Source organism: Schistocerca piceifrons, chromosome 11 (assembly GCF_021461385.2).
Source record: "Schistocerca piceifrons isolate TAMUIC-IGC-003096 chromosome 11, iqSchPice1.1, whole genome shotgun sequence".
NCBI lineage: Eukaryota > Metazoa > Arthropoda > Insecta > Orthoptera > Acrididae > Schistocerca > Schistocerca piceifrons.
In genome coordinates, this window is record NC_060148.1 from 20,386,967 (window position 1) to 20,531,145 (window position 144,179).

A 144,179-nucleotide genomic window follows, 5' to 3' on the forward strand; every position below is an offset into this window, starting at 1 on the left:
AAGCAGTCGCCGTCGATCCCAGGTGCATGCTCAGAGCTGAGGCGAAATTTACACAATGCTATTTTTTGGCACATTATGGAATGGCAGCACATCGTTTTTTTATCATTGTAGCTCCTCCCATAGCTTTATACTTATACCTACAAAAGGGGATCCATGACCTTCCTGTCAACTACATCCGTCTGATGGCCTCCTTCCTCTTCCACCACCCCTCCTATGTTACCGTCCATAATGCCAATTCCCGCACTTTCTACCCCTCTGCAGGTGTGCCCCAGGGCTCTGTCCTCTCCCCTCTCCTCTAACTCCTGTACATGGCAGATATGCCCCAACCCCCCCCTCCCTCCAGTACACCTCTTGCAATATGCTGATGCACCGCATTCCTCGCCCTTGCTCCTATCCTCCAACGGTCCCAATGCCTTCTCCAGAATCACCTTGACCTTTTTGCCACACGGTGTAACCAGTGACTCCTGAAAATCAATCTTTCTGAGACCCAGGCAATCATCGTAGGTCATACCACTCGCTCCTTCCGGCTCCTGGATTTCTCCCTTATCGTCTGCAAGCGTCCTGTCCACCTCATCCCCACCCTCACCTACCTTGGCCTCACCATTGACCGTCACCTCACCTGGATCCCTCATATCTGCTCCACCCAATCCAAAGCCCACAACGGCCTCCGACTCGTCAAACTCCTCTCTGGCCGGACATGGGGGTTGCTCCCCTCTACCATCCGCTACACCTACAAATCCTTAATCCGTCCCATCCTCTGTTATGCCAGTCCTGCCTGGATATCTGCCCCCCCCCCCGCCAAATTCTATAAGTCCCTCCAGATCCTTCAGCGTCATGCACTCCTCCTCGCCTTCCGTATATGCATCCTGTCCCCCATGCAGATCCCCTATGACATTCTTTTCCCCCAACTGCTCCTCTTCCTTGAAAATATCTGCAAACTCTACACCTCCCACCGCCTTGATCCCCCTCACCCCCTGGTTGCTCCTCTCCTCTCCCATCTCCACCCCCTGCCACGTCTTCACTGTTGTGTCCCCCAACCCTCCATCTCTACACCCCTCATCTCGTTTCCCAAGGTGGCTTCCATCAACTCCCCCTCCCGGATGATGCCCTCTCTCCCTCCACTTATCCTTCCTATCAACTCACCGTGGTCTAGGGATAGCGTCTTTGATTCATTATCAAAACGTCTTTGGTCCTGGTTTCGATCCCCACCACTGCTTAAATTTTGATAAATAATCAGCATCGGCGGCCGAAGACTTCTGGCATAAGAAGTCAGCCTCATTCTGCCAACAGCCTTGTCAAAGAGGGCGGAGGAGCGGATAGAGGTTCAGGGCAATCTCTTTTCCTAGGGGTGGGAAATTGCCCCTAAAGGCGGAAGAATCAGCTATGATCAACGACATGAGGATGCAGAAGGCAATGGAAACCACTGCATTAAAGACATGTAACGTGTATCAAATGGTTCAAATGGCTCTGAGCACTATGGGACTCAACTGCTGAGGTCATTAGTCCCCTAGAACTTAGAACTAGTTAAACCTAACTAACCTAAGTACATCACAAACATCCATGCCCGAGGCAGGATTCGAACCTGCGACCGTAGCGGTCTTGCGGTTCCAGACTGCAGCACCTTTAACCACTCGGCCACTTCGGCTGGCTAACATGTATCCACAGGACATGTGGCCTGTAATTGAAGAAGTGTCATGATGATCTCTCCATTGGCAAAAGATTCTGGAATAGTCCCCCATTCAGGAGGGGACTGCCAAGGGGGAGGTTACCATGAGAAAAATATTGAATAATCTACGAAAGGATAACGTTCTACGAGTCGGGGCGTGGAATGTCAGAAGCTTGAACGTGGTAGGGAAACTAGAAAATCTGAAAAGGGAAATGCAAAGGCTCGATCTAGATATAGTAGGGGTCAGTGAAGTGAAGTGGAAGGAAGACAAGGATTTCTGGTCAGATGAGTATCGGGTAATATCAACAGGAGCAGAAAATGGTATAACAGGTGTAGGATTCGTTATGAATAGGAAGGTAGGGCAGAGGGTGTGTTACTGTGAACAGTTCAGTGACCGGGTTGTTCTAATCAGAATCGACAGCAGACCAACACCGACAACGATAGTTCAGGTATACATGCCGACGTCGCAAGCTGAAGATGAACAGATAGAGAAAGTGTATGAGGATATTGAAAGGGTAATGCAGTATGTAAAGGGGGACGAAAATCTAATAGTCATGGGTGACTGGGACGCAGTTGTAGGGGAAGGAGTAGAAGAAAAGGTTACAGGAGAATATGGGCTTGGGACAAGGAATGAAAGAGGAGAAAGACTAATTGAGTTCTGTAACACGTTTCAGCTAGTAATAGCGAATATCCTGTTCAAGAATCACAAGAGGAGGAGGTATACTTGGAAAAGGCCGGGAAATACGAGAAGATTTCAATTAGATTACATCATGGTCAGACAGAGATTCCGAAATCAGATACTGGATTGTAAGGAGTACCCAGGATCACAATATACACTCCTGGAAATTGAAATAAGAACACCGTGAATTCATTGTCCCAGGAAGGGGAAACTTTATCGACATATTCCTGGGGTCAGATACATCACATGATCACACTGACAGAACCACAGGCACATAGACACAGGCAACAGAGCATGCACAATGTCGGCACTAGTACAGTGTATATCCACCTTTCGCAGCAATGCAGGCTGCTATTCTCCCATGGAGACGATCGTAGAGATGCTGGATGTAGTCCTGTGGAACGGCTTGCCATGCCATTTCCACCTGGCGCCTCAGTTGGACCAGCGTTCGTGCTGGACGTGCAGACCGCGTGAGACGACGCTTCATCCAGTCCCAAACATGCTCAATGGGGGACAGATCCGGAGATCTTGCTGGCCAGGGTAGTTGACTTACACCTTCTAGAGCACGTTGGGTGGCACGGGATACATGCGGACGTGCATTGTCCTGTTGGAACAGCAAGTTCCCTTGCCGGTCTAGGAATGGTAGAACGATGGGTTCGATGACGGTTTGGATGTACCGTGCACTATTCAGTGTCCCCTCGACGATCACCAGTGGTGTATGGCCAGTGTAGGAGATCGCTCCCCACACCATGATGCCGGGTGTTGGCCCTGTGTGCCTCGGTCGTATGCAGTCCTGATTGTGGCGCTCACCTGCACGGCGCCAAACACGCATACGACCATCATTGGCACCAAGGCAGAAGCGACTCTCATCGCTGAAGACGACACGTCTCCATTCGGCCCTCCATTCACGCCTGTCGCGACACCACTGGAGGCGGGCTGCACGATGTTGGGGCGTGAGCGGAAGACGGCCTAACGGTGTGCGGCACCGTAGCCCAGCTTCATGGAGACGGTTGCGAATGGTCCTCGCCGATACCCCAGGAGCAACAGTGTCCCTAATTTTCTGGGAAGTGGCGGTGCGGTCCCCTACGGCACTGCGTAGGATCCTACGGTCTTGGCGTGCATCCGTGCGTCGCTGCGGTCCGGTCCCAGGTCGACGGGCACGTGCACCTTCCGCCGACCACTGGCGACAACATCGATGTACTGTGGAGACCTCACGCCCCACGTGTTGAGCAATTCGGCGGTACGTCCACCCGGCCTCCCGCATGCCCACTATACGCCCTCGCTCAAAGTCCGTCAACTGCACATACGGTTCACGTCCACGCTGTCGCGGCATGCTACCAGTGTTAAAGACTGCGATGGAGCTCCGTATGCCACGGCAATCTGGCTGACACTGACGGCGGCGGTGCACAAATGCTGCGCAGCTAGCGCCATTCGACGGCCAACACCGCGGTTCCTGGTGTGTCCGCTGTGCCGTGCGTGTGATCATTGCTTGTACAGCCCTCTCGCAGTGTCCGGAGCAAGTATGGTGGGTCTGACACACCGGTGTCAATGTGTTCTTTTTTCCATGTCCAGGAGTGTAGTAGTGATGAAGAGTAGGCTGAAGTTCAAGACATTAGTCAGGAAGAATCAATATGCAAAGAAGTGGGATACGGAAGTACTAAGGAATGACGAGATACGTATGAAGTTCTCTAACGCTATAGATACAGCAATAAGGAATAGCGCAGTAGGAAGTACAGTTGAAGAGGAGTGGACATCTCTAAAAAGGTCCATCACAGAAGTTGGGAAGGAAAACATAGGTACAAAGAAGGTAGCTGCGAAGAAACCATGGGTAATAGAAGAAATACTTCAGTTGATTGATGAAAGGAGGAAGTACAAACATGTTCCGGGAAAACCAGGAATACAGAAATACAAGTCGCTGAGGAATGAAATAAATAGGAAGTGCAGGGAAGCTAAGACGAAATGGCTGCAGGAAAAATGTGAAGACATCGAAAAAGATATGATTGTCGGAAGGACAGACTCAGCATACAGGAAAGTCAAAACAACCTTTGGTGACATTAAAAGCAACGGTGGTAACATTAAGAGTGCAATGGGAATTCCACTGTTAAATGCAGAGGAGAGAGCAGATAGGTGGAAAGAACACATTGAAAGCCTCTATGAGGGTGAAGATTTGTCAGATGTCATAGAAGAAGAAACAGGAGTCAATTTAGAAGAGATATGGGATTCTGTATTAGAATCGGAATCTAAAAGAGCTTTGGAGGACTTACGGTCAAATAAGGCAGAAGGGATAGATAACATTCCATCAGAATTTCTAAAATCATTGGGGGAAGTGGCAACAAAGCGACTATTCACGTTGGTGTGTAGAATATATGAGTCTGGCGATATTCCATCTGACTTTCGGAAAAGCATCATCCACATAATTCCAAAGACGGCAATGGCTGACAAGTGCGAGAATTATCGCACAATCATCTTAACAGCTCATGCATCGAAGCTGCTTACAAGAATAATATACAGAAGAATGGAAAAGAAAATTGAGAATGCGCTAGGTGACGATCAGTTTGGCTTTAGGAAAAGTAAAGGGACGAGAGAGGCAATTCTGACGTTATGGCTAATAATGGAAGCAAGGCTAAAGAAAAATCAAGACACTTTTATAGGATTTGTCGACCTGGAAAAAGCGTTTGACAATATAAAATGGTGCAAGCTGTTCGAGATTCTGAAAAAAGTAGGGGTAAGCTATAGGGAGAGACGGGTCAGATACAATATGTACAACAACCAAGAGGGAATAATAAGAGTGGACGATCAAGAACGAAGTGCTCGTATTAAGAAGGGTGTAAGACAAGGCTGTAACCTTTCGCCCCAACTCTTCAACCTGTACATCGAGGAAGCAATGATGGAAATAAAAGAAAGGTTCAGGAGTGGAATTAAAATACAAGGTGAAAGGATATCAATGATACGATTCGCTGATGACATTGCTATCCTGAGTGAAAGTGAAGAAGAATTAAATGATCTGCTGAACGGAATGAACTGTCTAATGAGTACACAGTATGGTCTGAGAGTAAATCGGAGAAAGACGAAGGTAACGAGAAGTAGTAGAAATGAGAACAGCGAGAAACTTAACATCAGGATTGATGGTCACGAAGTCAGTGAAGTTAAGGAATTCTGCTACCTAGGCAGTAAAATAACCTATGACGCACGGAGCAAGGAGGACATCAAAAGCAGACTCGCTATGGCAAAAAAGGTATTTCTGGCCAAGAGAAGTCTACTAATATCAAATACCGACCTTAATTTGAGGAAGAAATTTCTGAGGATGTACGTCTGGAGTACAGCATTGTATGGTAGTGAAACATGGACTTTGGGAAAACTGGTACAGAAGAGAATCGAAGCATTTGAGATGTGGTGCTATAGACGAATGTTGAAAATTAGGTGGACTGATAAGGTAAGGAATGAGGAGGTTCTACGCAGAATCGGAGAGGAAAGGAATATGTGGAAAACACTGATAAGGAGAAGGGACAGGATGATAGGACATCTGCTAAGACATGAGGGAATCACTTCCATGGTACTAGAGGGAGTTGTAGAGGGCAAAAACTGTAGAGGAAGACAGAGATTGGAATACGTCAAGCAAATAATTGAGGACGTAGGTTGCAAGTGCTACTCTGAGATGAAGAGGTTAGCACAGGAAAGGAATTCGAGGTGGGCCGCATCAAACCAGTCAGTAGACTGATGACCAAAAAAAAAAAAAAATCAGCTCTGATCCTCACTCCCCCTCCTGTGCTCTGACCATTTCCTGGGCTCCCTCTCTCCCCTTCCATCCTCTTTTTCCCCCACCCACCCTCTCTCTGCCCTCCTTCTCTCCCCTGAGTCCTTTTGAATTTCCCTCCTCTGCCTTTTCCCAGTCCCTCTTGCGTCTGCCCTGACCCTCCCCCCCTTATGAGTCCTCTCCCTCCTTTGGTTCCCCCCTTTTGTGGCCGGCCGGTGTGGCTGTGCGGTTCTAGGCGCTTCAGTTTGGAACCGCGTGACCACTACGGTCGCAGGTTCGAATCCTGCTTCGGGCATGGATGTGTGTGATGTCCTTAGGTTAGTTATGTTTAAGTAGTTCTAAGTTCTAGGGGACTGATGACCACAGATGTTAAGTCCCATAGTGCTCAGAGCCATTTGAACCTATAGTGGTATTGCTTCGAAGAATACTTTGTAATACACAAATAAAGAATAAGTACAATATGCACCGCCCGTCACATGCCGTAGTGCTTTGAATCCAGGCACTGTGATTAAGCAGCGTTTACCCTTGGAAAGGTTCAGGGCGTCCTTCTCTGGCACTACCGTATTAATGGCATCTGCCGTTTATATCGTCTGAGTCTGAGAAGGAGACTGGAGTGCCAAACACGGTTATAGGCTTTCTGTAGGTCGAGGGAGACAAAAATAACAGATTTACAGGTGTCGAGCTAGAGGGGTACGAGACGGATGAGGTGCGGGAGCTGGTCGTCGGAAGGGAAGGTAGGACGGAAGCCACACTGGTTAAGGGGAGCCGGAGGTGGTCAAGTCCAAAAAATTACGGTTTTTTTTTTTTTTTGCTACCGAAAATTAATTGGAACATTCCTCTTTAATGTAAACTTTGAATTATTGTTCTACTCGCCCTAGAAGTGGAGTTATTACCATTTTCCCCCACGCCTGCAGAGGAAATGGGCGGCCGCTGAATGCATCTAACACCCTCTCGTGACTTCCTGGCGAACTGCTTGGGATTTTCTCGGCCTGTTACGCATACAGTGCCTTATGTTACGCATACAGCGAGTGTGCACATTGTTTGGTTACATTGTTTTCTGTGACAAATGAAGCGCTAAGGGCGCGGAACATCGTCTCTTTGCTGTTTACCGTTTCGAATTAGTTCAGCGTTGCGCCTTTTGTTGGTAGTATTATACTTGTTGTGTAAAGCGTTGTTCTGGTTACGATGCCACGTTTTAGTAACCGTGTATATAAGAAGAGGAAGAACGTAGGGAAAAGAAAATTAACACAAATACCAAGTTGCGATACTACAATTACTGAAACAGTGCGTTCTTCTGCTAAGCAACACATGGCTGGCCATAGTCCTGTGACATCTTCTAGCAAGAAGCTGACTGGTGGAAGTGACAGATTTCGTGAATATGTTAGTGACACTGTACGAGCACTAAGAAATATATGCAATAAAACCAATTTTTCATGACTTAGCACAGCCAGAATTGTTACACAAATGTCTGCACGGAAAGACGCAGGATCCTAATGAGAGTGTAAACAATTTGATTTGGAAAGTGATTCCTAAAAGGGTGTTTATAAGCATAAAAACACTGCACTTTGGCATTTATGATGCAATAGCAACCTACAACCAAGGGAACAGTGTGAAGTGTGAAGTTCTGAAGGCATTAGGATTTACAGCTGGGGTCAACACTGTACGAGCACTAAGAAATATTGACAGAGAAAGGCTAAGAGGAGCAGAAAGAAGAGAAAGGCACATGAAGTATGATGGAACAACAGGCCAGAAAAGAAGACAGAAGAGGAAGCTTTTGGAGGATGAAGAAGAAGACCCTGATAATCCATCCTATAGTGCAGGAATGTATTGAGAAACTTTGATAGCCATGTCCCGTAAATTAGAATTTTTCGAATATAAGGAACATTTTCTCAAAATCCACTCAAGCTAGAGAGATGAAATTTTTATACAGCACTCCTAGTGGTCAAACTTACATTGTAACACAGCCATTTGGCAATATGTTCAGTAGTTTCATTTCAGTTTAATTATAAAGCAATTATTTGTAAAAAAAATTTGGATCATTAATAAAAAAAAATAATTGGAGGGAAACTAGAAAAGATACTCCAAAATCCCTCTGTCATAACTGCAATACTAAACCACTCTATATGTAAAAAAAATTCAAATTTTTCTGTTTGGTAGTTTATTCATAAATGTTCGTCAAACGCCGGCCGGTGTGGCCGTGCAGTTAAAGGCGCTTCAGTCTGGAACCGCGTGGCCGCTGCGGTCGCAGGTTCGAATCCTGCCTCGGGCATGGATGTCTGGATGATGTCCTTAGGTTAGTTAGGTTTAATTAGTTCTAAGTTCTAGGCGACTGATGACCTCAGAAGTTAAGTCGCATAGTGCTCAGAGCCATTTGAACCACTTTTTGTTCCTCAAACTTAGTGATATTAACAAGGGCAGCATAGGCACCTTCGGCTCCCCTTAATGGGAAGGAGGTGGTGTCGTTCCAGATGTCGATGGATGCTTCAGGAGAGGATGGAGTAGGTGAGAGTGCTCGATTACAAATTGAGTAAACATATGGTTTAAGTCTTACTTCTGACTAGATTAAAGTGTCTCTAACATTACTGTATCACTTGAGTGAATTCCTTCCTGTGTCTTCGACAGCAGTTTCTCGAAATAAGCCGCCGCCATTCTCACGAAGTTCCAGAATTCCTGGAGGTCTGCGTCAATTTCTTCATCAGTTGGGAATAGATGCCATCATCTTCCTCTCTTTTTCCCAGCCTGGTTTGAACCCAACAACATCTGGCTTGTGCTCATCATTATTCAACCCTAATCCTAAGAGTGACAAACACTGCCTGTGAAGTAGCTCCAAAAACAACTGCATCCTCTACGTTTATAATGCTGTAAAAGCGCAGTTTAAGTAAACTTATTCTTGTGATGCCATTCGTCATAACTTAAAACAAACAGTTGAGTCCCCAATACAGAATAGAAATAAGATAATTCCGTTATAGTTATGCACGAGAACAAAAATTACTAATTAACAATAACAAGAAATAAAAACAATTACTTAATAAATAGAAACTTTGAGTTCTCAGATATTTTTTATTTTCATGAACACCTTTACAAGAAGCCAGACAGCCCACTACAAGATTTGCACAGAATTACCAACTAGTGTGAATGACTGGATTTACGCCAGGACTATTCTGTCTGCACCATGTGATCATGCGACATTAACCAATGTGAAGTATCAAACATGTACGCTTTGGGCTCTGCTGCGTAGGCCTAGGACGACACCTTAGGTACATCATATAATATGGGCTTAAAACCAGCTGCAGTCGTTACAAGCGACTTCAAAACATTTTTTTGATAGTGTTGGTTTTCAGTGACGAAGCCACGTTTCGTGTGTCTGGAAAGGTGATTCATCATATTGCGTGTTTAGGGCACAGACCATCCACATGTGATTACAAAACAAATTCGTGGTTCACCTAACATTAACGTCTTTTGTGCCATGTCCTCTTCAAAAGTTTACAGACTACTTTCCTTCCTGGAGAAAACTGTGACTGGTTTCGTGTACCTACACACACTGCAGCAATGGCTTATGCCACAAGAACAGCAAGCAAGTGAAGACTTCATTTTGCAACAAGGCAATACTCCACTTTACTCTCTTTCAGACATTTACGATTATCTCGATGCCGAACTGCCTCAGCGTCGAACTGCACATGCATCCCATCGTGACCCTCTTCTTCAGTCGCCCCCCACGGTCACCTGTTTGAACTTCATATGATTTCTTCTTATGGGGTTAAATCAAAGATCACCGAGTTCCTGCTTCAATTGCCACTTAGTTTGGAAGAGTTGAAAGCAAGGACTAACATGGTCACTGGCAATGTAATTGGAAATATACAGAGATACTGTCCTGAACAGGTTTAGAAGCACTAGAGAACATAACATTATGGCATAAATAGAAAATTCAGTTTCCATTTCTTCAGAAGGATGAGAAATGCAGTGAATTCTTCCTGAGACTGACATAAAGAAATTTGAGAAATCAATTAAAAGAAATGGATTGGACTTGTATGCTACACAGTGATATTAAGTTCTCTGTATTCCTATCTCATAGTAAATACATAGTAGATGATGTGTATATCTGACACTGAAAAATTCCACACAAGTATTAGTCATGAGCAGCATGACACCAGTAAATGGTATACCTGAGAACTAGACAACCTTAGGGTACTGTTAATTATTTTGAGCAGCTCGATCTTTTATGAAGAGACTAACACATTTTTATTCTTTCAATTTTCTATAGTGTGTTTCTGGAGAACGATGTATTGCCCTGGGTGGCATGTGGCAGCAACCAAATGAACTAGTTGTGATGTGTTTACCACAAGCCAGAGATGCTACACAGCACTATGAATTTCGAGCCAAAAGATTCCAAGTGGCATAAATGTGCACTTTTACTATACGTTATGAATTTTCTTCATGTAGTGCCAAACATTTTCAGAAAACAATCTTTTTGGGTGCCACATAAATCTGTACACATGCCGCTCTTCTAAGATTTTAACAATTTGTTATGTTCATTTATTTAGACATAATGATTAATTCTTATTTTAGCTTTTGGGACAAATGAAAGACAACTGTAGACAATTTCCCATCTACCTATATCTACATCTATGCTTTGTAAGCCAGTCTGAAGTCAGTGGCTCAGGGCATGTCTAAATACCAGTTATTAGTGTTTCTTCCCATTCCATTCCCATGGGACATGGGAAGCATGACTGTTTGAACACCTCTGCATGCGCTGTAATTATTCTAATCTTACCCTCAGTGTACCTACGTGAGTGGTGCATAAGGGGTTGTAACACATTCACAGAGTCATTTTTCAAAGTCTGTTCTTGATACTTCGTTAGTACCCTTTCTCAGGGTAGTTTATGTCTATCTTCAAATTCTATAGTTCAGCTTCTTCAGCATCTCTGTCAAACTCTCACAAAGGTCAAACAAACCTGTGACCATTTGTGCTGCCCTTCTCTGTATACTTTCAATATCCCCTGATAGTCCTGTCTTGTATGGGTCCCACACACTTGAGCAATATGCTAGAACCAATCACATGACTGATTTGTAAGCAATTTCCTTTGTAGACTGATTGCAATTCCCCAGTATTCTATCAATAAACTGGAGTCTACCCCCTGCTTTCCCAACGACTGAGCCACCTCATATCCCTACAAAGTGTTACACCCAGGTATTTGTATGGCTGGCCTATTCTAACTGTGACTCATTGGTATTATAGTCATAGGATACTACATTTTTTCGTATTGAAGCGCACAGTTTTATGTTTCTGATCATCTAAAGCAAGTTGTCAGTTATTACATGCCTTTGAAATCTTATCACGATCTGACTGAAAATTTACACAGCTTCTTTCAGAGAGTACTTCATTATGGATGACTGCATCATCTGCAAAAAGTCTGAAGTTACTGTTAATATTGTCTGCAAGGTCATTAATATACACTGTGAACAGCAAAGGCCCTAACACACTTCCCTAGGGTACATCTAAAGTTATTACTACGTCTAACGACAGCTCTCCATCCAAAATGACATGCTGCATCCTCTCTACCAAAAATTCCTCAATCCAGGTGCAAAATTCCGCATATGAACGTACTTTTGATAACAAACACAAGGTGTGAAACTGAGTCAAATGTTTTTCGAAAATTAATAAACACTGCATCTACCTGACTGCCTTAATCCAAAGATTTTAATATGTAACGTGAGAAAATATGATTGATATTTTCGGAATCCTTGCTGGCTGGCACAGAGGAGGTGATTCTGTTCGGGATACCTCATCATGTTTGAGCTCAGAATATGTTCTAAGACGCTACAACAAAGCGATGTCAAGGATACTGGACTGTAATTTTGTGGATCACTTCTACTACCCTCTTATAGATGGGCGTGACCTGTGCTTTCTTCCAAATACTAGGCACCTTTTTTTGTTCGAGGCATCTGCGTCAGATGATAGAAGAGGGGCTAACTCAGCTGTAAATTTGGTGTAGAATCTGACAGGAATTCCATTGGGCCTTCTAACTTTATTCAGGTATAACGATTTCAGCTGTTTATTAGCACCACTGACACTAATACTTATTTCCCTCATATTTTCATTGTTATGAGGAGTAAATTGGGGCAGCTGTCCTGGGTTTTTCTTTGTAACGGAAAATATGAAAACAGAGTTAAGCATTTCAGATTTTGCTTTGCCATCCTCAGTGTCAGTTCCTGTTTCATTCGCTAGGGACTGGACACTAACTTTTGCACCGCTAACAGCCTTTACGTACAACCAGAATTGCCTTGGGTTTTGTGAAATATCATTTGACAACAATGCCCGACAATTCCTGCCCAATAGTACATGAGGTCTTCCTGGCCTCGGTTTAGCTTTGTTTATTCCTTCACATCTCCACTTCAGAGTCACAGCATCGATAGTCGACATGGGCAGCTGACAGACCATTCGACAGTGTTCTGCTATGGCAGTAATTGAAAGCCTGACTCACTGATCTCTCGACAGACAAATGCTTTTTAGTCAACAATTCTCTATCTACAGTTCTATGCTTTGTGTTACATCTATTACACATTAGTCTCTGTTTCTTTAGCAGTTTCTTTACGGTGACTGTAAATTGTGGAGGGTGCCTCCTGTTATGAACTGTTCTACTGGGTACACATCTATCCAGCGCATGCTCAACTACTCTTTTAAACCTGAGCCAGAGTTCCTCTACATGTTGCTGCCCTGTGCTTGAACTTCCAGTTCCTCATTGAGATATGACACAACTGATTTTTTATCTATTTTACTAAACATGTGTATCTTTATGCTTGTTTCAGTTATTCTTTGTACTCTGTGGATCATTGTTGCCACATCTGTATCATGGTCACTGATGTGGACATCCTTAAGGGGGTCAGGACTATTTGTTGCCATTACATCCAATATCTTTTCATCATGAGTGAGGTTACTAACTACCTGTTCTAGGTAGTTTTCAGAGGAGACATTTAGTAATGTTTCACAGGGTGCCTTACCACACCCATCACTAACAAAACTGTAGTTTTCCCTACTGGTTGTTGGATTACTAAAGTTCCACCAATGATTACAGTATGATTTGGAAACTTTCGTTCAAGTGAAACATTCTCACATGCAGCTTCAATTGTTATCATGATGGATTTGAGTTTTTGTCTTTCGCAACGAATCTGCCATCTACATTTCCCATTAGCCTATCGATATACACTGAAATTTTCCCCAGAAATCTCACTCCATTAATTTCAGGCTCAACCATCTATAATGTTAACCAACCTTGGTGTCTAAACTTCTGTATTTTTAGTGATGGTTTTTGTACTTCCAGAAAAAGATCGTTCCATACGGTTCAAGACTCTGTAATAATGTTGTTAACAACAGGTTTTTAAACACTTTTGGTGCTCCAGAACAGAAATCACACACAAGACAAATTTATGAAATGAAAACCAAATTACAGCAATGGTGCTTTGAAATTCAGTCAAAAGGACGGAGCCAAACGATGCTATTCAGTGGTGGGAATGGTAAGTGGAGTCACAAGGTAAAATGGAGTTGAACTTTTTGTCACAAACATTGTTGCATAACTTGTGTCATGTAACTGAAAACTGTGTGTTTATACATGCATCTGAGGTGTCACTGCAGTGTGCTATCATCTGGGGCGTCATATTAGTTGCACATGTGAATGGGGCTTAAATCATGAAAAATGATTTACTACGAACTATTTTATGTACAGCACTATTAACTTCAGAAAACTCTCAGACATGCATATTTGTTCACGTTGATATGTTCTGAATTTAGGGATGAGGGATTCTTTGAATGCTAAAATTGTATAAAGCATTGCTTTACTTGAATTTGTTTAAAATCTGGTTCAAATGGTTCAAAAAAATAATGGTTAAAAAGGCTCTGAGCCCTATGGGAATTAACATCTGTGGTCATCAGTCCCCTAGAACTTAGAATTAATTAAACCTAACTAACCTAAGGACATCACAAACATCCATGCCCTGTGACTGTAGCAGTCGTGCTGTTCCGGACTGAGCGCCTAGAACCGTGAGACCACCACGGCCGGCTAAAATCTGGTAGCTGGTTTCTAATACGGTATTAAGCTGACATATCATACGTTCCACACAACACTTCATGGAGATGAGAGCCTCTGGTTTCGTTAGTAAAATTATTTTAAAAATTTAAGAAGTACAACATATATTTTTCGCAATATTGTTTTAGTTGAAGCTTTGTTATATTGCTGATTGGGTGAATAATGTTCTTTTTTAATTTGTGTGACTATAGTATCCTTAAATACTGTACAATTATTCATAGATTTCAAGACCATATTTGCAACTATTGAAAAAATTGGTAAAAAAACATATAGTTTCCCATATGACTTTCATGGCCTAGCGATGTGGCGCAGTTATAGCACAATGAACTCGCATTCCAGAGGATGACAGTTAAAATCTGTGTTCAGCGTTTGATTAAGTTCTCAGTGACTTCCCTAAATCGCTTCAGACAAATGCCAGGACGTTTCCTTTGGAAGGGCACAGCCGATTTCCTTTCCCAGCCTTCCCTGATCCAACGAGACCCTTGACCTCGCTGTTTGGTCCCCTCTCGCAAATCAATCAACCAACGACTTTCATTTTTCTTTTGAGCAGATGTGCAGCTCTGATTCCAAGAAGGTTCTTTCTTCTGCATTTATTGGCTTAAGCTGGGTTTACACTAGCAAGTCGCTTGCAGAAATTATTGCTGCAAGTTATTGTGAGCCGCTTGCAGCTGTGTTTACACAGCAGCGCCAGAATTAAGCAAGATCTTCTGCAAGTTCTTTGGCAAGAAACTTGCGTCAGCAACTTGCTGATACTGTTTACATATGCTTTCAGTACCACTATGAGTGTCAGCCGAAGTATAAAATGACAAGTAGGCAGGTGAGATTATGCTGCAGCTCTCGTAATTGTAATGAAAAGCGTGGAAAAGAAAAAAGATGGAATGGAATACAAATTACTTGCAACAAAAAAAGAGTTTCTTGTGTAGCTTACACCGAAATGAAGGACAATAAATTTCATGACTATTTCAAAATGTGAAAAAATTAACATGGTTGTCTATGAGGCAAAGAAACTGTACAACTGACAGTTTATATTCTACTCTAGGAATAAATATGAAGCCATGTGGGGCATTCTATAAATTTAAGACGTAAACACAAATTAAGAAATAGCTTCAGGCCCAGAGGAAGTACGAGACAAGTACCTTGTGGTCGAAAAACACTTTCACAGAAGGCAGATCTATAAAATTCTGCTACAGCTGTCATTATATTTGAAACAAAATATCTAGTTCAAAACCACTGACCAAATTTGCCTACTTAGCTTCAAGTCAATGTTTACGTATGTTCGTACGTATATATCATTAAGAGATCTTACAGTGTCATACAAGGAACAGGACATCAGAGACTACTCCAGCAGCAGCGGAATACCATAAACCATACTAAATGCTTCATTCCGCTCTAATTGCACATTTCTATGTCCAGATGGACTCTGAAGTTCCTGATATTCAGCTTTTCATGTGGTTCTCGTGATACAAATTTTCTTGGAGGTCCAGTACTGTATTCTCATATTTGGTTCTTTATTATGGTATAACGTCATTCGTCCCAGAAAATGAAAATTTGCACTTTAAATTGAACGAGGTTGAAAGTAGCCAATAGCGCGGAATGAAACACTTCGTTTTGTTTCAAATAAACTAACTGGCTCAGCGGAAAAAAAAATAACTGAAGCAAATTTCTCTATAAAACAGACAGAAATAGCTTCATTAAGACATTAATGGTTGATTACTAATAACCTGGAAATAACATAAAATCAGAAAATTGAAACTACTAACTTATTTTGGTCTTTCATGGTTATGAGAATGTATATTAATTCACTTGATAGCTCCCGGCCACAGAAATCTGTTTTGTTTACATTTGACGTGGGAGCTGTAAACGAAGACATGGCCTCGGGTCACGTGAGGAAGGACCCCCCACTATAACTCAGCTTGCTCTGCGCATGCGCGAATCTGGCAGCTTGGGCGCACCAGGAAAATTTTTCCGGGTAGCTTCTGGCTACTAGCTGCTACTGCTCGTACACCAAAGAGCCACGCTTCAAGTAGCCAGAAGCGGGAGGAAGGCACTGCTCATACGCGAATTCAGCTCTGTGCATGCGCACGAGCCCGCTGGCAACTGCTCATACGAACCTATATTTACACTCGTAATTCGCGCGGCAAGGATCAGAGGATTGGATCCCCTCAGTCGACGACGTCAGGTTGCAACGCCTGGGCTACTCTCAGGTTGTAATCTCCGTCTTCGGCGGTTGTGTCTGTCTGTCTGTCTGTCTGCCTGACCGTCGCTTCCTGCTGTCGCTGTTCGTCCGTCTGTCCGCCTGCCTGCTCGCTGTCCGCCGCCGCCGCTGCTGCCTGCTGTCCGTCCGTCCGTCCGTCCGTCCGTCTGCCTGTTCGCCGCCGTCTGCTGTCCGTCCGTCTGTTCGTCGCCGCCGCCAGCCGGTGCCCGCCGCCGCCAGCCGGTGCCCGCCGCCGCCGCCGCCGCCATCCGGTGCCCGCCGCCGCCGCCAGCCGGTGCCGCCGCCGCCGCCGCCGCCGCCGTTGCCGCCTGGTCGCCGCCGTCGCCGTCCCCAGTTTCTGTCCTTTCCTCTTCGTTCTGTTCGTTATTGTTTCTCTCTACCGTCATGTCCGCCCCCACCACCGCTGCCACCGCTACCACCACCGCCATAGTTTTTACTTCCCCTTCCGCCGCCTCCACCACTATAACTTGGTGTGCCCAGTCCCACCCCCCTTCTTCCATCCCACCTCTCCTCACTCTCCCTTCACCCTCTATCTTTGTCGCCTCCTCTCCCGCTTCTTCCTCTCGCTCCTCTCGTTCTGATCCTTTTCCCCCACTCCCCCAGCCTGTCACTGCAGCTCCGGCTCGGGTGGTGGCCCGTCGGGCCACTGCCCACGCCCAGCTCTCCCCGTCACCTTCGCCATCACCGCCGCCACTGCCACCGTCATCGTCATCGTCGCCGTCGCCTTCGCCTTCACCGTCACCATCTCCGGCGCTGACTCCGGCCCCGGGACCTGCCCCTCCCCGCCACATTCCCGTTGTTCCCATCCCCCACACCTCCTCCACCGCCGTCAAGCGCCCCAGTGGCACCCCTGCTCCCTCTGCTTCCAAAAAGGCTCCGCCTCGTCCTCCTTCCCCCACCCATGATGCCATGGAAGTCTCCCCGCCTGTCCCTGCCCCCTCATCCTCCTCCTCTACCCCCTCCTCCTACCGCTACCTCCTCTCCCGTCCTGATCCCTCTCTCCTTGAAGCCCGGAACCTCACCGTCTTCCTTCGCCAGCATTGTCCTGGTGCCCCCATCTCCCTCCTCACTCCTCGCCGTGATTCGGTCCTCATCTCCTCCCCCAGCCCCACCCTCCACACATACCTCCTTTCCCGCATCCCTGTCACCCGCTTTGGCCCTCATGCCTCTCTCACTCCTGCTCCTTGACCACCTCCCTCCCGCCAACCCCAACCTCCGCGTCGCCCGCCAACTCTCACCGCCGTGATCACTCGGCTTAGTCCAGTGATCACGGAGGAGGAGGTGTTGGCGGAGCTCAAGGCGCATCCCCATTTGGAGGTGCGTGCGGTTCGCCGCATACATAACGCTGCCGGCCCCACCCACCTTATGCGGGTTTTCTCTGAGCACGCCCCCTCCATTGACCGTCTCCTGAAGGAGGGTGCCCTCCTTTTTAACCAGCGGTACAAGGTCGACCCCTCCCGTTCCCCTCCTCAATCCCTGCGCTGCCAGAGGTGTCTGCGCTATAACGCGCACCCCACAGCTAAGTGCCGCGAGGCCCCCACCTGCCCGCATTGTCGGCAAGCGCACTTCCTCCGGCAGTGCCCTAACCTCCAATCCCCTCCTTCCTGCAATACCTGCAATCTCCCCCATCCCACCTACTCCCAAAAGTGTAAAGCCCGACCCCCTCCAACCACTCCTGAACTCACCGTCCCCGTCCGTCCCCTGGACGCCCCCACCCCTCCTGGCAATTCCCTTCGTCCCCCCCCCCCCACCGCTGAGGACGTCATCAGGTTCCTTACCATCGTCCTCCAGAAGGTTCATCCCTTTCAGCGCCCTCACACCCTCCAGCAGATCTCCCTTGCTGCCCGTTCCATCTTCCAACTCAAGATGTACGCCACCTACTCCAACAACCAGGCCCATTTCACCTTCTCCCGCCTTGACACCCTCGGCTAAATCCCTATCATGGCGCGACAGCAACGTATCCTTTTCAACAACATCCGCTCCCTACCCGCCAACAGGAACCTCTTCCTGCACACCCTTGCCACCCACCGCGTGGATGCCTTCCTCCTTAATGAAACCTTCCTCCAACCCCACCATACCGTTCACACTTCGCCCTACCTCCTCCACCGCTCCGATAATCCCCTCCCAATTGCGCGTGGCGGAGTTGCCATTGGTTACCACCGCCAGATCCCCTTTCGGCTCCAACCTCTCCTTCCCGACCCCACCGAACACCTGATCCTTAGTCTCTTCTTCCCCGGCCTTACCGTTACCTGCGCCACCATCTATGTCCGCCCCAATGCTCCTATTCCCTTCGACTTCCTCTCCCACGTCGATCGTACCTTTTCCTCCTACGTGATCGCCGCCGACCTCAACATCCATAGTCGTTCCGCTGCCCAGTTACGGCGGTGGCATCGGTTCCTCTCCACCCTTCAAGGCGACATCGTCCCCATCCCCCAGCATACCCGTCCCGAATCCAACTCCACTCCTGATGTTATCCTCTCCTCCCCCAACCTCCTTGGCCGCATAACGGTGGATGTCCTGGAACCTATTGATAGCGACCATCTCCCTGTCCTCACCATTTCAGACCGTCGTCGCCCTCGCCCCGATCCTCGTACTGATCCTCCCCCTAAGTATGTCCACGACTATTCCCGAGCCGACTGGAATGCCTACCGGGATACCCTTTCCACCCAGGTCGATAGCCACCCTCTCACCTACCACCACCCTGACGATGTCACCCATGCCGCCTCCTTTCTCCAGCAGACCTTGTCTGAGGCCGTGGAGGCCCACGTTCCTACTGTCGCCATCCACCCCCACCGTCCTACCTTACCCCCACAGGCCGTTCTCCTCCTCCATGAATCCCGTCGTCTCTACCGTGCCTTCCTCCGCACGCGTGACCCGGACACACTACGACGCCACCGGCAACTCCAGCGACACGTTCGTAATTTGCTCATGGCTAAGAAACTCCGGGACTGGCGACAGACATGCACCCGTTTAAATGCAACCCTACCAATCAACTCGTCCAAGTTCTGGTCGGCCTTCCGTCGCCTTACCGGAACTAAACCCTCCCCCTACTATCCTCTTCTCCACGATGATCACCCCTTCCCTGACACCCTTAGTAAGGCCAATCACTTTGCCTCCTACCTCTCCGATGTTTTCTCCATCCCCGATGATCCCCAGTTCGATTACTCCCTCTTCCCGGATATCCGCGATCGAACTGACACCTCTGTCCCTCCCCTCGCTCCTGGTTTCCAGTACTTGGACAACATTACACACGCGGAACTCAATGCCCCTATCACTACCCAGGATCTCATTGATACACTCCGCACCAAACGCAACACCGCTCCTGGTCATGATCGTGCCACCTACAGTCACCTTCGTGAAGCTCCTGTCTCTTTCCTCTCCACCCTGGCCAGGCTCTACAATGTAGTCCTGTCCACCGGTTACTACCCCGACCTGTGGAAAACCTCCCGTATCCTCATGTTCCTTAAACCTGGCAAACCGCCGTCCGCCGTCTCCTCCTACCGTCCCATCAGCCTTACCTCGGTCTTCAGCAAGGTCCTGGAATCTATCCTCACCCGCCGCAGCCACCAGAATCTCCACCAGCACTGCCTCCTTCCCGTCACCCAGTGTGGCTTTCGGCCATCCTTCTCTTCCGACGATCTTCTCCTTCACCTCACTCATCTCCTTTCCGAACAGCTTAATTCCCGTCGCTCCGCAATCTTCCTCTCCCTTGACCTCGAACGCGCTTATGACCGCGTCTGGCATTCCGGTCTCCTCTTCAAGCTCCAAACCTTTGCCCTTCCCATTAACTACGTCCGTCTGATCGGTTCCTTTCTCTCCCGCCATCCTTCCTATGTCACCATCCATAACACCGATTCCTACACCTTTTTCCCCTCCGCCGGTGTGCCCCAAGGCTCCGTCCTCTCCCCCCTTCTGTACCTTTTGTACACGGCGGACATGCCGCCGCCGTCGCCCCCCGTTCACCTTCTCCAGTTTGCCGATGACACCGTGTTCCTCGCCCTTGCCCCCACCCTGCAACGCTCCCAACGCCCTCTCCAATCCCATCTTGACCGGTTCACCGCTTGGTGCAACCAGTGGTTGCTCAAGGTCAATCCCTCCAAAACCCAGGCGATCATTGTAGGCAAAACCACCCCTTCCTTCCGCCTCCTTGATTTCTATCTCACCGTCTATGGCCGTCCTACCACCCTCACTCCCACCCTTAAGTACCTTGGCGTCACCCTCGACCGTCGCCTCTCCTGGACTCCCCATCTCCAGACGATCCAAGCCAAGGCACGTTCCTGACTCCGTCTCCTGAAGCTCCTTTCCGGCCGCACTTGGGGTCTGGACCCCTCCACAATCCTCCTTTTCCTTGAAAGGATACGGATCCTGTACACCTCCCGTAAACTTGATCCTCCTCACCCGCTCGTGTCCCCGATCCTCTCCCACCCCCGCCCGCTGCCGCGCCTGTATTCCCATGTCCCACCCGGTCTCCATCTCTCCACCCTCCTTACCCTCTCCCAAGGTGGCTTCCGCCAGCTCCCCCTCCCTGATGATGTCCTCGTCCCTTCCATCTACCCCTCTTATCAACTTTGATCCTCCCCCCACCTCCTGTGTCCTCTCCTTTAGGCACCCTCCCTCCCTCCCTTCCCTTCCCTCCTCTTTCCTTTGCCCCCTCCCTCCTGCCCTCTCCACCGGGCTTCCGCTCCCCCTTCCTCCCTCCCCCTCTCTCCTTTGCCCATGGCATCTCTGCTCCCCCCTTTCCCATTCCCCTTCCCATTCCTCCTCCTCCACCTCCTCTCTTGGCAGGTCCCCGGACTCGTACACACTCAGTGAACATTCGCGCGCCGGAGATCATCGCTGTCAGTGTTTCGTGTGTGTGCCTTCGTTTGTGTGTAGTGTTGTTCGCAGTCACGCCCCCACCGTTCACGTGCCGTCGCCATCATCCATGTTCTGTGCATCGTGTCGCCCAGTGTTAGTGATGTTTCTCGTCCAGCGTGAACGGCTACATGTTTTTTCGATTTTTAGTGTCTACATTTTTTTGCCCACCGTTTTTACTGTCTACTCTGTGCCACCTTTATGTACTACTTGTTGTAACACTCAAGGCTGAAGAGCGGCGTATTGTGCTGCTGCCAGCCCGCCTTTGTATAAGGTGTTAAAATCACAATAAAGAAAAAAAAAAAAAAAAAGAAAGCGCGGCAAGTTCATCCGCGCAAGTGAACTGCTGCGATAACTTGCTAGTGTAAACCCAGCATTAGACCACAGTGTCAGGTGGCCGTAGAATTTAGAAGTTCGTATCATACGTTTATACGTAGTTACGTTGCAATTTCCGTGTAATAAAGAAGTGATTAGATAATAGAGACATGAAATTAAGGAAACATACATGCTGAGTCTGGAACTAAGTCAGTACATAATTGTAATTATTTTTACAGCTAACTACCACGAATGAAGTACTTTGTTAATACCTTGTAATGATGCTGTGGTAACTGTTCGTACAACTATTATGTTGGTTTAATTTCATTTATTGGGCACATTTGAGCATTAAGTTTTTCCACATTTAATTCTTGCATTATCTTTGGCGTCTCTGGTTATGATTTGGATTGCCTTTGAATGCCATAAGTAATTATTTCAAGTCATGTGTATTAGAACCAAGCACTTGTTGTTTTCAGTGAGCCTGTGTTGCCGCATTTCGAACAGGAGGTGATTAGTGTTTAAACGAACATATTAGAGCACATTACGTACCTAAGCTGTTCGTCAGCTACGAGAAATACCAGATCGACGTGTATGTATGGCATGTGCTTGCTGCTTACGTCCTATCCGATAAAACTGCTAAATGTGTCTCCAGTGAGTTAGCAAAAGAACCGGCTGAAATTTTGATGTGTTGTCTGAAATTACAGGAAAGATTTCTGTAAATGCTGTGGTAGTTAAAGTGAAGGTCAATGCAAAATACTTCGTGATTGACAGGAAAAAGGCACTTAATGAAGTTCGCACACACATTAGTATTGTTATACTGACTTGCGTTGTGCATGTGATGTTCGGTAACAATATTTGTTTAGGGATGACTAGGAACAGTGAGAGAGTTTACTGTAATCCGTGTGTAGCTTATCCAGGTTGTAGCGTGAACAGTTGTATTGTCGATATATCCGATTCATTTGCCTACGTTAATACAGAATTTCAGGGATTGGTTATGTTGGGATGAAAGAGAATGCTGTAGAGGGAATTCATTGTGTGGCGATTTCCGTGGGTTTTCAATGTGCCTGTGTACTCCATAGTTTAGTAAATAGTGTTAACTTCTGTTTGTAGTAATGTGCACGTTGTAAACTTTTTTTTTTAAGTAGTGCATCACCTTCCTGGAAGGATATGGAAAATGTAATTGACTCTATAAGGCCTAATGGATGTGTGTAATTGCCACTGCCAAAATACAGCACATCACAACTCCACAGAAGACTGTCATGGATACTCTTATGAGAAAGTAATTTCACTAAGTCTTGTTAGAGGAATTTAATAGGCGTTAAATCTTGACAATCAAAAATGATTTACTTTTCTATGCAACATGCAGGCTGCAGTGTCTGTTGTTTTTGCAGTGACTGGGTAAAGAGCCCAGTGTTGCTCTAAACTTGGTTGATAACTTTGAATATAGATGACTATATAAGGAAACAGTTGTTAAAAATACAAATTTAACTGACTGACGAAAAAAATGAACTGCCTGTAGGGGCGGATTTTCATGTTGTGCTTGTCTAAATACCATGAGCAAATATGGGGTTATAGATTCAGGATTGAAAGAGCAGCCAGTATGATTGAGAAATAATTCTCTTCTGTCCTTGCATACATTGCTGAGAATATAATTCTAAACATCTTACATTATTCTATATATTAATGTATTTGCAGAATAGATTCTGATATACCTCAAGAGTGTAAGCTCAAGACTCAGTTTAATCTTTTATTCTTCATACTTAAAATTGTTGTTGTTTATAGTAAATAGACTTATTTGGTAAATTCACTTTGTCTTAGTTGCTTTTCTTGGCAGTCAGAAATTTATGTGAAGAAAGCAAGATATGTCAGTTACTATGTTCAGAATGGGATTGTATACCACAAGCAAATGCTACTAAGTAACAGCAGCAACTGATAATCTTTTGTTTCCTTGTGTATGTTGTTTTTGTTTCCTCTCAAATTTAGTTCTGTTTTCCATTAATGACAGTGAGGCTTCAGAGTCCTCATAACCAGACAGTTGTTAATCAGTTCTTTTCATCAGGCTCCTTGTTCCTCAGCCATTTTCAAATTTTTCATATGCACTGACTCATTTGCTGCAGCCAGAAAATACCGCCTGTGCATTATAACGCATAGTAAGAATGCAAACAGTATGACCACTTCTTATTTCTTGTTTTTCAGTGGCTTACGAGGGCAATCATGAACTGCAAGGGAACTAATTGGCTGAAAAAAGAGAAGAATGAAGTATATGCTGAATCAGGCTCATTGGTAAATAGCTTCATGTATTTCTTACCATTGTTTCATTAATTTTTATGTGCTATGTGGTGTGTAAACAATTGCAGATTACATGTCCTGTTGTTTGTCAAATGAAACATTTGGTATTGGCTGTTGGTTTTGATACATGAGCTGACAAAGTTGTGTGACTCTTGGTTGTTCAACATATTTGAAATGGATTGGTGTCCTGTAGTATATGATGCTGCTCTCTAGTATGTAATTTATTTCAAAATTTCTGCAGCATACTGTTTGTGATGTTGGCATGTCAGCAGTTAATGATTACAGGTCTGTTGTCTACTAGGAAATTCACATGTTCTTAAATTATTGTGGTGTTAGCAATCAGTTGTTACAAATTAATTTTCTGATTCACGATTGTTTGGTGTGTTGTTGAAGTCTAGACAGAAAGTGGTCTTATTAATGGATATGATTAAGTAATATGTGGGTAGCACTTTACTTGCTGAAGTGCAGATGCTATGGCTAGTGCGGTAGATCAGTTCTATGGTCTGTTGGATGATCTGATCAGATGCTATATTTGTGGTCAATTTTTAAGTTGACCACAGTTGCTTTCTCAGACAAGAGGGAGATATATGCGGAATTATTGGAAATACAATATTTGGCATTCTATCCACCATGGTGCCTGGTAGAGAAATCTAAAGTTATGACCCCTACAATCTTGTTCTCCTGGTGTATTATTTTTTGCTATTGCTCATGTAATTGGTTTTATACCCTCAAAGTTCTTGTGAGCAGTCTTAATATTCTTGATCGGTTTTTGTTTTCTCGGTAGGTATTCAGAATCTATTAAATGTAGGGAAGTGGTAGATGGCCCAAGAGTTGTTGTTGAAAACATTTGAGGACCTTGAATACAATTAAATGAAAGTGTAGTTGGTAATAGAATTCACAACCTTAATAAGGAAATGGTGGCAATGCTGATACTAAAAGAATAAGGGAATGTTACAGTTCTAACTACAGAATGTTTGCAATACTTTTAACCAATAGAGCTCCACATTACCACTCCAAATATTTGGTATCATATAAATTACTTAATTGTTAATATAATCACAGAATTAAACTGTGTGGACTCAAATATGACACACCTGTAACACATAAAATACACCTACGGATTTGATGCTCATAAAAGAAGTAATTACAGCAGAATGTCACTGTTAGCTTCTGGCAAATTAAAACATGCTAAAGTTAATGTTTGATCTCAATTTTTTATTCACTTTCTCTGAAATTAGAAGGATTTTGAAGTTTCCTGTGTATGGCTATCAACATTTTATGGAAAATTCCCTCATCTTTGAGCTTGTTTTTGAAATATGTCCTTTGTTTCTTTCTTCTTCAAAGTGCTGTAGTTAATTTGTTTCTTTGTGGCTTGATCAAAACACTCTTGTGACACTGTAAAGATGTCATTTGCTCAGAATCATTCATCTTGTAAGTTTTTCTAGAAGCACTGAAAACACAACTGAAACTCATTGCTAAACAATGTCATGTTATAAAAGTAGCCTTGACAGGTTTGTGTGAGCATCAATTGCCAAAGTCTGCATCAAGTGAGACCTTCCTCCCCCCCCCCCCCTAAAAAAAAAAGAAACCTTTGTGCTTTGAATGTCTCACTTACCTTTCTTTCTGTGAACTTGGTGTCTGTGTTGTTCTGCTCATTTTCAGGATGTTCATTCTTCCAATGGTATTGTAGGTCTTCCATTGGTCTCAAAATGTAAGCAGTTAGTAAAGGCAGGTAGTTTTTGATTTACCACACCTGCCTTTGGCATGGCAATCTTCTCTCATCACTTTTTTGGAACAAGCACAGAAGTGAGGATTACATTTCACCTTTATCTCATGTGTTGCAACTTTATTGTTAATGTATCTGTATTTCATTAGCTCAAAGCTGTGTAACTGAGGAATTGCTGTTCCAGCTTTTCATGTGAGGTTGTATCTGAAATGGTCCTATGATGACAGACAAAACTCAGTTGCCTCAGTTATGTATTCCAAAGAACAAAGAAAGTAAAATCAAACACGAGAAATGTCAGGATAGAATAATGATATACAAAGGATACATTCCTGCTCACCACATTGAGGAGGCCTTGGGTTGAGGTAGGTAGAATGAATTGACTGCTAAATATTTAAGCCTTTGGACAATGTCATTCTTATGAAGTACAAAACACACACCCACGGTACTAGGGCATGACCACATCTAATTCGAGCAGAAATCTGTTGAAGTGAGTAGTGGGGTAAAGAGGTGGCATAGGATGGGGAGGTGAGGGATAGCAGGGTAGGGGTGGGGCTAATGCTGTGATGTCTGTGGGTTTGTGCAAGGACATGGGGGGGGGGGGGGGGGGGGGAGGCTGGATAGGGCTGCTAGGTGCAGTGTTGGGAGTTTGCAGGGGGTGGGGGGGGGGGAGTTGAGTGAAGGTTAAGGATAGGGGGGGGGGTTATGGGGATGAAAGATATGTAGCAGGAAGAGTTCCCATTTGTACAATGTAGAAAATCTGGTTGTGTGTGTGTGTGTGCATTTTTTTTTTAATGTGCCCCCAAAAATGGAATCTCTGCTCTTACAGGGCAGCATCTTCAGCCTGTTACAATCTACGCTACCACCAAAGACACCAATCATTTCCTACACTGAAACTCCACAGTTCCTGTTCCTTTACCACTTGGCACCCTGCTATGATTACACCCCCAACACCCATGGCCTTCTGTTACTGAACATTGCTTTTCCCAGTGTGACTGCCACCAAACCTACAGCCCCTTTTTTGTCCCGACAACCAACTACATCCTCACCCATAATTACTTGTCCTTGGAAGGCATTGCCTACAAACAAATCTGCAGTACATTGAAGGGCATTTGTGTGGCACCAGATGATGCCAATTTATTCATAGGCTACCTAGAGGATTCATTTCTAACTGCCCAGAATCGCGAACTCTTCACCAGATCAAGATTCATTGATGACATCTTTGTGATGCTATTGATTTGTTTAGTGAACCTGATCTGATTAGGCTCATCAGGCCCTCTATTAAACTGGACCACTGTTTCACATATACAGTACCCTTTTTATATCATTTTCCTGAAGATAACGGTTTTAATATGACAAATAGTATTAAAATGATTTGGGTGTCTGATGTAGCAGTGTGAGTAAATAATACTATGAACTAAAAGTTAATATTGGCAGTACTTGTACTACTGCAGTTGCTGTCACTAGTGGTGCTGGTAGTGGTGGTGATGAAAGAATTAGTAGGTGTGCAAGGTAGATTTTTTTCTGGTACAGTGAGTTATGGTGAAAGGAAATTTAAGGAGACTCCACCAGCTAAGAATACTGGGAAACAATGTGGTTTGAGGGAATATGCACAGCCTAAAATTTCCTTTCGAACATTTTCCGGAAATGGATCTCCCATGTCTTGTCAGTCACGTACCATCTCCCACGTACCCACTGTCTGGCCATAAAGGAACACTCCCTTTGTTAATGAGTACCACCCAGGACTGGAGCAACTAAATCACATTCTCTGACAGGATTTACACTATCTCTTGTGCCCCGAAATGAGAAATAATCTCTTCACCTTTCCCACAGTTGTATTTTGTCACCAATTGAACTTATGAAATATACGGGTCAAGGAAAGTGTTCGATTCCAGTGGATATTGTTTTTAGTTGATTTTGGGAAAGTTGTGGTTGTTATATTTTCTTGTCTGGTTAAGCAGCATGTGTTCATTGATAGTTTGTCCCCACTCAAAAAACCCCAATTCCCCCCTCCCTCCCTTGTCCCATTAGTTTCATTATATTTTTTGGAGGAATGTGTTTTTGATGGTTTTTCAATCTATTTTTGTGTTGCTTCTCATGTTTATGTAATGACGTCATAGTTGCAATATGGGAGTTGTTGTGAATGGTCGTTTCCGCCATATTGGTGATGTCATTGGTCAAAGCAGACAGGTGGAATCGGACGTTGCTGTTAACCCCTACATGCAGGACATGCTTGATCCCTCCAGCCCTGTCATACATCTTCAACACAAAGGCAGGGCTACCTGTGAAAGGAACCATGTGATTGGCAACTACCAGCCTGCAACCACTGTACTGTTTTCTACATAGGCATGGTAACTAACAAACTCTCTATCTGCATGAGTGACCACTGTCATAGTGTGGCCAAGAGAGAGCTTGACCACCCACTTGCTGAAAGTATGTTGTGCTTCAGCTCAATGACTGCTTCATAGCTGGCACCATCTGGATTCTACCTTCTAACACAACCTATCATTATTTCCTGTAACCCCTCTGGACTCAACCTATGCTAGTCCATGTCCTCTACCCATATCCCCTTCCCTGCTCTCACTTCAGTTCAAAACACTCTCGCTCTTGCTCTCTCTCTCTCTCTCTCTCTCTCTCTCTCTCTCTCTCTCTCTCTCTCACATTCTATCCCTTTCTTGATTTATCTCCTCCCCTTCCACAGTACAGCTTACCAACACCGCCTTCAGCCACCCATACTGTCTCTTCCCCATTCTTGCATGCTCTCACAGGAAACGCATTATCTTCCCCCCACCCCCTCCTCCCACCCTTACTTTGCTATCCCTCTCCCCCCCCCCCCACCACATGCTGCCTGATACCTCATCATCCACCCTAACATTTTGTTGCTCATGCCAGAAGCAGATGCAGTCATGTCTCAGGCTGGAGACAGTGGCCACTTGTGTTTGAGTTTTGTTCCTGTGAATGTGTTTTCAACTTCAGGAGGAGGACTTTGTCCAGAAGCTCAATTCTTTAACACTCTTTCATAGTACCTGTCTGAGAGTCATCATATAAAGTAAACATGCCAAATTTTATACTGACGGGAAAATGAACTGGGAGAAACATATCAACCAAAAATGGAAGAAAAGTCCTCAAGATTGTTCTACCTCATGTGTAAACTGAGAGGAGTGTTTAGTTCTAACTCTCTCTGCGTGTCATATTTCCTGATAGGTGGACATTCATTGTCATCAGCTGCCTACGGCGAGTTTGCTGTCCAACGGATGGTGCCTCAACCACCGGTGGGGGCCGCCGACCACACCCAGGCCATCAATAACTCCCGCCGTCGACCACATAGCGATCATCAACACCACACGCCAATGAGTGCATTCCAGCATTTGATTTCCCTTTTGTCAGATACATGTTTATTCCCTTGATACCAGTAACATAAAAAAATCTGTGTTACACGCCAAGTGGAACATGTAGTGCTGTCTCTATTTGTTTACCGGGCGTAGACTACTAATTGTTTTTGATATCTCTATGACTCTGCTGTCTGCATCAGGAAGAATGTTGCCAGAAAGTATTTTACAAACAAGATACCATAAGTAATGCAAACATCCACATCCCAAGGCATAGGTAGCAAGAAAAGGAAACTCTCACAAAGTGAATAGCCTCAAAAGTTTTATTTATTATTCTCTGCCTGCTTCATCCATGTCATTTTAAAATTTCAAAATAAAATTGTGTGAGTGGCTGGAAGAAAATCCATGTTGCAGTTAATTGTATGATGTGGGCATCATTGATTTTAATATTAAAAATTGTAGTTGGACCCTCTGATTTCAATACACCACTGTTCCTTTCATATAATTGAGCACATTTAGTATAAAACAGTTAATGAGTAAATAAAGATTATATATCATTGAAAATAGCAGCATAGGAAAATGGTGAAGTGCAATATGCTAATAAATTTTCAAATGTGTTGTCACTGAGCATTCATATAATTTTTAGATCGCTACCATTGAAATGCACATTAATGTCTGTCACTGAGGAGGTCACTTTCTGAAAAGAATGAGTCATTTATTCTTTAGAAGCGCCATAGACTTCAAATATGTAATACTTTCTTATAATATATCTAGAATTGTCTTCTTTATCTCCGAACCACTATCACATCCTACATCCATTTGAAATAGCTTCTTGTCTTCATGCCATAGTCTCCCTCTACACTTTTTACGCTCACATATCCCTCCATTACCAATTGGACTACATCTAGAAGGATGTGTGCTATTAACAAGTCCCTTGTTTTACTGAAATTGGTCCATATGATTTTCTCTCATCTGTTGTTTTGACTACCCATGTAATCTTCAGCATCCTTCTGTAATACATTTCAAATGCTTCCATTCTCATCCTGTCTGAACTGCCTATCATTTATATTTGACTTCCATACAAGGCTGCTCTGCACATATCTTTCTTACTTTGACCATTGTTAGTTATTTTGATGCCCAAATAGTAAAATTTGTCTTCTACTTTCAGTACTCTTTTTCTAGCCTAAGCTCCACATTGCCTGATTCATTAAAGCTAGATTCCATTGCTTTGATTGATGTTCATCATACAATCTCTTTTCAAGATACTAACCAGTTTTAGTGTTCCAATGTTTACCTCTCACACATCCCTTCATTGACAATTTCAAGATGCCTGTTTTGTTTGATAGAATTACATTGTCATTGGTAAACACACAATTTCCTCCCATTTCCAAATTTCCTTTAGATTTTCTTCATGTCTTCCTCATACAGAGTGCATATCAGATGTAGGTTACAATCCTTTCTCATTTCCTACTCAACTAATGCTTCACTCTCACATCTTTCAGCTCTTACAACTGGATTCTAGCGCCTATGAAAGTTGTAAACAAACTTTTGCTTCCTGTCTATTTATTCTGTTTCTGTCTCAATTCCAAAGAGTGCAATCAAGTCTACATTCTCAAAAGCATTTCAGTAAATCTACGAAAGCTGTAAACACAATTTTGTCTTTTTTTTAACTCGTCTTCTAAGGTAAACCATAGGATAAGTATTGCCTCATGTGTTAAATGTTTCTAGTACCCAAAGTGATCTCCTGTAAGGTTAAACCTTTGAAAGTTTTTCCATTCTTGCAAGCATGACATATTAATTGGGTGGTCTGATAATATTCACACCTGTCAGCACGTGCCTTTCTTCGAATTTAAATTATTACATTCTGGTCGAAGTATGACTGTATGTCAGCTTTCTCATATCTTGCACAAAAGTGGAATGATTTCCTCATGGATGGCTTCCCCAAGTATCTCAATAATTCTGAGGGAATGTCATCAACTGCAATGGCCTTGTTACCACATCGCTCTTTCAGTGCTGTATCAAAGTCTGCTCATATTATCATATCTCCAATCTTGTCTTCACTACTACCTTTTCTAGAGCACATTTGTTCCCCTTTGCCTTCAACCATTCTTGTTTAGCCATATTGCATGTCCTGTCCACATCATTCCATAAATGTTTGTATTGCCTTTTGCCTGCTGAAATAGTTGCATGTTTGTATTTTCTCTTCTCATCAATTAAATTCAGTATGTCATGAGGTGCCAAGGTATTCCTACTAGGTCTTAATTTTTACCTATGTTTCCTGCTGCCTTCACTCTTTCATCTCAAAGCTGCCTATTCATCATCTACTATATTCCTTATCACTTCTTGCCTAATGCTCATTTTGAAACTATCAGTGAGTTTTGGTTCCTTTAATTTGTCCAGATCCAGTCTGCTTAAATTGTACTTCTACCATTTCTTCAGTGTTATTTTGCAGTTAATAAAAACAACTCTAGCCAGTCCATATCTATTACTGGAAATGTTTTGTAGTTTAAAATCTGGTTTTGAAATCCTTGGTTTTGCCATTATATAATCTGTTTAAAACCTCTTGGTGTCGCCATGTTATTCCATATACAAAAATTTCTTTCATGATACTTGAAAAAAGTGTTTGCAGTGACTAAGGCATGCAATGTGCAAAATTCTACCACGTGGCTTCCCCTTTTCATTCCTTTCTGCCATTGGTTATTTTCCTGCTATTTTGCTTATTCTTTCTGTCCCTACTATTGAATTTTATTCCCTTCTAGAATTGGTTTTCATCTTCCTTAGCTACTGAATAATTTTTTCTCATCAAATTTTTTCCTCTTCCCTTCTGCTGGTCTAGTTGCCATACAAATTTGTACCACTGTTGTATTTTCTTCATTCCTATTTCAACTATGGTAATTCATTGACATTGCTGTTCATAATAGCTTACTCATGTTTCTATTTTCTTATTCATTACTAGGCCTGTCCCTGCATGACCCCTATTTGATTTTTTGTTGATAACCCTGTACTGACCTGACAGGAAGTCCTGTCCTTTCCGCCACTGTGCTTGAATTCTTACAACCTATCCATTTTTTCTTTTTAAACCTTCTAACCTTCCTATGCTGTTGTTGACTGCAGTCCTGAGACTGGTTTGATGCAGCTCTCCATGCTACCTTACCCTGTGCAACCTTCATCTCAAAGTACGTACTGCAACCTGTATCATTCTGAAGCTGCCCCCCCAGGGGATCGACAACTCTTTTGTGGATACGTGCGTAGCGAGCACGGGACCCCGAGCTAATGTGGTCCTCCTTCCTTTCCGGGCTGCATGCCTTCCCTTTCCGCATCCTTCCCCATCCCCCATCTTCGCCCCCCCCCCCCTCACCTCTGGCTCCTTCCTTCCCTTTCTCCCCCTCTGGGAGTATGGTTTGTGCCTACGTCCGGAGACGGACTCTCGAAACTGTTACCAATTCCTTGCTTTCTACGCTTGCAAGTCTTCGTCCTTCCTCTGTCCTCTTTTCCTTACCTCTTCTCTTTGCCCTTTCCTCCGCTACGGCGTTTGAGACCCCTCTTCTTTCCTTTCCCTTTCTCTTTTTTCCTTCCTGTGCGTGTGTGAAGGCCGACCCACGCATTTCCATGCGTAGCCGGTGACGGGGTAACGCGTAATTCCCCGCCCTGGGTAGACAGGTAGGACAGGTACGTACCCACTGGTAATGGCCAGGCCCAGGGAGGGGTGATTACCCGAGCTGATACCTTCGGAAAGTGCCGATTGGTCCCTCCGTCCGTTTGTCGGGAGGTGTGACCTGAGGTGTGAACAATCACCTAAGGCGGGAATGCCCTCAGAGAGGGCCCCCACAAGGGAGGAGCACGCCATCGGAGACGCCAGTAATCATGGGGGATTCTTCTGTAATGGTTTCCTCACCTTCCACTATGTCTGCTCGCAAGCGTAAGTTCACTGAGTCTCAGCCACAGACAGTTCTTCCATCGTTGCCACAGTTCCTTGTTGTTTCTCGGTCTGACGAAGGACACAACTTCTCCACGGTCAACCCTTTCATTATTCAGAAAGGTGTCGACGCAATTGCAGGTCCTGTAAAGTCTTGTTCCAGATTACGGAATGGCACCTTGTTGTTAGAAACGGTCAGTGCCCTCCAGGCACAAAAATTGCTGCGTGCTTCACTTCTCCACACCTTCCCTGTCCAGGTTGAACCGCACCGCACTTTAAATTCATCGCGTGGAGTCGTCTATACAGGCTCCCTCGATGGATTGTCTGACGAAGAAATTCAGCACTACCTGTCTGATCAGGGCGTAACAGCTGTTCATAGAGTTATGAAAAGGGTTGACACGAACATCATTCCAACCCACACTGTCTTCTTGACATTTGACAAAGTTCAACTCCCATCGAAAATCAAAGCAGGCTATGAGATAATTTCCGTTCGCCCTTACGTCCCAAACCCTACGCATTGCTATCAGTGTCAGCGGTTCAATCACACCAGCCAGTCCTGTTCCAATCTGGCCAAATGTGTTACGTGTGGCAACGATGCCCATGAGGGTGCTTGTCCACCTCCATCCCCTCGCTGCATCAACTGTATGGGTGACCACGATGCTTCATCTCGAGATTGCCCCATTTATAAAGACGAAAAGCTCATCCAGGAAATCAGAGTGAAGGAAAAGGTGTCGACCTTTGCTGCTCGAAAACTATCCACCAGTCGACAGCCCACTGTGCCTCAGACAGGAAAATACAGCACTGTCCTTGCTTCTCCTCGGCCAACAAAGGAGGCGGCCACGCAGACTTGCGACCTCACCTTTAGTACCACGGTCGTCAGATCGGCCAGCGTAAAGATCGCCCATTCAACCTCACCACTTTCGCCTGCCCACTCTATGGCTCACCCTTCATCGGGTTCTGCTAATTCTCGAGCCGACAAGTCAGACACCAAGACTTCGAAAAAAGAGCATACTCGTGAAGATTTTTTACGTACCCCAACTTCACAACCATCGGTTCCTCCTTCATCTAAACATCATATTTCCAAGAAGGCTAATAAGAAACCCAGTTCATCTACATCTACATTTATACTCCGCAAGCCACCCAACGGTGTGTGGCGGAGGGCACTTTACGTGCCACTGTCATTACCTCCCTTTCCTGTTCCAGTCACGTATGGTTCGCGGGAAGAACGACTGTGTGAAAGCCTCCGTGCGCGCTCTAATCTCTCTAATTTTACATTCGTGATCTCCTCGGGAGGTATAAGTACGGGGAAGCAATATATTCGATACCTCATCCAGAAACGCACCCTCTCGAAACCTGGCGAGCAAGCTACACCGCGATGCAGAGCGCCTCTCTTGCAGTGTCTGCCACTTGAGTTTATTAAACATCTCCGTAACGCTATCACGGTTACCAAATAACCCTGTGACGAAACGCGCCGCTCTTCTTTGGATCTTCTCTATCTCCTCCGTCAAACCGATCTGGTACGGATCCCACACTGATGAGCAATACTAAAGTATAGGTCGAACGAGTGTTTTGTAAGCCACCTCCTTTGTTGATGGACTACATTTTCTAAGCACTCTCCCAATGAATCTCAACCTGGTACCCGCCTTACCAACAATTAATTTTATATGATCATTCCACTTCAAATCGTTCCACACCCATACTCCCAGATATTTTACAGAAGTAACTGCTACCAGTGTTTGTTCCGCTATCATATAATCATACAATGAAGGATCCTTCTTTCAACGTATTCGCAATACATTACATTTGTCTATGTTAAGGGTCAGTTGCCACTCCCTGCACCAAGTGCCTATCCGCTGCAGATCTTCCTGCATTTCGCTACAATTTTCTAATGCTGCAACTTCTCTGTATACTACAGCATCATCGGCAGCCACGTGGAACTTCCGACACTATCTACTAGGTCATTTATATATATTGTGAAAAGCAATGGTCCCATAACACTCCCCTGTGGCACGCCAGAGGTTACTTTAACGTCTGTAGACGTCTCTCCATTGATAACAACATGCTGTGTTCTGTTTGCTAAAAACTCTTCAATCCAGCCACACAGCTGGTCTGATATTCCGTAGGCTCTTACTTTATCAGGCGACAGTGCGGAACTGTATCGAACGCCTTCCGGAAGTCAAGAAAAATAGCATCTACCTGGGAGCCTGTATGTAATATTTTCTGGGTCTCATGAACAAGTAGAGCGAGTTGGGTCTCACACGATCGCTGTTTCCGGAATCCATGTTGATTCCTACATAGTAGATTCTGGGTTTCCAAAAACGACATGATACTCGAGCAAAAAACATGTTCTAAAATTCTACAACAGATCGACGTCAGAGATATAGGTCTATAGTTTCGCGCATCTCCTTCTCCGCCAAGGCGTGTCCCATCTACAGCACCACCTGGCGGAAATCGCCCTCGGCCGTCTTCTGTGTCGCCGAGGCGCACTGCTGGCGGCCGATCAACCGGCTGTTCGCTGGTGGCAGGAGCTGCTCCTGAACAACCTATGGACCAGGATCTTCTGCCTTCGGCTGAATGCCATTCCATGCTGTCGGTCGCAAGCTCTGAGCAGTCGTTGAGTTGACAGCAACCTTGGTCACATTCCTCCATTTTCTGTTCACCCTATGTCCATTATTCACTGGAATATCCGCGGTATTAGAGCCAATCGGGATGAATTGTCGATCCTCTTACGATCCTACTCGCCGGTCATCTTCTGTCTTCAGGAAACAAAGCTGCGTCCCCATGACCGCTTTGTTCTCCCTCATTTTCAGTCCGTCTGATATGATCTCCCCTCTGTTGAAGGCACTCCAGCCCATGGAGGACTCATGATTCTTCTCCATGATACTCTCCATTATCACCCAATCCACTTAAACACTTCCTTCCAAGCTGTCGCCGTCCGTCTTTCCCTTTCTGGATACACGTTCTCTCTTTGTACTGTATACATTCCATCGTCCACACCAATGGCACGAGCTGCTCTCCTTCATCTTCTTGGTCAGCTTCCACCCCCCTATTTGCTGGTAGGGGACTTCAATGCCCACCACCCGCTTTGGGGATCTTCACATCCTTGTCCACGTGGCTCACTATTGCTAGACGTCTTCCACCAAGCGGATCTAGTTTGCCTCAACACTGGGGTTCCTACATTTTTGTCTGCCTCCACGACAAATTTATCTCATTTGGACCTTGCGGTCGGTACTGTTCTGCTAGCTCGGCGCTTCGAATGGTTCGCCCTTGATGATACACACTCGAGTGACCACTTTCCATGTGTCCTTAGACTGCAGCCTCAACTGCCATATATGCGCCCGCGACGCTGGAAGTTTGCCCAAGCCAATTGGACACTTTTTTCGTCTCTAGCGACGTTCGATGACCGTCACTTTCCCAGCGTCGACGATGAGGTCACACATATTACCGACGTTATTCTTACATCTGCAGAACGTTCAATACCACGCACCTCCGAATTGCCCCGGCGCCCCCCAGTTCCTTGGTGGAACGAGGCATGCCGTGACGCAATACGTGAGCGGCGACGTGCTCTACTTTGGCCAACTGTATCCGCTATAAGCAGTTCCGTGCGCGATGCCGTCGTGTCATCCGCGATAGCAAGAAGGCAAGCTGGAAATTCTTTATTAGCTCATTTAACACCTCCACTCCCTTCTCAGAAGTTTGGAGTCGGTTTCGATGGTTCTCAGGCGCGCCTAGTTTCTCCCCAGTCTCTGGGCTCACTGTCGCGCATGATACATTAGTGGACCCCGTCGCAATTTCTAACTCATTGGGTCAGCACTTTGCTGAGATTTCGAGCTCTTCAAATTACCCGCCAGCGTTTCTCCCGAAGAAACGTGCAGCGGAAGTGCGACCTCTTGCTTTCTCCTCTCAAAATCGCGAAAGCTACAATACTGTTTTCTCCATGCGGGAACTCCAACATGCACTCTCTTCTTCTCGCTCCTCTGCCCCAGGACCGGATGGTATCAACGTCCAAATGTTGCTGCATGTATCAACCCACAGTCTGCGTTACCTCCTTCGCCTTTATAATAGAATTTGGACCGACAGTACCTTTCCCAGACGATGGCGGGATGCTATCGTCGTCCCTGTTCCGAAACCCTCTAGCTATCGCCCCATTTCTCTCACGAGTAGTGTCTGTAAGGTTTTGGAGCATATGGTGAATTACCGTTTAGCTTGGTGGCTGGAATCCCGCAGTCTTTTAACACTTGCCCAATGCGGATTCCGAAAGCATCGTTCTGCAGTTGACCATCTTGTTGTTCTCTCCACTTATATCATGAACAATTTTCTCCGGAAACGCCAAACAGTAGCAATATTTTTTGATCTGGAGAGAGCATACGATACCTGTTGGAGGACAGGCATCCTCCGCACACTGTTCTCTTGGGGCTTTCGAGGTCGGCTGCCCCTTTTTCTTCGCGAATTTATGGCAGAGCGCACATTTAGGGTGCGGGTGAACACTACTCTCTCCCGTACTTTCTCCCAAGAAAACGGGGTACCCCAGGGCTCCGTGCTAAGTGTTGCACTGTTTGCCATTGCCATAAATCCAATTATGGATTGTCTCCTTCCTGATGACTCGGGCTCCCTCTTTGTGGACGATTTTGCGATCTACTACAGCTCTCAACGGACCAGCCTTCTTGAACGAAGTCTTCAAGGATGTCTCGATCGCCTCCACTCTTGGAGCATCGAAACCGGCTTCCGTTTTTCTCCCAGTAAGACCGTTTGTGTTAATTTTTGGCGACGTAAGGAGTTTCTTCCGCCCTCCTTACATCTAGGTCCTGTCAACCTTCTTGTTTCAGACGTCGCTAAATTCTTGGGTCTTATGTTTGACAGAAAACTGTGCTGGTCCTCCCACGTTTCCTATCTTTCGGCTCACTGTCTGCGATCCCTCAACACCCTCTGTGTCCTGAATGGTACCTCCTGGGGAGCGGACCAAGTGGTCCTTCTCCGCCTCTATCGCGCCTTAGTGAGCTCGAAATTGGACTATGGAAGCATAGTCTACTCCTCTGCTCGGCCGTCTATTCTTCAGCGTCTCGACTCTATCCACCACCGTGGATTACGTTTAGTGTCTGGAGCTTTTTATACGAGCCCTGTGGAAAGCCTTTATGCTGAATCTGCTGAACCTCCGCTGTTCAAGCGGCGAGCAGTCCTTCTGAGTCGTTATGCTAGCCATCTGTCTTCCATGTCTGCTAATCCAGCCCATGACTATTTTTCGATGCCTCCTTTGATGTAGGGTGTGCAGGCCGCCCCTCCACCCTACTACCACCGGAAGTCCGCTTCCGTCAACTGCTCCATTCTCTTTCCTTCCGCTTTCCTAAAACCTTCTTGACAACTTGGGGTACAGCACCGCCTTGGCTCCGTCCCCGGATCTGCCTGCTCCGTGACCTTTGTCGATTTCCCAAGGATGGTACCCCTTCACTTGTTTATCGTCGGGCATTTGCTGCTCTATGTGCACAAATGACAGACGCCACATTTATTTACACCGATGGCTCGAAAACATCATTAGGTGTAGGGAGTGCCTATATTGTTGGCGACACCCAAAATCCCTTTCGGCTTCCCGACCAGTGTTCGGTTTATACTGCGGAACTTTACGCTGTTCTCCAGGCTGTCCAATACATCCGCCGCCATCAGCGGATACAGTATGTAATCTGCTCAGATTCTCTCAGCTCTCTCCTCAGTCTCCAAGCTCTTTACCCTGTGCACCCTCTGGTCCATCGGATTCAGGACTGTCTGCGCTTGCTCCACCTGGGGGGCGTCTCGGTGGCGTTCCTCTGGCTCCCGGGACACGTTGGTATCTGTGGAAATGAGGCGGCCGATATTGCAGCCAAGGCTGCAGTCTCTCTTCTTTGGCCAGCTATCCAATCGATTCCCTTCGCCGATCTACGGAGCGTTTTATGTCGTCGTGTTGTTCATTTATGGCACGCGCATTGGTCGACACTTCCCAATAATAAATTGTCGGACGTGAAAGCTCTTCCTAGTGCTTGGACCTCTTCCTCCCGAACGCGTCGTCGGGAGGAGGTAATTTTAACTAGACTCCGGATAGGGCACTGTCTTTTTAGTCATCGACATCTTTTAAGTGGCGATCCTCCCCCCACTCTGTCCCCACTGCTCTCAGCTGTGGACGGTAAGACACCTTTTAATTGAGTGCCCCTATTTTAATCCGTTACGCTCCCGTCTACAGCTATCGCCTGATATATCGTCGATGTTAGCAGGTGACACGCGCTCAGCCGATCGCGTTCTCGAGTTTATTAGTGCCAGTGAAATGACGTCAGTCATTTGAAGCTTTTTTTGGGGACAACCAACCCCTTTCTGTAGTGGATTTTCAAGCCTTCCTTCTGCTTTTAGTTTCTCCAATTTTATGACTTTCGTTCCCATTGCTGCTGGTTTCCATTTTAGGTTTTCTACTGTTTCCTAAGTCACGGACCGGGCGCTAATGACCATAGCAGTTTTGCGCCCTAAAACAAAAAAAAAAATCTTAATCTGCGTAGTGTATTCATCTCTTGGTTTCCCCCTGCGAATTTTGCCCTCCATGCTATCCTCCTACACTAAATTGGGGTCCCTTGATGCCTCAGAACATGTCCTAGCAACTGAGCCCTTCTTCTTGTCAAGTTGCGCCACAAATTCCTCTTCTCCCTGATTGTGTTCAGTATCTCCTCATTAGTTACCTGATCTACCCGTATAATCTTCAGCATTATTCTGTAGCAGCACATTTCGAAAGCCTCTACTCTCCTCGTGTCTAAACTATTCATCCTCCATGTTTCGTTTCCATGTGTGGCTACACTCCATACAAACACCTTCAGAAATGACTTGCTGACATGTAAATCTATACTCAGTGTTAACAAATTTCTCTTCTTCAGAAAGGATTTCTTTGCCATTGCTAGTCTACATTTTATATCCTCTCTACTGTGACCATCATCAGTTATTTTGCTCCCCAAATAGTAAAACTCCTTTACTACTTTAAGTGTGTCATTTCCTAATCTGATTCCCTTGGCATCACTGATTTAATTCAACTACATTCCATTCTCCTCACTTTGCTTTTGTTGCTGTTCATCTTATATCGTCCTTTCAAGACACTGTTCATTCTGTTCAGCTGTTCTTCCAGGTCCTTTGCTGTGTCTGGCAGAATTACAATGTCATTGGCAAACCTCAAAGTTTTTATTTCTTCTCCATGGATTTTAATTCCTAATCCAAATTTTTCTTGTTTCCTTTACTGTTTGCTCAATATAGAGGTTCAGTAACATCAGGGATACGCTAGAACCCTGTCTCACTTCCTTCCCAACCATTGCCTCCTTTTCATGCCCCTCGACTCTTATAACTGACATCTGGCTTCCGCACAAATTGTAAATAGGCTTTCGCTCCCTGTACGTTACCCCTGCCACCTTTAGAATTTGAAAGAGAGTATTCCAGTCAACATTGTCAAAATCTTTCTTAAAGGCTAGAAATGCTAGAAACGTAGGTTTGCCTTTCCTTAATCTATTTTCTAAGATAAGCTGCGTTAAAAAATTTCTATGGAATCCAAACTGATCTTCTTCAAGGTCAGCTTCTACCAGTTTCTTGTCTGTAATGAATTCGAGTTAGTATTTTGTGGCCAGAATTACTAAAAAGATAGTTTGGTAATTTTCACATCTGTCAACACCTGCTTTCTTTGGGATTTGAACTTATATTCTTCAAGTCTGAGGACATTTCACCTGTCTCACACATCTTACTCTCCAGATGGTAGAGTTTTGTCAGGGTTGGCTCTCCCAAGGCTATCAGTAGTTCTAATGGAATGTTGCATACTCCCAGGGCCTTCTTTAGTCTCAGACTTTTCAGTGCTTTGTCAAACCCGTCACACAGTATTATTTCTCCCATTTCATCTGCATCTATGTCCTCTTCCATTTCCATAATAGTGCCCTCCAGTACATTGCCCTTGTATAGACCCTCTATATACACAATCCACTTTTCTGCTTTCTCTTCTTTGCTTAAACTGGTTCTCCATCTGAGCTCTTGATAATTATGCAAGTGGTTCTCTTTTCTCCAAAGGTCACTTTAATTCTCCTGTAGCCAGTATCTATCTAACCCCTGGTGATATATGCCTACCCTACTAAGATATCTAATACTCCACTCTGACATATAGGCTGCCTGTCTTGCTTCTCCTGATAACATTCTCCTGGGTAGTCTCTGCCTGTAGACCTGAATGGGGAATTTTTTTTATATCCGGAATGATCCTAAGATAATTTTGTACAGTAGAGATGCATGATCTTGAGAACAAAAACACACAGCTGCAGTTTCCCTTTGCTTCCAGCCATTTGCAGTATTGGCAGAGGCAGTTGGGTGATGCTACAAGGCCAGGTCAGTTGATCATCCAGACCATTGCTCCTGCAGCTACTGAAAAGGCTTTTACCCACCTTGAGGAAGCATGGGTTAGCTTGATTTCTTCACAGATAATACTTACTTGTGGTTGCACCTAACATACTGTTTTCAGTATCGTTGACATGCAAGCAACCGTACCTCGGCAATGTCCATGGTATGTTTGAGGTGGGGGCTGTATGCTATATTGTTTAAAGTACTGTCTTTGAGCAGAAGAAATAGTTTTAGCATACATATTTGTAGAGTCACTTCCCTATCTGTATAAATATAAATAACAATTCTGAGAGACTTAATTGATACACATACAAAGAAGCATATGAAAACTGTTGGTATGTCTCAGATTTAAGGCACTAACTCCTGGTTAAAGGATGAGTTACCAAGCATGCCTCCAGGCCTGCCAAGGGGACGTCACTTGTTTCCTCATAGATTTTCATCTTAGGTAAAGCAGTATGACACAGTTCTCCATAAAAGTAGATACAAGAAATGCATTTGGAGATTGGGTGATTTCTGAGTGCTGGCAAGTATAAAAAATTTATTACATAGTTGTCTGTGGCTGAGTGCATGGGATAATATTATATTAATCATAAAGTTGGTGGTTCAGATCACACTAATAGCAACCAGTTCTTTTAGTTTTATTTAAATTCCATATGTAAAACAAATGGAAATTTTAATTTATGATGAATCATACTTTATGAAAAAGTTATTATAATTAAAAATTACATAAAAATGCAAGTTTTGTTGAAAAATTAAATTTTGGTACAGAAATGGAAAGCATCAGATAGAAAATGATGAATTTTCCCATAACTGTATCAAAATCTTTGTTTTAATGTATCAAGTAATGAAAAAAGGTGCAATTTTTACTAAACCATTACAATTCAGTAGTTGTAAAATTTGCAATTTGTTAGTAGACATTAAATTTTTTTAAAAGTAGAAGTGGTTCCTATGAGGCAATTTGAACCAGCAACTTTTTCATTACTGCACTTTCATGCTATACACTCAGTTGCCAGCAATTGTGTTAATAAATAGGAAATATTTTGTAGTTGATAGCACTCAGAAATCTTCTGATCTTCAAAGTCAATTTTTGGAGTTGTTTGGTAACTGCATAGTGCTGGTTTAGGAAATTGATGTTCCAGCACTAAACTCCATATACTATGAATCTGAAGGAAATTGAAGAGGATGATCTGTAAGATCGCATTTTCAGTCAAGTTCTTACTGCCACAGTGATATGTCCATAATGGTTAAGATGACAGCCCATAAAATGCAAGAAATCGAAATTTAACTCATCAGTGTGGCCCAAATAAATTTTTACATGTGTTACATAGAAGATTTTCTAACGTTAAACATTCATTAGATCACTTTGTGAATGTTCCTCATTAGCTGAAATCATTTGGTATTCAAAATTGTGTTGTCTGACTGCATTGCAGCAGCACTGCGAGTGAACAGAGCAATCAATGTTCCTTGATCTATGACTGTAGGATCCATTTTTATTCTTGCAGAGGAACCGTTTCGTTTCCAAAATCATCATATCATATTTTTCCACTTCACACTTAAATTATTTTTTCCTCCCATTTGATACTTAACTGCATGCAGATTATTTCAAATTTCAGTAACATGCAATGAGATAAATGAAGATATATCTCATAGCACATTACTGATTTTTCATGATGATAAAAGTATTACTGCCAGTGTTCTTTGGTGCATTTTTCTGGTGTGTCCTCTGTATGGAGTATCAGATTTTGTAGCTAATTATTTCTAGTTTTCTGTCCAGTGGTCTTTTTACAATGCTACTGTTAGTTAACGAAACTCCGGATGTTGTCACGAATGCTTACACTCTTTTCTAAAAGTAAGAGGATTGGTTGTTGAATGGGTAAGTGTGAGGCTACAAGTTAGTGTTTTGGGTTAGGTCCCAAGTATCAGCTATCACTTTTTCACATGTGGAAATTGTCTATGTGGAAAATGACAATTTCCATTCCAGTGTGACGCTGTAGGTCCTCGTGTAACTTAACGCGTTAGTGAATTCAGAAGATGGAGGAAGCCAGTGGCATACTGCATCCAATAAGACAGTGCCTGCTAGAGCACTAATGTGTTAGTAACTACCTCCAAGTTGATGAAAGCTTACTTTTACTTTGGGTTTGCATTTAGTTTTCACAACATTTGGCAAGTATTTTCCTCAGTATACCTGCTTATTGTCTTTATAGGTGGTTTTCTAACATAAAAAATGCATTCTGCAGGTAACCTACTATTTGTTTAGCTTTTTCTTGACCATAGTGCCCTCATACTCTTTACAGTTGTACCCTATCATCTTCCACAGAATAACACCAGTCAGAAAATAGGGAACTAATATCATCATAAAATCATAAAAATGTTATTATTGGAGCCTTCAACTTGGCACATACAGAAAAGAGAGAGAAGTTCCAACTTAGTGTCAAACTGAAGTGATAATAGATAGTGATTGGGACAGGAAGATAAACATTGTTTCCTATAAAGTAAAGAAGGGTAGCTTGTGAGTGGAGTTCTACAAAATGGACATGAAATTGTGTTGTGCAACAACATTGTTTCATAGGTAGAGGAGGTCTGATTAGCCAACCAAACTCACAGGAACATGATTTAGTTGCAGATGATGATCTATCAGTACATAGAAAAATATAGAGGATCATACACAACCCAGCAATGTAGAAAAATTAGGTACTGATGATAAGACATAACTATTTTGAGATTTAATTTTGTTAGGATCATTATTACTTGAAACATTTAGCTGAATAAAAGTACCCACTGATGAAGGCAGAAAAATTCTGGTACATTTCTGGGCATTTATGAACAAGTTGTTTGTGTAACAGGTGGATCAGAAATTCCAGCAATTCTAGCATATATTACCCAAACAAACCATTTGAACACCACATCTCAGATGGAACCTTGACAAAAACAAGATGTTGATATCTCTCTTGTGCCATGTACATTTATACTCAATAAATTTTGTTTCTCTAATCTTGTTACATAAATAACTTATAGTTGCAAGTATCATTTGATGATGTAGGGATATGCATCACTTCTCTGTAGTGGTATGTATTGCCACATTTCTTCATAGTGATGTGTATCACCATGCAAGGCTGCAGTGTGCTTCAGAGTCTTGGATTTCCCAGTGATGAGCAACCCATCACTGCTTGGTTGGATGCTGCAGGGAGGTATTTTTCAGGTGCAACAGGTGAAGCGAGTTGTGTTGGTCTGGGTGTCCAATCAACAATGCTCAGCACACCTTGTCTCTATCAGCTAGACACGAATAATCTTGCAGCCAGTATCCTTCCTTTCCTTTTGGCTGAAAATGAATCAGCAATGTCAAGCACATTGGAACGTTTATGGGCCTGTAGCATCTGGACTGGAATCAAGTGCTTCTGTTGTTTCTTAGTCATTGCCATGGAGATCTGATAAGTGCAGGTACTTAAGAGATACGTATGTTACTTTGAAATGGCTTTAATGTGCTCATATTAATAACATAGTTCCTCAATCCAACAACTTCTGTGGAGAGGTTTATTAGCTAAACTTTACAAATGATAGTCCACGTACCGCACATGGTTATGGTTAAAAGTAGATATTTGTAAAATGTCTCTGAAGTGGTTTGGTGACAGGCAATGGGAGGATATTATATAATAGACAATGCACAGGTGTTAACCAGCTCAGTCATGCTGTTAACATACAACATAATAATTTTGTGTGTGGCCTTTCCTTCACAGCGTGCTTTTGACACACGCTGATGATTCTGTTAATGTTATATAATCATATATGTGTGTATACAGAACAGATGTGCAACTTTGATTTTGAAATTTTATTAATTATTTTATGTGGTATACAAATCTTGGTTTTGGTGAGTGGTATTGTGTGGATAGTCCTGTCTTCATGTTCTTTTGCTGCTTACAAGTGGTTCTTGTATTGGGGTGTAGAGCAGGTATTAACACTTTCCTCTCAGAGATGGAATCTATGTTCTGACAGACTGACATATAGCCTTCTGTGAGGTTTCAGTTAGCATAGAAACTGACAGTTTTCTTTTCCATTATTTCCTGTTTTTGTACAGAGCCCTGCAGGATACAAATAAATATCAGAAACAAAAGAGCAAAAATAGTTGCTGAAAACCCAGTGTTATACGACTTTTTGTTTTACTCCCTGCCGGCAGGTTTTTTCTTTGAAAATTCAGTTTGATCCCACTCTGGCACTTGAGATGTCAAGGTAGTTGTTAGGTTGAATACTGTGTTTGTCTTGCCATCGAATAAAAAACATTATGTCAATGGCTACACAAATTGGCTTTTCAGCCATCATAGCTTCCTATTATGGCCTGCAACAGTTCTTACTAATATACACTTTGGGGTTAGAGGAGGGGGCGTGGCCCATCAAAAGTTGTGCCAACTTTTGTTGGATTGTCATATTTTCCTCCAGTGTTGAAGGTGCATAACTTCATTTCTTGTCTGAGGTGTTTTTTAACTTTATAAGTAACAATAACTTTGCAAAGAACTTATTTGGCTTCCTTGTGCGAAACAGAAGTGAGATGCATTGAACTAGCTTACTGCGTCAGTGTTTCCACATTCACACTGCACAAAAACAAAGTGCCATCTTCAAGCTTGTAGCTGTCAAGGCATCTGCTTGCTGCACTCATCTACATTGTGCTGTGACTCGCCCCACAATGCTGCTAACACTAGTTTTTTTTATTGTAGTGGTTTGTGACATCATTACATGGTTTCAAATTACCCCTATGTCATAATTATAATCTGTCGTATGAATCAAATTAAATTACATGTAATTTAAAGTTTTGCTGTCAGTCAATTGTAATTCAAATGCCTAAATGACATTTGGAGCCCCCATAAATGGCCAGTTCTGTTTTTGTGTAAATTTTATTTATAATATATTGATTGAACTAGGCTGAAGGGGGCTGGAAGGACTGAAACCATAGAAAAATGAAGTTAACTTAAATTCTGAAATAAAAATCAAGAAATGCTATTGTGATGTGTGTCAAGAGGTTTGATGTGAATTCCATTTGAACTTGTTGTAGTTCTGACTTCCAAGAAGTATTAGTAGTATCAGGTATAATATCTAAAAAGGAAACAAAAAGTGAATATTTGCAGTACACGGTGAGAGCTTACATAGTAAAAATAATTTAAATAACAGGTTGGAGGAATAAATTTAAAGCTAATCAAGTACTGTAACAAAAAGATTGGGTTACATAGAACTTAGTTTTGTTTTGTAAGATTTTACATTTTACTTTATGAAGGAGTTACCATCTGAACCAGTCAATTATATGCAATGAGAGAGCTTGCAGTTGATCTTCGCCTTACAAAGAGAGTGGAGAGTTCAATGGAATTGTATCACAAGCTTGAAGCCATTGACCACACCAAACACTTCACCAAGCATTTTGCAGACAATTGGCCAGTTTCTCCTGCTCCTGTGCACTAGGAACATGAAAGGTCCTGGATTTAGCTTCATACATAAAGCACACAGTTCAGATTAGTAATGTTACAGGAGTTTCTCAGTCATGCAATTGCAAATATGTTAATAATTCATGTTGCCATCTACATAAACACTGTGAGTAATCAGCATCTTCCATTGATTAGCAAATATAGTGCATTTCTATGCAAATAAATTAATCCAATTCCTCACAGTAATCAATGTTGCTGTAAAACAGTAGAAATTCTAATATTTATCACATAATGATTTACTTAATGATACAGAACTGTCTACCTGCTTACGCAAATCCTGATGTGCTCAGTGCCTTGTGTCAATGCTGGTGACCGTGACCATCCCAAGCAAAAATGCCTCAAATAAAATTACAATGGTGGCACACTATTTAAATGTTCAAATAAAGCATGAAAAGGGATGACAGTGATACTGGTGGAAAAAATTGTCATGCGCTCTCTCTCTCTCTCTCTCTCTCTCTCTCTCTCTCTCTCTCTCTCTCTCTCTCTCACTCTCTCACTCTCTCTCTCTCTCTGAAATACAATGGGTGCAGTAAATCTCGGTGATCATAAATGATGAAACATTAAAACCTAAGATAGTAGCACTTCTCCAGAATTTTTATAGAATTTCAGTTGACTGTAGGTATGTTGTTCTCTTGTGTTTAATGGTATTTGAATAAAACTTCTAGGAAACTAAGTTTATTAACTGTAACCCATGGTAATTTTGTTGTACATGTAAATACTGAATGCCTCAAATTCAAGCTTGAAACAAATGTACCAAAGAAGACTCTCCTTTGCAGCAGATGCCAATTTATTTGTTTCTGTCACAGTTCTATAATAGAAAAAGTATTAGGGGTAAAGCAATCAACCATAAGCAATGTTATCAGATAAGTGTTGTATTTGGCATACATTTCTATTTGCTGAAGTATTTAAAGAAAAACAGCTTGCATTACGGGAATTGTGTGTTTGCTCTGTTTAAAGGCAATGGGTTTATCCAGTATGCATGGCAAAAATTTACAGTGTAATGGAACATTGCTTATCCCAGACATTTTGCAAAGAGAAAACATGGTGATAGCAAGAATGTTTGTAAATAGCATTAAATTTAGTACATTATGATGATTGTGAAATTCCATATTTATTTGATTAACTATCACCACAGAGTACTAAATTTAAGCTATTTACAAAAATTTGTGACACCTCTTACATATCTATTTTTGGTAAGAGTAACCTGCTCTGTGGACTGAGATCAGTTGTGGTGAGTGTTGGTATTTTTACTAGGTAGACGTGATTGGAAAATGAAAAGATGTGAAACACTTGAGATGTGGCATTAGAAAATGCTGCTGAAAATTAGATGAACTTAAGAGGAATATAGAATCAGCTGAACTGTTAATGAAAGAAATGTATGTGAAACCTGACTAAAGGAAGGGAGAGGATGATGGGATACATGCTAAGACATCAGGAAATAAAGTAGTCAGGTGTGTTTCCATGTCACTTGGGGGGAAAAATGTTGCTATTACACATGTCAAATAGGAACTTTAAATGGAGTTTAGTTAATATCTATGTTTGTTACATAGTCAATAGTGGAACCTCATCAAGCACTGACAGCTCTAAACTAGTAGAGATAAAAAATGGTGCTTTCTTGAGGAGAATATAGTGTACTTCAGTACATAGCAAGATTTGCCAGTATACTATCTTGCAAAATGATTGTGGCAACAAAATAGGAGGTATTAGTGCTAATATAGATGCTTTTTTGCAATTGTTCTTGCCAAACACCACCTTCAAATGGAATAGGAATGCGTGAAGTAATGCACGTAGTGGTACCAGAAGTATCCTCTGGCATGCACCATTAGGTGACGTGTAAAGTGTATATATTTCTATATAGGGAGGGATATGTACTATAATCACATTTATTATGGGACACATTTGGGAGAGGTCATGAGAGAATAAGAAACCCATTTCTTAAAGATCACAATACTTACAGGCAATGATTGCACAGCGCTGAGAGTGTGTTGCAAAACAAGGAAGTTAGGTATAGTAAGCAGATGGGCAGGGACAATAGCAAAGGTGATAATGAGAGTGAGAGATGTACAGTAGATTTAGTGCACACACAACTTTGGAGAGAGGTGGTGGTGGTGGTGGTGGTGGTGGTGGTGGTGGTGGTGGTGGTGGTGGTCATCGTTGTCGTCGAAGCGCGTTCAACATAATACTTGAGAAATTAACCGTGATATATCGAATGGGAGAACCTGTGCTTCGCGCAGTCACGGCAAATTCCAAAGCTAAAATTGTGATTTGTAGCATGCATGAAAGTTGGCCTGTAGAGCATTACCCAAGGAAACAGGTATGGTGGTCCTTTCTTCTGGAGTGTTGCAGTTTAAATTTATGAAAATGTATCTGCTCTGCGGGCAATTACACGACACATTCCTTGGTAACAGCTTCGTTATTGAGTTCCCCTACTGCAGAAAGTGTAGCTTTTTTATTTGTTTCATCACTGTTTTGCAACATATTACTGCAGAAAGTGTAGCTTTTTTATTTGTTTCATCACTGTTTTGCAACATAATCTTCAATTTGGGTCCATAACAGTTCTGTTGGGGTTGTCAATCTGTAAATTTTTTTAAATCTGAGCGACTGTGGTTTATGTAGAGGAATTGAATTTATATGATCTATCTTTTTAAATTTTTCACATCCACATTCGGATGATGAAACCAGTAATTTCATCCTTTTATTTTGGCGTAAGTTTATCATCAATAACAGTACATTTGGGAGCACTATCAAGAACAGATGTTGTTGATGATGGAGGCAAATTATGCACAAACCATTTCTCTCAACTGATTTTGAGTTTGTACAGCAATGCTGTGAACAAGGGTGATATTGATATATCCACTGAATAACATTTAACGAAGCTGCTTTTAGCATTGTTAAGCACTCTACTGTCCACAACAAATAACAGTAAATACAGGTTCATTTTCAACCTGTAACTGTGCGAAATGAATGCAAACAGAATCTCATAGTGCACTGAATGATTCCTTAGGACAGCAAGCTGCCAAAAACTGAATTGCACTGCACTGCACTTGGGAAGTATTTTGGAAGTGTGGTGAAGGTCTATCCCTTGGGATAGACTGAATGTGTGCCCTGCCGTCTTTGCATGCCTCACCACAGTATTTCATTTCTAGCTGCAAGCCCTAAAGTAATTGTGAATAGAGTTTATTTAAATTACCCTGTTGCTTTCTAGAACCAAGTCCTTGAGCATAATACAGGCAGGCAATGCAAAATAAATTTTGGAGGCCGAAAATTTTGGACGTGATCTTGCGTCCAGTGCAAGACACTACTGATGATTAGATGGGAGGAGTAACCAAAGATTGCCAGAACAAGAATACATTGTCCAGAAACATGTGTCAAATTCCTTAACTCATTTGAGCTAAAGCTGTGAGTGTAAGAACAAGTTAACTTGATAAATGCGGGCAACAGTAGGCAGGCAAAGGGTGAAGATGAGTGATAAGAGGTGTGTGGATAGGAAATGCACAACACTGCAACTCGAGGCAAACTGTTAGGTCACAGATGATGGTTAGGGTCAGTAGGTGCTGTACTGTGAAGTATGCAGTGCAGGAGACAGCTGTTAGTGTCTCTGCAAAGAGCACAGTGAAATGTACCACAAGGTGGAATCATGGGAATGTGGGAGAGAAAAGCTGATCAGCAAATTATTTCTTTGTATCTACAGATTTGCACTAGCTGTATTAATTCGAATATTCTTTCTCATTTTCTTGAAGGTTTGTTGGAGTATCTTGTAACAGTGATTGTATCAATGAGGATCCAAGATTAAATTTGGGGTGGGATGATCTTGAGAATATTGCAAGCAGTCACATCACTAATATTGCATGTAGAATGAGAAAATTCATTGGCTAATTGAAGTAAACATAGATTGTCAAGTTACTAGAGATCAGCAGTATATTAGTAACCAGCTGAGTACATGGCATTGCCAGGGTACCTATTAATTCCAGTCTGGTAGGCCATCTTCTCCTCCCACATTCATTCCACCTCCTCCTGTGTCACTCTTTATGTCTCTTCCATGCCCACCATTTTTCTGTTTCCTTGTTGCCTGCTCTCTCTGCCTATCGTGTCCTCACCCTTTCTCTCTGCCCCTCAACTCCTCCTTAAGGTGTGCAGTCCACCTACGAGCTACCTTGCAAGCAGAATGACATTCCTGTCAGATTACAGTGTCATGTAGCCATAGTACTTCAACTACCACCTTGAAAAATAAGGTAATGTATTAGTCAGCAATGTGAACCACATAACTGCCAGTAGTAGGAATCAACTATTTCTAATGACTAGACACAGCCATGTTAAAGTTGTGCTCAATGCTATGGGATGATGGAAACTTGTTGTAAAAAAAATTATTATTTTTTTGGTTGATGAGAAGCAAAGACATTACAGAGGCAAAGGGTGACAGAATACACAAAGCAGATTTTAAACGTGAATTTTTCTGTATGCAAGCTATGGCAAGAATTATGCAATACTGAGATGAGTGGAATTGGAATATCTACGCCTAAGGAAAAAGAGCAACATGTACACAATATGAATGCCTGGGCAATGTGATAAATGTGTTTCATGGCAGAAATTCTGTGAGGTTATGAAAATACAAAAAATACTAACTTTGCTAGAGGTTGACAGCTTACGTTAAAGAGAAATGGACTTCAGAGCTAGTACACAGTCTGACACGGGGATAGGAGAACAGACTGATGCTGCTGTCATTTAACATGCTGGGTATCTCACCCAAAAACCATTTGTCATGGCGGCATTTGTTCCACATATATTGACAAATTTAAACCTGTTGAAAAGATTTCACCTTGTGAAGTAGCACAGAAGGGGTTTGTGGTTTTGATCCTACTCCACAATGCATTTTTCTTCTCTTTTCCTCTATACTTTCTGTACTGTCACACTGGACGACAATTGATAATGATCTTCAGTGCATGTCATGATAAGAAAATCAGTACCTTACTTTTCGTTGCACCATGAACGTTGCATGAAGGACAGCTTGCCACCGGTGCTTTTAATGTTCAATAAATTTAAGAAACAACATACATCAGGGCCATTCTCCAACATTTGTTTTCTGTATTAATTTAACAGGCATTAACCAGTATCAGATTCAAATTCAGCTTTCTTAACCCTTATTTTCAGTCATATATGCGAACACATGCTTTCAACAGCAAAAATGTAAAAGTAAGTATGAAAGTAACATCAAATGTTCGAGCTATGGAGCCCCAGTGTGGTGCTACATCACTCTTACCATTGTTAATGCATTCACTGTTGTAATAGGCGGTAGATAATTTCCTTTCATGTGGTTACTATGCATGAAGTTGCTGCATGACACTCAACAGTGTGAACAGGTTTACTGTAAGATAGATACTTAAGACACATTACCATCCATTCTTCTCCAACCCCAATATGATTCACGGCCTCCACTTCTGAGGAAAATTGTTCCATGAATGAAATTTGTTTATACAGTGTACCTGTGTGAACAAATTATCAGGCATAAACAAAGCAACACAATTTCCAAACAGACGAATTACAATAGATTTTTATGAAAATATGATGCATATTACAGAAGTGGCAAGTGGCTTATTTTGACAAGGTGTGGATTCATGTATATTGTTCTATGATTAACAACTGCTAGAGCGATATCATCTAAAGAACGTTGCCAAACAGTGCCTGTCTACATTTTTGTGTTTTGCAGTGATTGACATTTAGATGTGTAGGGTGTTGCATGCTTTGCTTTTTACAGATACCACACTTTCACCGTTATGTCCACACACTTCAGTTCTTAAAGCATAAACATGACAGTACTGTGGAATAGACCCTGACAGAAGTAGGTCTCCCTTTTCTCAAGGTACAAGTGCTGTAGACAAAATACCTGAGCAGTCAGTTGCAGACCAGTGAGTACATAATATGGCACCGTGTTTCCAAGCGACTGACATTGAACTTGGGATGACAGTATTTGCAAAATGCAGTGCAACTGTGGCTGTGATATTTCAGCAGTCTGCTGCAAACAAATAAGAATTGAATAGGGCAGCACACAGTAAGTGGACCAAACATTGAATATAAACAATATTTTGGGTTTCTGACATAAGCTGCATTTAGGGGGAGGTACTCATAATTACGGAAAGTGTGCTTCCACAGGCAGAAATCACTATAAAGGTGACCTCAAGTGTTTGATGAAGAAACTGGACCTAGAAAAAGGCTGTATGAGGTGATCAACATACTACTGTGGGTCAGATGATCACCAGTTTGAATATGAAGGCAACAGGGCCTACTGCTAGCAGAACTGTGTGGAGACAATTGTAATGCATAAGACTTGGCACCTAACCACATCCACTGCCTACCCATGACTCTTAGGCCACTCAGGATATAAGAAGATATCCATTTTGTAAAATTTGTAATAAAAAGTTGTTCTTGTTAGTGTTCAAGGTAAAAATAATTGCCTTTCTAATATTGTTTGTGTTGTGGCCATCTGGTGTATGTACATACCCATGATTAATGTTCAGTCTACTTATACATCTGTATCTGTACTCTGCGCTACATGTGAGGGGGAGTCTTAAAAGTTTTTACCACCAGCTCAAAAAAAATTTGTTACATAATTAATTTTTTCTTAAATGTTTGCCTTGCTGGTACACATTGTAATTTCTGTATCACAGTAGGATGCTTTTACAAAAAAAGAAAAATGATAGAAAAGATTTAGTGTAGAGTAATTCATTTCTGGCAGTAGCAGGAATGGTTGAGTTGTGTTAAGCTTATCCAGATGACTGAATTAGCTGTGTGGATTGGCTCCCATAGTGGGCTTGCCACTCTGGTGGGTTTGTGCTTCACTACGATGGGGCCCAACCTTTGCAGCATCTTTTCCCTTTGTATTCTTTTTCCCCTCCCTTGAGGAACGTGTCTGGGGCGTTTCTGGTAATGTTCTGCATTGTCTGTAGCTGACATAAGAATAGTCTCTCACTGTTTCTCGTTCCCTTTTCCTTTATGCATTCACCTTCTCCTATCCTTCCTCCACTTTGCCGTTAGAGGCTCCCCATGTTCATTTTCCTCCATGTGCACTCCTGAAGGCCAGTCCATATGTCTGATATGTAACAGGTGACTGGGTAATGTGTAATTCCCAGCCGTGGGTCAATAGATTGGTTTTGCAAGTACAAGCCAGGCCCAGGGAGGGGTGGTTACCTGAGCTGCTACCTTCCCAAATTGCCAATTGATCTCTCTCTGTCAGGTGTTACCTGAAGTGTGAACCATCACCTAAGGCGTGTGTGCCCCCTTGTGAAGGGGGCCTCCATTTGGAAGGAGCGCACCATTGCAGACACTGGCAGTCATTGGGGATTTCCTTGCAATCAGCCAATCATCTTCACAATTAATGTCTATTGTTTAAGGTCTTCAGTCCAGAGACTGGTTTGATACAGCTCTCCATGCTACTCTACCCTTGCAAACTTCACCTCCCAGTAACTACTGCAACCTACATCCTCCTAAATCTGCTTAGTGTATTCATCACCTGGTCTCCTTCTACGACTTTTACCCTCCACACTGCCCTCCAATACTAAATTGGTGATTCCTTGATGCCTCAGAATATGTTCTACCAACCGATCCCTTATTCTAGTCACGTTGTGCCACAAACCTCAATTCAGTACCTCCTCATTAGTTATGTAATCTAGTCTTCAGCATTCTTCTGTAGCAGCACATTTCAAAAACATCTCTTCTCTTCTTGTCTAAACAATGTATCGTCCATGTTTCACTTCCATACATGGCGACACTCCATAGTAATACTTTCAGAAAAGACTTCCTGACACTTAAATCTATACTCAATGTTAACAACAATTTGTCTTCTTCAGTAAAGCTCTCCTTAAGATTGCCAGTCCACATTTTATATCCTCTCTACTTTGACCATCATCTGTTATTTTGCTCCCCAAATAGGAAAACTCACCTACTACTTTGTCTCATTTCATAATGTATTTCCCTTGGCATCACTGATGTGACTACATTCCATTCTCTTCACTTTGCTTTTGTTGCTGCTCATCTTATATCCTCCTTTCAAGACACTGTTCATTCTGTTCAACTGTTCTTCCAGGTCCTTTGCTGTGTCTAACAGAATTACGATGTCACTGGCAAACCTCAAAATTTTTATTTATTTTTCATGGATTTTAATTCCCAATCCCAAATTTCTTGTCTTTCCTTTACTGCTTGCTCAATATACAAGTTCGGTAACATCAGGGATAGGCTACAACACTGTCTCACTCCCTTCCCAACCACTGCTTCCCTTTCATACCCCTCGACTCTTATAACTGCCATCTGGTTTCTGTACAAATTATAAATAGCTTTTTTTTTTCTTTATTGTGATTTCATTCCCCTGCCCCACAGGGGCAGGGGAGGGCTGTCAGCAACACAATCCGCCGCTCTTCAGCCGAGTGACATGACAACTAAAACAAGAATAAAATAATACATACATAAGGAGGTAAAAAAGGGGAACATAAAACAGAGTAAGGGGAGAAAATGGAGGTAAAAATACATTGACATGTAGACGTTCATTGGGGACAGTTAAAAAAGTCACCAGAAAGTTAAAAATCGAAGTTGGCGATTCTTAAAACACAGAGAAGACACTGGATGCGCATGCACAGGTTAAAAGTTGGCCACAGTATTAAAAACACTCCGAAACAACACACTTAAAACCCACTTGGAGCACACACGACGAGGAATAAAACTACCAGGCGGGACCTGCCGAGGGAAAGGTCAGAGAGGATGGAAAAGGAGGGGAGAGCATGGGGCAGCTGAGGAAGCAGTGGGATGAAGAGAGGATGGGCAACCGTGGGTTCACGAAGAGGCAGGAGACACATGGGGCGGGAGAGGAAAAGGGAAGACAGGGCAGGAGGGAGCGCAGAGACACTGAAAGAAGGCACAAGAGATGGACGGGGAGTAGGAGGGGAAATCCGCTCAGAAGGAGAGAGGGGGAGGAGAGGGAGCCCTGAGGAGGAGGCAGGAAGAGGGGGTTAGAGTTGGTAGGAAGGGTAGATGTCAGGGCGAAGCTCATCATCTGGGAGTGGTAGACGGTGGAAGTTGTGTTGGGAAAGGAGATGGAGGGTGTGGAGATGGAGAGAGGGAGGGACACAACGGTAAAGGCGCGGCAACTGGTTGGGAGCGGAGAGGAAGGGAGACACCAGGGGGTGAGGGGGATCAAGGCGGCGGACAATATATAGTGTGTGGATGTGTTCAAAAGGAGAAGGTGGGGGAAGGGGATGAGGTCATAGAGGATGCGCGTGGGGGACGGAAGGCGGATGCGGAAGGCGAGGCGGAGTGCATGGCGTTCGAGGATTTGGAGGGCTTTATCGAACCGGGGAGGGGCGGAAATCCAAGCGATGCTGGCATAACAAAGGATGGGGCGGATCATGGATTTGTAGGTGTGAAGGATGGTGGAAGGATGCAGACCCCACGTCCAGCCGGAAAGGAGTTTCAGGAGGCGGTTGTGAGCTGTGTTTTGGATGGTATGGAGATGGGGAGTCCAGGTGAGGTGGCGGTCGAGTGTGAGTCCAAGGTATTTGAGGGTAGGAGTGAGGTGGATAGGACGGCCATAAATGGTGAGGTAGAAATCATGGAGGCGGAAGGAGCGGGTGGTGCGGTCTATAAATAGCCTTTCATTCCCTGTATTTGACCCCTGCCGCCTTCAGAATTTGAAAGAGCGTATTCCAGTCAACATTTTCAAAAGCTTTCTCTAAGTCTCCAAATGCTAGAAATGTAGGTTTACCTTTCCTTAATCTATCTTCCAAGATAAGTTGTAGAGTGTAACACCATAAATTAAGGGTTGACCTGCGACAGCAATCGCACAACTTGCGTACGGGCCGCTAGACGCCGCCGCGAGTGCTAAGAGTGCATTGCGGTCGCAGGGGCGCGTGTTGCGTACCGGCCGCGAGGTGCCGCCACGGGCGCAACTGTATATAAGTGCTGACGGAGATCGGCCAGCTCTCATTTTGTTGGCATTTCAATTTTGCCTATTCTCTTATTTGCTTAGTTGCTTAGCTCTTATTCGTTTATGGTTCATGTTATTGTGCTCTCTTTCAGCCATTCTGACTGTTTTGATTTATTTCCAATTGAGAAGTGCTCATTTTGGCATTTCACTTTTGCATATTTCTCATTTTGCTAATAATATGCTCCTTAGCTTTTTACAGTTAAATTAATATAGTCTCATGTACTGTTTGTTCATTTCAGCCTGTTCATATTTTGATGTTGCTTAAATACTGTAATAATTATCGGAAGCATTTCTTCCCTAGAACTTGTGTAAAGTATTCTCGATGTAGAATTTGTTCTGTGACACAGGTGTAAGGTCTTGAATATAAATTATATACGAAACTGTGCTTTAAAAGGAATTTATTTTTTCAGTTTGTACTACATCAGATGACAATTCTGTGATACGAGGGAGGAATTTGTGGGGCGAACCCATGAAAATAGTCTTAAGTGATCCCCTTTAAAAATAAAAATTTGTTTGACACTGAAAGACGTGACACTGTAGGCACCGAAAATTTAAACGTCACAAGGATCAGTATTGCCTCACGTGTTCAAACATTTCTACAGAATCCAAACTGATCTTCCCTGAGGTCTGCTTCTACCAGTTTTCCATTCGTCTGTAAAGAATTAGTGTTAGTATTTTGCAACCGTGACGTATGAAACTGGTAGTTTGGTGATTTTCACATCTGTCAACACCTGCTTTCTTGGGATTTGGAATTATTGTAGTCTTCCTGAAGTTTGAGGGTATTTCGCCTGTCTCGTACATCTTGCTCACGCTATGGTAGAATTTTGGCAGGGCTGGCTCTCCCAAGGCTATCAATAGTTCTAATGGAATGTTGTCTACTCCCTTAGGTCTTTCAGTGCTCTGTCAAACTCTTCATGCAGTATCATATCTCCCATTTCGGTTACATCTACGTCCTCTTCAATTTCCATAATATCTTCAAGTACATTGTCCTTGTACAGACCCTCTATATACTCCTTCCACTTTTCTGCTTTCCCTTCTTTACTTAGAACTGGGTTTCCATCTGAGCTCTTGATATTCATACAAGTGGTTCTCTTTTCTCCAAAGGTCTCTATAATTTTCCTGTTGGCAGTATCTATCTTACCCCTTGGTAATATATGCCTATACATCGTTACATTTGTCCTCTAGCCATCACTGTTTATCCATTTTGTACTTCCTTTTGACCTCATTTTTGAGACGTTTGTATTCCTTTTTGCCTGCTTCATTTACTGTATTTTTATATTTTCTCCTTTCATCAATTAAATTCAATATTTCTTCTGTTACCCAAGGATTTTTACTAGCTCTCGTCTTTGTACCTACTTGATCCTCTGCTGCCTTGATTATTTCATCTTTCAAAGCTACCCAGTCTTCTTCAATGTCTGGAATGAGGCTAACAACTCAAAGACCCTGCCAGCTGCACCACAGTTCCTCGTGGTTTCATGTGCTGAAGATGGTCAGTTCTTCACAATGGTAAATCCGTTTCGAATTCAGAAAGGTGTTGATGCAGTTGCCAACCCTGTGAAATCCTGCTTTCATTTATGGAATGACACTTCGCTTTTGGATAGTACTCTTGATTCTGAAGAATGACAACTGCTTGCCACTTCGTTTATCTATGACATCCTGTTTGTGTTGAGGCCTACAGAACTCTGAATTCTTTCTGTGGTTGTTTTTAGAGTAGGCTGCTCAATGGTCTGATCGAGGTCGAAATCCAAACATACCTCTATGACCAAGGCGCCATTGTCATCCATTGGGTGATGAAAAAGGTAAGTGCCTCCTTAGTACCCACACATACTCTTTTTCTCAGCTTTCATAGAGTGGTGCTTCCATCCAAGATCAAAGCAGGCTATGAAGTTACCACAGTTCAACCATATACTCCAAACCTGATGCGCTGCTACCAGTGTCATCATTTCAGCCACACTGGAATGTCTTGTCGACATCCGGCCAAATGTATAACCTGCCATCTGAGTCTTCCTCTGCTAAGCAGAAAGATCTGAAGAAGGCCAACAAAGACAAACGGTCTTCTCCTTCGCCGACTCGAAGATCCTCTTCAGCGGTGTCACCACATGATACCTTGGCTGGCCAGCCTGTGTGTTGCCGGCGTGCACCACCAGCTATTTCTCTACAATGGACTCTGCAGGCCGGCAGCGTAATAAAGCCGATACTTCCGTAGACTAAATGGAACAGGATCCTCCTGGTTCTGTGCCCTGTAGCAGTGAGTCTTCACAGGATGGCACTTGGCAGCCTCTGAGGTGACTTCCATTCATTGTTCCGTTACCATGGCACCTCCAATGGATGTTCGTGGCCTTCAGTTCTACAAAGAGGATTTACGGCTGCTTTTAGAATTGCAGCATTCACTTGTACTCTGCCCTCAGGAAACAAAATTGCCCTCATGACCGCATTGATGTTTTGCATTTCTTCCTAGTTTGTTTTGACCTTCGCCCCAAGGTCAGCATTCTATCTCATGGAGGAGTAATGCTGCTTATAAGGGAAGACGTTCATACTAAACCCATCTCCCTTACTACCCGTTTTCAAGCTGTTTCAGCTCGCCGTTTCCTTCCTCACTTGACCTTCTCCCTTTGTACCACTTACATCTCTCCATGATTTGGTGTCACCAGGGCAGACTTCCACAGCTTATTGGGCAGCTACCTCACCAATTTCTGCTGCTCAGTGACTTTGGGGTTCTCCCAGAACCTGTCAGAGAGGTGCCCACTTAGCTGACCTTAATCAACTTAACCTCCTTGGTCTTAACACAGGAGCACCCACTTTTTTTTCCGACTTCGCGCCACCTATTCCCATTTGGACCTATACTTCTGCACTGCCCAGCTTGCCCATCATCTCAAGTGGTCTGTTCTTTCTGACACCTACAGGCTGGACAGTGAAGGGGGAGGCGTGTTTATAGCGATAAAAAGTGCAATAGTATCGAAGGAAATTGACGGAGATCCGAAATTTGAAATGATTTGGGTGAAGGTCACGGTTAAAGCAGGCTCAGACATGGTAATAGGGTGTCTCTATAGGCCCCCTGGCTCAGCAGCTGTTGTGTATGAGCACCTGAAGGATAATTTGGAAAATATTTCGAGTAGATTTCCGCACCGTGTTATAGTTCTGGGTGGAGACTTTAATTTGCCGGATATAGACTGGGAGACTCAAACGTTCATAACGGGTGGCAGGGACAAAGAATCCAGTGAAAATTTTTTAAGTGCTTTATCTGAAAACTAACTTGAGCAGTTAAACAGACAACCGACTCGTGGCGATAACATATTAGACCTTCTGGTGACAAACAGACCCGAACTATTTGAAACAGTTAACGCAGAACAGGGAATCAGCAATCATAAAGTGGTTATGGCATCGATGATTTCAGCCGTAAATAGAAATATTGAAATGGGTAGTAAGATTTTTCTGTTTAGCAAAAGTGACAAAAAGCAGATTTCAGAGTACCTGATGGCTCAACACAAAAGTTTTGTCTCAAGTACAGATAGTGTTGAGGATCAGTGGACGAAGTTCAAAACCATCGTACATTATGCGTTAGATGAGTATGTGCCAAGCAAGATCGTAACAGATGGAAAAGAGCCACCGTGGTACAACAACCGAGTTAGAAAACTGCTGTGGAAGCAAAGGGAACTTCACAGCAAACACAAACATAGCCAAAGCCTTGCAGACAAACAAAACTTACGCGAAGCGAAATGTAGTGTGAGGATGGCTATGCGAGAGGTGTTCAATGAATTCGAAAGTAAAGTTCTATGTACTGACTTGGCAGAAAATCCTAAGAAATTTTGGTCTTACGTCAATGCGGTAGGTGGATCAAAACAAAATGTCCAGACACTCTGTGACCAAAATGGTACTGAAACAGAGGATGACAGACTAAAGGCCGAAATATTAAGTGTCTTTTTCCAAAGTTGTTTCACAGAGGAAGACTGCACTGTAGTTCCTTCTCTAGATTGTCGCACAGATGACAAAATGGTAGATATCTAAATAGACGACAGAGGGATAGAGAAACAATTAAAATCGCTCAAAAAAGGAAAGGCCTCTGGACCTGATGGGATACCAGTTAGATTTTACACAGAGTATGCGAAGGAACTTGCCCCTCTTCTTGCAGCGGTGTACCGTAGGTCTGTATAAGAGCGTAGCGTTCCAAAGGATTGGAAAAGGGCACAGGTGATCCCCGTTTTCAAGAAGGGACGTCGAACAGATGTGCAGAACTATAGACCTATATCTCTAACGTCGATCAGTTGTAGAATTTTGGAACACGTATTATGTTAGAGTATAATGACTTTTCTGGAGACTAGAAATCTACTCTGTAGGAATCAGCATGGGTTTCGAAAAAGACGGTCATGTGAAACCCAGCTAGCGCTATTCGTCCACGAGACTCAGAGGTCCATAGACACGGGTTCACAGGTAGATGCCGTGTTTCTTGACTTCCGCAAGGCGTTCGATACAGTTCCCCACAGTCGTTTAATGAACAAAGTAAGAGCATATGGACATCAGACCAATTGTGTGATTGGATTGAAGAGTTCCTAGATAACAGAACGCAGCATGTCATTCTCAATGGAGAGAAATCTTCCTAAGTAAGAGTGATTTCAGGTGTGCCACAGTGGAGTGTCATAGGGCCGTTGCTATTCACAATATACATAAATGACCTGGTGGAGGACATCGGAAGTCCACTGAGGCTTTTTGCAGATGACGCTGTGGTGTATTGAGAGGTTGTAACAATGGAAAATTGTACTGAAATGCAGGAGGATCTGCAGCGAATTGACGCATGGTGCGGCGAATGGCAATTGAATCTCAATGTAGACAAGTGTAATGTGCTGCGAATACATAGAAAGATAGGTCCCTTATCATTTAGCTACAAAATAGGTCTGCAACTGGAAGCAGTTAATTCCATAAATTATCTGGGAGTACGCATTAGGAGTGATTTAAAATGGAATGATCATGTAAAGTTGATCGTCGGTAAAGCAGATGGCAGACTGAGATTCATTGGAAGAATCCTAAGGAAATGCAATCCGAAAACAAAGGAAGTAGGTTACAGTACGCTTGTTCGCCCACTGCTTGAATATTGCTCAGCAGTGTGGGATCCGTACCAGATAGGGTTGATAGAAGAGATAGAGAAGATCCAACAGAGAGCAGCGTGCTTCGTTACAGGATCATTTAGTAATCGCGAAAGCGTTACAGAGATGATAGATAAACTCCAGTGGAAGACTCTGCAGGAGAGATGCCCAGTAGCTCGGTACGGGCTTTTGTTAAAGTTTCGAGAACATACCTTCACCGAAGAGTCAAGCAGTATATTGCTTCCTCCTACGTATATCTCGCGAAGAGACTATGAGGATAAAATCAGAGAGATTAGAGCCCACACAGAGGCATACCGACAATCCTTCTTTCCACGAACAATACGAGACTGGAATAGAAGGGAGAACCGATAGAGGTACTCAAGGTACCCTCCACCACACACCGTCAGGTGGCTTGCGGAGTATGGATGTAGATGTAGATTGACCATTTCCTTTGTGCTGTCCATATGCTGACTCCTACTTCTCCTGCATGCACACCCAAATGGCAGCTTACTAAGGCAGACTGGTTTCTCTCATCCTCGGTGACCTTTGATGAATAAGGTTTCCCCAGTTGTGATGAGCAGGTGGAATACCTCCCATCCGTTACCCTTACTGCTGCAGAACGTTCCATTCCTCGCACTTCCTCTTTACCACGCTGTATCCTGGACCCTTGGTAGACAGAGGCATGTCAATATGCAATTAGCATGTGGAGACGTGCTCTCCCCGTTTTCACCCATCATCCTAAGATGGGAAACTGCATTCATTGTACAGAGATGCATGCACAGTGTCGTGTTCTTCGGGATAGCAAAAAAGCTTATTGGATTTAATTCGCAAGATCTTTTTAAAGTGGGCCAACCTCTCTGGGACGAAGATCCATTCTCCAATATCCGGCCTGACAGTAGCAGATGAAGCTATTGTGGACTGTATTGTGATCTTGTAACACCAACGAGCAGAGGTGGCTAGGGCAATACCCTTCTCTTCACAAAATCAGGTGTGCTAGAATGCCGCCTTTAACATGAGGGCGCCAGTTCATGCTCGCACTTCATCCCAATCCTTAGCCTCAGGGCCAGATGTTGTTCACATTCAGATATTGCAGCACCTTTGTCTTGCAGGCAAGCACTTGCTGCTCAATACATACAACCACATATGTGCAAAGGGCACGTTACGCAGACACTGGTGTGAAGCCAGTGTCATACCCATACCTAAGCCTGGTAAGGACAAACACCTTCCTTCTAGCTACTGTCCAATCTTTCTCACCTGCTGTGTTTGCAAGGTGGTGGAATGTATAATTCATGAGTGGCTGGTATGGTGGCTTGAGTCTCGCAGTTGACTTACCACTGCATATTATGGATTTTGAGCGTGCTGTTCTGTAGTTGACCATCTCGTCATTTTGTCCACCCATGTCATAAATAGTTTTCTGCGGAAATCCCAAACTGTAGCCGTCTTCTTCAATGTGGAGAAAGCCTACAAGACCCGCTGGAGGAATTTTATCCTCTGCATTCTCTACATGTGAGGCTTCCATGGCCGCCAGCCCTATTTCCATGAAGAATTTTTAAAAGACAGAGTTTTCAAGGTACATGTGGGTTCTGCCTTGTCGAAAACTTTTACCCAGGAAAACGGTGTGCGTCAAGGTTCCATCCTGAGTGTCGTCCTCTTTGCTATTGGCATTAACCCTACAAGGCCTGTCTCCCGCCAGGCACCTCCAGCTCCATTTCTGTTGAAGACTTTTCCATCTATTGCAGTTCTCCATAGACCTGTCTCATTGAGTGGCATCTTCAGTGATGTCTCGATCGTTTCTTCTCATAGTGTAGACAATCACTTTTGTTTTCCACTGACAGAACAGTCTGTATGAATTTCTAGCATGCAACTGATTTCTTCCACAGTCTTTACATCTTGGCCCTGCTGCTCTTCTGGTCGTTGAAACTATGCAATTCCTGTGGCTCTTGCTCGACAGGAAACTTTCTTGGTACCCCCATCCCACTAGTCCCTCAATGTCCTAGGTGTCCTCAATGGTACTTCCTGGGGTGCAGATCACACCACCCTCCTCGATTTCTACTGGTCCCTTGTCTGTTCGAAATTAAACTACGGGTGCTTTGTTTATACATCTGCACATCCATCCCTCTTACACCCTTTCAATACTGTCCACCAGCATGGCATCCGTTTTGCCACTGGCACATTTTACACTAGCCCAGCTGAGTGTCTGTATGCAGAAACTGCTGAACTACTATTGTCCTACTGCTGTGGTTTTCTCCTCAGCAGGTATGCATGCCATCTGTCTGCCATGTGCGGCCACCCATCCTGTACTTCCTTCTTTGATGACTCATTTGATTGCCAGTATGGGGTCGTGTTCCTGTTGTCTGTTATCTCCTGGAGTTTGCTTTTGACTCTTGCTCTGGCAGCTTCACACTACCTGCAACTTTGCCAGTGGGTATGAAGCCTTCACCATCTTGGCTTCGTGTAGCGGCCCATGTTCACCTTGGCCTTCATTCACTTCCTAGGGACACTACTGCAGCCTTGCTTTGTTGCCTTCAGTTTCATGACCCTTGTATGGTACGTCGTGATAGTACGTTTGTGTACACTGATGGTTCTCAGGCTGACCATGGTGTCAGTGCGCCTTCATCACTGGCAATGTTTTTCAGTATCGGTTTTCAGCACACTGCTCAGCAGCTACAGCAGAGCTCCTCGCCCTGTATCAAGTGCTGGAGTATGTCCAGTGACAGAGCCTTTTCGATTGTCATCTGCACACCCAGTCAGTGCCCTTCAAAGCCTCTGTGCGCTGTACATTGCCCATCCCTTAATGCAATGGGTCCAGGAAAACTGTCACTTGCTCACTCTTGCCGGAGCCATGGTGATGTCTATGTAGGTTTCTGGTCATGTCAGTCTGACAGTAAACATGGGTGCTGATGCTGCTGCCAAGGCTTCAGTCTTTGTACCTCAGCCCACTAGTTCTTACATTCTCTCTGATGATCTCTGTGTTGCTGTCTGTTAAGAGGTTGTGTCATTTCAGCAATGTCACAGGTTCTCTCTGCGAGGGAATAAGCGCCAGGTTATTAAGCATCAGCTTGGACAACCTCCTCTCGATCATCCTGCCATGAGGAGGTCATTTTAACCACGTTGCGTATTGGGCACTGCCTTTTTAGCCATCAGCGTTTAGCATTTAAATGGCGCTCCCCCACCACTTTGTGCACATTTCGCCTTTCAACTGTCTGCCATTTTCCAAGGGAATGCCCTTCTTTAACCATTTATGTGCCCACTTGGGTTTGCAGTCCGAGTTATTGGCTGTTTTTTTTTTTTACTTAGCAAATGACGTGTGCACTGTCGACTACATTTTACTTTTTATCCAGCATAGTGATATGGCAAAGGCCATTTAATTTAGACCTCAGTTTCTCTGTGGTGTATTTTGTACTCTTTTTCTCCATGTCTTTTCTTCTGCCCGTTGGGATTGATGTGTGGTCACTTTTATCTCCTCTCTCTTTCTCCGTGTTTCACAGTTTTGATGAGGACACATATGACCCTAGTAGTTTTTGCGCCCTAAAACAAAACTTGTCTGTAAACAACCAAATATTTATTTCACAACTTTATATTTTGAGATATTGATTAAATATTGGACTACCCTCAACATACACTGGGATCAAAAGTATCCACCTAAAAACTTAGTTTTCATATTAGGTGCATTGTGCTGCCACCTACTGCCAGGTTCTCCATATTATCAACCGCAGTAGCTATTAGATATAGTGAGAGAGCAGAATGGGGTTCTCTGCAGAAGTCATGGACTTTGAACACAGTCAGGTGATTGAATGTCACTTGTGTTATAAATCGGTACGCGAGATTTCCACACTCGAAAACATCCCTAGGTCCACTGTTTCCAGTATGGTACTGAAGTGGAAACGTGAAGGGACACATATAGCACAAAAGCATACAGGCCGACCTCACCTGTTGACTGACAGTGACCGCTGATAGTTGAAGAGGGTCGTAGTGGGTAATAGGCAAACGTCTACCCAGATCATCACACAGAAATTGCAAACTGCTTCAGGATCCACTGCAAGTACTGTGAAAGGCAGAAGGTGAGAGAACTTGGATTTCATGGTCGAGCAGCTGCTCATAAGTTGCACATCATGCCAGTAAATGGTAAACAATGCCTTGCTTGGTGTAAGGAGTGTAAACATTGGATGATAGAACAGTGGAAAAAGTTGTGTGGAGTGATGAATCACAGTACACAATGCGGCAGTCTGATGGCAGGGTGTGGGTATGGCGAATGCCCGGTGAACATCATCTGCCATTGTGTGTAGTGCCAACAGTAAAATTCAGAGGTGGTGGTGTTGTGGTGTGGTCGTGTTTTTTATGGAGAGGGCTTGCACCCCTTATTGTTTGGCATGGCACTGTCACATCACAGGCCTACATTGATGTTTTAAGTACCTTCTTGCTTTCCACTGTTGAAGAGCAATTCGGGGATTGTGATTACATCTTTCAACACGTTAGGGCACTGTTCATAACGCATGGCATGTGGCAAAGTTGTTACACGACAATAACATCCCTGTAATGGACTGACCTGCACAGAGTCCTGACCGGAATCCTATGGAACTCCTCTGGGATGTTTGGAACACTGACTTCATGCCAGGCTTCACCAACTGCCATTGATATCTCTCCTCAGTGCAGCACTCCATGAAGAATGGGCTGCCATTCCCCAAGAAAACTTCCAGTGTCTGATTGAGCATATGCCTACGAGAGTGGATGCTGTCATCATGGCTAAAGGTGGGCCAACACCATATTGAATTCGAACATTACCAATGGAGGGCACAATGAACTTGTCATTTTCAGCAAGGTGTCCAGATACTTCTGATCACATTGTGCATGTCTTGTTTTGGTCTCGTGTATCTGGGAGTCACTGTAAAAATCTTCACCTCTTGGGTAGTTCCACACAAGAGTAAACTCATGTTCATATCACAGCCCACATTTTCTCACTATATGTAAGATATGGGACCCAGCTACTGGAACAAATGCTGTGTTCCTACAGTATGAAATACTGTTAAGAAAATGATCTGTTGACACGTAATCAGCATAGATTGTCTTTGTGAAAGATGACTGATTTTATATTCACATATAGTTTTGAATACTGTTGTTGTTGTGGTCTAGTGACAGCATATCTCAGTTTCATTCCATAATTTTAGATTTTTACAAGGCTGTTAACATCATTTGTCATACGTGGCTTCCAGTCAAATTGTGTACCATCAGATTGTTGTCATAGTCATCGCACTAGATTTGTCATTTTGTGTTAGTAAGATCACAGTTCATAGGAACTGATGGAAAGTCTTCTAATGGGACTGAAGTAATCAGTTGGTTCCTCAAGGAAGTGTTATGGGCATCTTTTGTTCCTAATTTACATAAATGAGATATGAGACAATCTGAGCTACAGTCTTTGTTTCCGGATGATGTTTATTTTCTAGTGAATTCATCAGATGAAGACAAATTTCAAAATGATTTAGACAAGATATGTATATGGTGAAAAGAATGGAATCTTACCCTAAACAATAAAAAAGTGTGGTGCCCTAAACGAGTACTAAAAATCTCAAATTATGACTACACAAAGGTTTGCCCAAATTTAAAGACATTCAGTTTGACAAAATATGTGTGGACTTAAGTTATAAGCAAGTTCAATTATAACCATAATATGCAAAATGTTGGGAAGAAGGTAAATCGAAGATTACATTTCATTGGCAGATATTTGGGAGGAGCAACATATGTGGAGGACTGCCTACACTGCCCTCACGATGGGAAAGCTCAAGGAAGGGCAACAAGCTTTGTATTATTGCAAAGCATGGGAGATGGAAATGATATGTGAGCTGGGACAGCAGTCAAAACAATGAAGTTTTTATTTGTAGCATGATATTTTGATGTCATTTCTGTCACCAACTTTCTCTTCAAAATCCCAAAGTATTTTTTGACTCCCACCTACAAAGAGAAAAGTGACCATCATTGTAGTATAAGAGAATACAGAGCTTGCACAGGAAGATAGTGCTCATAATCCCCCACATTGTTTTTGAGAGTAGAAGAGTAGAGAAATATTCTGAAAGTGATTCTATGAACTTTCACCAAACACTTGTGTGAATAGCAGAGGTATCATGTAGATGAAGATTTAGTGGAGAAGCACTTGAACTACTTGCTTGCTGTGCTGTTCATCAAGGACTGGTTGCTAGCATGTCCATAATGCTGTCTCATGGTTCAAATTAACCAGTGTCCATTTGTGCTGCTCTTCATAGTATATGTTCAGTATCTCCTGTTAGTCTTGTTTCATACAAGAGCTACATGCTTCAGCATTATACTAGAATGGGTTGTAATAGTTAGTAAGCAATCTCCTTTGAGGCTTATAATGTTTTCCCTGTAGTCCACCACTGAACTGATGCCTGATATTGGCTTTACATATAGCTAAGCCTATGTGATTGTTGAATGTCAAATTCCTAACAATTGCTACATCTAGATATTTGTATGAGTGAACCATTTCCAGCTGTCTCATTGACACTGTAGTTGTGGGACCCTACATGTTTTGTGAAGTTTAAAATTTTACATTCTGAACATTTACAGGAAGTTGACAATCTTAGCACTATAAAATCTGATCAAGATGTGACTACTTGTGGAGCACTCTTCTGGTATAGAGTGAGAAAATGTAAACTATGTTCTATTTGTAGTAGATAAGAATGTGCAAGCAACAAAAAAATTAGAAATTCCTAGCTTTTTATTGAATGATTGAACTGTGCCACACTGATATACCACTGGTGTGGTTTTCTCTGCCTTAACACAGCATAACATAAACATGAGAAGTAAATGGGAACAGCCTTGGGTTGCTCTGGGAAAAGAAAATGTTTTATACCCACAGCAAGTGCAGATTTAATGTTCTGAACAAAATGAATTCGTATGTACTTCCATTTTCCCTTGCATTTGGACGAAATTATGAGCTTGCTCCTAAAGTCACAGACAGAAAAAATTTGTGAATTGCATCATAAACAGGTTGTAGGCTTCTGTTCAGTTAGAGATTTAAAGCAATAAACCACACCATGATGAAGGCACACTATTCTGGATCAATAATTACAGAGGAAGATTTCATGAATGGTAGCTCTTTTGTTAATTTGTAACAAATGTAACCTTTAATATGCTGATGGTCTAATTTATTTAAAAAATCGAGGGGCAAACATTTAAGCAAAAAGAATTTTTATCCACGTGTTAACCAGAGGACGAACAGTAAATGGATGTGCATTGAAAATGTAATCATAAATATTCAGTATTGAAAATTTGTTCACTTGCCTTTACAAAAATGCCACATTATCTGCTGCAAGTCAGGAACTGCAGTCACTGGCAATTGGCATGGCAAGTCACATGGAAATGGCTACAGGTGGACTGGTTACTCTTTATAATTGCCACTGTGTCTCAGGAAAGAATTACCTCCATTGGTATTATGAATGGCAACACCATATGGATCACTCTTTTTTAAAATTAATGATGACATGTTTTGATCTGACCAGCAGATCATTTTCAGATCTAAATTGGGAAAAGGAAGAATGAGGCCTAACAATCCAAGAGTGTGATGCTACAAATAATAGAAACAGCACTACTCCAAATAACATTAATACTTCATATACTCAATCACGTCCAGTGCCGTATGGTGTAGTTTGTTAGTAGTGACAAGAATGAACATAAAACTATGAAAACAGTACAAATGATGCAAGGGGAAAGGTTGTATAGTCATTCATGTGAGGTCTGTACACATCAACACCCAGAACATTAATACAATGTCAAGAAGATTCTTATAAAGAGAAAGTATGTTGATCTAATACATTTAATTGTGTACAATTGACTACATGATTCTTCGTTTTGTTCTTCTCCCATGATGTGTTAGGTGATTTCACCTGCGCTAGTCAACAAGTTCTAGCAATCTCTTCTGTCATCTTCACCTCTTTCTTGTCCCGTGTGGTTTGTAATCAAGAATTAATTTTGGAAGTTGCTTTCAGGCATTCTGTCTATATATTCCCACCATCTGTTTCCATTTCTTGTGCATTGAATCATCTTGCAATTCATTCCTACTGTCATCATTTCTGAAACTATCTTCTCTGTTTATATCCATATGATCCAATAGTAATTTAAGGAAATGAAGAGAATCTTCAGAGAGCTGTCTATCATCTTGTTTTGTTGGCTTCTAAATGTAACATTAAAATCTCCACTAATAAAATAAGTGTTACAGTAGTCAATGGAAAATCATCTACCAGATCAAAAATTGTTATAAATAATGTAATACTGGAACAGGTAACTCACTTTCAGTGACATGGTTGTGGAATAAGATGAGATTTTTGCAATGACATTGATAACAAGATCCTGAAATTTGAAACAATGTGTCTCCCATGATAAAAAGTGAAACCATACATTTGAGAACCAAATTGTATGTTTTGTGTACATTTATGTATTTTGTGAGATAGAAATTGTACTGTTAACACACACATCAGATTTGTATTGTTCTGGTGCTTCATTTCTTAAAACACAACTGGAAGCACTTACCATTTGTAGAATAAAGGAGTCTTACTTGAAACTCTGATTTAAGTAGGAAACAGAATCTGGTTATAAAAACAGCCATGTTTTAGGAAACAATTATACTATGCATTGATTGAGTTGGAAGATAATAGTGATGGGGAAACAGAATGGCCACAGAGATGTACCACATACCACAGCAGGTTCTGTGACAAATGAGAAACCAGTGTGTTCAAGCAGGCCACAATCTGCACCAACCACCATCTTTCCATGGCCGGCTGACATGAAAAAAGATTCACGTTGACAGGAGGAGTGAGCCACGGGGGATTGTACATTTACTGGAGAATATTGTCATAAATATAGATAAGTGGTGTGCAAAAAGTCATTTTGTTCTTTACTATTCTTTCCTTTTAAATGTACAAATTTGCTGCTCTTGAAGCAATCAAGATATTGCGTCTTGTCAACTACATAAAATCACCATGTTTTTGTTGTCAATACTCGTGATTTTATGATTGTTGACAAATGTGTACAAAGTGCAGTTTTACTTTGTGTAACATTACATTTTATGTTACATTTTTATCACCAGTGACAAACTGCATCTGGCTGCAACACGTACAAATAATTTGATGTTTTAATATCATTTGCAGTACCATTGTCAGTGTCAGCGTTATAGTGGTACAGTAATATAATGTTTGGTGTTTCACCTCATTCTTCCATACACCAACCTAGATCTGAAGATGACCTGCTATTCAAACTGAAACTGGCTGTTATAAAAAAAATAGTGATCTAGATAATGTTTTTCATTGATTAAAACAGCAATAACATTTGTTTATTGTTATCGGTTTCAAACTGTTAAAGCCATCCTCAAATTTTTTAGGCTCGCCATAGCTGGTGTTGTTGTGCACGGTCACGGTATCATGAAGAACTGAGCAGCTGCCAGCACCAGCCATAGGGGGCCTTAAGAGTTTGAAGATGGCTTTAACAAAAGCTGAAGCAGGTAATCATACACAAATGTTAATGTGATCTCGACTGTTGTTTTGATCAAAGTTAGCACCAGATTGCTGTGCTCCATAGACAATGCTGTCTAAATTTATAGTGGTTTTTAATCATTAGGCGAGTTATTAACAAACTCAACTGGTGGCACCATGTCTGGTGACTCCTGAGTGGGTGGGATGCCAAATTGTGTCAAAAGTTACTTCCATTTGAGTAGTCGCAGCTGCAGACATCTTGAGAGTTTTGAGAGGGTTACAAGCCTACCTAGCTTCAATCCTGCTAGCCAAGGTTAAAAGCTCACAAATGTGGTGCTTTTAGTCACTTTTTGGTAGAGTCCGCAAGTCTTGACATGTCTCTACAACTAGATATATACTCCTTGAGCCAAGATACAGTGCATGATGAAGGATACCTTACTTCACCACTGATCATTAACATTGTGTCCAACTTGCAGCTGGAGTGATGAGGAGTTGACTGGCTATATGCTTCCATAGGAGCCCTGACTTTTTTATCCTGTCTCCTTGAGCCTTCTGAGATGTATGTTGATGGCAATGTATTATTCTACAGTCTGTTACAAAAGCTGATTATCTGAACTTTCTAACTAGCAGATTGAAAGAACACGTTCCCTCCATGGGAACCTCAAAAATACCGACTCGTTCCATTCACACAGGTCCCACTACCTGTGTAGCCACTTCCTGTTTATAGTGGACCCCTGACCTATTAAGCAGAACCCAGAAACCCAACACCCTATGGTGCAAGTCCAGGAATCTTCAGCCTACATGGTTGAAGAACCATCTGGACCCCTGATTTAAGCCACCCACTGGCCTCTGTAACACAGTCAGTTATGTATACGATGCTACAGATGGTGAGCTCTGCCTTTATCTCGCAACCAAGACTTGATCTTTACTTCTTCAGCTAGCCACTTAGAACCATAGAGAATCTCTTCCAATCCAATGCAACACACATTTTTGTTCCAACATGAGCCACTACCAGCATGTGGCAGCACCAATTTCCCATCTAGAATAATTCCTTGCAAAATACCCAGTGATACACACATAGTGCACACTGGATTCCTTGCCCTCCTTGGCAGCCATATCCCCTAATGTTGTAAGTCCCAACTACCAGTAAACCCACCGTCTGTGAATGAATGCCCAGGCCTTGTGGGCTGAGAGGCTTGCTCTGGAAAAGAGGAGTGCCTTCACCTGGCTCATGGATTTCATAAGCCACAAATAGCACCCAGAAACTGTCTGTCATACAATCTGTGGTGGCACTCTGATCGGCCCCTCAGAAATTATTTTGTTGGAGCTACCAACCACTCGACCACAGGTGAGGTGTGAGCTCCAGTGCAGGCAGTACTGAGGAGGGCCACAGTAGTGGACCAATTGGGGGATGTGTGGGACATGGTAGAAATCTAGTATCCCATAGTGATGCCCGCTGGCAACAGCCTTGAGCTGTGTGACCGAAGCCAGCACCACCTAGAGCTGTTTGCTAAGAGTCACCAACTTGGCTCACATCTGAATAGAGCAATCAGTCCTTATTCATACAAAAAATGCCAAAACTGTACACTACACAGTTATTAGGATGCTAGACTATGCCTGGTAAGTATTCAGACATGCAAGAAATTAAGAAGTAAACTGTGTCCACACAGATAATTGAAAATAAGTCACTGCTGTTTGAGGCTTGTAAATAAAATTTGCAAACAAATAGTGTACTCACCTTACGTGCTGCAGCACATCAGATGGGCCACTGGTGTTCCAGCCAAACATACCCAATCAAAGCAAAGCAAAACCAAGTAAATGCCAGTGTGATACAGGGATCTATAAAAGTGTCCATACAAGTACTCCACAGCTAACTGTGGAATTAACAGTTCTCATGAAACAACACAATTGCTAGCCCTACCTGGGGCATGTGCCACATGGTCAGTTACAGCAACCATCAACTCCATCCACATAGGACACATCCCACTTCCAGGTGCTACACAAAGCTCACTCATGTTTTGGAATTTCATCATCTCCTTTAAACCATGTAATGACATTGGTCCTCACCTTGGCTCTTACTCTGTTAATGCAGCACTGTAATTCCTGCTCTTAACAGAAAACAGTTTCACTAACAGACCCTGGTCTCACTTCACAGTCATATTGCTCACTCTTGTTATGGTTTGTCAAATTACAGCATGGATGTCAGTGTCAGACAATCAGTGTGCATTGTACAGTGTCAAATTTTGCACCTAGTGTCCAAAGTGGGAAGTGATTTTTTTTTTTTTTTTTTTTTTTTTTTTTCCAGTGAAAACCTGTTCCCCAGTAATGCAACTACTGAGTTCTGCTTTGATATGATGATTATTGTCCACACTGAACCTGTGCGAGTAGCTGCTCTTTAATGACAACCACCTGGTGCTAAAGCCCCATATGTCTAGCACCCATTCGTGTCTTGTCAAGATTAGATTTATTACAGATTTCATGAAGGCATTTAAATAGTCATTCTTCCTGTGCTCCATATGTGAATAGTCTGGGGAAAAAGCCAGTGGGATGTTACCTCTGCCATGCACTTGAGTCGTTTGCAGAGTTAAGATGTGAATGTAGACAGACCTCTAAAATTTCTATAATACTGTAAGTATCAATTCATTATTTTTGCCATGAAGTGCCCACTGATACCTATTGATTCAAACCGATATAATAAACATTCTTCATACTTAGTATTACATGCCATAATTGATTACTCTAACAATCCTTGTGGACCACAAAATGATTTGTTTATATTCTGTTACTTCCTCAATTCTTAAACTAACATTATTGATTGGCATTATCACAAATTACATTAATTTGCTAGACTTCTTTTCAAAAAAGGATGCTTAACTTTGGCTGGTTTCTGTTTGCCCAATATGTATGGTTGTATAGGTGTCTCAGCACAGTCTTCATTCCCATATCAAAATATTGCTTTTTTCCCTCCCTTTTCTGTAGATTGCCATTTAGTGATGGACTGGTACATGGCATTTTGCTTTAACAATGCGTAATGTAGTTACCTTAAATTCAATGACAGCTACTAACTCATTCATATGAAATATAACCATGTGTGTATGGAATATACTAGATCCTGGTCAGTTTTTAGTACATACAGTAACTGGCCATACCACAGCAGTATGTTTTGAAATAAATAGATAAGGATACCAATTCAATCAATCAATTTCTTCGAATAAAATAAATACTTGAGACTGGTAGCCTTCCAATCCAACCTACGAACAGAACAGTGTATAGCAGTTGTTACTTTATGACACAACATAAAAGTGCAGTAGCTCAGCAAATATTTCGTTCTTTGCTTTATATTGATTCTCCAATGACCTACAATCCATTAAAATTCCTATATTGCAAAACATCTCAGTTTTAGATAATACTCTAAATACACATCATTTATTATTTTCACCATTATGTTTCCACTGAAAATATGTTGCTTCCCAACTATGTAATGAAAATTATTCATACTTTTATGAAACACAGTCATTGATTTCTCTAATAATCCTTGATCATAAAATGCTTTGTCTCTATGCTATGTTATTTCCTCAATGTATAAATTAATGTTGGTGATGTATACCGTCACCTTTTGGAATAAAGAGGCCTTGCAAGGGGTTTGTAATCACTCGACTTACATCAGTTGGCAATAAATAGCTCTGTACTGATCGTTGCCATGAAGTCTGTGGAAAGTGGCAGTTGACTCTGAACAATAGAAACTGTGAGGTCCCCCACACCAGAATGGCAAAACTCCACTAAATTTGGGTTTACATAATAAAACATACAGATTTAATGGTTGTAGCTCCAACAACATACCCAGAGACCTGGGGACTACAAATACAAAAACCTATGCTATGCTTGTCTGCTGTCATCTGAAGTATTGCTGTACAGTATGGGATTCTAATCAGGTAGGATTAATGGAGGGGACCAAGAAAGTTAAAAGGAGGACAACATGTTTTGTATTATTGCAAAATAGGGGCTAAAGTGTAATGTATGGTATGAGCTGGGGTGGGAAACAGAAGAAAGGCATTTTTCTTTGTATTGAGTTCATGTCTCAAAATTTCAATTGCAAGTCTTTTTCCTCTGAATGATAAAATATTTTTGATGTCCACCTACATCAGGAAAAATGGTGATAAGGAGTCAGGGCATACACAAAGTGAATTGGTAACTAATGTGCAGTCTACTGGTTGCTAGTACGACAAACATCCTTTCAGTATTTCAGTACACGGAGTATGTACATCCATGTCCTCATAAAAATCCGTACTCCGAAATCTGCTGAGAAATATGGGTGGTGGTGGTGGTGGTGGTGGTGGTGGTGGTGGTGGTGGTGGTGGTGGTGGTGGGAGCAGCAGCAGCAGGAGTAATAGTAATTAAATAATGTAATGCAACATTGTTCACTCATGTCTCACTATCAGTCACTGCACACACTATACACACATTGTTTCATCACACACACACACACACACACACACACACACACACACACACACACACACTGGTGGTCTCTGGGCCATTTTCTGTACTGCAACTTCCCATTTGCTATCCTGAAAAACTGAGTCAGGATCCCTCCATAATGATTGAGATATTGAGCTCAGAAAGAGGAAAAGGTGTTAGTACTGTGCCATGCATAGCTTGGGGGTAAGTATTTGTAGAAATGGAAAAAAGAAGGAAAAACATAAAGTGAAGGTGTTATGTGGAATGTTGGATATTTTATAATAATAGTAATAATAATAATTATTATTATTTGTACAACATTTTTTTGTCAAACCCCTACTCTGTCTTAGCTAAGTAATCCTTCAATGTATAAAATGTATTACGTAACATGAACTTTTTAACTGCCTTTTAAATAAGTGTATTTTTGCAATTTCTTTGATATCTTTTAGTAATTTATTGTACAGTGTTATTCCTTGGTAGAAAATGCTGCTTTGAGTTTTATGTGTATTTTTTCTTGGTAAATGTATTTTGAGTCTCTCTAGTTGCATGGTCATGGACAGAGCTGTTTGTGCAGTTAATACCAATGTTATTTTTGATGTGTACATCTGACTGGTAAATGTATTCATGTGGAGCAGTTAAAATCACCAGTGTTCTGAACAGGTCTTTGCAATGAGCTTGACTAGTATTTTTGGTTATTATTTTTAGGGCTCTTTTCTGGAGTTCGAAAATTGTGTTCATATTTTGTACACTTGTTCCCCAAAAAGAATGCCATAGCTAATAATTGAGTGTACATATGTATAATATGTAACTAAAAGACACTGCATGTTAACACTGATAATAGGATTCTAAGGGCATAACATGCTGATGACATTCGGTTTGCAAGTACTTTTGTGTGTTCACATGACTTCAACTCAGAATCAATATCCATTCCTAGAAATTTTGCATTTGTTACAGTCTATAGAGGTGCCATCTACATTGGACTTAACATTGCCATTTTTTCTCTTCGAACTGAAATTCATTGCATTACTTTTCTTTATGTTCAATGTCACTTTATTACTTATTGACCAGTCATAAACTTCCTTGATATTTTCATTTGATTTCTCAGCAAGGTGTTCTCTTGTCTTCTCAGTGACTATAATATTGCTGTCATCAGTGAAGAAGGTTTTTCACCATGAGTAACACTACTGGGAAAATCATTGATGTATATCAGGAACAGTATTGGTCCTAATATGCTACCTTGCAGAACCCCTATATTAATGTATACTGGTTCTGATAAGTGTTTTAGTAAATGTTGAGATCCATTTGAAGTATGTGTTATCTCTGCCCTTTGTTCCCTATCTGTCGGGTATGATAGAAACCAGTCATTAGCTACCCTTCTTATTCCTAATGATTCTAATTTATTTAATAGAATTTTATGGTTGACTGTATCAAATGCCTTAGAAAGACCCAAAAATATGCCTCATCTTTATCAAGAGCATCAAGTACAAATTTCGTGAATTCTACTATGGCTGACTCGTATTTTTGCCACTTCAGAAACCAAACTATGTTTCACTTAAAAGATTATATTTATTCAGGTAATTCATTTATCTGCCTTTCATAATGGCTTCTATTATTTTTGGGAATGCTGACAGCAGGGAAATGGGCCAGTAATTTTCTATGTCTTCTGAATTACCTTTCTTAAGCAAAGGTACAACTCTTGCCTGTCTTAAATGCTCTGGAAGTGTCCCTGATGCCCGCATCTCGTGGTCGTGCGGTAGCGTTCTCGCTTCCCACGCCGGGGTTCCCAGGTTCGATTCCCGGCGGGGTCAGGGATTTTCTCTGCCTCGTGATGGCTGGGTGTTGTGTGCTGTCCTTAGGTTAGTTAGGTTTAAGTAGTTCTAAGTTCTAGGGGACTGATGACCATAGACGTTAAGTCCCATAGTGCTCAGAGCCATTTTTGTCCCTGATGTGAAGGATTCATTATATTTTTTAAGGAGCCTTGTATAATCCCTATGCATTGTTTCAGTACACGCATTGGTACTTCATCTGAGCCTACTGACTTCTTATTTTATATTTTAATTCTTTTTCTCACTTCATTCTCTGTGATTTGAAGTAACATCATTGTATTTAGTGCAACATTGTTTACAGGTGTTACATTTGTTCGGGGGAATTTTTGCTGTAATTTCTCTGCAATACTTGAAAAATGCTCATTTACGCAATTTGCTAAATGCTGTGGATCATTTATTACTTTATCCCCCTCCCTTAGCAGTATGTTACTGTGTTTGTTTGCCTCTCCCTGTTTCCTTTTTTATAACATTCAAGACAGCTTTGCTTTTATTCTCTGAATTGTATATTATTTTGTCATTAAATGACTTTTTTGCAATAATCAGCACCTTCCTATAGATCTTTTTGTATCTATGATACAAATTCAAGAATTCTGGATCATTGTGAATCCTTTTCATGGAACTGAGGTGTTTAAGTGTTTGGGAGGACTTCTTAATACCTGCTGTTATCCATTTATTTTTGTAAGATGTTGATACAGACATGCATACTTTTGGAAGTGCCTTTCCAAAGTTCAGTTGAAACAATGTGGAGAATTTAGAGAATTTCATATTCACATTGGTTTTCTTATGCACTTCATCCCTTGTTTTTCTAGTTCTATTGAAAAATCTTTTATTTTGATTTCTGACAGATGTCATTTGTAGGCTTGTAGTTCAGGGAATCATTAGATGTGTGACTTTACTGTTATTATTAGACAGAGATGGTCTGATAGTCAGAGATCTTTTACAACTACATCACATTTTTGCCTGTCCATATTTGTGGCCACATGGTCAATTACTGATGAAGTCATTGTTGTAACCCTTGTTGCACTATTGACCAATAGGGACATGCCAAATCTTTGAATAATGTTCATAAAGGTGCTGCTGGATTCATTTATGATGATAGTGCTGATGTTAATGTCGCCACACATAATTATGTTGACCTCTGTACTTGAGACTTTATCTAGAACTTCTGATAACGTATTGAAAAAAGTGTCCACACTATAACTGGGAGATCTATACACACACAAAATGATTAAGTCTTGGTGATATCAAGCCCTGTTAATTCAATAGCTGGTATTTCGAAGTGTTTGTCTTCACTTACAGTACTGAGGTCATATCTTGATTTGAACTGTGTTCCATTTCTGATATAAATGCATGATCCTCCAACCCTTGAAGTAGTTCTGCAGTAAGTGTTTGCCTTTTCATAGAACGATAATACTACATGTTGGATTTCTGTGTCTCTACACCAGTGCTCAGGAATACAAACTACTGTGCAGTTAAAAAGATTCGAACTCAACTTCTAATAGTTGTATTTTATGTTTTGCTGATAATGTGATGTGATGGAGGATTGTTAAGTCTGTGAAATGCCCCATGTTACTCTTTCCAGTCGTTTGATTTTCTTAGTGACATCTGGTATATGTGATATTTGAGGTGTTAAAATTTGTCTTGAGTGATTGTTTCAGCATTTTTAGAGTGTTGGAGATTCTCTTTAGGTAGGGGAACCTGTTGTCCAGATTCATCCTAAAAGAAGACCTACTTTTCGTACATTTGACAATACGTATTTGACCATGTGTGGCCCGAGATCCACCCCCTATACTTTCATGAATCAGCTGTACCAATCTTCCCTTCCCAGTCCTGTTTAGGTGTAGGCCATGCCTAGTGAAGCCCCCATCTGTTGATAGTCCTGACGGGCACCAGAGAAACACGAGCAAAGTTGGCTGTCCTCAGAGCCATTGCTAACCCCACACTGATTCGCCTCACAGCTCCGTAAAGGTGTGATTGATCATGACGCTGGAACAGCTCAACAAAGTGTACATTGGTGCCATGAGTCAGGGAAGCTATCTTGTCCAGGTCACCACCTATGTCATATGCCCAATCCCTGTCCAAACTGTTTCATGCCCCACCCACTATCACTACATGGTCCTCTTTTGTAAAGTCCTTACATAAAGACCCTAGGTCCTCTATCACATGACTTAGCCCTGCATTTGGCTTGAAGATGCGGGTGGCCTGGTGCGCTGCCCCTAAATTTTCCTGTAACTGAGAGCCTACGCCTCGCCCATGGCTACTACCTAGCAGCAGCACTTTCTTATTCCTAACACTTTGTACATTCCTAGGCTTCTTGGCCTTGGTTGAAGTGCACTGCACATTTCCTGCTCCTCGCTCTACCTGAGGCTCTTCTCCACTTTACACTGGCAGTGGTAGATACCGTTTTTGGTTTTGGTGATAAAACTGTCAGATCGTGTTCTCTTTCTTCCTATCCTCCTACCAGCTGGGACCGAGCGAGGTGGCACAGTGGTTAGCACACTGGACTCGCATTCGGGAGGATGATGGTTCAATCCCATCTCTGGCCATCCTGATTTAGGTTTTCCATGATTTCCCTAAATCGCTTCAGGCAAATGCCGGGATGGTTCCTTTGAAAGGGCACAGCCGATTTCCTTCCCCATCCTTCCCTCACCCGAGCTTGCGTTCCATCTCTAATGACCTCGTTGTCGACAGGACGTTAAACACTAATATCCTCCTCCTACCAGCTGCCGGTTCCCAACCACCCTCTTCCCCCATCTCCCCTGATCTTTACGAGTTCCTTCCTTGCCTGAAGGGCACAGATTTTCCTTTCCTGTTCCCCAATCAAAATGTTCCTACTACATACTCTGCAGTTCCAGGAGAGAGCCTCTTCTAATCTCCCAACATTCTCCCCACTTCACCCCCCCCCCCCACCCATCGTGCCCCAGTGAAAATATTTCCTACATGATTGGCAACAAATCCCTCTACTCACTACCCTGTAACAGCTCCCACATTTCTCACTCATGTTCAGTTTCAAAAGAATAATAATTAAGTTTAAAGAATGTTTTAAGTTTGTCAAGTACGCGAGATTGACAAAAAACGACACAAAGGTCTTATGTGTGGTGGTTGTTTTTCTTTTTGTACTGATTTAGAGATACAATGACAGAAGAATGAATTTGTAATTAATTTGATTTTAGAGAATTTACATTATTAGGCGTGTTTGGATAGGTTTTTAAACGTTTATAAGTCGGAAAATTTAGGCCTAGATCGCGTCTATCTAATTAGTAAACAATACGAAATGTGTTAGTTAACTACGATTTAGAAACGTTTAATAACACCTTTATGGTGACAATAGACCCTGATGAAACTAGTAGCAGTCTTTTTCAAACGAATTTTGCACTATAAAGAAAAAATTGAATATAATTTCTTTGTGTTTGTCACGCAAAATTTTTGGTTATGTTGAGATTATCGGAACTACAGCTAAAGAACAAGTTTTTTCAAGAACATGCGCTGATGATGGGACGCTAATATTCACTAGTGTGTGACAAGAACGGACACTATAGCAAGTACACAAAACAAAGAAAATTTAAATTTGACACTATTTCCTCTTAAATAAGTTCTTTTAGCGGACGAAGAAAATACCTGCGATGTCACTCAGCGGCCATCTTGGTTCTGACATCCTACTGTATCAGTAATTAGGGTTTCTTCGATTCGATTCACATACTAAGTGCAGGAAAATGACTGTGAAAATGACTGTGCATGCTGTAATTATTCAAGTCTTATCCTTATGCTCCCTGGGGAAGTGATATGTAGTGGGGTGTAGTATATTTCTAGATTAATCACTTATAGCTGATTCTTAACTATGTGAAATGGGTTTTCCTAGGATAGTTTGCATCTGTCTTCAAGCATGTGTATGTCTAGTTTCTTAGCATCTCTGTGAAACTGTCACATGGGTCAAACAAAGTAGTGAATATTTGTGCTGGTCATCTTTGTATACGCTGAGTATTATGTGTTAATCATATGTGGTGCAGGTGCCTCATACCTGATCAGACTTGTAGGATGGATTGTACAAATGTTTTAGAAGCAATCTCCTTCGTGGGCTGGTTGCATTTTCCCAGTATTATGTATTTTACCAGTGAACCAAAGTCTGTTATACAAGTGCAGGTTTACATTTCTGAACAGACCAATGACCTCGGCACTGTGGTCCCTTAGGAATACACACACACACACACACACACACACACACACACACAGTATAGTGTGGCAAAATATGAACAGCATTATGAATGACCTGCAAGCAACAAATTCGAATTCCTAGCTTTTATACAATAAATAAACTGTACCATGACGATCCAGTTCAGGTGACTTTCTTCTGCCTTAACACTGTATGATATTTACATGAGAGAACTGCAGAGGAATGTATTTGATACTTTATGAGCCAGGAAAATGCTGATTTGTATTATACACACAGGAAGCTTGCGTAGCTTTCGTGTTCTGAACAAGAAATTTCTGAACTACTGCAATGTTTCCTCGCATTTGGACGAAAACATGAGCTCAGTCCTAGGAACCACAAAAGAAAAAGTCAGTGAATTACACCATCAACAAAAAGTTATTTTATAACAAATAGAGCAATTAATGTGAGAGAGGGAGAAACACTCAGTTATTTGAAAATAATTTTTAACCACAGGTTAGTGAGAGGAAGAACAATGGGATGTGTTTGGAATGTCATAGCTACTATCGAAAAATTTTTTCACTTCTAACACAAATCTCACATGATCTGAAAGTTTGAAACTTCAGTCACTGGGAACTCACTGCAGATCAACCAGATACTTTCTTCGTAATCGTTTGCACCTCAAGAAAGCATTATCACCATTTGTATAATGAATGGAAACCACCATCTGAATCACTATTTTCTGTAAAAAAGACGGGCAGTTTTCGCAGCAATAGCAGATCAGCTCCATGTAACAGTTAGAAAAGAGAAAATGAGAGAAGGCAATATAAATAGTATGTGAGTGTAATACTATAAAAATAGTTATAATGTTACAACAAAAAATATTAAGTCATGGACTCATTCATATCCAGAGCTGTTAGCTGCAAATTGTCAATAATGGTAATATTTTACAGAAAACGGTTGAAAAAGCAAAGAGGATGCAAGACATGGACTGAAGAGGTGCAGTGATAGAAAGAAATTATTATAACAGTATGGAATTCTGTAAATTACGGTGATACACTATGGAATAATGTGTTCATTTGTCTAATGACCTCTGAACTCTCTTTTTGATAGCCCAGTGAGTGATGCCAAAACAAGTTCAATTAGGGGAAAAAAATCGTGTAGCCACGAATTTTTGCACAGTGCCAAGACTCAGTCTCCTGATCTATGTACTAAAAATCCTGAGTGGTGGGATGTGAGTCTTGGGATGGGGGAGTGATGTTTAAAGGTCACTTTACATTTTGAATAACTCAAACTGCTTTTTCTACTGAAAATGTTTCCCAGTACAGAATCAAACTACATGAAATTTGCTAAAAACGTTCGTCTTTGTTTAATTTGTGACTAATAGTTTCCACATTTCAGGAAACAGAAAAAGTAGATTATTAAAAATATTGTTTTAACTGTACAAAACTAATTTTTCTTTAAATGAAGGGGTTTAAAAAGAAATTCGTGTACCACATCTAAGTGCAGTACAGCCATTGACCGATGAGACGATACGAAGCAGAACAGGTGTAACGACTTACGTCTGGAAATTCATCATTTCCATGCTAGACATGGTTTGTTCAATCGTACATTGTTACAGAGGCTGTGGTCTAATATGTACTGTACCATCGAGACACAGTTACTATATGCATGGTGTCCTTCTAGAGGGTGGTACTGTTTCTCATACATTATGCGCCAACATCTTCTCCTGCCATAGTAATTGGTGCTGTTGTGTCCAATTCACTTCTCTTGTTGACCCACCTTGTAGTAGATGTGATAAAGCATTGTACACAATGGTTCAGTATTCGAATTGACAGCTTGCCAACATTGTGTTTACTAACAGAAAGGCAAATGAGAAATTGGGAGAGCAGCAGGGTTGTATCAGGAGACCTATCCCCGCCAATAACAACCACAGCATTCAATGTTCGCAGTAGTGTTTCGCAGTTCGCCTAAGATAGGGTCGTTTCAGGAAGCAGGAAATCATGGATGTACCCAAAGTATGTGGATAACAGACGTGGAGCAAAATGTAATTAACACTGTGGAAGGCAATTACTGAGTCAGTTCCAGGCAGTCACCCTGCCAGTACATCCTATTCACAGAAAAGGCCACCTTTATGCAGAGTTGTATCTCCAGCTTTCAAACGGTCACCTGTGGGACAGTATGCAGAGCCCCCATGGTATGATGACTGTGAATGATCAGGATTGGTGCAATTGGAATGTGTTGGCCATGATACTTGGTGATGATATTTTGGAATGTCTCCCATGTTGTCTGACAGGGCAGAAATATCAATGTTTTATTGTGGGTGACTTTTCTGCCCCTGTTGGAAGAAGTGCCATTGATGATTCGAAGGATGATGTATCTGTATATGATTGTGCTCCAGCCCACTTCACTTTTAATGTCTGGACACCTCATTTGTCTCTCCCCTGGTCCATGGATCTGATGAGGGGTTGCAGTTGCATGACCTGCCCATTCACCAGACCTCAACTTGTGCGATTTCTGGTTATCTCAAAAGTATTGTCTATGCAGGGCCCATTCCCGATGTGGAGACATTGGAACAGCGTATTCATGGTGCCTTTGACACTGTTCGGATGCAGCCTGGCCAGAACGTGTGAGACAGAACATGCTGCAGCACATACTCACATGCACATAGAAACAATTTTCATTACTTATTGTAACTGTGGCAGTATGATACAGCACATACTAGAGCGCATTCTTTGTAACAATGTATAATAAAGTAAATTGTCTCTAGCATGGAAACCAGTCATTCTGGACATCATTAGACCTTCTTTGTTCTGTATCTCCTCATCAATCAGTCCATCGAGTTTGTACACAGTGGAAAAAATCACCCTGTATAAATGCGACCTGAGTGAAGTTATTTTGTCTACTTGCAGAAGAGAACTAGACAGGAAACACTGGTGAGGTATAAACTGTATGTAAACTAAAAATTGAGCAACACTTGTAGTGGGGAAGTTGCTTTTGCTAGAAGAACACTTCAGTTGCTGTACTGGATGACTAAGACGCAATTTCCCCCTCAAGCAATATAGAACAGAACAGACATTCACACAGATTTTGTCCATTTGTTACTTGTATTACCATTATTCGTATATATCTGCGCTCTATGGTCTGTTAAAGCATGTTGTGAAAAAGAAATGAAACACCTTCACTCTTCCCCTTCCAACTCCCATGCAATCCCCCTCCCCTCCTCCACCCATACCGTGGGCATATCTTCACACTGTGTCCCCAGTTATTCACTAGCCAAACTGTGGAAGGGTCCATATAATTTTGTGAAATTCCCTGCTGTTAATTTTTGTAGCAGTGCAGTAAAGAGAGTGGGGAATTGCCTACTCACTGTTTATTTTGCAGACTTATTAAGGAGCGAAGTGAATGAACGCAATCCTGTGACTTACCTTCCATTGTGCTTCTACTCAACACAGCCTCTCTTCACCCTATTACATACCCACCCACCTTTGGTGCATAATTGATGTGTTAATATTACAGTATTGCACTTAAATGTGGTACAAACATTTAATATTCGATTTTAACCCATTTCATTTAAAGTGAACCATTAATTATATACCATTAAAACTATTTTTATTATTTACGTTTATCCCATCCTCCGCAATACTATCAGTATAAACGCGTCCAGGCGATAATAGCATCATCTGACAAGGAACGAGTGCTAATCACACATGCATAGTGCATGTAGTATCTGAGCATCCTCTCTGTGTAAAATGATACAACTCAGATGTGTTATTACAAAAGACACATGAAAATTGAACTGATAGGATTGGGAATAAGGAGGTTCTCCATAGAATTACCAAAAAAATGCACTTATGGAAAACACTGACGAGAAGAGACAATATAACAGAATGTGTATATGAAGACGACAGAGAATAATTTATATGGTACTACAGGAACCTGTAGAGGGCAAAAACTGTAGGGAATACACATTGGAATATACCCAAGAAGTAATTCAAGATGTTGGATACTATTGCTACTATGAGATGAAGAGTTTGGCACAGGATCTCGAGTTACGAAAGGCCACATCAAACGAGTCAGAAGTATCCTCCCCTCCCATGGCCAAAGAATAGAGTGTGATACAATATTTATTCCAGTATCGCACAACATGACTGTGGTGTCTAAACGAGTTTTGGTCTAAAACATATACTTCCTGACACTTGTTTATACCAAGCACTACAGTCACAAATATTTGAACTACAAAACTGTTTTTGTAATCGTCAGATGTTTCTACAATATTGTCTCTGTGTTGTGGGTTACTGGAAAAAGATAGTTGTAGTGGTATCACAAATACTCTGACACACACTGTAAAGTGGCTTGCACAGTTTAACTGTAGAAGCAATTGGTGGTTAGTAAGCAGCGATATGAACTGTAAATCAAATTTATGAGGGCATGCTGAAAAGCAATGACACCGAATTTATGTGAAAAGTCATAGTTTTCTGAATAAAACCTTATAAACATTCTACACCTTTGTTCTTCATCTCCACATATAATTATGTTGCAGCAAAGTGACACTGGCAATGAAAACATTTCTACCAGTGAGTGTCCAGTTCTTTGATACTGTCACTGTGGACTGTTCAACTTTGTTGATGGAGCCACAGCCTCACCTCTACTTGCACCACTTCATCACTATAGGACTGAATTCCTCAAAGATGTCTGGTCGTTTTAGCGAATGCAGCTGTCCACTTTGAGCTGAGGTTAGCAGCTCTGTTTTTGTAATTATGAACATGAACAACTGAATGTTGGACATTACTGATACTGATTTAGTCAACACCATGCACTGCTTTCATTCTTCTATGGATTTTGTTGAAGGCACATTTCCTGCAGTTACAAACTTGATTACAGCACACTTTCTCATGCACTAACATAGTTCCATTCCACACTGCAATCTTACATCGTACAATTCAAAGCTGTATTGTAGTAGTGTGTTGCAACTTGTCAGTGAAATGGGATGAAATGCATGCTAAGTAAAGCTCAATTGTTATTGAGAAAAGAATACAAATTTCGTCAGCATTACTTTTCAGCAAGCCTCCATATTATAAGACTCTGGGAGAAGTTGTGTGAATTTTAGCAACACATTTCTTTGGTGTTTATACATTTTTCAGTCGCATGACAATAGTCACAGACAGAGGTTACAAAACAGTGGTAGTGTTGGAATCCAAGAAAATTAGTGGGTGTAGTGAGAAGATGGACAGGGACAAGAGCAAAGGTACAAATATATGAGATAGAGAGATGAGCTGTATGTTTAAAATGTGTACAGATTTGGGACAAGATTCTACATGTCACAATGAATGTTTAACGTACTATTTGACAGATTAATAGAAATAGGGATGCCAACATGATCGGTTACGTGACATAACAAAGAGGATTTTAGTCTAAAACGCTAAGAAGACAGATGCGTTGATTATTCCTTGAGGAGGAAGTGACCCAATGCATACTGTTGATTTTAGATTTGTCACCCTAAAGAAGTTTTGTTGTGTGGGCACAAATTTACAGCTGGATGTTGAATGAGGCAGCATTAGTACATTAAGAACTGTGGAACTATGAAAACGATTGTGACTTAACATAGTATCTCAAACAATACTAAAGTTTAGGCTTATAACACAATTACAGTCCCAGTGTTGGTTTACAAACAGAGTTTTTGAGTATTGTAAACACAACTGAGAGGAAATCTCATGTCTGTTTTTTGGTCCATTCCAAAACTCTGAACATGTCAGGACAGAGAGAAAAAACAAGAAGTGTTGGAAATGAATCAAAAAGGTGACATTCTGGGAAATGAGTCTCATATGCCAGAAAATATTCAAACCAGAGCTGCGAGCATGAGAATGTGTTAAGCTGATAAATCCAGACAGCAATAAATAGGCAGGTGATATAATTAAAAATTAAGGACAAGTAGTTGTATGAGTGGAGGGAGAAAACAACACTGAAGCTTTAGGCAAACCATAGCGAGTAGAAGAGGAAATGTGCTGACTCCCCTAGTTCAGTGGTTCTGTCGTGAGTAGTAAGTTGGTCTGCTTGTGACCCACTGAAGTATGTGTTAAATCATCAAAAGCAGCAGACTGACTTAAATTGTGGGTCAGCTTGAGCCTCTTTAATATTATGTGAATACAAATGGTTTTTAAAGTATGTTTTCTGCTCCAAAACTCTGTATTTCTTCTGTTCTTGCAAATATCTATCTAAAATCCGCATTTGTCTTACATATGACATCAACGAAAATTCACATTTATGTTCAGTTTCTGCAAGAGATAGTGAGTTTTACAGGAATGTACTGGCAAAAAATTGTAACTTGTTCAAGCAGAAGTAGTCTGTTACTGGCGGGTGACCATTGAAACTTGGAGACCATAGGCTACCGAAATGATGCTGCTGTTCGAAGAGAAATGAAACATCTTTTCCATACGTATTTAGGTATTTCTAAGGTACTGTTAATGGTTACTCTTAGTGGTTATAGAGTTCTTTCAGAAGCAAAACTTTTACTTTACTAGCGAGAATGCTTCTCTATTTCATAAACGTTTTGTGAGCCTCTGTGTTTTGTACAAACCATAATCAAGAAAACTGTGTGACCACTAAGTTGCTCACCTATCTAATGAATGATCCCATTCATTCTGGGGAACTATCTTGTCGATAAAAACTGTAGTTGATAATGCCATCGTTAAAAAGTACACCAGTTTTATGGTATCAACCATTTCTTATGCAGTTTATGACATGAATAGCATATACGAAAATGCTCGTATTTTTCTGGTCTTGTCAATTGCATTTGATATTCAGCAAGCAACTTTACTTTTTATGCCAATAATTCGTAGACACTGCCTGACCTTTTTATTCTGTTATGTACTGTACCATGCAACAAGTGTCATTCCAGCTTGCATTAGCTGGATAATTACTTAAATAAATGCTATACATCGCTAAGAGTGACATTGCGACTCGGGTACACAAGAATAGGGTGAATATGGTAATACATCAGTGCAAGAAATACGGACACCAGAGCAATGATAGGCAAAGTTATTACTACAATCGTCCGAAGTATATTCCCATAAATTGACGAAACCAACTTTCAGCAAAGTGTTATTGAAATGTAGCTTTTCTTGGGCTTTACTTCATCAAAAATCAGTGTACCTTTGTTTTCATTTTGTCATTCCCGAAAATAATTCTTAATTGTTCTACAGCCTCTTTGTTAATTGTGCACAAGCATTTGAGATCATTTACACAATTTTGGAGATGTGTTCCAGAAGGTTGTTGCAACAAGGCGTGCTTGAAACAAAGTGTATCCATTGAGCTACTAATTTGCAAGAGCACGCCATCGAGAATAAATTCGTTGTCACACCACGTAATGGGTTCTCTTGTTTCTAAATTTGAATTTATTTAACTATGATTTTCTGTTTTTACTGAGTTTCAAATGATCTAGGACATTTGACTGAGCCATCTCCTGGCTTTCATCTGAGACTTGATTTTGGAAGAAATTGATTTCGGAATTTGCTGTCCTTAATTTTTCGCGTAATCGCACAATTTCTAGTTCCTGGCACTTAAACTTTGATTTAATGTAATTGCTCCTTCTTTCAGTACTGATCTGCTCCCTACATTTTCCTCAACAGAAGCAGCACTGGCAGGCATCGAAACTGCAGCTTATTTACTGTCTTCTACTCACAGATTCCCTTTAGCGAGTGCTGTACTGACCTCTTTCCTGTAATATTTTCTACCGATATTTAAGTAAACTGGGAAATACACAAGGAACTGCTGAGCTGCCACAGGCTCAAGAGAGAGCACCCTTGTCTTGCAATTAAAACTTTATCGATGATAAAGATTTGTTGTTCCTCAATGAAATGTGTATCACACACAGAACAGCTCTGAGTCTGATTGTCTTTCCTAGAAACTGCTCTCAACCATTTTGAAATTGTACTTTAGTTTTTGGAGACTTACAAAATATTTACCTTCTGTTTCTCTTCACCCAAATCAGTACACTGGATCGAAAAACGTGGGCATTTTTTGTTCATTTCCTTCAAAAATACCTGTAACTATAACTCTCAACGCCTCTTTTTAATCGCAACCTTCAACTCTTAAATACTCACTCACAACTCTATAAACAAACTCTCAAAATCTGTTGAGGGAGAAGGAACAAATGCCACCCGACCACATGTCGACTTGAGTCTCAAATGACAGTGTTAATCGTAGTTCTTGGACTCGCCACCTTTCCTATTCTACTACGTTAATGCATGGGAAGTAATTACTTCATCTTCTTCTTGCTATGTTCAAACTGCGAGGTTACCAAATGAATGACAAGATTCAGTAAGCACCTTAAATACAGTATGTACTGACTGACTACATGTAAAATTAATACAGTATGGGTGTGTGAAATTGTGGTGATCAGTGTTGGCAGAATAGCTGCCCAATAAATTATATTTTTTATTTGTGTATAAATGATACAAATCTCTGAAACGTTGTGTGATATTTATAAGAAAAGAAATATTGGGAGCAATGTAATAAGTACAAAAGGGTATAAACAATTTTAACTCAGAGATTTTCTCTTTCAGTTTCTTGAAGATGACTTGGAAATCTCTCAGCCAAATGATTTTATCAAGGAGGATCCTGAACTAAATTTGGATGTGGATGAGACTGAGAATACTGTAAGCACTCACATCTGATTTTTTGCATGTAGTGTGATAAAAACGTATTTGTTTCATTGCTTAACATAAATAATGCAGTACTGTGGGACAGGCACAGATTGAGAGTTTTCGGCAATTAAGTGCAATTCCTAATTTTCCAATGCTCATGTACTGTTCCACTTGATGTGGATTATCAACTGTTATTTGCTTACTGTTCTGAATAGAATCAAAATAGAATTTGTATCTTCAATCATATTTTCAGTGACCCTTATGGATGTTAAACATTTTGTATAAGTTTAAACCTGGGGAGTGTAGATGATTTAAAAAAATTGCTCCTGTCAATGATTTATGATTAATGGAATGCATTGGACATTTTCATCTTTTCAGTGAATCATTGATACATGCGAGTTTGTACCAAAAATTTTGAAAGGTGCCTAAGATATGAAATGTGATAATATTTGTATGTCTTAGATCACACTTGATACATTAATCTTACAATATTTATAATATGGCTACCTCAGTGGTATATGTTGAATTACTTACAGATTTGTCAGCCATAGAAAAGCTCCTGGACCTGCACAGATAAATTCGTGTATTACCTCACCATTGAAGTCGTAGCTGATCAAAACAAATTATCTTCTTGGCACACCCTACAGCTTTGTTAAGATCTGCTTGTGTGAAGCATAAAATTGAATCCAGTAAACTAAAATGTTGTGGAATAATTTTGTCTGTCTTGCGTAAGAGAAAGCTGATGGTTAGATTCGTAAACTTCTCACAGGAATAAAACCTAACTAATGTTGGGGAATACAAGACAGAGGACTGAAAAACAGCTGGCCAATGTGGCCGTGTGGTTCTAGGCACATCAGTCTGGAACCGCGTGACTGCTACAGTCGCAGGATCGAATCCTACCTTGGGCATGGATGTGTGTAATGTCCTTAGGTTAGTTAGGTTTAAGTAGTTCTAAGTTCTAGGGCACTGATGACCACAGATGTTGAGTGCCATAGTAATCAGAGCCATTTGAACCATTTATGAAGACTGAAAAACCTAAATCTGAAGACATATTACACAAAACACACTATGGTGCATGGCGGTGAGTATGGTTCCACCACTATTAGTCATTGCCTTCCCTTTTACACTTGCAAATAGAGTGAATGAAAAGCAACTTCCTGTTGCCTCCACACAAGCCATAATTACTCTTGTCTTCATCGTGTCTGTAAAGGACCCTCAGGCCCATAGATGTCTGGTGATTATGGAAGCATACCAGTCAAGGAACAAAATTCATCATGCTAGGTAGAGTGCATATAGTATATAAAAAAGAGTACATGTGGAGGAACTGGTTCCTGCATCAAATTTCCTCTTCCCAAATAAAGCATTTGTTTGTTAGGCTTAATTCTGTTGCATATGCATGATGTAATAATTACTTTTTGTGGTGCACAGACATAGTAGTTTTTATATGTGGTATTCAGTTTGGGGAATGTGCTCAATATTGAAATGTGTTCCTTTTCTGTCATTGCTCTGACATTTTCCCACATTACATCAGTTCACAATAAGAGGAAGATTGACACCTTGGAATATTAACTTAGTAGTTGGCATTGCACTTCATGAAATTTTCCATTAGTAAACATGCCTCTGAATCATTTCCATGTTGCATCCTCCATGATACTGTGTGGAAAATTAAGTTGGAATGCATAAATTTTAATTCCATTTTGTCCACTATCTTTACAATCCACTGCCCAACAGCAACCTTACATCCTAATTGATCTCTACCCATTGTTATGTCAAAACTCACTATGTATTGGTGCACATCTAAACTCTCACTCTTCCTGAATATTACAATAACTAAATCCTATTAAATGTTTTCAAATTCAATACACACACAGGTGATTACAAAATTAACAAAAGACATTAGACTAAACAGGAAACATGTACAAGAGACATTCGTAAGGAGTCTAAAGAAGTCAGTGCCTCGTGCACCCCATGAACTCAAAATGCCTCCAATGACTATGTGGAAAGTCCTGCAACAGAAGCTGTCTGTGAATACAGGACGTGACTGCCACAGTCAACAATGCCATGCTGGGACAAGTATGGCAATAATTCGAATACCATATTGAAGTCTGCGGGGTCACTCATAGTTCGCATATGGAATGTTTGTAAAAAAAACTTCCAGTTTTACTCTTTGAAATGTAGCATGTGTGAGATCTAGACAATATTTAGTCATTGTGCAATAAATAAATGAAAGTGATGCCAGATTTAATGTACATCTTGTATTTGTGTGCCAATCAAACCTAATAGTAGGAAATCTAAAAGCATGCCACTGAATTGCTTCTATGTCTTCATTTAATGTGACCTGTTGGATGTCGCACTGTCGATCAGTACTTCTAATGCATATGCTCCAACAAAAACATTTTGGAAAATGGGGGTTCAAAAGAGAATATATGAAAATGGTGAGATAAACCTGGGAAATTCAGTTTAAACCACTACCACACAACTCTTTAAACCTGCAAACTAGCTACAAATATATAAATTTCTGAACTCTACTTTAGATGAGTTTCAGAAACACCATGTTATAGCCAATAAGGATACAAAAATACTCAGTGTAAGAACAAGAAAGGAATTTTTAGTCCATAGTATTGTGCATATAAAGATTAGATTACAGCCTATCAGGAATGAAACAAATCAATAAAACACTCCTCATTAATCCATTAACACCCATAATTTAATGAGTAAAATTTTTTTCAAGAAATTATTCATTCATATACCACGAATTGTAAGAAACTTGCAGACATACTGAAAACCATTATGATATTATGCTAACCTCAAAGAAAGAGAGAACGCAGGTAGTGGAACATTCCCTATGGTCAGGGTTGAGTAGATGCGAGGGAACAAGCATTGAAAACTTTCAATAGTAACAAACCTTAGAAAATGTCAGGTATTCTTAAAAGTATAGAAAATAATGTTGAAGGCTATAAGAAAGAGTGTAAACTGGCTCAAAGACAGCGAAGAAACCATGATTAAGAACAATACCAGAAACATTTTACAAAATGTTTTGGGAGAACTTGAAAGGTATTGGCCACTTGCAGTGTGTCACTGCCTACCTGATGAGTCACTTGAGACCAACATGAAAATAACAATTTTAGCCAATTACTTTCACTCAGTTCTCAACTGCGTGCCTCTGAAAGACAATTAGTTCTTGGAGACAAAAAATTTCTGATTAAAAATCATGTGTTAATGAGCTGAAGGAAATAGTCAGTACTTCTGAAAATAACAAGTCATCTGCAGAAGACAGAAATTCCTAGCAGAAGCAGGGATATTGAGAGACAGTAGTCTGACACAAACAATGCACAGAACTATGTTAAACATTTGTGAAACTGAAAAAAATTACTGAAGAGTGGAAATGTGCATAAATCATCCTCTTCATAGAGAACGATATAAAACCAGTCAGAATAATTGCAGGTAGTTTCACTGCATCCTGTTATATCCAAAATTCTTTAAAAAGCCCTGTGAAGTCAACTGGATGAACAAGTAGACTCATTAATACGAGACTATAAGGCACGAATTTGCAAAGTGCAATCTTGTATAGAAAAGATATGGGAACCAGAGACAATTTTGCAAAGATAGTGATTTGTAAATACTATGGTAAATTCTGTCAAGTGTCAGAATCGCTTATGATTTGATATAAAAAGACTTGATTCAGTACTTCAGATGAATTCAAAATTGACAGGGAAACAGTGGCTGACATGCAACAGACATTAATGGGTACAACCCCAAACATGAAATTCATGGGAGAAATTTGAGTAGCATTTCAAATGCAGAACAGTGCGCAGCCAGAGATCCATGCTCCCCTCCAATTTAAAATAATTCTGCAAAAAATTATGAAGACATGGGGGAAGAAGATAATGGAATTCAGCTTGAGATTAAACAAGAGCAGAGAATAAACATGAGCTGTATAGCTTTTGTAGACAATTACTATTCTGAGAAACAGCAGAGAAACCAGACTTGTCATGGAGAAGCTTCATGAAATGTCACAGAAAACTGGCCTACAAATCATCTATGAGAAAACTCTGTAACAGACAAGAAGCCTACAGATAATCTCTCCTTTACAACTTGGTATGAGGAAGTGTCACAAGATACACACACTAAATATCCAGGAGAGATTATCCAAGCAGCAGGACTTTTGTAATTTATTTATCCTGGTTTGATAAGGGCCGTCAGGTTCTCTTTTGCATCTGACTGGGGTTTCATACATGCAGTACCTTGTTTACATTATATTTACCTAAGAAACAACAGTTTTAATATGGTAAATAGTATTAAAATTGAGTGTCTCAAGTGGCAATGTAAGTAATACCTACTATGAACTAATAAAGTTCACACTGGCAGTACTGGTAGTACTGCAGCTGTTGTTGTTGTTGTTGTTGTTGTTGTTTGTGGTGGTGGTGGTGGTGGTGGTGGTGGTGGTGGTTCTAGGTGCGCAGTCCGGAACCGCACGACTGCTATGGTCGCAGGTTCGAATCCTGCCTCGGGCATGGATGTGTGTGATGTCCTTAGGTTAGTTAGGTTTAAGTAATTCTAAGTTCTAGGGGACTGATGACCACAGCTGTTAAGTCCCATAGTGCTCAGAGCTATTTGGTGGTGGTGGTGCTGAAAATGCTAACAGTAGTAATGAAAACAATAAGAGTGGCAGGTATAAAAAGGATTTATAGATTTACAAGATAGTTTTCTGATATAGTGAATTCTGTGGAAAGGAAATTTAAGAACCCTTCACCAGCTAAGAATTCTGGGAAAAAGAGGAAGATCTGGGTAGAGCATAATTACATGCTCATATGTCAGTTCAAGAGTTCAAAGACCAATTTCAAAGCAGCCAAACTAGGCTACTTCAGGAAGATTCTAGATTACACACATTGGTAACTTGCTGTTAATGGGTGTAATCTCTATGAGCATATTCCTTTGCTTACCTTCTTCATTGTTGGAAGTGTGTAGCACATTATCTGATAAATCAGAGCATGTGTGTGCATTTACTCCACCCAGTTCTTGGTAACATCTGTTGTGTCTTTGACAGATAGTCTTTTCAATTTACTGAACTAGTGAACATACTTAATTTGAGCCATGTCTCTGGCAGAAGTATCAGATGCATTTCCATGTCTTGAAATACGACACAATTTGTCACAATGAAATGGAGAGATTAGACATTTGAATGTGCAGTACGAAGTTTAGTGCATTTGATTACAAGGCTCGTGAAGATGCTAGATAGTAGCATCTATAAGCCAGTGAGGCTGGGAGATCAGATTGGATTAGATTAATACTTGTTCCATAGTTGTATGTTCTCTCCCCCCCCCCCCCCTTAATTTATATCTAAAAATTCAGCCCATGAGTAGGAGGAGTTGACATCTAGAAATTCTTTTAATTTATTTTTAAATGTTAGGTGGCTATCTGTCAGGCTTTTGATGCTGTTTGATAGGTGACCAAAGACTTTTGTGGCAGCATAATTTACCCCTTTCTGTGCCAAAGTCAGGTTTAGCTCTGCATAGTGAAGATCATCCTTTCTCCTGGTGTTATAGCTATGAACACTGCTATTACTTTTGAACTGGGTTGGATTATTAACAACAAATTTCATAAGTGAATATGTATACTGTGAGGATCCCTAGATCCTTAAACAGATGTCTGCAGGATGACCGTGGGTGGGCTCCAGCAATTCTTCTGATTACACGTTTTTGAGCAATGAATACTTTTCTATTCCACAACGAATTACCACAGAATATGATGCCATACGAAAGCAGTGAATGAAAGTAAGCATAGTAAGCTAATTTACTGAGATTATCACCAAAATTTGCAATAACCTTAATAGCATAAGTAGCTGAACTTAGACGATTCAGCAGACCATCAATGTGTTGCTTCCAGCTTAACCTCTCATCAATGGACACACCTAAAAATTTTGAAAATTCTACATTAGCTACAGACTTCTGTTCAAAGTCTATATTTATTACTGGAGTTGTGCCATTTACTGTACGGAACTGTATATACTGTGTTTTATCAAAATTTAAAGAGAGTCCGTTTGCTGAGAACCACTTAAAAATTTTCGAAAAACTTTATTTACAATTAATCACTTAGTTCTTGGTTTTTGGATGTTATTACAATACTTGTATCATCAGCAAAAAGAACTAACTTTGGATCTTCATCAATTTGGAATGGTAAGTCAATAATGTATATCAAGAACAGTAAAGGACCCAAGACCGAACCCTGTGGGACCCCGTACTTGATAGCCCCCCAGTTTGAGGAATCAGCTCTTGTTTTAACATTTCATGAACCACTTATTTCAACTTTCTACATTCTTCCAGTTAAATATGAATTAAACCATTTGTGCACTGCCCCACTCAAACCATAATGATTGAGCTTATCTAAAAGAATTCCATGATTTACCCAATCAAAGGCCTTTGAGAGATCGCAAAAAATACCAATGGGTGATGTCCTGTTATTCAGAGCATTTAATATTTGATCAGTGGAAGCATATATAGCATTTTCTGTTGAAAAGCCTTTCTGAAAACCAAACTGACATTTTGTTAGTACCATATTTTTACAAATATGGGAGGCTTCTCTTGAATACATTAATGTCTCAAAAATTTTTGATAGAGCTGTCAGAAGAGAGATTTGGTGGTAGTTGTTGACATCCGATGTATCCCCCTTTTTATGCAATGGTTTTACAATGGTATATTTCAGTCTGTCGTGGAAAACACCCTGCTCCAAAGAGCTATTACAGAAGTGGCTGAGAATCCTACTTATCTGTGGGGAACAAGCTTTAAGTACCTTGCTGGAAATGCCATCTATTCCGTAAGAGCTTTTACTTTTCAGTGAGTTTATTATTTTACTGATTTCAGAGGGAGAGGTTGGTGGAATTACAGTTGTTTCAGACTGCACAGGTTTGGCCTCTTCTATTAGTAGCGTTGCCTGTTCTAGTGAAGATCTAGATCCTACTTTCTCCACAACATTTAAAAAATGATTATTGAAAATATTTTCAATTTCTGATTGTATGTTAGTACACTTGTCATTCAGTTTTATGGCAATAAAGTCTTCCTGTGCTCTTGGTTGCCCTGTTTCCCTTTCAATAATATTCCAAATTGCTTTAATTTTATTATCAGAGTAATGATCTCAGACATGATACACATGCATCTGGACTTTTTAATAACTTTTCTTAGTACCGCACAATAGTTTTTATAATATTGAACAATTTCAGGGTCGTACTCCCTCTTGCTGTTAGATACAGTTCTCTTTTATGGTTGCAAGATATTCTTATTCCTTTAGCTAGCCAAGGTTTTTTGTATGTGTTCTTGGAATTATGTTTAAGTATTTTCTTGGGAAAAAAATTTTCAAATACCCTTAAAATGTATCGTGAAATAATTATATTTCATGTTTGCATCGGGTTCCTGATACACTTCATCCCAGTCTAGCTGCTGTAGGCTTTCCCTAAAGTTAGCAATATTTATATTGCTAATTGAATGCACTGCTTTGAAAGTCTGATTTGATGTACTGCATGGAGCTATGTCATGTACTGTAACTAGCTGTGCACCACGATCTGAAAGACCATTCTCAACAGGATAAGCATTTATGTCCTTAAACTTATCTAGGTCTATAAAAAAGTTATCAATGTACTGCTATTCTTTATCCGAGTAATAAAATCAATGACAGAGCTCAAATTGAAAGAACTGAGTAATACTACAAGGTCATTGTTCCTATTACACTTTTTCAGAGAATCAACATTGAAATCCCCACAAATGATAATTTGCGTCTCCCTGTCTGACAGATAGCACAACAAAGCATCCAGGTTTTCTAGAAATAGCTGGAAATTCCCTGAGGGGGGACCTATACACTGTTACAATTATGAAAGCGCCATCATTTAGTTGAAGTTCAGTGGAACATGCTTCCATATGTTGCTCTACACAAAATTTTTTAGTTTCTAAATTTTTTACACTGTGGAAGCTTTTGACATATATGGCAACTCTTCCTCTCATCATATTATCTCTATTTACATGTGCAGCTAATTTGTACCCATTGATGCTAACCTTTTGCATATCAGTGACAATGTGATGCTCAGGCAGGCATATTACATCTATTACATTCTCAGTTTCTATATCTTCTAAACAAAGCAGAAGCTCACCAATTGTATTCTTCAATCCCCCAACATTTTGATGGAATATACTAACATTATATTTCACTTGACTTTTGTGAGTATCTTGAACTTTCTTAACATCTTTATTACTTGCCTGGCTGAGTTTCCCATTGGACACTGATCTTACACTAAAAAAGAGTTTCCACCATGAGATGTAGTTCCTCCCACCTTTAAATTTCCTGCTATCAGCCCAGCCACTTTACCCTTCACTTCCTTGTTGAGGTGTAGGCCATGTCTAGTATAGTCCCACCTACTGAGTGAATCAACAGGAACCACACCAATGTGTGACCGTGCACCAGATCCAAGTAGCTGTTCAAACTCTCCTGACAGAAGAGCTCAAATGAGGTCGGTCGTGGCGCTCCAGAATCGACACAAATCCAACACTAGTATGCCTCAATGTTGATGCAATCATTGCCAGGTCACATTCTATGCTGTACCCCAGATCTCTGTCAATAGTGTTGCCTGGCCCACCCACAATAACCACGGTATCTTCCTTAGTAAAGCCTCTACATAGTGAACCTAAATCTTCTGTAACCTGCCCCAGTCCAGCACTCGTTTTGAAAAAACTTGTGACCTGGTATTCTGACCCTAATTCATCCTGCAGAAATTGGCCCGCACCTGTAGCATGCTAACTACCTAGCAACAAGACATTCTTTCTCTTTGCAGACTTCCCTACATTCTTATTGAATTTGCTGCTGAAAGTTCGTTAAGCCCTGTCTACATCTACTTCTGTGAGAGGCTCATCAGTATCTGACTGAGGCAGCAGGTCAAACCTATTTTGTACATTAATAACAAAGCTGTCAGAAGAATTTCTTGGCCTGTTCCTTATGCCTGTTGCCACTTCCCACCCCTGTTTACCTTTCTACCCCCTTAACCTGCCCAGTTCTCGCCTAGCCTCATCTAACTCGGCCTGAAGGGCGGCAATTTTCCTCTCCTGTTCCACAATCTTTCTATCTCTACTGCATAGCCTACAGAACCACTCAGGAGTCTCGCTCATTTTCCCAATTCCCACGCCACTACAATCTCCCCAATGAAAAAGTTACTACATCCATCACACCAGACCCCGGAGCTAACAATTCTACGGCACGTCAGGCACTTTAAGCTCATGGTACAAGTCGATTTTAGTGACAGAAAGACAATGAAATTACCGGAAAACAATGAAAATACGTGTACGACAAATTAGGGCTACTCGCGACTATGATTCAGAAGTTTTTTTACTGGAAATTACTTACGAGAAGACGATACTCTACGGATATAAGGGGGCAGCAAACGTATTTAGCACATTAAAATATCAGTAAATGCACTTAAAATTGCGGTATGAAGTTTAATCTGAAAGCTCAAAAGTTCGGCCTGGCCACGGTATGTAAACAAAACGAACTTTACGTGATTACTGTGAAAATACGCGAGTAAGACAAAAACTTTTAATGGTACGCTAGAAGAGCACTATAATTAAAGTAAAAAATTAGTTTAAAGTGTTAAAACAGATTACTACTTAACTTACTTGTCTTATAAGAGAGCTGTGACTCAGACGTCCATATAGCATGCGCAGGCTTACCAACCTCAAAGCTCGAAGAACAAAGCATACCAAAGTACACTGTGATAAGGGAACAGGGTTCCTTGAAGTCAAAGTGGGAGGTATCTCCAGGAGGAGGGAGGTTTTATGGCCAAGGCCAGCAGGCTTTGCACTGATCAGTGAATGGCCGACTGGAGACAGGAGGAGAAAGATCCTGAACAGAACTAGAATCTGTGCACAACGCTACTGAAAGCAAGATAAATGGAATAATAGCAGTGTGTACTGTTACTGGTTCTAATGAGTAACCACAGTAATATGATGATAAATTGTTAAATAAAACTACAAGTAAGATGGTAAATTATAATCTGAATCAAAGCCTTGTAACGATAGTCAAGTAATAGGGAATTAATGAGTTGTATTGGTATTGGTACTGGAGGTATTATAATTCAGGAGAAAATTTGTACTAAAAGTAATACTAGACAAATAGATACACTACTGGCCATTAAAATTGCTACACCACGAAGATGACGTGCTACAGACGCGAAATTTAAGACAGAATGAAGATGCTGTGATTTGCAAATGACTAGCTTTTAAGAGCATTCACACAAGGTTGGCGTCTGTGGCGACACCTGCAACGTGCTGACATGAGGAAAGTTTCCAACAGATTTCTCACACACAAACAGCACTTGACCGGCGTTACCTTGTGAAACGTTGTTGTGATGCCTCGTGTAAGGAGGAGAAATTCGTATCATCACGTTTCCGACTTCGATAAATGTCGAATTGTAGCTTATCGCGATTGTGGTTCATCGTATCACGACATTGCTGTTTGCGTTGGTCGAGATCCAATGACTGTTGCCAGAATATGGAATCGGTGGGTACAGGTGGGTAATACAAAACGCCGTGCTAGATTGCAACGGCCTCGTATCACTAGCAGTCGAGATGACAGGCATCTTATCTGCACAGCTGTAACGGATCGTACAGCCACGTCTCTATCCCTGAGTCAACAGATGGGGACGTTTGCAAGACAAAAGCCATCTACACGAACAGTTCGACGACGTTTGCAGCAGCACGGACTATCAGCTCGGAGGCCGTGGCTGTGATGGTGTACTTGACGACGAACCTGGGTGCACTAATGGCAAAACGTCATTTTGTCGGATGAATCCAGGTTCTGTTTACAGCATCACGATGATCGCATCCATGTTTGGCGACATCGCAGTGAACGCACATTGGAAGTGTGTATTGGTCATGGCCATACTGGCGTATCACCCAGCGTGATGGCATGGGGTGCCATTAGCTACGCATATCAGTCACCTGACGGCACTTCGAACAGTTGATGTTACATTTCAGATGTGTTACGACCCGTGGCTCTACCCCTCATTTGATACCTGCGAAACCCTACATTACAGCAGGATATTGCACGTCCGCATATTGCGGGTCCTGTAGGGGCCTTTCTGGATACATAAAATGTTCGACTGCTGCCCTGGCCATCACATTCTCCAGGTCTCTCACCAACTGAAGACGTCTGGTCAATTGTGGCCGAGCAACTGGCTCGTCACAATACGCCAGGCACTACCCTTGACGAACTGTGGTATCGTGATGAAGCTGCATTGGCAGCTTTACCTGTACACGCCATCCAAGCTCTGTTTGACTCAATGCCCTGGGGTATCAAGGCCCTTATTACAGCTAGAGGTGGTTGTTCTGGGCACTGATTTCTCAGGAACCAAGCACCCAAATTGCGTGAAAATGTAATCGCATGTCAGTTCTAGTATAATATATTTGTCCAATTAATACCCGTTTATCATGTGGATTTCTTCTTGGTGTAGCAATTTTAATGGCCAGTAGTGTAATAATAAGAGGGGAGACTGTTTTAAGTTGAGTAGATTGTTTCTTTACAAAATAAAGATATGAAAGTAAACACACAAAATTAGAAGCAGCAAGAGTTGACACATTTTTTAGCTTCGGAAGTCTAGACATTCCAGTTGATCTGCATTGCATACTGATCGTTCCTATTTTAGGTCTTCACCAAGTCCTGCCATCATCTGCCCACAAATTTTGTAGCTGAAATCTTGAAATAACACGGTTCAATATCTTTAGTCTTTCAAAAGTGAAATCCTTGCTTATTATCAGACCAATCTCAGGAGTTTCTGGCTCAAAAGCATGTCACCTCATTTGGAGTCATTATAATAAAATAACTATTTTTGTCAATGTAAAACTACTACTGGAATAGCTCTTTGCTGCAGAGTGTACTGTGATTCATGGTCAAACAAAAATGACTGGTTGAGAAGCAGGAAAGAAAAATTCTCAGAAAAAAAATCTGGACCAGTTTCCTGTGAATGAATTAGGATAAAGACACCCTTTTGAGAGATTTATAGATAGATGGAAACAATAACAGACACCTTTAAATGAGGAAGGAAAAATTCTGTGGATGTATCACAGGATGAACAACAGGCTCAGAAGGCAGATCTTCGAGGCAGCAAACACTAGAAAAAACAGTTCAAAATGCATCATGGGTCTAGAATAAGATACTAAAGAAGTGAGACTATCACAAGATAACATAATCAATCGAGAAAAGTCTACAAAAACCATGAAACCTACAATTAAACAACAGTGCATGGAAACAAATGTGCAGAAGACCACAGAAGAGTCCATAGTGGACGTAATTAGAGAAATTGGGAAGAATGTAGGAATAAGACGAAAGTGTTACATTTAGACAATATCTTTTAAATGGTAACATGTGATGGTAATAATAATAATAATAAAAAAATAAAAACAGATGCCTATAAATATCTAAGATACAGACAAAAAATAGGAATAGATAATACAAATATTAAAGATGACCTAAAAGAAAAATATAGACAAAGACTAACAAAAATACTGAAAACAGAATTGACAGCAAGAAACAAGACAAAAGCTATAAATACTTATGCTATACCAATATTGACCTACTCATTTGGAGTAGTGAAATGGAGTAACACAGAGTACTGGTAGGGCACCTAGAGAGAAAATGTCCTGTGGGGAGACCGAGGTGTAGATGGGAGGACAATGTGAAGACTGATTTGAGGAGCCTAGGTATTGAAGGTGAATGGAAGGAAATAGCCCGAGACAAGGACAGATGGCGGAAATACATTGTTGCGGTAATGGACTCTAGAGTCCGGTATGACCAGTGAGTGAGTGAGTGAGTGAGTAAGTAAGTAAGTAACTAACTTCATGTGTGACCACATTTGAGATGATGTTATCTATTAGGCTTTTACTGGAATCTGTTGTTCTTGTGGGAGCTGATATGTGGGAGAACATGTTGAAACTTTTTAGTATGTCTAAAAACTTGTTTTTTTCTGAATTCTGAACCAATAGAATAGTATTAAAGTCACCACAAAGAATCACGGTAAGGTTCTCATTTGAGAAAATGTTGAACATTTCTTCCAAATTCTTAAGAAAGGCTTCAGTGTCTCCAGATGTTGATCTGTAAACTGCTGCAAGAATTATTTTCTTCTTTAAACTATATAACTGAACGGCTACTGCTTCAAAATCCTTTCCTATGATTAATGGTTTAGCCTCGTTAAATTTAAGCTTGGGATTTAGATACATGCATACACCACCACCTTTGGCATTTTACTTACAGTACTGACTGGCAAGTTTATATTGGCTTAAGTTTATGCTGTTTAGTTCACTGTCCCTGCACCGATGTTCCATAGCACATAAGCAATCAATATGGTCAGTATTTGCTGCTACCTCAAGTTCGAGGTTCTTGTTTTTAAGACACTGAATGAATGTTCCGACTCATAATTCTTAGCAGATTTGAACAATCCAACTGACCTGTGACTTCACACTCTGTGGATGCATTTTCTGTTACACCGTTACAAGATTTCATACCTTGTTGTAGATTCCTCTGCTTGCTAACTTTTACCAGTTTCCCTCTTATGCGTTTCAGAAGGTTGTTGCAACAAGCTGTGCTTCAAACAAAGAGTACGCCATCCAGAATAAATTCGTTGTCACACCACATAATGTATTCTCTTGTTTTTAAATTGTCATTTCTTTAACGTAGTGGCAAGTATGATTTTCTGTTTTTACTGAGTTTCAAATGATCTAGGACATTTGACTGAGTCATCTCATGGCTTTTGAGACTTGATTTTGGAAGAAATTGATTTCGGAATTTGCTGTCCTTAATTTTTCGCGTAATCGCACAATTTCTAGTTCCTGGCACGTCAACTTTGTTTTAATGTAATTACTCCTTCGTTCAGTACTGATCTGCTCCCTACATTTTCCTCAACAGAAGCAGCACTGGCAGGCATCGAAACTGCAGCTTGTTTACTGTCTTCTTCTCACAGATTCCCTTTAGCGAGTGCTTTACTGGCTGTTCTCTTTCCTGTAATATTTTCTACCGATATTTAAGTAAACTGGGAAATACACAAGGAACTGCTGAGCTGCTCTGGGCTCAAGAGAGAGCACCCTTCTCTTAGAGTTACAACTTGTTTACCGATGATAAAGATTTGTTGTTCCTCACTGAAATGTATATCACACACAAAACAGCTCTGAGTCATATTGTCTTTCCGAGAAATTGCTCTCAACCATTTTGAAATTGTACTTTAATTTTGGAGACCTACAAAATATTTACCTTTTATTTCTCTTCAGCCAAATCAGTACACTGGATCGAAGAACGTGGGCATTTTTTGTTCATTTCCTCCAAAAATACCTGTAACTATAACTCTCAACGCCTCTTTATAATCGAAACCTTCAACTCTTAAATACTCACTCGCAACTCTTCAAAGAACCTCTCAAAATCAGTTGGGGCAGAAGGAACAAATGCCATCTGATCACATGTCGACTTGAGTCTCAAATGACAGTGTTAATCGTAGTTCTTGGTCTCGCCACCTAGCCTATTCTACTACGTTAATGCATGGGAGGTAATTACTTTATCTTCTTCTTGCCATGGGCAAACTACGAGGTCACCAAATGAATGACAAGGGTCAGTAAGCACCTTAAATACAGCATGTACTGACTGACTACATGTAAAATTAGTACAGTATGGCAGTGTGAAATTGTGGTGATCTGTGTTGGCAGAATAGCTGCTCAATAAATTATATTTTTTTATTTTTTTGTGTGTAAATGATACAAATCTCTGAAAAATTGCGTTATATTTATAAAAAAAATTATTGGGAGCTATGCCATAAGTACAGAAGGGTACAAACAGTTTTAATTGAGAGATTTTCTCTTTCAGTTTCTTGAAGAGGACTTGGAAATCTCTCTGCCAAATGATTTTATCAAGGAGGATCCTGAACTAAATTTGGAGCTGGATGAACCTGAGAATACTGTAAGCACTCACATCTCTGATTTTTTGCATGTAGTGTGATAAAAACGTATTTGTTTAATTGCTTAATCTAAATAATGCAGTACTGTGGGACAGGCACAGATCGAGAGTTTCTGGAACTAAGTGCAATTCCTAATTTTCCAGCGCTCTTGTACTGTTCCACTTGATGTGGATTACAAACTGTTTTTTTGCTTACTGTTCTGAATAGAATGAGAATAGAATTTGTAACAATGTGTGTCATCATATTTTCAGCTATCCTTATGGATGTTAAACCTTATGTGTAAGTTTAAACCTGGGGAGTGTCAATCATTTGAAAACAATTGCTCCTGTCAGTGATTTATGATTAATGGAATGCAGAAGAATACATTGGACATTTTCATCTTTTCAGTGAATCATTGATATATGCGAGTTTGTACCAAAAATTTTCAAAGGTGCCTAATGTATGAAATGTGATAATATTTGTATGTGATAAATCACCCTTGATACATTAATCTTAAAACATTATAATATAGCTACCTCAGTGGTATATGTTACTTATAGACTTGTCTGTCACAGAAAAACTCTTGGACCTGCACAGATAAATTCGTGTATTATCTCACCATTAAAGTCATAGCTGATCGAAACAAATTATCTTCTTTGCACATCCTACAGATTTAAGGTGTGCTTTTGTGAAGCATAAAATTTAACCCAGTAAACTAAAATGTTATGGTATAATTTTGTCTGTCTTGCATAAGAGAAAGCAGATGGTTAGATTCGTAAACTGCTCACAGGAATAAAACCTAACTAATGTTGGGGAATATAAGATAGAGGACTGAAAAACCCAAATCTAAAGACATATTACACAAGACACAGTATGGTGCATGGCGGTGAGTATGGTTCCACCACTATTAGTCATTGCCTTCCCTTTTACACTTGCAAATAGAGTGAATGAAAAGCAACTTCCTGTTGCCTCCACACAAGCCATAATTACTCTTGTCTTCGTCGTGTCTGTAAAGGACCCTCAGGCCCATAGTTGTCTGGTCATTATGCAAGCATACCAGTCAAGGAACAAAATTCTTCATGCTAGGTAGAGCGCATATAGTATATAAAAAAGAGTACATGTGGAGGAACTGGTTCCTGCATCAAATTTCCTCTTCCCAAATTAAGCATTTGTTTGTTAGGCTTAATTCTGTAGCATATGTATGATGTAATAATTATTTTTTTGTGGTGCACAGACTGCGTAGTTTTTGTATGTGGTATTCAGTTTGGAGAATGTGCTCAATATTGAAATCAATTCTTACTAAATGTGTTCCTCTTCTGTTACTGCTCTGATATTTTCCCACATTACATCAGTTCACAATAAGAGGTAGATTGACATCTTGGATTATTAACTTAGTAGTTGGCATTGCACTTCATAAAATTTTCCATTAGTAAACATGCCTCTGCATCATTTCGATGTTGCATCCTTCTTGCTATTGTGTGGAAAATTAAGCTGGAATGCATAAATTTTAATTCAATTTTGTCCACTGTCTTTACAATCCACAGTGCTACAGAAAAAAGTATGCGTCTACGTGTACACATTCACTGTCCATGACTGTATACTGCCCAACAGCAACCTTAAACCCTAATTGATCTCCTCCAATTGTTATGTCAAAACTTCCTATGTATTGGTGCACATCTAAACTCTCGCTCTTCCAGAATATTACGATAACTAAATCCTATTAAATGTTTTCAATTTCAATATACACACAGGTGATTCCAAAATTAACAAAAGACATTAGACAAAACAGGAAACATAGGAAATTAAAACCCAGTTTGTCTATGGTAATTACAGAGGATACGCAAGATGTGATGCATTATATTATAGGCAAATATTAGTAGACAAAGTCAACGTTGTTGTTGTTGTTGTTGTTGTTGTTGTTGTGCTCTTCAGTCCTGAGACGGGTTTGATGCAGCTCTCCATGCTACTCTATCCTGTGCAAGCTTCTTCATCTCCCAGTAGCTACTGCAACCTACATCCTTCTGAATCTACTTAGTGTATCCATCTCTTGGTCTCCCTCTACGATTTTTACCCTCCACGCTGCCCTCCAGTACTAAATTGGTGATCCCTTGATGCCTCAGAACATGTCCTACCAACCAATCCCTTCTTCTAGTCAAGTTGTGCCACAAACTCAACCCCAATTCTATTCAATACCTCCTCATTAATTATGTGATATACCCATCTAATCTTCAGCATTGTTCTGCAGCACCACATTTCGAAAGCTTCTATTCTCGTCTCGTCCAAACTATTTATCGTCGATGTTTCACTTCCATACATGGCTACACTCCATACAAATACTTTCAGAAACGACTTCCTGACACTTAAATCTATACTCGATGTTAACAAATTTCTCTTCTTCAGAAACGATTTCCTTGCCATTGCCAGTCTACATTTTATATCCTCTCTACTTCGACCGTCATCAGTTATTTTGCTCCCCAAATACCAAACTCCTTTACTACTTTAAGTGTCTCATTTCCTAATCTAATTCCCTCAGCACCACCCGATTTAATTCGAGTACACTCCATTATCCTCGTTTTGCTTTTGTTGATACCCTCCTTTTAAGAATCTGTCCATTCCGTTCAACTGCTCTTCCAAGTCCTTTGCTGTCTCTGACAGAATTACAATGTCATTGGCGAACCTCAAAGTTTTTATTTCTTCTCCATGGATTTTAATAGCTACTCCGAATTTTTCTTTTGTTTCCTTTATTGCTTGCTCAATATACTGATTGAATAACATTGGGGAGAGGCTACAACCCTGTCCCACTTCCTTCCCAACCACTGCTTCCCTTATAACTGCCATCTGGTTTCTGTACAAATTGTAAATAGCCTTTTGCTCCCTGTATTTTAACCCTGCCACCTTCAGAATTCGAAAGAGAGGATTCCAATCAACACTATCAAAAGCTTTCACTAAGTCTACAAATGCTAGAAACATAGGTCTAACTTTCCTTAATCTTTCTTCTAAGATAAGTCGTAGGGTCAGTATTGCCTCACGTGTTCCAACATTTCTACGGAATCCAAACTGATCTTCCCCAAGGTCGGCTTCCAGTTTTTCCATTCGTCTGTAAAGAATTAGCGTAAGTATTTTGCAGCTGTGACTTATTAAACTGATAGTTCAGTAATTTTCACATCTGTCAACACCTGCTTTCTTTGAGATTGGAATTATTATATTCTTCTTGAAGTCTGAGGGAATTTCGCCTGTCTCATACATCTTGGTTACCAGATGGTGGAGTTTTGTCAGGGCTGGCTCTCCCAAGGCTGTCAGTAGTTCTAATGGAATGTTGTCTACTCCCGGGGCCTTGTTTCAACTCAGGTATTTCAGTACTCTGTCAAACTCTTCACACAGTATATTTTTCATTTCATGTTCATCTACCTTCTCTTCCATTTCCATAATATTGTCCTCAAGAACATCAATCCTGTATAGACCCTCTATATACTCGTTCCACCTTTCTGCTTTCCCTTCTTTGCTTAGAACTGGATTTCCATCTGAGCTCTTGATATTCATACAAGTGGTTCTCTTTTCTCCAAAGGTTTCCTTAATTTTCCTGTAGGCAGGATCTATCTTACCCCTCGTGAGACAAGTCTCTACATCCTTACATTTGTCCTCTAGCCATCCCTGCTTAGCCATTTTGCACTTCCTGTCGATCTCATTTTTGAGGCGTTTGTATTCCTTTTTGTTTGATTCACTTATTGCATTTTTGTATTTTCTCCTTTCATCAGTTAAATTCAGTATCTCTTATGTTAGCCAAGGATTTCTACTAGCCCTCGCCTTTTTACATACTTGATCCTCTGCTGCCTTCACTATTTCATTCCTCAAAGCTACCGATTCTTCTTCTACCGTATTTCTTTCCGCCATTCCTGTCACTTGTTCCCTTATGCTCTCCCTGAAACTCTGTACAACCTCTGGTTCTTTCAGTTTATCCAGGTCCCATGTCCTTAAATTCCCACCTTTTTGCAGTTTCTTCAGTTTTAATCTACAGTTCATTACCAATAGATTGTGGTCAGAGTCCACATCTGCCCCTGTAAGTGTCTTACAATTTAAAATTTGGTCAAACATATAAAGTTCCATTCTGTTTACTGATCAACATCTATATCTGCATTGAAACTCAAATGCCAGTTCCCTAAATTTTCTCAACATTGACTCGTGAAAAGAACAGCATCTTCTCTCCAAGGATTCCTGTTTGTGTTTCTGAACCGATTCTATAATACAGGATGTACATAAAGTCTGGGAACAGTATCAGTTATTTATGCACCAGAACCAAACAATGGACATATGTCATACATATGTCATTTTTCATGTGTATTGCCACAGCATAGATTGGTAATTTGCTGGTAGTCAGCGCTAGTTGCAAACATGGTGAGTTTAGGTGCAGAGTGAGCTTTCTGTGTGTTGGAGTTTGACAAAAACTAGTTTGCTACAGCTATTCAACAGATGTTTAGAACAAAGTATGGTAAGAAGGAACCAACAAGGAAGGCCATTTACCACTAGCACAACAAATTCATTATGACTGGTTTCTTGTGCCCGGCAAAGAGAAGCAGACTTCCCAGTGTGAGTGAAGTGAATGTGGAGCGTGTACAATAGACGTTCATAAGGAGTCAAGAGAAGTCAGTGTGTCGTGCATCCCGTGAACTCAAAATGGCTCCAGTGACCATGTGGAAACTCCTGCAACAGAAGCTGTCTATGAATGCAGGAAGTGACTGCCACAGTCAACAATGCCATGCTGGGACAAGTATGGCAATAATTCGAATACCATATTGACATCTGCCGGGTCACTCATAGTTCGCATATGGAATGTTTGTTAAAAAAACTTCCTGAGTTTCTCTTTGAAATACAGTATGTGTGAGATCTATACAATATTTAGTCCTTGTGCAATAAATAATTGAAAGCGATCCCACACTTTAAGTACATCCTGTATTTGTGTGCCAATCAAACCTAATAGTAGGAAATCTAAAACCATACCACTGAATTGCTTCAATGTCTTCATTTAATCTGACCTGGTGGATCTCACACTGCAAGCAGTACTTCAGATGCATATGCGCCAACAAAAACATTTTGGAAAACAGGGGTTCAAAATAGAATAAATGGTGAGATAAATTTGGGAAATTGGGTTTAAAACCACAACCACACAACTTCTTAAACCTGCAAACAAGCTACAAATATGTAAATTTCTGAACTCCACTTTAGATGTGTTTCAGATACACTATGTTGTTATAGCCAATAAGGATAAAATAATACTCAGTGTAACAACAAGAAAGGCATTTTTTTGTAGATTCACAGTCTCATGCATATAAAGATTAAATTTCAGCCTGCCAGGAAGGAAGGGGAAAAAACCACTCATCCCGTAATTCAAAGAGTAATAATTTTTTTCAACAAATTGTTCATTCATATACCACGAATTGTAAGAAACTTGCAGACATACTAAAAACCATTATGATATTAGATGCGAGGGAACAAGCATTAAAAACTTTAAATAACAACAAACTTTAGAAAATGTCGGGTATTCTTAAAAGTATAGAAAAGAATGTTGAAGCCTATAAGAAAGAGTGTAAACTGGGTCAAAGACACTGAAGGAACCTTGATTAAGAACAACACCAGAAACTTTCACAAAATCTTTTGAGATAACTTAAAAGGTATTGGCCACGTACAGTGTGCTACTGCCTACCTGATGAGTCACTTGAGACCCATATAAAAATAATAATTTTAGCCAATTATTTTCACTCAGTTCTCAACTTTATGCCTCTCAAAGACAATTAGATTTTGGAGGCAAAAAAGTTCTGATTATGAAATCATGTGTTGAGGAACCGAAGGAAATAATCAGTACTTCTGAAAATAACAAGTCATCTGCAGAAGACAGAAACTCATAGCAGAAATATGGATATATGGTTATTGATCGACAACAGTCTGACACAAGCAACACACAGAACTACCGGTATGTTAAACATTTGTGAAACTGAAAAAAATTACTGAATAGTGGAAATGTGCATGAATCATCCTCTTCATACAGAACGATATAAAACCAGTCTGAATAATTGCAGGGAGTTTCATTGCATCCTGTTATGACCAAAATTCTTTAAAACGCCCTGTGAAGTCAACTGGATGAACAAGTAGACTCATTAATATGAGACTATAAGGCACGATTTTACAAAGGGCAATTTTGTATAGAACAGATGTGGGAACCAAAGACAATTTTTCAAAGATCGTGATTTGTAAATACTATGGAAAATTCTGTCAAGTGTCAGAAACGCTTACTATTTGATAGAAAAAGAATTGATTCAGTACTTCAGATGAATTCAAAATTCACAGGAAAACAGTGGCAGTTATCCAACAGACATTAATGGGTACAACCCCAAACATTAAATTCATGGGAGAAATTTCAGAAGCATTTCAAATGCACAACAGTGTGCAGCCAGAGATCCATGCTCTCCTCCAATTTAAAATAATTCTGCAAAAAATTATGAAGACATAGGGGAAGAAGATAATGGAATTGAGCTTGAGATTAAACAAGAGCAGAGAATCAACATGAGGTGTATAGCTTTTGTGGACAATTACTATTCTGAGAAACAGCAGAGAAGCCAGACTTGTCATAGAGAAGCTTCATGAAATGTCACAGAAAACTGGTCTACAAATAATCTATAGAAAACTCAGTAACGGACAGGAAGCCTACAGATAATCCCTTCTTTATGACTTGGTATGAGGAAGTGTCACAAGATACATACATAAAATATCCAGGAGAGATTATCCAAGCAGCAAGACTTTTGTAATTTATTTATCCTGGTCTGATAAGGGCCATCAGGTTCTGTTTTGCATCTGACTAGGGTTTCATACATACAGTACCTTGTTTACATCATAGTTACCTAAGAAACAACAGCTTTAATGTGGTAAATAGTACTAAAATTATCTGAGTGTCTGAAGTGGCAATGTGAGTAATACCTACTATGAACTAATAAAGTTCACACTGGCAGTACTAGTAGTACTGCAGCTGTTCCGACTAGTGTTGGTGTTGGTGTTGGTGGTGGTGGTGGTGGTAATGATAACAGTAGTAATGAAAACAATAATAATGGCAGGTATAAAAAGGATTTCTAAAATTAACAAGATAGTTTTCTGATGTAGTGAATTCTGTGGAAAGGAAATTTAAGAACCCTTAACCAGCTAAGAAATCTGGGGAAAGAGGAAGATCTGTGTGGAGCATAATTATATGCTAATATGTCAGTTCAAGGGTTCAAAGACCAATTTCAAAGCAGCCAAACCTGGCTGCTTCAGGAAGATTGTAGACTACATACATTGGTCACTTGCTTTTAATGGATGTAATCTCTATGAACATATTCCTTTGCTCACCTTCTTCATTGTTGGAAGGGTGTAGCACATTGTGATAAATCAGAGCATGTGTGTGCACCTACTCCACTCAGTTGTCAGTTAAATCTGTTGCGTCTTTGACAGATGTAGTCTTCTCAATTTACTGATCTTTGGACATACTTGGTTTGAGCCACGTCTCTGGCAGAAGTATCAGATGTATACCCATGTCTTGAAATATGACACAATTTGTCACACTGAGGTGTTAAGATTGGATATTCGCATGTGTAGTATGAAGTTTAGTGCATTTGATTACAAGGCTCGTGAAGATGCTAGATAGTTGCAACTTTAAGCCAGTGAGGCTGGGAGAACAAAGCATACCAAACTGCACTGTGGTAGGGGAACAGGGTTCCTTGAAGGGAAAGTTGGAGGTATCTCCAGGAGGGAGGGAGGTTTTATGGCCAAGGCCAGCAGGCTTTGCACTGGTTAGTGAATGGCCGATTGGAGACAGGAGGAGAAAGATCCTGAACTGAGCTAGAATAATATGTGCACAACGATACTGAAAGTAAGATAAATGGAATAAAAGCAGTGGGTACTGTTACTGGTTCTAATGATTAGTAACCACAGTAATATGATCATAAATTGTTAAATAAAAGTAGAAGTAAGACGGTAAATTATCATCTGAATCAGAGCCTTGTAAGGATAGTCAAGTAATAGTGTATTAATGAATTGTATTGGTACTAGAGGTATGAGAATTGAGCACAAAATTTGTGCTAAAAGTAATACTAAACAAATAGATACACTATTGGCCATTAAAATTGCTACACCATGAAGATGACGTGCTACAGACGTAAAATTTAACAGACAGGAAGAAGGTGCTGTGATATGCAAATGATTAGCTTTTCAGAGCATTCATACAAGGTTGGCGCCGGTGGCGACACCTGCAATGTGTTAACATTAGGACAGTTTCCAACTGATTTCTCATACATAAACAGCAGTTGACCGGCGTTGCCTGGTGAAACGTTCTTGTGATGCCTTGTGTAATGAGGAGAAATGGGTACCATCACGTTTCCGACTTTGATAAAAGTCGGATTGTAGCCTATCGCGATTGCGGTTTATCGTATCGCGACATTAACCTGGGTGCACGAATAGCAAAACGTCATTTTTTCAGAGGAATCCAGGTTCTGTTTACAGCATCATGATGGTCGCATCCGTGTTAGGCGACGTCGTGGTGAATGCACATTGGAAGTGTGTATTCGTCATTGCCATACTGGCGTATCACCTGGTATGATGGTGTGGGGTGCCATTGATTACACGTATCGGTCACCTCTTGTTCACATTGACGGCACTTTGAACAGTGGACGTTTCATTTGAGATTTGTTAAGTAAAATATTAGTAAAATAAATTGTTTCTTTACATAAGAAAGATATGAAAGTAATCACACAAAATTAGAGGCAAGAAGAGTTGACATATTTTTATCTTCTGAAGTATAGACATTCCAGTTGATCTGCATTGCAGACTGATTGTTCCTATTTTAGGTTCTCGCCAATATCCTCCCATCATCTGTCCACAAGTTTTGTAGCTGAAATCTTGAAATCGCACTGTTCGATATCTTCAGTCTTCCAAAAGTGAGATCCTCGCTTATTATCAGACCAACCTCAGGAGTTTCTGTTTCAAAATCATGTCAGTTCATGTGGAGTCATTATAGTAAAATAACTTTGTCAATGTAAAACTACTACTTGTATAACTCTCTGCTGCAGAAGGTACTGTGATTCATGGTCAAACAAAAATGACTGGTTGAGAAGCAGGAAAAAAAAATCCTCAGAAAAAAATCTGGACCAGTTTCCTGTGAATGAATTAGGATAAAGAGGCCCAGTAGAGAGATCTATAGATAGATGGAAACAATAACAGACACCTTTAGATGAGGAAGGAAAAATTCTGTGGATGTATCACAGGATAAACAGCACGCTCAGAAGGCGGATCTTCGAGGCAGCAAACACTAGAAAAACAGTTCAAAATGCATCATGGGTCTAGAAGAAGATACTAAAGAAGTGGGACTATCACAAGATAACATAATCAATCAAGAAAGTCTAGAAAGATCATGAAACATACTTAACCAACAGTGCATGGAAAACAGAATAGGAAATAAATGTTCGGAAGACCCCAGGAGAGACCATAGTGGACATATTTAGAGAAATTGGGAAGAATGTAGGAATGAGAAGAAAATGTTAAATCCTTTTTAAAAGGTGACATGAAATGGTGATGATGATGTTGATGATGATGATTGTTGTGTCGGTAGCTGGGCCGACACCGTGAAGTTTAGATGGCTGAAAAGGAATGCTAGACTAACGCTGTAGCCGATAGGGCACGCAAGGCTAAAGCAGACGGGCGTGAAGCCTGGAACATGAGAACTTATAAATGAATAAGAAGAAAAGTATGTAGCTGCTTATTACTTATCTTTTTATTAGTCCTTGGAATACATCTCTCTTGAATACTCGTAAGCTATAGGCACTGATACAAATGGCGCCTTGCTAGTTCGTTGCCATTAACTTAGCTGATGGCTATTCTGTCTCTCGGCTAATGAGAGAGAAAGGCTTCGTACAACTGGGCGGTAGCTAGGTTCTCGTACAACTGGACGGTAGCTAGGCTCTCGTACAACTGGGCGGTAGCTAGGTTCTCGTACAACTGGGGCGAGTCCACTCTCGTATCACGAGACCTGCCTTGGTGGTGGCGCTAGGTCTGCGATCACAGTGGCGACACGCGGGTCCGACATGTACTACATGGACCGCGGCCGATTTAAGCTACCACCTAGCAAGTGTGGTGTCTGGCGGTGACACCACATTCCTCCCCCGCAAGTCGGCGAACGGTCGTGAGATAAGGCTTCCGCCCGCCGTGGGGAGGACCACATGTTGACGTATGCGATGAGGTGGGGAGCCTAACAACAGGCGAGGCTGTGCCACCCGCACCCGGCCATTCGGTCCGAGGGGAGCTAGGAAACGCCTGCAAAACTAGTCCAGGGTGCACGTCAACATGCGGTGTATGCGCCCGTAATGAGACAGGAGGGACCGAAGGGTCGATTTCCATTGCGTCGGGGTAGCCGACGCGCGATGACGTCATGTGGTCCGGAGCGGGCGGGAGTTCCATGGCGGAGGACAGCTGGTCACGGGAAGCGATCGGCGGCGCGTGACCCTGGGAGGCGCTTGGCGGCTGCAACGAAGCGTCGAATGCGGGCGGCGCCGGCGGGAGAACAAGCGGCGGCGGCGGCGGCGGCGGCTGCTGCTGTTGCAGCGGCGGCGGCGCGTCGCCATGGGGCAAAATGGAAGGCATCGTCGGTAACACCTGGGGATGAGGCGAGCCAGTAGATGGGTCCCCAGGGCGCTGACCGGACGGCACCGTCGCTGAAAGCAGACGGGGAGCGGCAGAACCCGAGCGACGACAGAGGCGCAGCTGATTGAGATGCCGACGCACCTCACCAGAGGCCCCCAAAACCAAATACATCGCGCGGCCGAGGCAGCTAAGAATGCGCCCTGCGAGCCAACGCCGTGAACCTCGATAGTTGCGATAAAATACAACGTCGCCTGGAGCAAAAGCAGGAGTCTGCCGCTGCACAGGAACCTGATGCAGCGGATGCAGCAAAGACATCAAGGTGCGATGAGGACGACCGTGGAGCAACTCAGCCGGCGAGCGACCATCTCGGGGCTGAGAGCGATACGAAGACAAAAAGAGCAACAATGCGTCCTCCCGAGAATGCGACTCTTTCAATTTCAACATCTGTGACTTGAAAGTCCGGACCAATCGTTCAGCGGCACCGTTGGACTGAGGCGAAAACGGCGCGGATGTCAGATGTTGAATACCATTGGCCTGGCAGAATGACAAATTCTGCGGACATGAATTGTGGGCCATTGTCGGAAACAATAGTCTGCGGAAGACCTTCAATGCAAAAGATAGCAGACAACGCTTGGATGGTGGCGGAGGACGTCGTGGAAGACATCCGGACAACAAAAGGAAAATTACTGAAGGCGTCGACCAGAACCAACCATCGAGCATTCCAGAATGGACCAGCAAAATCAATGTGCAAGCGTTGCCAAGGGGAAGTGGCTTTCGGCCATGCAAAGACTTTCCGCGGCGGTGCGGATTGTTGTTCGGCACACGCCGGGCACGAAGAACACATATTCGTAATCGCAGCATCGATTCCGAACCAAGTACAGTGCTGACGAGCAAGTTGTTTCGTCCGCACTATACCCCAATGTCCTTGGTGAAGAAGCCGTAAAACAGAGGACTGTAACGAACGTGGGACCACAACTCTGGACTGATCATTATCAGAACGCAACAACAAAACACCACGTCGAACAAAAAGTCTCTCCTTGTGAGCAAAAAATCGGCGAACCAACGGATCCTCGATCCGAGACTTTGACAAAGGCCATTGCGTAGCAACAAAACGTAAAACAGTAGCAAGGACAGGGTCAGCAGCTGTGGCTGTAGCGACACGACGAAAATCAATCGGAAACGATTCGACCACTTCATCGGTTTCCGAATCAATGAACATGCAAGCAAGTTCGGAAGAATCGAATGCTGTATCCTCAGCAACAGGCAAACGGGATAACGCATCGGCGTTTCCGTGCTTAGCAGTGGACCGATACAAGATATCGTAGCGGTACTGCGAGAGGAAAATAGACCAGCGAATGAATTTCTGCGCTGTACGTGGAGGTACAGGCTTGGTCGGATGAAAAAGCGATGTCAAAGGTTTGTGGTCTGTGATGATGGTAAAGTGACGACCATACAAGAAATCATGGAACTTAGTAACACCAAACACGAGAGCCAAAGCTTCTTTCTCTATCTGTGAATAATTTCTTTGCGCAGACGAGAGCAATTTGGACGCAAAGGCAATAGGGCGATCATGGGAGCCAACTTTGTGCGCAAGCACAGCACCGATCCCGAAATCCGATGCATCTACCATCAACAAAAGGGGTTTCTGGGGATCGAATGGCGTAAGGCAAGTATTAGAAAGCAACGCCGATTTCAACTGGCGAAAGGCGCGTTCACATTCCGTCGTCCAGACGAACGGAACACCTTTACGGCGTAAGCGATGAAGCGGAGCTGAAATGGAAGAGGCATTGCGCACATATTTATGGTAATAATTAATTTTACCCAACACACTCTGTAGCTGTTTCACATGTTGAGGGGAAGGCAATTCTTGTATGGCACGGAGGTGCTCTGGACTCGGATGTATGCCTTGGGCATTAATGACATGTCCCAGGTATGGTAAGTCACGAGCAAAAAACACACATTTGTCCTTCCTCAAGCGAAGACCATTTTGCCGCAAGACCTGAAATAATGTTCGTAAATTCGCAAGATGATCTTCTTCTGTCTGTCCGGAGATCACTATATCGTCCAGATAGTTTGCTGCAGTAGGGACCGACGCACAAATAGTTTGTAAATATTGCTGAAACAAGGCAGGGGCGGATGCACACCCGAAAGGCAGTCTTTTGAAGCGGTACAATCCAAGATGCGTGTTAACCACCAATACGCGCTGGGATTCGTCGTCCACCGGTATTTGCAAGTACGCATCGGCTAGGTCCAACTTTGAAAAATATTTTCCGGGGCACAGTTTAGCAAAAAGATCTTCCGGGCGGGGCAAAGGAAAAGTAGCAGTCACTAGCTGTGGATTCACTGTGGCCTTGAAGTCCACGCAAAGTCTCAATTTTCCGGAAGGTTTTGGCAAAATTACTAAGGGTGAGGCCCAGAGAGAAGCTTGCACACGTTCAATTACACCCTGTGATTCGAGATCGTGTAACGTTCTGGCGACCTCATCACGCAATGCGTGGGGAACATTGCGCGCCCTGAAAAATTTTGGTTGCGCGTTTACCTTCAGTTCTAAATGTGCTTCATAGTTTTTAGCGCAACCTAAGCCCGGTGCAAAAATGTCTGCAAATTCGTCACACAGCCGAGAAACACTGTCTGTAGGCACAGTATGATTCACTGATAGGACCTGATTTACAATAGACATGTTAAACAACTGAAATAAATCTAGACCAAACAAGTTCACTGGTGTAGAAGAACGAAGAACGTAAAATGACACAAGTTTTGTTTGTCCCTTGTATGTTGCAAGAAGGCTGCACTGTCCTAACACAGGAATTTTCTGTCCGGAATATGTAGTTAGCTTAACATTTGCGGAACGCAACGGAGGTTTGCCCAGTTGTTTGTACGTGTCGTGATTGAGCAATGAAACTGCAGCTCCGGTATCGAGCTGGAATGGTATCACTTTGCCTTCAAAGTCTAAGTCCACAAAAAGTTTATTGTCCTGCTGACGACAAGAGCGACTGTTGTGTGCAATTGGAACAGACACTGGTACAGAATCACTTGCTAATTGACGTGATGTCCGGCGACGTCGACGCACAGTTTTTGTGGGACGAACACAGTTACTGTTAGAGAAAGTGTCACTGGACGAAGCGGAATTAATGACATGAATGTCCATAGGCGAAGGTCCACGAGCCTGAGTGTCCTTGGTTCGATTCCGGCGCGAAGCAAAGGGCCTGGAATGATTGTGATTGTCTGATCTGAGCTTTTTCTGGCAAACACTTTGAACATGTCCTTTCTTATTGCAGAAAAAGCAAATAGCTTGGCGTGACGGGCAATGTTCACGCGAATGTCGAGTAGCACACCGCGGGCATGATTTCACTACATGTGTGTGCTGGCGCGGCACACCTGGCTTAGCACGCGGCTGCAGCTGTGCGGACGTGCGCGAGGCCCGGTTACCGGGCCGCGCAGCGCGTCCAGCGGGCCGGTTAATGTTACACACGGCTGGCGAAGTTTCAAAAGATTCCTGAGCACAGTCAAGTGTGTCCTGTCTATCCAATATGTCTATCACTTGTTGAAGGGAGGGATTAACTAGTTTCAAAATTTGCTCCCGTATGCGAACATCAGAAACGTTCTGTGCAATTGCATCACGTACCATTGTATCTGAATAAGAAAGACCACAGTCACATTCAAAGGCACAGTCCCTAGTAAGTCCTTGCAATGTTGCTACCCACTCCCTATTAGTTTGACCGGCCGTACGTTTTGTACGAAAGAACGTATACCGTTTTGCAACCACATTAACTGTTTCTTTGAAATAGGCATCCAATGCAGACAAAATTTCCTCGTAGGACAGAGTTGCTACGTCTCGTCGGGGAAACAATTTCACTATCACACGGTATGTGGACACACCGACACAAGAAAGCAAAAACGGCTGCCGCTCATTACCTTGAATTCTGTAGGCAGCAAGGTGGAAGTTGAACTGGCGAGACCACTCTTGCCACGTCTCATCGGCTGCCACGTATGGTCGAAAGGGAGGTGCAACAGCGTTTAGAGGCAGCGGTAGCGAAGAAGCGGCGGCGGCCGCATCGGTTTGAATGGTACGTTGACCCTGGACGAGCTGTCCAAGGGCATCCAGTAACGCCTGCGTCTGCTGATTCTGCAAGCGATAAAATTCGGACAGTACATCTGGAGAATGTGGCGAAGCCATGACACAAATAAATGTAAGCAATCAGAAAGAAACTTTAAATCGTCGCCAATGTTACAAACGAATTAATACAAACTCTTTTGCTCGTCGCCAATAAATGTTGTGTCGGTAGCTGGGCCGACACCGTGAAGTTTAGATGGCTGAAAAGGAATGCTAGACTAACGCTGTAGCCGATAGGGCACGCAAGGCTAAAACAGACGGGCGTGAAGTCTGGAACATGAGAACTTATAAATGAATAAGAAGAAAAGTATGTAGATGCTTATTACTTATCTTTTTATTAGTCCTTGGAATACATCTCTCTTGAATACTCGTAAGCTATAGGCACTGATACAAATGGCGCCTTGCTAGTTCGTTGCCATTAACTTAGCTGATGGCTATTCTGTCTCTCGGCTAATGAGAGAGAAAGGCTTCGTACAACTGGGCGGTAGCTAGGTTCTCGTACAACTGGGCGGTAGCTAGGCTCTCGTACAACTGGGCGGTAGCTAGGTTCTCGTACAACTGGGGCGAGTCCACTCTCGTATCACGAGACCTGCCTTGGTGGTGGCGCTAGGTCTGCGATCACAGTGGCGACACGCGGGTCCGACATGTACTACATGGACCGCGGCCGATTTAAGCTACCACCTAGCAAGTGTGGTGTCTGGCGGTGACACCACGATGATGATGATGATGATGATGATGATGATGATGATGATGATGATGATAAAAAAAAAAAAAAAGACCGTGGAGGCCCGGGAAAAGAATAGGCCTCCGGTATGTTCTGCCAGTCGTAAAAGGCGACGAAAAGAACCACTAATAGGGCTAACCCCCCTTTTAGTGTGATTACTTGGTTCAGGACAGAACTAAAGAAGCCTCGGACAAGCGCCGTCATGGTCGGGGACGACGCTTTAACCCTATGCCCGTCCACAATGGTAACGACACTGCTAGCCAACTGGAAAATGATTTAATTCCAAATAGAGGTGTTTTGCAGGAAATGCTTCCTGCAACCACACTAGAAGGAAACGAAGACAGAGGATGAGATGGTCAGATGAAGTTAATCAACACCTCATATTCTGTTATTACCAAGCAACAAACCTAGGTACCAACACAACTGGATACAGATCACAAGTATACACAACATTTATTACCAGATACCCGGAATTAAAATTTTTAACTGAACAACGACTAGCTGATCAGATCCGTGTAATAATAAAAAATAACAGGATACCCCAGTCAGAATTATAAAACATCAAACAACAAGTGCAACAAATACTGGAACAAAATAATGTGCAATTAGAAGAAGAAAAAAATACAGTAATGGACTCAAACATCTCAGAGAAAACAAACAAAGAACAAAACGCGTCAATTACACAATCAGAGGAAAACGAAATCTTAAGACAGCCACCAGAACAACCACAAATAGAACACGAAGTAACACACATGTTAAATATAGAAGAAAAATTTCAGCTGACATATATATAGAATACAAAGACACAAATACAGACAGACCATTCTTGCATAGACCACCAAATAACCCACAAGTTGAAACAACCATAACAACTATCAACACAATCATACACAACAAAATAAACGAATACACAACTATGGAAGAGTTACAACTACTGGTTTATGTAGGAGCATCACTACACTAAATATGCACACTAGGCAGAGTTCAGAACCAACCACCACACAGAAGAAACCAACAAAACCAGCATGGCAACACAGGCTACAGGTCAGAATAGAAAAACTGAGAAAAGACATCGGACAGCTAATACAATTTATAAGAAATGAAATGTCAGAAATAAAACGAAAACGGTCAGGTAAAATCTCACAACAAGAAGCAATAGAGCAATTAGATGAAAAGAAGCAGAAATTACAAGCATTGGCCAGACGACTTAGAAGATGCAAAAAAAGTGAACATAGAAGGAAACAAAACCAAACATTCAACACAAACCAAAAGAGATTTTACCAAACAATAGATAACACGCATATTAAAATAGACAATCCACCAAACATAACTGACTTGGAACACTTCTGGAGCAACATATGGTCAAACCCGGTACAACATAACAGGCATGCACGGTGGATACAAGCAGAAACAGATACATACAAGATGATACCAGAAATGCCTGAAGTGATAAATTTGCAACATGAAGTCACCCGAGCAATTAATTCTACGCACAATTGGAAAGCCCCTGGAAATGATAAAATAGCAAATTTCTGGCTAAAGAAGTTCACCTCAACACCTTCACATCTAACTAAATTATTTAACAGTTACATTGCAGATCCATACACATTCCCTGATACACTTACACATGGAATAACGTATCTGAAACCTAAAGATCAAGCATACACAGCAAACCCAACTAAGTATCGCCCTATACCATGCCTGCCAACAATATACAAAATATTAAATAATATTAATTACACAGAAATTAATGACACATACAACACAGAACAAAATTATAAATGAAGAAGAAAAAAGGCTGTTGCAAAGGAGGATGAGGATGTAAAGAGCAACTGATAATAGATGCATAGGTGACATATCAAGCTAAAACTAAACAAAGTAGTAGGTGTGAGCTTCGTATCTATCTTGGCCACAATAATGCGTTCTCTAGGCTGTTTGTAGTAGCTTACCCGCATAAATATCCAAAATGGCCTTGCTGTGCTGGTACTGCGAACGGCTGAAAGCAAGGGGAAACTACGGCTGTAATTTTTCTCGAGGGCATGCAGCTTTACTGTATGATTAAATGATGATGGCGTCCTCTTGGGTAAAATATTCCGGAGGTAAAATAGTCCCCCATTCGGATCTCCGGGTGGGGACTACTCAAGAGGACGTCGTTATCAGGAGAAAGAAAACTGGCATTCTACGGATCAGAGTGTGGAATGTCAGATCCCTTAATTGGACAGGTAGGTTGGAAAATTTAAAAAGGGAAATGGATAGGTTAAAGTTAGATATAGTGGGAATTAGTGAAGTTCGGTGGCAGGAGGAACAAGACTTCTGGTCAGGTGACTACAGGGTTATAAACACAAAATCAAATAGGGGTAATGCAGGAGTAGGTTTAATAATGAATAGGAAAATAGGAATGCGGGTAAGCTACTACAAACAGCATAGTGAACGCATTATTGTGGCCAAGATAGATACGAAGCCCACACCCCTATTACAGTAGTACAAGTTTATATGCCAACTAGCTCTGCAGATGACGAAGAAATTGAAGAAATGTATGATGAAATAAAAGAAATTATTCAGATAGTGAAGGGAGACGATAATTTAATAGTCATGGGTGACTGTAATTGGAGTGTAGGAAAAGGGAGAGAAGGAAACGTAGTAGGTGAATATGGATTGGGGCTAAGAAATGAAAGACGAAGCCGCCTGCTAGAATTTTGCACAGAGCACAACTTAATCATAGCTAACACTAGGTTTAAGAATCATGATACAAGGTTGTATACATGGAAGAACGCTGGAGACACTAAAAGGTATCAGATAGATTATATAATGGTAAGGCAGAGATTTAGGAACCAGGTTTTAAATTGTAAGACATTTCCACGGGCAGATGTGGACTCTGACCACAATCTATTGGTTATGACCTGTAGATTAAAACTGAAGAAACTACAAAAAGGTGGGAATTTAAGGACATGGGACCTGGATAAACTGAAAGAACCAGAGGTTGTACAGAGTTTCAGGGAGAGCATAAGGGAACAATTGACAGGAATGGGGGAAAGAAATACAGTAGAAGAAGAATGGGTAGCTTCGAGGGATGAAGTAGTGAAGGCAGCAGGGGATCAAGTAGGTAAAAAGACGAGGGCTAGTAGAAATCCTTGGGTAACAGAAGAAATATTGAATTTATTGATGAAAGGAGAAAATATAAAAATGCAGTAAATGAAGCAGGCAAAAAGGAATACAAACGTCTCAAAAATGAGATCGACAGGAAGTGCAAAATGGCTAAGCAGGGATGGCTAGAGGACAAATGTAAGGATGTAGAGGCTTATCTCACTAGGGGTAAGATAGATACTGCCTACAGGAAAATTAGAGAGACCTTTGGAGATAAGAGAACCACTTGTATGAACATCAAGAGCTCAGATGGAAACCTAGTTCTATCAAAGAAGGGAAAGCAGAAAGGTGGAAGGAGTATATAGAGGGTCTAACCAAAGGGCGATGCACTTGAGGACAATATTATGGAAGTGGAAGAGGATGTAGATGAAGATGAAATGGGAGATGCGATACTGCATGAAGAGTTTGACAGAGCACTGAAAGACCTGAGTCGAAACAAGGCCCCGGAGTAGACAACATTCCATTGGAACTACAGACGGCCTTGGGAGAGCCAGTCCTGACAAAACTCTACCATCTGGTGAGCAAGATGTATGAAACAGGCGAAATACCCTCAGACTTCAAGAAGAATATAATAATTCCAATCCCAAAGAAAGCAGGTGTTCACAGATCTGAAAATTACCGAACAATCAGTTTAATAACCCACAGCTGCAAAATACTAACACGAATTCCTTACAGACGAATGGAAAAACTAGTAGAAGCCGACCTCGGGGAAGATCAGTTTGGATTCTGTAGAAATACTGGAACACGTGAGGCAATACTGACCTTACGACTTATCTTAGAAGAAAGATTGAGGAAAGGCAAACCTACGTTTCTAGCATTTGTAGACTTAGAGAAAGCTTTTGACAATCTTGACTGGAATACTCTCTTTCAAATTCTAAACGTGGCAGGGGTAAAATACAGGGAGCGAAAGGCTATTTACAATTTGTACAGAAACCAGATGGCAGTTATAAGAGTCTAGGGACATGAAAGGGAAGCAGTGGTTGGGAAGGGAGTAAGACAGGGTTGTAGCCTCTCCCCGATGTTATTCAATCTGTATATTGAGCAAGCAGTAAAGGAAACAAAAGAAAAATTCGGAGTAGATATTAAAATTAATGGAGAAGAAATAAAAACTTTGAGGTTCGCCGATGACATTGTAATTCTGTCACAGACCGAAAAGGACTTGGAAGAGCAGTTGAACGGAATGGATGGTGTCTTGAAGGGAGGATATAAGATGAACATCAACAAAAACAAAACGAGGATAATGGAATGTAGTCGAATTAAGTCGGGTGATGTTGAGGGTATTAGATTAGGAAATGAGACACTTAAAGTAGTAAAGGAGTTTTGCTATTTGGGGAGCAAAATAACTGATGATAGTCGAAGTAGAGAGGATATAAAATGTAGAATGGCAATGGCAAGGAAAGCGTTTCTGAAGAAGCGAAATTTGTTAACATCGAGTATAGATTTAAGTGTTAGGAAGTCATTTCTGAAAGTATTTGTATGGAGTGTAGCCATGTATGGAAGTGGAACATGGATGGTAAATAGTTTGGACAAGAAGAGAATAGAAGCTTTCGAAATGTGGTGCTACAGAAGAATGCTGAAGATTAGATGGGTAGATCATATAACTAATGAGGGAGTATTGAATAGGATTGGGTAGAAAAGAAGTTTGTGGCACAACTTGGCCAGAAGATGGGATCAGTTGGTAGGACATGTTCTGAGGCATAGCGTGGAGGGTAAAAATCGTAGGGGAAGACCAACAGATGAATACACTATGCAGAATCAGAAGGATGTAGGTTGCAGTAGGTACTGGGAGTTGAAGAAGCTTGCAACAGGATAGAGTAGCATGGAGAGCTGCATTAAACCAGTCTCGGGACTGATGACCACAACAACAACAACAACAACACCGAAATTAATGACACATACAACACAGAACAGAATTATATATGAAGAACAAAAAGACTGTTGCAAAGGAGGATGAGGATGTGAAGAGCAAGTGATAATAGATGCAGAGGTGACATATCAAGCTAAAACTAAACAAAGATCGCTGCACTACGCATACATTGATTACCGAAAAGCTTTTGATAGTGTACCCCACTCATGGTTACCCCAAATATTGGAAATATACAAAGTGGATCCTAAATTGATACAGTTCCTAAACATAGTAATGAAAAATTGGAAAACCACACTTAATATTGAATTATAAAATTCAAATAATATCACATCCCAGCCAATACAGATTAAGCCTGGAATATACCAAGGAAACTCATTACGTCCTTTCTGGTTCTGCCTTGCTCTGAACCCACTATGCAACATGCTAAATAATACAAATTATGGATACAATATTACTGGAACATACCAACACAAAATCACACATTTGCTATACATGGATGATCTAAAACTACTGGCTGCAACAAATCAACATCTCAACCAATTACTAAACATGACAGAAGTAATCGGCAATGATATAAAAATGGCTTTCGGAACAGACAAATGTAAGAAAAATAGCACAGTCAAGGGAAAACACACTAAACAATACTTATGCTATATTAATATTGACCTACTCATTTGGAGTAGTGAAATGGAGTAACACAGACCTAGAAGCACTCAATACACTTACACGATCACAATGCCACAAATATAGAATACATCACATACATTCAGCAACAGAAAGATTCACATTAAGCAGAAAGGAAGGAGGAAGGGGATTCATCGACATAAAAAACCTACATTATGAACAGGTAGACAATTTAAGAAAATTCTTTGTAGAACGAGCAGAAACTAGCAAAATACACAAAGCAATCACTCATATAAATACATCGGCTACACCACTGCAATTTCATAACCACTTCTACAACCCTTTAGATCACATAACATCAACAGATGCAAAGAAAGTAAATTGGAAAAAGAAAACAATACATGGCAAGCACCGTTATCATAACAAACCTGACATACTCACCAATAAAAAGAAGAAATTAACACAACTAATCAAAATATACCCAATACAACAAATATACAGAAGAACACAGGAGAAAAAATTGAAAAATATATCCAACTGGCTGAGGAAGTCAAGGACATGTGGCATCAGGATAAAGTTGACATTATACCGATTATACTATGAACTACAGGAGTCATACCACACAATATCCACCAGTACATCAACACAATACAGCTACATCCAAACTTATATATACAACTACAGAAATCTGTAATTATTGATACTTCTTCAATTACCCTAAAGTTCCTAAATGCAATGTTACATATACCGTACAGTTAAAAGGAAGTCACGCTTGATCAAGGTCCGCGTCACTTTCCATTTTTGGCCAGACATAACGCCTGAGAAAAGAAAGAATAATAATAATAATAATAATAATAATAATAATAATAATAATAATAATAATAATAATAATAATAATAATAATAATAATGCAATCTGGAAACATCTCCCATAATCATCGGTGTGGGGAGATCAGCAACAGTCAAATGTGTCTCAGGTGGCCAAGTGGTTCTAGGCGCTTCTTTCCGTTACCGAGTGACTGCTATGGTCGCAGGTTCGAATCCTGCCTCGGGCATGGCTGTGCATGATGTCCTTAGGTTAGTTAGGTTTAAGTAGTTCTAAGATCTAGGGAACTGATGGCCTCCGTTGTTAAGTCCTGGGTGATCAGAGCCATTTGAACCAAAGGTACCTCATTGTCAGTAGGCTTTCGAAAAGTAATCTGCAGTAGCAGCTTCTGCTTTTTAACGTGTGATGTATCACATTCTGCACCCATCAAGACAATATGATTTGTGGAACATAATGTGTGGATCAAAGAATGAATGAATGAATGAATGAATAACCTTCCCATTCTCTCTCTGGCCAGGGTATAGGCTATAGTGTGATTTCAACACTGAAAGAGAAATTAAATTTATGAAGAAAATACAAAAAGTTATGAAATAAATTCAGCACATCAAGACAGAGCAAGATTACCATATTTTACTGAAAGGGAAGTGATGGCTTTGTAACCAGATCCAGTGTGTGTTCCAAAAAGATACATCTTGTTTCACAAGGCTATATCCTAGACACTACTAAAGATATAAATGTAGGATAAATGTTGCTTAGATGTATCACTATAAAGCTTTTATTTCCAAAAGAACCATCGAATTTATCAAGTGTACATATTCTATACGCATGCAAGTATAATGGGCTACTTTTTTACAATTTAGTTCAGGTTCAATGTTTTCATTTACCTTTGATGAAAGTTCAGTATTCCCTCCACCAGACATGCAACAAATATTGAGGCAATAGACTTGTCCCATACTTACTGAAGCACATTCGGAGTTACTGTGATCAAAGTTGTTTCCTTAGCTATCCCCAAGTTGTAGGATGGCAAGGCAAATAGACGGAGCCTTCACCAAACCCTGATAAAAAAATTACATACTGCAAGATCAGACAAAATTCAAGGTCAGCAACTGAATGTGAGATGTGTATGCCCCTTATGGCCGATTGTTCAGAAGTGCTCTTTCATGCAGGTGCCAGTGTGGTGATGCTCTATCCTGTTGAAAAATGATTTGTTTTATAGTTTCCTTTGCATATATCTCCAAACCTTTTATTATTTCTATTTATATCAACATTTCATTTGTTGCAAAGTTCCTTACTGTACTGATCATATTCCTCATTAATGTCACTAAAGTTTTGCCTCATTAAATTACATAATTTGAATAACAAACCATGACCACTAGCAAGAAATGGTTTATTTCCTGTTGCACAATACATTACACTTATCTTTGTTACTATTCATTTTCAGTGCAGTTGTTGTTTTTGAACAAAAATTGGCTGTTTTACTTACCTTAATTGAACTTTCTGTCAGAGATGTTTCAGTCTGTACTTTTAATGCACACTAGTTTGTTTAATCTGACATGTTTTACAATATGTGATCATCTCTGGGTTTGATGACTGAATTTCTGGATTCTCCTTGATGTTAAAGGTCTTCTCTTAGGCTCCAGTAACAGACTTGTTTGACTGCTATTATAGTTGTCCATATTCAGAGTGCTTCTTCATGTATGTTCATTGTATAGTGGCTCTTTATAATCTGCCACCTGAATTTATCAGCAGTTGTATTAATCCCTCCCTCCTGTTAAATGTATGAATGCATATTCATTCGTTTGAAGAGGAAACTGTCCTCATGTTGACCATGTTGTTCATTTTGTATTCATAATAATACATGAATCTTTGTCATCTAAATTCCTATAAAACAACACCACTTCATGTAATAATTCCTATTGCTTTTATGTCATGCTGTACTCCTAAATTTCCTCTGAGAATGAAACTGATGAGACATTTAAAGATTTTGATGTTCCATGCAATGAGCTATCTTAAGAGAATGGAATAATATTCAATACTGCAGTTGTTTAAAAACTACATTTAATAGCATTTCAGATATAATCTTTTTTCAGTTTTTTCTTTACCTGTTTCGTCAATAAAATCTGACCATTTTTTACATTTTTCTCTGCTATTTCACCTAACCCTATGTGCATGATAGTTGAAAGATGTTTCAGGACACTTTTATTTTTCAAGTATCAAGTAGGAAATTTGTATTCAAATGAATCAATGTTTTTGTAGTTATTTACACAGCTAAAGATAAAGTTCTGAAATGAAGTGTTGATTCTTCCTTTAGCTTTTACTTTATTTTTTACTTTTTACCTTTTCTTCAATTACTGCTACAGTTATGTAGCGTCTCTTTGTTAATACTATTTCCAGGTAGTGTTAGGAACAATCACATGTTAGTGGGTGTTAATACAATTTTATTTATTTACTGTTTCATCAATTTTAAATGACCAGTAATTCTCTGTAATATTGCAGGTGGCAGCCTCAATAAGAAATGCATCTGATAGTAAAAGGTATGTTTTTATTATTCACTGCACAATTTTTGGAGCAGTATAAATTTTTAGTTACTCCATGTGAAAGCAAAAAAATAACCCCTACCGACCAAAATACCACAAGTTTTTATAAAATGTTCTATTTTTTGAATTCCATTTTTTCTACATATTAACCATTTATAGTATACATTATATACATTATATATGTACTACAGCAATATTATGCATGTTATTAGAGGAAACACTACTATGTACACCATTCTGTTATTGCAAAAAATTAAAAAGATGATTTGCAATATTATGAGGTACATCAGTCCCATTTATAACATCAGTTTGCAATAACACAAACATGAAAACCAAAACCTTAATTTGAAAAGCTATACACTCAGACAATTTCCTAATGGCAAACCTCCAGAATATTGTGCTGTCACAGGAAGAAACAAAATGCCTGATTGCTTCAAGCCATCTGTAAAAAAAATTCTGTAAAAATAATGATCAGTTCAGATGTTACAGCAAAAGTGTCAAAGACATTTAACACTTAATGGTGGGTAGGCAGAATGATCTTGTACTCACATTCTTATGATGCGTTTTGCACCTCAGACAGAAATAATTGTACATCAGTTTCAGGACTAACTGCAGGATTTGAAATGTCTTGCAAAATATTCCATTGTTAGGTGAAGTGATTGTCACCATCTAACTTGGAACATAATATCTCCAGGCATTTCTAAATCAGTTCTGCATGTGTTGTAATGGAACTGATTCCCATTTTATATTGCATCCAATGCAATCCAAATTGGCATATCAATCTTGTTTTCAGCAATACAGATTGCACAAGTGGCTTGTGATACAATGTCGTCATAGCAGCAGTAACGCCTTCATTCAAAGGCTGAAGGCAACTGAATGTATTTGGAGATAAAAAGTTATCCTTTACCTTAGTTCATATTACAACAAAAAAGCCATTTAAGATTATCTGTCAATTGAAGCTTTCCAATAATGACAGTAGACACAAGGAAAAACATGTTTCACGTTCTTAAAACAAATTGGTTTCTCAGATTTACTGATCACCCAAGAATGTTGTTCATCTATGTCATATGAATTACAGACAAGTACAACATTAAACATTGTTTACTGCTGGCCTCACCATGGCAAATGTCACCTTTTATTTTGTGGTTTGACTTGGCAGAAGTTGTAAAGAAACCCTTGTTTTGTCCGCATTGCAGATATAAGATATAGCAAACTTCTCTTTCACTTGGTCAAATTCATGCAACCAATTCTTGTCCCACCTTCATCAATTTTATTCATTTCACTGCCAATAACTGAGAATGAAATTATGCCACTGTTTTGGAACTTACACAATACGGCCAACTAGCAAAAACACCGAAGTCTATTTTCAATGTCTAAATTTTTTGCCATCTCATTTGTTGACTGAATTATAGTTCCACTATAGGTACATTGGAAGTGTACATATAGATGAACCATTGTAAAAGTAAATGTTCAGCATCGTCGTACATAACACTGTGAAGTCACTTAGATTTGCTCCTGGAATTCTGTGCTGCAGAGTTAAGAACTTTTCATTTAGGTAGTGTGATTAATGTAGATTTGCTGAGTCTAATCTTTCTGCCTGTTGTGCTGTTGCTCAATACACCATGGTATGCTTCCTGCAGAATTTTTAGTTTTACTTTCTGATCTATGCTTTCTGCTTTCTATTGATGTGACTAACCTTTTACTGCTTGGAACTGAATGCTACTAATACTGGCTCCATTTAAAGAACATAAAAGCACATCTCAACATAGAATTGCACTTACTGAAGTAATCTAGTTTTTCACACTGTTGGTGTCATGCTTGGTTAGATTGTTGATGATAATTTTTGAACAATGTTATGCACAAAATTCAGCCAGAGAAACATTAGGAAAAAACAGTTTGTTATTCATGCTGACTGAAATTTGTGTAGCCAGTAAAACTTTGTATAGTATCATGTACATCACTGCATGGACTTTATTTTTGCTGGTGTTAACGAAGTGCTCACCTTAAGTGAGTTCATGTTACACATGATGCTTGGAATATACAAGATTGTTCATTATTATCGATAAGAAAAAATATTACAAAGCAGTATGGTTAGTAACACATTCTATAAAACAGTTGGTTTGGGTTTCTGTTCCTTAATGAAAAGAGTGTACTTCTTTTATACAAAAAAGAAAAAGAAAGTGCAGGTGAAGTTTCAGCAGCTGTATGGTGCTAACTATTGTAATTGAATATGACATGGAAGTCACAGAAATTCAGCATTGTGGGTACAAGCTAATGTAGAACAAGTAAGAGGAAAGGGTGAGTGGTTATAAATGCAAATACTGGAGTCAAGTCTTAGTTCTTTCAGATTAATGAATGGCATGGTGAACAGCTCTTTGAACACTGTGGCAAGAATGTGAATTGGGAAACCTAAGCTTGTTGTATTGACAGTTTATGGACCACCATCATGATCTTAAATTTCATAAAGCAGCTGTAGGCAGCCTTAGTAAGGCCGTGTAGAGTTGGCTTGTGAGTGGTTATCTTCTGTGACTTTAATGTTGATTTTCTGTGAGAGGCTAGAAATCAAGGACAATGGAATTCCCAATGTCTGAATTTGGGAAATCTAATGCAGTACAATTCCCCACAAGGACTTAATGGGCACACCACAAGCTTGGCTGATTTGGGAGCGAAACCGATAGTAAGTGATTTATCTGACCATGACAGTAAAATGAATATTGATCAGTTGTGGTCACGTCATAGGAGGAAAGTAGTTTCATCACAGAATCACAGTAATTAGAGTGAAATTTCTTGATGAATGTTATCATTAGGTGTATAAGGCACACAGTGTGGTTGGACAATTAAACTTTGTGTTAATTATTTTCCTAGTCTTCTTACTCTCTAAAAAACGATACTACTGAACGGAAGTAAGAGCAAGGGACGAATAACTTCTTGGACGTAAATACATTGTGTAAGGTAGAGAGAGCTCTGCCTAATTGAGAAGACAACTAATCACGAATAGTGAAATAATTCAGCTGTACTGCCTGTAGTGCACTATCAGATCTTCCTTTGTGTTCAGTAAAGCTCTTTTTTCCTGGCTCAAGATGTTCTCATCCCAAATTGTAGCCATGCTTTCTTGATGCTAGAACTGTAGTCGATGCTTGACCTGTTGTATAGGAATGCTGGACTCATGAGATTTCCAAATTATGTTCAGGAAATAATTCAATTCCACATTTACTGTGTATATCAATTTTAAACATTTAACATTGTTCACCTAGTAAATGCTCACAGATCAGCATGACTGCTATGTCTAGATACACATCCATTATTTGCAAAGCAATGTGAAGTAAAAGCTTAACATCTCTTGTTAGACTTACTTGATATGTGTCATACACAGTTCAGCAATATTCTGAGGCAAGTCTTACAGTTGTTTTGAAAACATCACGTTTATAGCATGACTGAATTTCTCTGGTATCCTAGCAATGTATTCTATAGTATCATAGCTACTAAACCAATGTGATATCTCCACATATTGCTACACTCAAGAATTAATGAGAGTAGTGATAGGATACTATGTTTCTCCTTTCTTTGAACTACATTTTTTGTAGTCTGAAATTTAATGCTAGTAGCCAATTGTTGCACCATTTAACAATATTATCTAGGTATGAGTTGATAGATTATTTTAGTTACTTCATAATTGGCAGAACTAGTAATTATATGTGCTTGTACAGTTATGGATAGTTTTGCCTTCTTATCTGTCTTGGCTATGGTACTGAGTCTACAATACTGTTCATAATAGTTTACTTCCGTTTCTATATTCTTATTTATAATTACTTCTACTCATGCATTACTCCAGTTCCATTTTGTGTTAATAACTCTGTACTCACCTGATGAGAAATGTTGTTCCTCCTACCTCTGCACCACACTAATTACCACCATACCAAACTTAAACTTACCAATTTTTCGTTTCATGTTCTCTTCCACAACTAATCAATCCAGCCACTAAGCATTCCACACTCTGACTTGTAGCCATATTGTTCTTTTCCCTGATGATATCCGCCAGAGTAGCCACCACCCGGAGATCTGTCATTATCATTAAACTATTCAGTAGGGCTGCATGTCCTTACGGATTATAACAGGTGTAGTTCGTTTGCTTTTAGCTGTTCACAGTACCAACATAGCAAGGCCATGTTGGCTAATGGTACAAACTGTTCTGCATCTGCATCTACATCTACATAGATACTCGGCAATCCATCATACAGTTTGGTGGCAGCTGTACTACTAGAAAAACCTGTCATCCATCTTCATTAACCACATGTTAGTGCCTATGCTCTCCCTAGATATACTTCCATTGCTGTTTTATGTACTGTATGTCTGTTTCGTTAAGTCATGCAAATCACTTCACTTTGGCAAGGTACACACACTATGTGATTAAAAGTATCCGGGCACCACCAAAAACGTACATTTTTCACATTAGGTGCACTGTGCACTGTGCTGCCACTTACTGCCATGTACTCGATACCAGCGACGTCAGTAGGCGTTAGACATCGTGAGAAAGCACAATGGAATGCGAGATTTCCATACTCCTAAACATCCTTAGCTCCACTGTTTCCGATGTGATAGTGGAGTGGAAACATGAATGGACACACACAGTACAAAAACGTAAAGGCTGGCCTCATCAGCTGACAAATGAAGACGATCCTATTGTGTAATAGGCAGACATCTATCCAGACCATCACACAGGAACTCCAAACTGCATCAGGATCCACTGCAAGTACTATAACAGTTAGGCAGGAGGTGAGAAAACATCGATTTCGTGGTCGAGTGGCTGCTCACAAGCCACACATCATGCTGGTAAATGCCAAACGCCACCTCGCTTGGTGTAAGGAACATAAACATTGGACGATTGAACAGTGGAAAAACATTATGTGGTGTGACGTATCATGGCACACAATGTGGCAATCCAGTGGCAGGGTGTGGCTATGGCGAATGCCTGGTGAACATCTGTCAGCGTGTGTAGTACCAACAGTAACATTTGGAGGTGGAGGTGTTGTGGTGTGGTCGCGTTTTTGATGGAGGGGGCTTGCATCCTCTGTTGTTTTGCATGGCACTATCACAGCACATGCTTACATCAATGTTTTAAGCACCTTCTTGCTTCCCATTGCTAAAGAGCAATTCAGGGATGGTTCTTTCAACACGATCGAGCACCTGTTCATAATGCACGGTCTGGCGGAGTGGTTACATCACAGTAACATCCCTGTAATGGACTGGCCTGCACAGAGTCCTGACCTGAGTCCTGTAGAACACCTTTGGGATATTTTGAAACACCGACTAACATAGATACCTCTCCTCAGTGCGGCACTCTGTGAAGAATGGGCTGCCATTCCCCAAGAAGCATTCCAGTACCTGATTGAATGTGTGCCTGTGAGAGTGGAAGCTGTCATCAAGAGTAAGAGTGGGCCAACACCATACTGAATACCAGCATTACTGATGGAGGGTGCAGCAAACCTGTAAGTCATTTTCGGCCAGGATTCCAGATAATTTTGATCACATAGTGTTCATGTGGGAAATGGGTGCTACAAAACTGAAACACGTGAAATAACTTAGCTATTACCAAAAAGTCACAACATTAGGAAGACATGACATTGTGCCATGGAGATGTTAATAGGCTTTAATTGTACCATTGATATCATAGATTCTCACAACCTACTTTAGTGAGTTACTGTTTCTCACAAATAATTTTTTGGAAGCTACCCAACAATTAAGAATGGCTGGTAGAAATGAGGTAGCACATATTTGAGGAAAATTATGAATAACTAAAATGGTAATCCACAGATAACAGACATATAATATTAAATTCAAGTTCATAGGGGGTAACAGCATGTGTAACTGCTCAAGTAATCAGTTGTGAGATGATGGCCCAAGTCCCTAATATCATGAGCTTTGTTGTGGGATTTCAAAGGACAAGAACTCTATGAGAAATACCGGAAAGCTGCACATGAATCAGGTACATAGTGTGGCAACAACTGTACCAGCTAGAGCCATGACTATCCATCATTAAATGAGGATATTTGCTGTGTCATTCAGCTTTGTTATGGGAGGGTTGTTCCAATGAGGCATCTTAGTTCACTGGAAAAATCTTCAAGAACACATCTGGTGGTGATTTGGGGGCTGTGGCAGCAGATGGGGGCGTTACTTAACACTCTACTCCATCCCAACAGACAAAGATAGAAAATACTTGAAACCTAAAGCCATCACCATAATCACTGCGAAAAGACATACAGGAACTAACAACTGTCAAAATAACGAGACTTGAAGCTTTCAGAGCGTCAGCTACAACTACCTCATCCCATGAATCATAGGTAGACTCATTCCACTAGATGTAAATATTAATGGTTTCATGATGGAACCACAAAGTTCCACAGCAAAAACCCTGAAATTGTCATCTCCCTACTCCCTTCTAGTAATGATACACGAGCTTATCATTGGTTTAATTAATCATATACTGCAATGGAACATTCATAGTTTGATAGCACATGTAGAGTAACTAAAACTTTACCTTTGAAGAAGATCACTGTATTTCACTTCAGTCACTTTGTAAATCTTTCAGTACTCCCATGCTGTCAGGGCACAGTATCTGACTGGTTCCCACTTGGGGTAAGGAGTGCTTGATGGACATCCTGTGTTACTAGTCTGTGAGGCATAAATGAGGAATGAGATCAGACACTAGCTGTATGAATACGTACAGCAGTTTCTCAATAATATTAGATTTTGTTTTCATTTGCCAGGACCCTCTTTGCAAGAAGCATTGCTAATATTGTCCTAAAATTTTGACATTCATTTCGTTTGTAGGAGATACTAATGTCAGTAATATGCAGGGGTAATGGCAGCATCTACTGGTGGGTCATGAGACGAGCTATGTCTCCTGAATACAGGTGGTAGAATTTGATTCGGCACAGTTACTTAATTTCTTACAACTAATCTCTAATCCTGATTCATTATAATTGTAACCTCCACACAAAGGCATGTTAAAAGGAGGTCATTGAGGTTGGTATCACATACAACAAACAGGATTGTTTTACCAAAACTGCTTACAGCTTACGAATCTATGATTATTGCAAGGTAAATTCACCACACTGTTGGTGCACTTGTCCTGTTGTGGAAGTAAGTGCCAACCTACAGTATTCACCTTCTGAAAAGCTTGGTGATAATTCCAATGTTGCTCATCGCCACAGCACACTTGTACAGTGAATATTAAGCCCAGAACAGTTGCCTAAAACATTACGTTTGTCAGCTGGTCAACAAAAATGCGAGTAGCAACCAGGAGTATTTATTATTATTGTAATAGCCCATAAAACGGCTATATCAGGCAGGGACAAATCTAAACATCAGATGGGAGACAGGTAGTGCAAATGTGGTGCCTCAAAGAACCTAGATATAACTTTTTATTTTCAAATAGTGCTACATAATAGCTGAACTGCTAGGAACCTTTTATCTTTATGAAAGAAAGCAGTTTTGCCTCTTCTACTGAACCCAGGGGAAAAAGATACATTGCACAAAATTACTGTAATGTTTCCCTCACCAATTGTAAGCCAAGTTACAAGAAAAGTTTGATCAGCATGTGGCTTACCTGGTCTGTAGAAACCAAGAAAGAATGTAATAACATCCAGCCTGCATTTGGAGGATATTTCTGCACCCTGAGCTGCTGGATGGCAGGAATACACTCCCTTTCCCTAATCCAATAATATGTCGAAACAGTGTGTATTTGTGACTGTGTCTTCATGATATATGTGTTTGTATGATGGTTCGGGTAAAGTGAGCACCTACCATCTATGCCATATGTAAGCTGTGAAAGTGAGAGGTGTTTTCAGCCACTTTGATTAGGGGCACACCAGGCATCTACCCTTATCACATGGCCTGTGTGGAAGCAGATGTATAAGAAACATACCTACATAAGACATACCCAAAAGATGTGTTCTTTTTAATGCAGAATACAATACTGTGGTCAGTGGGATATAATATTATACTTTAACTTAGAGATGTTAGACAAGAGCCCATTTTACTATGAGTTTCTCTTAAAGAACAATTTCTGGTGTGTGACATTAGCGACAGTGTATAGCTGTTACCTGAAATGGAGTCATTAACTGTAAAGATTTCGATTAATCACATAGAAAATAACTTTTACTGTAATCTGATGAAAACTACTTGACAGTTGAAGTGTGTCACTTGGCACTGCAGCGTTGCTACATCCACTGCCAGCTACGGCTTGGTTATAGGCAACACACAAACACAGTGGGTCACTTCACAAATGCTGTTAGTATGTACTGCACAGCATAACAGAAATGGATGATGCTCTGTTGAAAGCTGATTTTAAGTGATCTGTGACTAAATTGTGGTAGACGACAGGTTTTGTAGCCTTGAATTTAAACTCGTGTCCTAACCTTACCACAACAGTGTGGTGTGCAGTATAATCGAGAATACAGTGATCAAGAATCTGCAGCACAATTAAGATCATGATCGTTTTGTGCAAAAGTTTTAAGGCTAACCACTCTCAGCTAACTCAAGACAGAAAAATTTCCTTATGTTAGTTAGTGTAGCCATATTCTGCAGCAAAATTTCACTTGTTGAGGAATGCAAACTGTAATTTTTCACTGTCATTGTTACCTGAAACTATATACCCACCAAAAAGCAAAACAGTCAAAAGCAACAATCATGATAAAATAAGAATATCATCACACAAATGTGTGCATGCTCCTACGCTCCCAAGGCCATATCCACACTCAAATGAACTCATTGGTAAGCTCAAAAATTTCCATTTTCATTCTGATGGAATGGGGCAGCTGCAGGTGGAATGATTGGACACAGATATCACACAGGTAGACCATGCACGTACTGCCATTACTTGCTCTCAGAAGACTATGGTAGGCTGTACAGTGTGTGACTAGTGGTGACATCACCACTGACACTAGTGTTTGATTCAGCCAAGGATGTTTTGGAATTCCCAGTGACCAAATGTTGAGTTGTAAAAATATTTTTGAATGGGTAGCTGTAACTGCATTGGCATTCTTCCTGCCAGAGGGCTACACACAAGCTGTGCTGCTAACAACACACGTCTTATCTTAGAACAATTTGTGTGTCATTCACATTTGTTCATCAGTCTGGAAGTTCATGTTCCTTCATGTATTGACCTGACGTTATTTCCTATATATGCACAGATGTTCTCCACCTGGTTGACGGCCTTACTACCTAGCCAATGAAAAAGTTGATGTTTGAGGTAGTTGTTGATTCATTTAGAATCAAATAAAAAACGATGCTTTATTGTTTTGTGAAAGAAATTTATCATTTGTGCTTTTAAGAATTTCTACCCATAGCTGATAGCGCTCTCAAAAACAAAGAAAAAGCCACTTGGGAAAATTGTTTTTCTTTTAAAATCTTTGATTACTCTTCTTTTTGGTTTCCTTCTATCTTTGAGTGGAAACTCCTAAGTACAAAACTGGAGGATATTATATCTGATAACTAGTATTTTTATAATATTGTGGCATTTTTAAATAATGATACCTTCCAGAAAATTTGGAAACGTAGTCAGCACTGAATGAGATTGGTCGTTATTGAATTTCCTGTGATGGTTTGCTTGATGAAAATGTTAGTGTCGCAAAATGATATCATTCTGGCAGAATCTCGTGTTAATTTTAAACCACTTACATTTACTGAATAAATTATCTGTGACAGCCATACATTTTTATCTTTCGGTTGATAGTCCCTGATTTTGTGTGTGTTAAAATATTGTTTTTCGTATCTTGTAAATTAACATTTCACACCTCTTTCTTCATTCCTCAGTTTCGTTCAAAGTGCTGGTGAGAGCTGTGACATTTCGTTTCAAGAAACATTACATCAAGGAGTAGTGAACGACGAGCTGGAGATAGATGCAGAGATGTCAACAGATTTCACTGTGTGTGGTAGCTACACCAAAATATCGATTTCAGAAGAAGATAGCTTATTCAGCACGAGATTTAGTCGTAGCATTAGCGAAAAGGATTTTCGCAAGTTTAACTGTAATTTCTGCCTAAAGAGCTTCCCTTCAAAATACACACTCATCATGCATGTCTTCATCCACATCGATGGTGCACAGGCACCTGCATATGTGTGTAAGTCATGTGGTGAGGTATTGCCCACTGATGACTGCTTGAAAAAACATTTGAGGATGAGTGTGGGTGACCAAGCATTATCTGCTGCCAACAGTGAGATACCTGACTGCAGTGATAACCATGAAAACAATATCTCCTTGGAGAGTGTACGAGAAGGAAGCATGGAACAGACTGAGAAGCAGTCTTCATCCAAGGAAATTAGGAAAACTTTCAGGAAATCCCTTAAGGACGTATGTAATACACATAATGTGACACAAGCTGCAGAAAAACCTGAAAGATGTAATGATGATGGAAAGTTATCTACAAGTGTCAATGTCCACAGCGTGCTAAGTGCAAACAGGTGTCACAGATGTGATGTTTGTGATAAATTGTATACTCGGTTAAGTTCTCTTCGGAGACACAAACTAATACACACTGGTAAGAGACCCCACAAATGCGATGTTTGCGGGAAATCTTATACTCGTTTGAGTATTCTTAAAGCCCACTACTTAATACACACTGGAAAGAGGCCCTACAAATGTAGTGTTTGTGAAAAATCGTTTAATCATCCCAGCAATCTGAAGAGACATGAACTACTACACACTGGAAAGAGACCCTACAAATGTACTGTTTGTGAAAAATCGTTTAATCAATCGAGGTATATGAAGACACATGAATTAATACACACAGGCAAGAGACCCCACAAATGTGATACTTGTGGATAGAATTCTACTTACTTGAGTCATCTCAAGGAACACACAATAGTACACACTTGCCAACGACCGCACATATGCAATGTTTGTGGAAAATCGTTTACTCTGTTGTCCAATCTAAAGAGACACCGATTAATACACACTGGACAGAGACTACACAAATGCTATGTGTGTGACAAGTCTTTTTTATTGCTGGATCATCTAAAGAGAGACACATTAATACACGCAGGAAAGAGGTCCTACAAATGTGATAAAATGGCAAATATTTTACTGCGCTACTCTTAAACAAGACAAGTTAGTACACACTGACGAACGACCATATAAATGCAGTGCTTGTGGAACATAGTTTAACCAGTCGAATAATTTCAAGACACAAGATTTACTACACATATATATCTGTAGGAAATCTGTTAGTCAGGTTGATCGTTATAAGAAGCATTCTTGAATACAAACTTGGTAGAGACCATTCAAAGCATTGTCGAGGTCATTAGTGTTGCACTTGTTAAAAGATCACACATGTGTTACGAAATTTGTTTCCATCTGCTAGAGAGATATCATAGAAAATGACAAATCCATTTCTGCTGCTTCACATTTCAAAAAGATGCCTACTAAATACTACATATGAATCATATAGTTGCGATTTTTTTTGTGATAAATGCTCCATGCCTTAATGAACTGGCTATCAGAAATTTTCGGACTGAGAGATATCTTTTACTAATTTGGGTAGAAGTTCCAAGTAGTAATCAGGACCCAATCTTCACCATGAGAATGGAACAATATGTTACCAATTTTTTGAAAGATACTGCCAATTCAAGATTCACGAAGCTGTATCCATTAGCCAGGTGATGGTAAAGATGTGCTTTTTACATATTCTTCACTCAGGCTATTCATTTGAACAATGGAGAAAGATACAAAAATCTCATGACTATGCAAACATTTTACTGAGGTATGTTTTCTTAATAGTTTCTGTTTGTGTAGTTAATAATCTGCACACATGTGAACTGTTTTGTGCTAGTTCTCCATTAGGAAATAACTGACGGTGGCGAGTATGCAGTGATAATCCAAAAATTTCAAACATCTGCCCAGTAGCCTTTTGATCCACCTTCAGAATGCAATACAACAGCTCTTCTGGATGTTTTGGACTCATTAGTTCATAGTTTTCCAGTAGTACATTGGTCTATGTGTCTACACATAGCTCACACAGTACCCATAAATTGTAGGCTATTGGTCTGTTACTGTGTAGACAGTGCGCAATAGCATCCCAAATTCGTTTCATCATGATCTAATGGGTTGAAGTAGGTGGGCAAGACTAGTGTGAGCTATCATGCTGCTCAAACCATTGTAGTGTGATGATGGCCCTGTGACTTGGACAGTTACCCTGCTGCAAGATGATGTCACTGTCAGGGAAGTGATAAGCAGGTTGCAATAATGTTTGTGTTGTCCACAGTTGCATTGGTGCTTTCAGTTACGACCAGCTGTTTCTTGGCATCTGATATGAATATCCCCCATAGCATGACATTGCCATCATCTTCCTGCATCTGTTGTGTGGTACATGTTTTGAATAACCATTCATCTGGATGATGACATATCTGGGCACAACCATTGACCTGGTCGAACAAGAAATGTTACTTATCCCAACATGTGACACATCTTTATAGGTATGCAGTCCAATCTCAATTATCCCATTTCCACTGCGCTTGTAATTGACTATGTTGTTAGATCAGCATGGGAATACAAAGCTGTTATGTTACTTGGGGCCTCATGCTCAACAATGTCTGCTTAATTATTGAGTCTTGAGCCTGCTCAAACATTATCTCCTGTCTTCACAGACTGCCATCGAACCCACTTCGCAGAGCAGCTAGACTCTGATCTCCCATTCTCTAGGTAAAGCACAAGCATCCTACACCTTTTTCTCAACTTGTGGTTTCACCATCTTTCAACCATGTTCCATAGAGGCTCACAATAGGAGCACATGAGCAGCCAACCAGATTCGTTGTTAGTGAGATGCAATTACCCAGGTACCAGGCAAAACCATCTGCTCTTTGGCAAAGTTATTTGTCTGTTGTTTTTCACATACTGTCGCTAGGATGATTACACATTCATCTCTCCTTCCATATATTCATTATTATGTGATAGACCCACAATGCCACTGGGCAGCATACAGCCCTCCTATGGAAGGGGGCATAATGAATCGAATCAACAGTATATATTCACGCAAATGGATCATTTGGTAAATTGTGTAGTAATTCTAATTTTCATGCTTTGTTAAATTTTATATCAATACACTACTGGCAGTTGGACCTGTATTTCTTGTGAAATATTTTTGTGTAGTACAAAGCTCTGTACATAGTTCTGAGTTAATGAAGAGTAGTTTTATGCGTAAAGTCTTTTAATTATTTGTCTGTTTTTAATTATCATGTAACTCCTGCACAAACATATGTGGGAAAACTATGTCATCATGTAGTATCAGATTATAATTCCAATTGTATAAAACACAAGGACAACTGAAACAGCTCAAAGTGTGATTACTAGAATAAAAATTTAATCCAAATGCATGATTTTTACTGTAATAAGTAAATATAGCAAATGTGCTTTCTTTCTAATTGCTTTGTTTTCATTTTACTTCTTTTTAGTTATCTTCTTTCATCTACTTTAAACATGATTTCATAATGTGTATTTTCCTTAATTTCTCTAATAAATGTGAGGTTTCAGAAATCTTTACTAATGCTTTGTCTCATATTTCATAATGTTTGTTTTTCGTTAGTTTTTTCGATTTTCTACCTATTTCTCGTTGGTGTAAGGTATTTGGTTTCTTATGTTTTGTCATATTAGTAATAACTTGAAGTAATTTTTATTGAGTGGTAGGCATTTTTGAGTTTTGTGACACTTTCAGCTTTGCGACTTTTATCAGAAATGAGAATATATCTGTCATTATGGTTCTTGAAACATAATACTGTGCTGCTATCTGGTCTGTAATACTGCAGTGGTTTTTAAATATTTAGACAATGGTGATATATTTGCAGTTTGTGGACCACTATTCTTCATAGACACATAAGGAGTTTTGGTTGTGACTTGGAATGAAATTCCATGGATTTTAAATTATATCATTCTCCGTATAGCAGTGTTGTTACACTATTCTGTCGAGCTATTTAGTTGCATATTTCTTCTTCACATCCATTTATTCTGCCCTTTTTGTGGATGGTCTATTTTAATCAAAACGGAAAAATATTTTTTTCTCTCAGTAGTGCTTGCTGAGACAAAAATTATTACAATTCTTATTCAAGTAAGAACAGAGCCTTGAATTCACAAAATTCACAATGCTTCTACTCACATGAAGCTTAAATCCTGGCTCGTAATTGTTTTATTTTAATAGTCTCGTTACTAAAAATGAGATTTTGATGATTCTGGACAGAAATTAAGTAAAGTAACCCACAGTAACATCTTAAAATAGGGTTTCAAATGACAGGAAGAATAGGAAATATTGGCAATATCACTTTGTCAAAATACAGTGCCATCAATTGTTTTAGTCTGGTATTTATACATAAGACCAACACAAATGTCATTATTAGTAACTGGTTATTACTGCCATCATCATATGATGTTCCTGATAACTTTTAGATGTATTATGTTGAAATATATCTGACAAATGCCATAAAGGCTGTTATGACAATCTTCATG

At 41.0% G+C, this 144,179-nt stretch overlaps 1 protein-coding gene across 1 annotated transcript; it reads left to right on the top strand.

Moving 5' to 3' along the window:
- Positions 1 to 22,516: 22,516 nt before the first annotated feature.
- On the top strand, positions 22,517 to 105,262 carry LOC124720232. The gene is made up of 5 exons (XM_047245552.1): positions 22,517 to 22,611; positions 22,710 to 22,843; positions 23,761 to 23,847; positions 90,173 to 90,265; positions 105,131 to 105,262. Exons 2-5 carry the CDS (start codon positions 22,763 to 22,765, stop codon positions 105,260 to 105,262), a joined length of 393 nt encoding a protein of 130 aa, XP_047101508.1. The 5' UTR covers positions 22,517 to 22,611; positions 22,710 to 22,762.
- Positions 105,263 to 144,179: the final 38,917 nt, after the last annotated feature.

What these genes read in the sequence shown, in the direction of transcription:
- LOC124720232 (XM_047245552.1), top strand. Translation starts at nt 22,763, where the DNA reads ATGGATGTGTGTAATTGCCACTGCCAAAATACAGCACATCACAACTCC. An exon ending in ATGGATACTCTTATGAGAAA is followed by an intron (nt 22,844 to 23,760) that starts GTAATTTCACTA and finishes CTTGTTTTTCAG; the next exon opens with TGGCTTACGAGGGCAATCAT. An exon ending in TGGATGAGACTGAGAATACT is followed by an intron (nt 90,266 to 105,130) that starts GTAAGCACTCAC and finishes TTTCTCTTTCAG; the next exon opens with TTTCTTGAAGAGGACTTGGA.